The sequence below is a fragment of the Schistocerca nitens genome, chromosome 5 (assembly GCF_023898315.1).
Source record: "Schistocerca nitens isolate TAMUIC-IGC-003100 chromosome 5, iqSchNite1.1, whole genome shotgun sequence".
In the NCBI taxonomy this organism is placed as follows: domain Eukaryota; kingdom Metazoa; phylum Arthropoda; class Insecta; order Orthoptera; family Acrididae; genus Schistocerca; species Schistocerca nitens.
The window spans coordinates 563,813,653-563,924,957 of record NC_064618.1 but is presented as its reverse complement, the minus strand read 5'-3'; the positions used below and the strand labels follow the sequence as shown (position 1 = coordinate 563,924,957).

The 111,305-nt window shown below is 39.6% G+C and overlaps 1 protein-coding gene across 2 annotated transcripts; it reads right to left on the bottom strand.

Moving 5' to 3' along the window:
- Positions 1-27,233: 27,233 nt before the first annotated feature.
- LOC126259696 (electron transfer flavoprotein beta subunit lysine methyltransferase-like) lies at positions 27,234-96,512 on the bottom strand. Of its 2 annotated transcripts, none has more exons than XM_049956659.1 (4): positions 96,155-96,512; positions 95,597-95,815; positions 48,761-48,891; positions 27,234-27,752 (listed from the first exon to the last, which is right to left on the bottom strand). In XM_049956659.1, the coding sequence occupies exons 1-4, from the start codon at positions 96,250-96,252 to the stop codon at positions 27,421-27,423; spliced, it is 780 nt and encodes a 259-aa protein (XP_049812616.1). In that variant the 5' UTR covers positions 96,253-96,512; the 3' UTR covers positions 27,234-27,420. The 2 variants fall into 2 exon arrangements, with proteins under 2 accessions (XP_049812616.1, XP_049812617.1); XM_049956660.1 differs by having other exon boundaries at positions 96,231-96,512.
- Positions 96,513-111,305: the final 14,793 nt, after the last annotated feature.

Genomic DNA, 111,305 nt, shown 5'->3' with positions numbered 1-111,305 from the left:
AGACACTTAAAGTAGTAAAGGAGATTCGCTATTTGGGGAGCAAAATAACTGATGATGGTCGAAGTAGAGAGGATATAAAATGTAGACTGGCAATGGCAAGGAAAGCGTTTCTGAAGAAGAGAAATTTGTTAACATCGAGTATAGATTGAAATGTCAGGAAGTCGTTTCTGAAAGTATTTGTATGGAGTGTAGCCATGTATGGAAGTGAAACATGGACGGTAAATAGTTTAGACAAGAAGAGAATAGAAGCTTTCGAAATGTGGTGCTACAGAAGAATGCTGAAGATTAGATGGGTAGATCACATAACTAATGAGGAGGTGTTGAATAGGATTGGGGAGAAGAGAAGTTTGTGGCACAACTTGACTAGAAGAAGGGATCGGTTGGTAGGACATGTTCTGAGGCATCAAGCAATCACCAATTTAGTATTGGAGGGCAGAGTAGAGGGTAAAAATCGTAGAGGGAGACCAAGAGATGAATACACCAAGCAGATTCAGAAGGATGTAGGTTGCAGTAGGTACTGGGAGATGAAGAAGCTTGCACAGGATAGAGCAGCATGGAGAGCTGCATCAAACCAGTCTCAGGACTGAAGACCACAACAACAACGAGAGAGAGAACTGTTCAAAATGGTTCAAATGGCTCTGAGCACTATGGGACTTAACTGCTGAGGTCATCAGTCCCCTATAACTTAGAACTACTTAAACCTAACTAACCTAAGGACATCACACATATCCATGCCCGAGGCAGGATTTGAACCTGCGACCGTAGCGGTCGCGCGGTTCCAGACTGTAGCGCATAGAACCGCTCGGCCACTCCGGCCGGCCGATAGAACTGTCAGAGCATGTGCTTTGATAAGTGCTGCAGTGATACGAAATACCACTCAATCCATGATAAGAACACTGCAGCACTGCAGTGATACCAATGGTCATCACTTCGAACATCTTCTGTAAATGGACGTTCATGCCACCTTTTTATACATTCGAAGACCTTACTGTTACACATCATTGGATTCGTCTCGATAGCCGCTATCAGAAATTAAGTACCAAAGTATGGCATCCCATTTAAAAAAATAAAGTTGACCTTCATATCTCTGACGCAACCCGACCTAGCAACAAAAAGCCAACGTCATATTACGGCCCCCATGTCCCATGCAACATTTGTCGGACAAACTTTTCAGCTACTGTCATACTTTCGGAGTTACTCTAGGTGGCAAAAGTTAGTGACTCACCCTGTATATGGAACCTTTTCACCCATAGAGATTTTACAAATGATACATGCCGTGCAAACAGAAGCGAGCATCTGATCAGTAGCACTAAACGAAGTGGCGCAAAGCCAACAGTCACATTCCAACTACAGATTCCCGCCTATCGAGATCTATAGAATCTCTACCCATAAAATTCATGCAGGAAGAAGAAGAAAAAGAGTTGGGAGTGAGCTCTCAGCTGTTATCTACCCGTCAATACAAACTCAGGCACATCTTTAAATTATTCGGCCGGCCGGAGTGGTCGTGCGGGTCTAGGCGCTACAGTCTGGAACCGAGCGACCGCTACGGTCGCAGGTTCGAATCCTGCCTCGGGCATGGATGTGTGTGGTGTCCTTAGGTTAGTTAGGTTTAATTAGTTCTAAGTTCTAGGCGACTGATGACCTCAGAAGTTAAGTCGCATAGTACTCAGAGCTTTTATTAAAAATTATTCGTAATTAGCGCTCTCAACAAAACATCATCCACTTGGCTTCATGTTTTATATTTAATAAGGGAAGCACGCTGGTAAAATGTCGTCTCCCACAAACGACCTAGCTTGAGAATGTGGGCCATATAGTAAAGGTATGCGGTTAAGATCTGACTATACTCTTGCGCACTGGTTGTTCGTCACTCGCTCCGCCACACCGCAGCCATTTTAAGCCTGAACGCGAAGTACATACGTAACTTCGACTTACCGGCTACACACGAGTTATACAGCGCGGCAGTTCCTGGATTTGAATGGAAAGACAGTCAAATTAAATGGGTTGAATGTAAAATAGCGAGAGCTAGTAAAGACATGACCGACTAAAATTATTTTCTATCTAATTCACATGCAGACGGAAGTGTAAAGGTTTTTCTTTGCGCTCTTATTTATACGTTTCAGTTTCGTTGCAACTTTCCAAATGAAGACGCAAATAATGGACTGACGATGGATGCTTCTTTATAACCTCCAATGGTGGTAAGGTCAATGGATGGTAAAATGAGAAAGTAAGTGATAATGAAGACTGTTCTAAAGATTTAAAATTATCAGTAATAGCTCGAGTTGATAGTGAAGGATTATTCGAAACGGTCTGTCACTTTCTGGAAGACTAAAAAGAAGATAATCTTTAGGGCAGTTAGTAAGATTTTTAATTATTGCAACAAAAACGATCTGTAAATTAACAGTATTAACAGTAATAGGGTAGAAAGCGATGTGCGCTTGGGCAAATGTTTTCAATGGTCAAGTCAACATAATCGATCAACATAAATTTAATACCGTATATTACAATAACGTGACGCTACACGACGTTAACATATTCAGCAATGGGACGTTGCAGCCACAATACAAGTGGTCCCAACTTAGTAAAATAATCCGTTACGTGGGTGTACGTATTCAATAAGAGTTCTATTGTGGTGCGAAATGCAACCCATCTTACTACAACAAAACAACTAGGTACTGTTACGAAAGTCATATTTACTGTGTGTGTGAAGAATTTTTTAACGGCACCCTAGCTACTATGACTATGTAAGTTTTCGATAGACAGAATATGTATAAGAGTATTTCCATTTTAGAAGTCGCATACGGTCGTCGTCCTATCAAAAAGGGACGAAAGACTACACACTCGTTCAGTCTGTGCGTCAGTAATACTACACTCCTGGAAATGGAAAAAAGAACACATTGACACCGGTGTGACAGACCCACCATACTTGCTCCGGACACTGCGAGAGGGCTGTACAAGCAATGATCACACGCACGGCACAGCGGACACACCAGGAACCGCGGTGTTGGCCGTCGAATGGCGCTAGCTGCGCAGCATTTGTGCACCGCCGCCGTCAGTGTCAGCCAGTTTGCCGTGGCATACGGAGCTCCATCGCAGCCTTTAACACTGGTAGCATGCCGCGACAGCGTGGACGTGAACCGTATGTGCAGTTGACGGACTTTGAGCGAGGGCGTATAGTGGGCATGCGGGAGGCCGGGTGGACGTACCGCCGAATTGCTCAACACGTGGGGCGTGAGGTCTCCACAGTACATCGATGTTGTCGCCAGTGGTCGGCGGAAGGTGCACGTGCCTGTCGACCTGGGACCGGACCGCAGCGACGCACGGATGCACGCCAAGACCGTAGGATCCTACGCAGTGCCGTAGGGGACCGCACCGCCACTTCCCAGCAAATTAGGGACACTGTTGCTCCTGGGGTATCGGCGAGGACCATTCGCAACCGTCTCCATGAAGCTGGGCTACGGTCCCGCACACCGTTAGGCCGTCTTCCGCTCACGCCCCAACATCGTGCAGCCCGCCTCCAGTGGTGTCGCGACAGGCGTGAATAGAGGGACGAATGGAGACGTGTCGTCTTCAGCGATGAGAGTCGCTTCTGCCTTGGTGCCAATGATGGTCGTATGCGTGTTTGGCGCCGTGCAGGTGAACGCCACAATCAGGACTGCATACGACCGAGGCACACAGGGCCAACACCCGGCATCATGGTGTGGGGAGCGATCTCCTACACTGGCCGTACACCACTGGTGATCGTCGAGGGGACACTGAATAGTGCACGGTACATCCAAACCGTCATCGAACCCATCGTTCTACCATTCCTAGACCGGCAAGGGAACTTGCTGTTCCAACAGGACAATGCACGTCCGCATGTATCCCGTGCCACCCAACGTGCTCTAGAAGATGTAAGTCAACTACCCTGGCCAGCAAGATCTCCGAATCTGTCCCCCATTGAGCATGTTTGGGACTGGATGAAGCGTCGTCTCACGCGGTCTGCACGTCCAGCACGAACGCTGGTCCAACTGAGGCGCCAGGTGGAAATGGCATGGCAAGCCGTTCCACAGGACTACATCCAGCATCTCTACGATCGTCTCCATGGGAGAATAGCAGCCTGCATTGCTGCGAAAGGTGGATATACACTGTACTAGTGCCGACATTGTGCATGCTCTGTTGCCTGTGTCTATGTGCCTGTGGTTCTGTCAGTGTGATCATGTGATGTATCTGACCCCAGGAATGTGTCAATGAAGTTTCCCCTTCCTGGGACAATGAATTCACGGTGTTCTTATTTCAATTTCCAGGAGTGTATATAAAGCTACACAACGTGACAACGGTATCTGCAGACCGACACTTGCTGTCGCCTCTGTTTCTAATTTTAAAAGAAGCGGTGTGAATACTAGGGGCACGAGATGAGCAAAGTTTGTTTTATGAGGATCATATTTCACCAGACACGTCATTTTATAGACAAGGAATACTGACGGATATAGCGAGAAGACGTGTTTTCTAAAATCATAGAAGATTACAGTAGATTGGTTTTCATTCCGTAATAAATTTCAGGTCACAAAACCTTGTCAATGAACGAAGAACATGCTAAAAATTTATTAAATGGTGAGAGTTGTGTGTGTAGTTTCGTTCAATGGACATTAAAAAATGCCAGGGCCACACACACTTAACCGCTCTCCTGTACACGTATTTTTTTCGCCACTTTCCGCGAAAACTAGTTTTCAGACTGTTCGCGAGCTTTATCAGTCTGTAACTGGTGCGAGAGACACCTTTGCTTTGTACATTTTTATACTGCGACTAGCTTTTATCTCTAACTTCGTCCGCGCATAAAAGACGCCGGTGCGGGCGGCGGCTCACAAAGCTCACGGCAAATCCTGCCGGCACATTTGATTGTTTGCAGCAAGCGACACTGTCCTATGGTGTGTAATAGCACATGTTTTTATAGCAAAACTGCGATAACTTTGATTCTATGCGGCGTGTCAAAATGAAAGCTATATCACTGTTTAAGTTAGACCTGCAAAACTACAACTGAAAATCCCATCTACTTCCGTGCATCAGTTTTTGCATAGCGTACACACACACACACACACACACACACACACAAACACAAACACACATTCTAAAAATAATTTTTTTCGCTTCGACAGCTGTTATAAAAAACACCCTCATATTCAGTTTTTTTAAATATCTCCTACGTACAGACATCTTCAAGTTACAATTTTACTATATGCGTAAATTCACAGTGCAGTGGAAATCACTGAGCGTATCATTCAAAGAGTACCGGCTTACATGCTGCAAAGCTATGTCCAATATTGAATGATTTTCGCTGCCAATGTCTTGACTGGCTAGTGGGCGTTACTCCAGATCACCACCCTTTGACAAATTGTTGGAGTTACCGTTAGGGGAACGCTTCCTTTGAATTATAAAGCTAACAGTATTAATGTGAAGTACAGATTCAAGAACTACACCATTCTTCAACGCTACGGATTTGTTAATTGAAAATTATGAACCTGTTATTAAAGTAATTGTTTAACCAATTACGTGTGTTCGTGCTTCACGCTTTACCATTAAGAGGATACTGTGGGGTGGGGTGGGGTGCTGTAACGTGCTAATGCTTAAGATGTACATCACAGATATTCAAACTTGCGCACTACCAAAATTATTGCTCAAATTTTGACGCAAATTCGATTGCTAGGTTGTTATTTCACCAGTGTTCCGTTTTCCTCTTTAAAATTTAAGTTCAAGTCGATGACGTTCCATTGTGGTATTAAAAACTCTCAGTTATATACCAGTACTAGGGGTGAAAAAATTCTGAACGCTAATTAAATGTCTACTGTATTCGAAATCATTCAAATGATGATAACAAACACAAATACTGATTCCTGCGTAGTTACATACCGAGAATCAACATATTTTTTATTGTTTAAACTTCTGGGTATATATGAACAAACAAGGACCTTACCTTATGCTTCAGTGGTTCCCTCTTTTCAGTCAGTAGCTTTGGAACCACCATATAAAATCGATGTCACCCACTTAATATAATAATCTTCTACTTTGTAAAGGAAGTTGACGATTGGCCTCCAAGCACCGATTATTAGATGTCTGTACCTCTCGGGAATCGTGTCGACTGCTCTTTTTTAACCGCTATTGTCTACGTCAACACTCCTGCGCTTTTGCATTTCTAATTGTTGTGCTGTGTGGCGTTGGTTACATGCAAGGGGTTTGTTGCATGAACTAAATGTCACTAACAAGCTATTGTTGGCCATCGAGGTTAGCTTCGACACGCCGATTACCCTGTTCTTCATCGTTACGCCAGAAACATTATTAATCAGTTGGTACATTGTTGCGAACTTAACCAAATAGAGAAATAATTCACCTTTTTCACTAGTCTACTTGCAACAAGAGTTTTCGCGCCCATGCGCCTTTCTGTTTTTACCAAACCCGGCACACAAGGCCGAAAACTTAGCTGAGGCTGTACTAAAAGTCCTGTCTACAAATTCTATTGATATTTCTAACTGTAGGGGCCAGTCATACGACAAGGCAAGCAATATGTCAGGAACCTACACTGGTTTGCAGGCACGCATTAAAGAACGAAATCCGAAAGCGAATCGTGTGCCTAGTGCAGCACATTCTTTGAATTTAATCGGTACTAGTGCTGCAAGCTGTTGTGGGGAAGTATTTCCATTTTTCAATGTAGTGCAAAACTTTTATAATTTTTTCTCTGCTTCTACACAGTGCTGGGAGAAACTTCTTTCTTTCATGAAAACAGGAAGCAAAACGATAAAAATCTTATCAAAAACACGTTGGTCAGCAACAGAGTAAGCGTGTGTGTATGAAAACTGGGAAGGGGTTATCAATGCCCTCACACATATTACCAATAATACGTTTGAAAAACCACTTGTTCAAAATGAGGCTTCAGTTTTACTGAATCAACTCAGCAGACTAGAAACAGTATTCACGAAGACAGTTGGGAAGAACATACTCCAGAGATTTAATAGTGTAAATCTGAAATTTGCAAAGTGTAAATATTGATACTAAAATAGTGCATGAATTATATGAATCACTTGTTGACTTTATTGTATCTATTCGTGGCATGTTCGACTGTTATGAAAATAAATCCATGGAGATTGTGACTGACATAGACGATGAATGCACCTATAAAAGATCACGAAAACGCAAATTTCATGATGGCGAAGAAGCGGACTCTGAATAAGTTTTTCTGACTGGAAAGGAAAAATTTAGAGTCGAAACATTTCTCCCAGTACTCGACAACTTGTACGCCGAATTAGTGAGGAGGAAGGAAAGCTATAGAACATTGTTGGACTCCTTCACAGTGTTCAGTAACCTTAAGGACAGTTAACCTGACGATGTTGCTGAACGTGCAGCAAAACTCCAAGTGTCATATGATACAGTTTTAGAGCCTTCCTTCACTAGTGAATGTGTACATTTCGCGGAACTTTTGATAACTTCGGAGATTAGTGATATACCTGTCGAAATGAGTAAATTTTTACGAAAAGAGAGGTCATAGTCCGTGTTTCCGAATGTTGACATTACTCTTAGAATATTTCTACGAGGGTCGCTCCAAAAGGAATGCACATTATTTTTGTAAAAATACAGTTTTCATTCTGCATGTGTGAAAGTTTTACAGTGTGTAGATAAATCCTTCCCGATTGTTTTCAAACATAGTTCAACCTGTTCCCGTGAGTGGCGCCGTCACAGCATGTTTTCAAGACGTCCGTCAGAAGTAACGTGCTATCATAGAATTCCTGTGCTCTGAAAACGAGACAGTGGGAAACATCCACAAGAGGTTGAAAAACGTGTATGGAGATGCTGCTGTCGATCGCAGTACAGTTACTCGGTGGGCAAGCAGGTTATGTGCTGAAAGCGGGCACGGCAATATTGAGGATTGTCCTCGCAGTGGGAGACCTCGTACTGCACACACTCCAGACAATGAGCAGATAGTTAACGAATTGGTGACTGCTGACAGACGCATCACAGTGAATGATTTGTCACGCTACGTTGGGATAGGGGAAGGAAGTGTTTGCAGAATGCTGGAAGTGTTGGCGTTATAAAAGGTTTGTGCCAGGTGGGTTCCAAGGATGTTGACAGTGGCTCACAAAGAAACAAGAAAAACGGTATGCAGCGAACTTTTGGAACAGTACGAGAATGGTGGAGATGAATTTCTTGGATGAATTGTGACAGGTGATGAAACATGGCTCAATCATTTTTCACCAGAGATGAAGAGGCAATCAGTGGACTGACATCATGCAAATTCATCCAAGATTTTACTAAAGAGGATCAGGTAGTGATTGTGGGTGGGGCTGGTAATAGTATTGATAGGGATGGGGAGTATGACATAGATGGTGACCTGTAAAAGATAGCCACTCAGACTGGCAACATGAATGTGCATTTCGTGGAACTGTTTCAGCATCACGATCGGCCTCATCTTAATACAGCCGTCAGGCATAATAACATGAGTCTTGGGGGTGCGCTGATGACAGAAAGCACGGGTCACATTTCAGTGGTGTCGGTGGGGTCTATCAGCAGGACGGATTTCACTAGACATGGCCTGCACCTCAACAGCTATGGGAAAGGAAGGTTGGCAAAGCTTATAGGTGACAGCATAGGTGGGGTTGGTGGGATCACTCATGGGAAAATTCCTGCAGTAGTGGGTGTTAGAGCTGCACCTTTTTTAGATTGAAGTCAGCTGATAGGTATTCCTGCTTAAGGGAAGTCTCTCTAACAAAGGAACCACTTTTGACAAAGCTTAGGTATCCGAGTAATGAGGGAATTAGTATATTTCATCAAAATATACAAGGCATTAGAGATAAAGTTAGTGAACTGCTTATAGATGTTGACTCTGAAATTATTGGTATATCTGAACACTTCTTAAATAAGGAGATAATTGAGAGGCTTCCTTTACCAGGATACAGGTTGGCTGGCAGCTTTTCGAGGAGCTCTTTGCGGTGTGGGGGAGTAGCCATGTATGTGAAAAACAGCATCCCATTAGAGTCAATTGATGTTTCAAGGTACTGCACTGAAAAGGGGTTTGAATGTTGTGCAGGTGTGGTTAAATTTAACGGAGCTAAACTTCTAATTGTTGTTATTTATAGATCCCCAGACTCCGATTTCACAACATTTTTGCTAAAGCTAGAGGAGGTTCTTGGTTCACTTTATAGTAAATACAAAAAGTTAGTTATATGTGGTGGCTTCAATATTAATTGTATAAGTGATTGTGCAAGAAAGAGGATGCTGGTAGACCTCCTTAATTCATATAATCTTATGCAAACCGTACTCTTTCCAACGAGAGTGCAAGGGAACAGTAGAACAACCATAAACAACATTTTTGTTCATTCCTCATTACTAAAAGGGCATTATGTTAGCAAAAAGGTGAATGGCCTTTCAGATCATGATGCACAAATTTTAACTCTAAAAGATTTTTGTGCTGCAACACGTGTTAAATATTGTCATCAGCTGTTTAGGAAAGCTGATCCAGTTGCTGTAGAGACCCTTGTAAACCTTATCAAGGAACACGAGTGGCAAGATATTTATAGCGCTGATACAGTAGACGATAAATATAATTTTCTCAAGACTTTTCTCGTGCTCTTTGAAAGTTGTTTTGCGTTAGAACGCTCAAAACTGGGTACTAGCACAAACAGGCAGCCTGGGTGGCTGACTAGAAGGATAAGAATATCTTGTAGAACAAAGGGGCAATTATATCAAAACGTTAGAAACCGTCAAAATCTAAATGCAGCAACCCATTACAAACAGTATTGTAAGGCGCTTAAAAAATTATTAGGAAGGCAAAAAGTATGTGGTATGCAGATAGAATAGCTAAGTCTCAGGATAAAATTAAAACCATATGGTCAGTCGTAAAGGAAGTGGCTGGTCTGCAGAGACAGGTCGAGGATATAGAGTCAGTGCGTAGTGGGAATGTCCGTGTTAATGATAAGTCGCATATATGTACAGTATTTAACAATCACTTTCTGAATATAGCAGGTGAACTAAATAGAAACCTAGTCCCAACAGGGAATCATATAGCGCTCTTAGAAAAAAGTGTTCTGAGACTGTTACCTGAAATGCTCCTCCATGATACTGACAAAAGGGAATGAGTTAATAATTAAATCACTAAAGACCACGAACTCTCATGGATGTGATGGGGTATCTAGCAGAATACTGAAGCATTGTTCTATATATATTAGCCCAATACTTAGCCATATCTGTAACTTTTCCTTTAGGAGTGGTCGGTTTCCTGACCGATTAAAGTACTCGGTAGTGAAACCACTTTATAAAAAGGGAGACATTGATAATGTTGACAATTTTAGACCTATTTCTATGCCATCGGTGTTCGCTAAAGTTATCGATAAGGTTGTATATACACGGTAACTGAAGCATTTAAATTCACATAATTTGCTGTCAAATGTTCAGTTTGGTTTTAGAAATGGTTTAACAACTGAAAATGCTATATTCTCTTTTCTCTGTGAGGTTTTGGACGGATTAAATAAAAGATTGCGAACGCTAGGTGTTTTCTTTGATTTAACGAAGGCTTTTGACTGTGTTGACCACAAAATATTACTGCAGAAGTTGGACCATTATGGAGTAAGGGGAGTAGCTTACAATTGGTTCGTCTCTTACTTTAAGAACAGAAAGCAGAAGGTAATTCTCCGCAATATTGAGAGTGGTAGTGATGTTCAGTCCCAGCGGGGCACTGTTAAGTGGGGCGTTCCCCAAGGGGCGGTGCTGGGGCCACTGCTGTTTCGTATTTATATAAATGATATGCCTTCTAGTATTACAGGTGATTCAAAAATATTTCTGTTTTGTGGAAATCCCATGTCCAGGATCTTGTTCAGAAACTAAATGCTGCTTTATTTACCATTAGAACAGTATCTGAAATAAGTGATACTTCAACATGAAAAGTAGTCTACTTCGCATATTTTCATACGCTTATGTCGTATGGTATTAGTTTTTGGGGTAATTCTTCTGATTCAAAAAGGGTATTTTTGGCTCAAAAACGGGCTGTTAGAGGTATATGTGGTGTAAGTTCGAGAACCTCTTGTTGACCCTTATTCAATAGTCTGGGAATTCTGACATTGCCCTCACAGTATATATTTTCTTTAATGTCGTTTGTTGTTAGCAATATTAGCCTATTCCCAAGAGTTAGCAGCTTTCACTCAGTTAATACTAGGCAGAAATCAAATCTGCATGTGGAATGCACTTCCTTGACTCTTGTGCAGAAAGGAGTGCAGTATTCTGTTGCATCCATTTTCAGTAAGCTACTACAAGAACTCAAAAACCTTATCAGTAGCGCAAACTCTTTTAAGTCTAAACTGAGGAGTTTCCTCATGGCTCACTCCTTCTATTCTGTCGAGGAGCTCCTGGAAGAGCTAAAAAATTAAGCAATTTTCAGTGTTACATTGTTGATTTTCTTTATTTAAACTTACGACTTGTCACCTGAATATGTTTTTTTTTATATTTCATTTTATCTGTTTCTAATATCGTGTTATAATTTCATGTATTGACCATGACCATTGATACTACTCCTTAATTTGGTCCCACGGAACAATAAATAAATAAATTCAAAACCACACCTTCTGCTGGAAAAGTGGTTTTCGATTCCGAAGGATTCTTGCTTGTGGACATCGTGCCAAATGGAACCACCATAAATTCTGATGCATATGTGATGACAGTGAAGAAACTACAAACTCTACAGAGGATGTTCTGCTGTTGCACGACAATGCACGGCCACATGCCAGTCAAAAAACAATGTAAGCGATCACAAAACTCGGATCGACAACACTGAAACACCTGGCTTACAGTCCTGACCTGGCTCCATGTGACTATCATCTCTTTGGGAAACTGAAAAGCCACTCTTCGTGGAACAAGGTTTGAAGATGATGACTCCAATGTGCACACTGCCAAACAGTGGCTCCAACAGGTTGGTCCAGAATTTTACCGTGCGGGTATACAGGAGCTGGTTCCAAGATGGCATAAGGCAGTTGAGAGGGATGGAAATTATGTGGAGAAAAGAAAATATTGTTCCTAAAGGATGTATCTACACATTGTAAAACTTTCAAACACGTAGAATAAAAGATGAATTTTAAAAAAATAGTGTGCATTTCTTTTGGAGTGACCCTCGTATGTATGACACTTATAAATTGTTCAGCAGAATGCTCGTTTTCATCTCTTAAAAGACTGAAATCGTACCTACGTTCTACGTTGTTTGAGGAGAGATTGAACGCCTTGTCCAATCCTCACATCGAAGCCGACCTCCTAACTGATAACCATCTGCACTATGAAGATATTATCAAAGAGTCCACCTACGTAGCGTAGCGTTACCGCCTACCAAGCAGGGGGGTCCGAGTTCGATTCCCGGCAGGAGCTGGGTGTTGCGTGTCCTTCATCATCATTGACTCGCAAGTCGCCGAAGTGGCGTTAACTAAAAAGGACTTGCAATACACCAGCCGAACTCCCCCAAATGGGGCCTCCCGGCTAACAATGCCGTACGATCGTATCTATATCATTATCAAAGATAATGGCAAGCCGGCCCCGGTGACCGAGCGGCTCTAGGCGCTTCAGTCCGAAACCGCGCGACTGCTATGGTTGCAGGTTCGAAACCTGCCACGGGTATGGATGTGTGTGATGTCCTTCGGTTAGTTAGGTTTAAGTAGTTCTAAGTTCTAGGGGACTGATGACCTCCGATGTTAAGTCCCATAGCGCTCAGAGCCATTTTTGATAATGGCAAACTTTGCTGACTAGTGAGTTTGTTTATTTATTCATATTGGTTTTAAAAATTTAAGATTATAAGGTGATTTTTATTATAACTCAGAGCACATTCATTGGATTTACAAACTACATATTACCTGTTTATTTTATAATTGCCGATGGCAAAATGTGGAACTAAACCTCGTTTATGTCCAGTCGTGACAGAAGGCGCCCAACAATACTAAACAATACCCGAATGACCCAGGCTGCTCGGCGCTGTACAGTCAAGTCATACTGATACTGTAGTATATTACAACTGATGCGCATTCTTGGCGTCTGCTGAATTCAATAGTTATCGTCGAATCGTACTAGGAGAGTATGCTCAGATGAAAAAGTGTTAATAAATAAAGTAGTTAAGTTCTGTCGATAAATGCGTAAAAGCTTTGCTAATACCTTTAGAAAGAGCTATGTTGAGAACAGTAGCTGCAGTACAAAACTGTTCAGCCCTTACATGGATTAAAGGTATTGTATACACTTATTATACAGCATCTAGCTAAACAGACTCAAATGCTTTACACGTTAACTATTAGATTATATAACAAATTTTTCCACACTAGTCTGTAAAACTATGTAATAGCAAATCCAGTTCTGTGTTTGTTCGTCTGTATTTAGTTATTACTTCGTGACCCGAAATCTCTATTTCATTTTCATTTCTTACGCTTTCCTATAGATTCACATATTAATACCGAACGTGTCTTTTTTATCTGCTACGCTTTCATGTTATTAGATCGTAAAACGACAATTTAATTTTGAACGCATCTCTGAAAAGTACGTATTAATTTCTAATGTTCGCTCCAATTTTTAGATCGTAACACAACTTTCTTTATTTTCATTTTCAACGGTTTTGTATAAAACAACATATTAAAAGTGAATGTACAACAAAAATCCGTTGTCTCCTACACGCTCTGCTGAATTTTTAGGGCATAAAAGAAAAGTTGTTTTCCTTGTGTTGATTTCTGTTGTCTTTCGACAGAAGAAAGTGTTAAGACCATGTGTGGTTTGCCTAGGGGCACAAAATTTTTTAATCCGCCACTGAGCAGAAACTGGCTAAAGTATTAGTTGGTGAGTGGTCCACATGTTTTGAAATTCCAGTCTCGGTCATGACACTTGGAGGTCATCAATTGGAATCACAGCTGTTCACGGAAGCAATGAATATCTGCGGCTGCAACCATCTATGCATAATCATTTACCATTCAGCAAGTAATGGGATGGTGGAAATGTTTCACCGGATGTTACAGGTAGTGCTTATGTGCAACAAGACAACATGGACCAGTGTGATACCCCATTATTAGCCTTTCGCACAGCAGTGAGGGAGTGTCTGTTCCATGAGAACATGGACACAAACGTTAAAAATTAAAAATATTCTTATTACAAATGTGATTATCAGTTCTATTCACTTAAACACTTTTTTTTTTTAATTTGAAGCTTTATTTTCATGTTAAGAAGTGCTCGAACTGAACAAATGGATTTATAGCTTGTCTAAAATTTCAGTTTCTAGAACCTCTACGAAATTAAGTTTTCATAAGTTCTACAATGACGCATTGTAAAGTAATTTATTAACAGAATATATCTGAAAAACTTAACAAGTATCTTAAGCCAGCCCGTTTCAATAGCTTACATTGATATTATTTAATTAGTAAAGTCCCCAGGCTGATTTATTTTTTATTGTTATCTCCTGTCATTGTGTTACTGAGAAAAGCCTGAAATTTGTTTTTCAGGTCAATGCAATCTCACAGAATCCTGAAAATAGGCAAGCAAATACAGATTAACAAGATAGATAAAAGCCTCACAGCAGAGAAGAAATATTCATTATAAACAATATTTTGTAATGGTAACGGAATGACACACATGAGGTAATGGAATGACATAAATGGAGTAATGGAATTTTATAACTGAATTTGACTGATATTCCTTAAGATGTTGTAGGTCAAATACATTTATATGTTGGCTATACTGCAATTTTATGTGTTGGCCATACTGTTATTAAAAACTGGAGGGAAAGTAGGGAAATCCCACAAACCAGGAATGTACTTTTCAGAGAGAAGATACTTATATCCAGTGAGTCTGAAGAGTAACTGCTGAAAGGTGAGTAAATAAGCTTCTTTGGTAAAGATTACAATGTAATGACTAAATGGCTGCATACTACATGCAGAATGGAGTTAATTATTTTGATAAACAGTATTTCTTCTTCCATAACCTATGCTTTCTTCGGAAGAAATGGAAACGCCAAATTATAAGAAAACCTCAATATTCCCTATAGAAAAATAAGTTACTGACTTCCTGTGTACTGCAACAGAATGTTAATTATCTTTGAAGGTCACTATGTATTATGCCTAAGTAACAGAGACATTTTTATGTATTGTGGTTTTAGATTACTATATTGAATATAATTTTTTATTTAAAATAGATAGTGGCTTATTTCTAGCAATTACACTGTTTCCACAATAATTCTCAAACAAGATACTTCATTTTTACAGTTGTTATCATGCCTCTCACATCAGTTGAGAAAATGAGAGAATACTGGAAACGACTCACAGAAAAAGAGTTAAGTGATGAGATTAAGAGAAAGGACAGGGAAAGGAAAAGGCTGAAATGACAAAATTTAACTGTTGCTCTATTTAAGAAGCATAGAGACAAAGAGAAACATAATCAAAGAAGATTCACAAATAAAGTTAGAGACAGCAGTGAAGGCAATGTTGATGATTCTTGCATCATTTACACCAATAGTCCATATAAATTCCCAGCTACATTAAGCAAAGCAGTTACCCGTGTGGAAACTTGTTTATCTGCTTGGAATTAGCTGCTGCTCATGGAGTTTTGGTAAACCAACAACAAGTGAAAAATCAAATTCAGCACCTCAATCCAGGCACAGAAGAAGCTGTTGTTACTTTTTATGTACAAGATGACATTTCATGACAAACTTCTGGAATGAAAGATTATGTGATAAGGAAGGTGGAAAAACCAAAGTCCAGAGGAGGTACACGATCATGACATTTAAAGAAGCACATGCTATATATCAAGAGGAATTCCCAACATGCCAATAAAATTGTCCAAGTTCTGTGCGCATAGAGAGCAAAGTTTGTGTGCACCTTACAGGATACATGCACAACTTGTCTCCCTGCTGCTACCAGGAGAACGTAAGCTACTTTTGAAATTTATAAACAAGGTTGTTCCACAAGTGAAAACCACAATTCTTTTATTTCTCTCCTTTCCGGTACTTACCCCCTCCTCCCTTTGCACCTTCTCTCCTGCCCTCCGTCTAATCTGCAACACTTGACTGTCTGCCACTCCAACCATATTACCCCTCCCCCTCCCTGCCCCAGCCTCCTCCTTACCCCCAACCAGTCGCCACCCCCATCATGCACTGGTGCTGCTGTTCGTAGTGTGGTCTCAGCTCTCCGAGACTGTAGACGTGTGTGCAAATTGCGTTTATGTGAGTGCGTGTGTGTCTACTGCTGGCAAAGGCCTTAATGGCCAAAAGTTTTAGTTGTGTGAATCTTTTTATTGTGCCTATCGCTACTCAGCATCTCCGCTATATGGTGAGTAGCAACTTTCCTTCTCTGGTATTGTTACATTCCATCCTGGATTTTCCATTGTTTGATTTTATGTTAATTTATGTGTCTGTGCTTTCACTTTTCGAATTCTATCAGAAAATGGTTCAACAGTTTCATTGTTTTTTGCATTAATCCACTCCACTACTCTCTAAAAAAATCTAGTACTATTCTGTTTATTGTATCTCTGGTGTACACCCTCTGTAACTGTTCGAATGTGCGAACTTTGCTAAGTGTCTCATGATACATCACAAACCTGTGAGGCTAAACAGGTCAGATGTAGACTGCCCCTCTTCAGACTCATTTTTCACGTTCCTGATTTTATCCCTTAGTTTTCCTGATATTCTAGATATAGGACCCCCATGTCAATTAGGCACTTATCTTCCTACTGGTCTATTTTGACGTTAATATTTGGACAATCTAATCCCTACCTTTCCCTTCTGAAACTTCATATAATTAATCACGTTTGACATCTCTGGAATTTCTCCAATTCCACGCCTTTTAGTTTTTACTAAATTAGCGGAGGCACCAGAATCTTTATTACTAGTATCAATTTTTAACATACGCTGAACACAAACAATCGTATTACTACTTATAACTTTTTCACTGTAGTTTCTTTTTCACTTCCTTCCACCAGTTTGCACATAAGGCTCTACTGATCTTTGTTAATTTACTCCAAAATATTACCCTGTCAGCATTGTTCCCAAATTGATCCCATAATAATATTAACAAAGTAGGAAAAGACAGATTGCTACTTACCATAAAGAAGACACATCAAGTTGCGGACAGGCACAATTAAAATACATGACATTCTGGCCCAAGATGCTGGAGTTGGCAGTCGTGCGTGCGAGTTTTATGTAGGTGTCTTAATTGTGCCTGTCTGCAACTTGACATGACTTCCTTATGGTAAGTTTCAGTTTGTCTTTTCCTACATTGTTGATATTCAACTTGGAGTTTCCATTGCTCCATAACAGTACTAAAAGTTTCTCCCCATTACCTTCCAGATTTATAAACAGATTTAAATGACAAGTTATCCCACTCTTACCTTTACTTCTTCCAATGATTATGGACTGATCAACATAGACAAGTTAACAACTCTTTTTCAGGTGGTACATTTTCCCTGAATTCATCAACAAAAACATCATGAACATTTAGCCTCATTTCATCTCTATTTGCTTCAATATACACTTTATGCTCCCCTTCAGAATCCTCAACATCTCATTCCTTGACAGAGATACTTGTAACATCATTACCTTCACTAGTATTATTTTCAACATTGCCCCCCTCCCCCCCCCCCCATCCACCCTTGCATTCTCCTTACAACTTGATGTAGCTCAGCACTATCATTCGCTAAGTTATCATCTTTCTCCTCAAACAAACTCCCCTCCTCCAATTTAGGGCTTACGTACATTTCACTTTCCTCATTATCAGTTTCAATTTCACTTTTATACTAGTTGTAAAAATCACTTATAGCCTCTACACCCAAATTTGGTTTCTCTACACATTCCTGAGCTTGATAATTCCTTAACTATTCCACATATTATCCCAAAATTTGTTATTGAAGCTTATATGATTCATCTGATGCTCTACTTGTGTGATTCAACTCTGTAACAATTATTTTGCTTATTTGAATTCCAGTAAAAGTTAGAGGTCCCATTGTAATTTTATCTGTTCATCCAAAAACTGCGGCTCCTCATTGAGGCAATCTGATGTTTTCTGAACAGTCTCCCTTGCTATACTGTCTCCAATTTGTTTACATTCTATTTTTCCAATTCCAGCTTCCATTTCTGTCACCAACATTTCTTTCGCAGCCTCGGTCTCTTCTGTTTCCACTTGCCCTGCCATTTTGATTTTCATGTCTACAGCTGCCATGGTGACAATTCTCATAGCTAAAGTTTTGTGAATGAATTCTCTCCATAGTCCTATCTAATCTGTATACATCAAGAACTCATCTGACCCATAAACTAGATCCCTCTGTAATCTTCCTGGCAAATTTCTTTTGAGTGTATCCATGTGGGTCATTTTATAAAAAGTTTATCTAAGTGCAGTAATTTCTTTAACTGATTCCTGTAAAAGTCCTACATAGTTCCATTTCTCTCTCTGAAAACAGGCATAATTAAAAATTCACTCTTGGTTCTAGCTTGCTCAGACTCTGACCAAAACTGGCTCAAAAACTTTTCTTTTCCCACTGATCAAGATTTTGATTGGCCCATGACAATACCTTACCATCGAAACTTTTAACAAATGTAATCTAATTATCTGACATATCAAGTACAAACATTTCCTTACAGCATTGCAAGAAATCAATAGGATATAAATTATCTTAAGGGAAGCTTTCCACTGGCAAGCTGGACCACACTGTACCACCATTCAAACGTAAATGTTTTGATACAAAATATTCTCAAATTCCATTCTGTAGGGGCGCCGAGTAGACACACCTCTACGATGTTTTTGCGGAACTCGGAGAGCAATAAAACATGATTAGCAAGTTAATATTTATTACTCAGATTTGCTGTTCTTTGTGTTCTCATCAGCCTTGGCTGAGGCCTCGTGCCAATAAAACAGAGGAATTCCGCTGACTCCTGTTGCCAGCTTGGTTGTGCCGGTAACCAAACACCAGAAATTTGGCCAAAATGTTATGGGCGGCCAACTGGCAGATGAAACCGTAGCATGAGATTATGACCCAACACTGCATCGTCAATCCCACTTCAGGTGACGATGACCAATGGGGACTCACTGAGATGTACTGCGCTGTTGGAAGTCGGCTGTTCCTGGCCGTACTGGACAGGTAGGCTCTTGCACCTGGAAGTATCTGCAGTGGTGATCAGAAAATGAGACACCGGATGGGCTTGTCACCCAGTAATGATGACAGTGTTAGAGATGTATTGGTGTTGGAAGACAGTCAGTCTACCCATTAGTAATGTGATAGATAGCCAATGTGAAGTCCCACAAGTGGCAGATCATTGTTACTTGGATATTACCATCTCGGGAATGGCAAGCTATGTGTTCATGAGAAATGCTGGAACATCTGATACATGGATGCCCTACACCATAGTAATCATTGAACCAAGTACTTCAGTATAAACATCATGGATCCTAATGATCAAATGGATTGTGGTATTTATGGAGATGGGTGGGAGGCAACGATGTAATGGTCTGTTCATGATGAGTGACTATGACCTGCTTATTTGCTAGTTGTCAGTAGACCGCTTACCACTTTGTTTACTTAACAATTTGTTACATGCTCTTAACAGCACTATCAAGTCTCTGATAGCTGTTATTGCATGCAGGGTATAATTTGCTCTCTCTTTCTCTCTTGTGGACGTGTTTCTGAAAGTGTAACTTGTGCCTGGCTACTTGTATCAATGCAGCTACGTGTGCTCTTGTCCGTGACCCACTAACAGTGTTGTTTCTTTCTGGTGCACAACTGTATCACCCCTTCTGCCTGGGAACACCTATGGCTGTGCTAGTGTGAACTTAAGAAAAATTTTAATTTCTTCCCCTTTTCTACTCTGTGGCATCACAATTTAGTTTTTTATTGAACATGTTCACATCTTTTGTAACACACACACGCACACACACACACACACACACACACACACACACACACACACACACACACACACACACACACACCAAAAGGTGATTGTTGGATTTTGTTTCACTTCTCATATTACATGGTAGTTCTACTGTTTGAGAACTTAAATTCTCCACTTGTCCTAACACGGATCTCATCAAATCACATAAGTCTGGCTTTTATCAACTTGTGATTGCTCTGAATCCTGACATATTTGATACCACCCCTACTGCTTGATTTAGCATCTTCACTGATGGTCATTTTTGTTAACATAATCACAAACCATGCGTCTCGTCATCTCAGTTATTCTTGAAGCAGGCATTGTTCAAGGAGTTCACGTCCAACTCTAAAATTTCTTTATATCTACTCAGTGCTGAATCTCATTTTTTTAAAATTATATTTCAGAACAACTATTTTTCATTTGTCTGGAATACAGAACCTAGGACAAAGGATCCCAGCACAAGACACTACATCTAACAGTTGTCCCCACTGCCCCATCAACAAAAATTTAATCAAATGGTTTAATTTCAACAGTAACATTTCCTCGTTTGAACTACCAGACATGTAAATGTATATCAGTAAATGTTGAAAAACAACCATGTAGAACAAAAGTTCCAATGTTGTTTGTTGCAAAAATTAGAAAATATTAACAATACTCATTGGGATTATTCATGGCTCAGGTAATTGTCCAATATATGTATTTTGGGATATGATTTTTAAAGGGGCTCAAATTTGAAATGTTTTAAAGATGTTACTAATTTGTATGCAGTAACCCAATGTGGTTTATTTCCAGCTTTAATGTATCCAACAATTATTTTGAGAGAGAAATAGCAGACTCTCCCACCACTATCAATAGATACAGAAGGCTGACACATCCAAAAAACACGAGTGGCGAGATTACAGTGGTTTCATGTTTAATGTTATTCAAAGCGCTGTGCACTAAACTCTAACACACATATGTGGAAGAACAGGAAAATGACATAACACCAACAAAAAAAAAAAAAACCATAAGTAACAATAACAGTTAATACTGCTTATAGCAGCAAGTTAATGCGTGTGGACTGTTCATGATCTAGCAAAGAAAATTTCAAGAGAAAAACCATACTGTCACAGTGACCACTGAAGAAGCTTTAGAATAAAACGAAATGTGTTTGGTCTTAATAAGACTTGCACGACAGTTGCAAAAGCCAGTAATTTAACCTATACAACTTGTCTGATGTGTTTACAAATGCTATACTTTTTTCTGTCTTTTATTTTATCCTCTAAAATGGAATAAATTTGCACTTTAACCTTCTTGTATGACTCCTATTCCCATCATTAAATTCATTATGAAAAGTTTCAAATTCATTATGAAAATCTTCATGTCTGCAGTGAATAACTAATCCATGTAACTACAGCTGTATGCATGGAACAGCCATTGTGTGGAGACAGAGCACAAGCCCATATGTGAATTATTTATCTGATGAGGGAATACTAATAATCAGGCTTTTCATCAACATGAGTGGTAATGTTAATAAACATAAATAAATGTGGAAATCTATTTCCACAATGTTGTGTGCAGTTATTTTAAGAATCACTTCAAAATCCTTCCAATCAACAATGGAATTATGAGAAGAAGAATACTATAAAGGAACACAATTTGAATATGATAACCTTACAGAAACGAATGTCTAATTGTCTAGTTTGCTGAACATATAGAGGGTGGCTACTTGAACGTAAAAAAAAATTCCTGAGAATTCCAGGTAAGTGTTACAAATTTTCTGGTGAAAATATTCATTTCTTTCTCATATAACATCGCTACATAAATTAGTAAGCAATGGTCCTTGTGTACAAAGGAATGGAACTTTATAGCATAAAAAAGTTTAAAGTGTTATACATACCTGTATTTAACCTACATACCTGTATTTTTGGGAAAAACAATGTTATTATAGGAGGTTCAGGATGAAGTGGTCAAAATAGTGATAAAAGACCATGCAAACAAAAAAAATATTAAGTTGATAAAAATCTATTTAAAATGAATCATGCTTATATAACAAAATACAGTTTCCTGTCTAAAATCACTTTGAACACTATTTTCATTACAAGTAATGTGCTCTTACAGAATACATGTATTTTAAATGTTTCATTTATGCAAGTCCCAATGATATCTTGAAACACTGAAGTCCCACTTAAAACATATAAAATGTCTATTTATTAATTTGGTAGAGAAACAAAAATTTTGAAATTTTCAGATAATTCACTATTTATGAAACAAATAAACTGTCACAATGCAGTTTTCTAATTTTTGAAGCCTTTATTGGTTCTTCAAGTGTTAATTCTATTTTTGTAGCATTTTCTAAAGTGTCAGCAGGTAGTTTAAGGGTGATCCATTATTAAGTTTGATGACCAATGTTGGAAGACTTGGCCTACATTTTTGTTGATGTATTAAAAGCTAATTTCATGGACGTACCGCACCATCCTAATGGATTCCAGTGCACTAAATTCAGATGGGACAAGACCATTCTAATCATTGTCACTGGTAGTAACACAGAATTCCCTACTCAGACACCAGTAGTTACCATCTTCATAGGACCATCACATATGTAGCCAAACCAAATTGGTTTTTCTTTAATGGTTTATGGATATCAAAGCCTAGAAATAGGTTTTAAGCAGGTAACAGATTTTTTTCTTCCTTGAATGAAGTGCTTTTTTCTAATATTTCCGGCTTCATAAAATGTTCTAATATTGTCTTACTATAGGTACCAAAGCTGTGTGGAGAAATGGAGTTAAGAGAGTATCTATCTGGAACTTTGTTTGGAAATGTTCAGTATTGCAAGGCTAACAACCTGTAAAAAGCAATTTTGGGAAGCAGCAATGGATCATAAACAAACTTACTCTCTAATATGGAAATTTCACTATTTTGTTCATTACGGAATTCTCCAGCCATCTCAAACAATAAAATTTTTTGGAAACCTAGTGGAGTTTGAATACAGAATATATAATGCTGGGACTTTCTTGAACAACTTAAACACAGCTTTAAAAAATAATAGAGTGTCCCAATGTTTTGCCTTGATTGTTTCTTCGAAAGCTTTACGCATGTAGTGAAGACCACAGCATCCAATATCTAGCAGTTTCAATTCTGCTGAATGTACTTTATATTCTTTCACACATACCCAATTCACATTTGGCCCATCCAACGACATCTGGAAAATCTTTCCCTTTGGTATGTCTTTTGTCACATCAATGAAAGAATATAAAACGTCAGTAGCTGTGGAGTGACCAAGAAGAGAGCAAGTAAGGTATATTGTTGATATCCCTTTTTTTAATCTTCATTCCAAAAATCTTGTATTTACAGCAATTTGTGTGTGTCCCCCAACTTTATTCAGCGATTCATCACCAAAACCTAAAATATAACTGGCTTTCATCAGCAAGTCAAGGAACTTTTGATTAAGATAATGCACAATTCTGAACATAAGAACATACCCTATCTTATCTCACTTAAGTTGCATCTCGGTAGCTGCTTCACTAGCTTTACACATTCTTGAGATTACAGCAGCATCTTTTTCAGTCTCTCAAAGTGACTTGTGTGTCATAAGTGTTTCAAAACACCTGTCAGCCCCCAGTAGCTGAGTGGTCAGCACGACAGAATGTCAATCCTAAGGGCCCAGGTTCGATTACCGGCTGGGTCGGAGATTTTCTCCGCTCTGGGACTGGGTGTTGTGTTGTCCTAATCATCATCATTTCGCCAACGTGGCGTCAAATCGAAAGACTTGCACCAGGCGAACGGTCTACCCAACGGGAGGCCGTCGTCACACGACATCATCATCATCATCATCATCATCATCATCATCATCATCATCATCATCAAAACACCTGAGAATTTCTGTTGTTGTTACATCTTCTTTTAACACAAATTCTTCAATCTGTGTGGGGAATACAGATACTGCAACATCCATGAGATAAATTTTCGCTACAGTGCGACGAGAGGAAATTATGCCTCTAACAGTTATAAACATTATCTATTCGACATGTGGGAGGAGGGGGGGGGGAGGGAAAGTGAAAACGATGATAAATATTAATTATTTATTTAATATTTTATAATGTAATTGCACATATCAATGTGTATCATACAAAGACAATGATAATTGTAAATTCCTTTTATGATCTGCATCTGTCTTCCTTTGTCTTTACCATTTGTTGGTTGGCTTTTGTAGGTTCAGGACGCAAGACCCATATCAAACTGAGGTCTGTTAAGAAATTTTAATTATCTGTTAATTATTACTTGAGAATAGAGTTCATTATTATTATTATAAATATGAGTGAATAATTATTTGTAGCTTTAATTCCTCTCTCAGTAAGCATTATCTGTGTTAATTATTTCTTTCCGCTGCAAGGAGCGCAGCCATTGATGATAGCGATTTGTATCACGTTTTTTTGTCTGTGTTTTCCTTAGAAAAAAATCAAATGTTTGCTTGATGAAGTCTAAATAGTGCACAATACAAAAGTAAAGTTTAATAAGCATTTCAAACACTTTCGCTCTAACAATAGAAAGTCTCTATCAATTGTCTGCGCGGCTGATATTCGGTGGTTTTAATGATCATTTTGCTGAAGATAGCTGTTTCCATCACAATCAATAGTTGTATAGAATCTGTTGTATGAACTGTGATTTAGTGACACACAACTTACAGACAACACTTTAACACTACGTTAACATGGAGTTCTTTAGCAACTTGACCAAATCTTTAGCCGGGAGAAAGATTATTTAGCAATTACTCACTGTAATAAAATAAGATTATCATTTTCATTTACAAATTAGTTACATACCAAACCACTGAATAAAACAGCGAACGCCACAGTACTTCGAATTTTTAAGAAGATGATACTGAAATGTGTGGCTTAGAAGTAGTAGGTGACAGGATAGCAGTTGACTTTTTTGGCTAAAAACCCCTTCAAGATGATATTCCCTTACTTAAAGCACATTGTGTATGTTTTTCTCCCTTCATGTGGCTAAAAAGCGTCTGACATCTCATATTACTAACAGAAATCTGGCTACACCAGCTAACTGCAATAAGCTAAAGTAGGTTCACCAGGCACAGTTCAAAACAGTCCTTTAAATTTGGGTGACTCTTCCAAATATAATGATAAAATGTCTTGAAATTAGACACAGTAGCACTATTAAAAGAAGAACGAAATACACCGCTGCAACACACATTCTCTCCCCCCCCCCCCCCCCCCCCCCCCGCCTCCCCCCCGCCATATTGTCTTTAAGACTTGTACACACTGCCACAGGAAACATATTTTGGTTCAAAACATGTTTTCTGTGGTATTTTGTAACATTTTCCAACTTTTTTGTGGTCTCTGTCTCTGTACACACTTTCGGACAATATTTCTCTTAGTGCATTTGCATCATCTGTAACAATGTCGGTCATATAGTTTTCGTATCATCTGCTACGTTAAATTGAGTGATGAGGAAATGTAATGATATGTGGTGCTGCACAATTAATACTCTAAAAAGGCTGATACAAATCAAGTGAAAGACATTGTTGTTACTGGTGGACGAAGGCTACTAGAGAACAACTGGCGGTAATAACATGTCGCATGAACTGCATATGGAGGACGGCTCTGGTTTTTGTAACTTCACTTGGATGTCATCCACTTATTTCGAATTCCTGGCAAATGTGGTAGCACTATATGCTACTGGAGAAAAAGAAAAACACACACAGATTTCAGGAATGCAATCACAGTCAACAAAAGACCTCCTGTCACTCTTCATTTTTTGGCAATGTGAGATCTATTTCTGAGCCTTGCTTACCAGTGCCATAGTTATTTCACTTTTCAAAGCATGTTACATCTCCAGAAGATTTGTGTAATGGTAACTAAATGAAAAACATTGTTAACCCCGAGCAGGTGCACTTATTGATAAAGTGTACCAAACACAAATAAAATTGTTTTGCACCATTATTGTTTCACATTAGTTAGCTCATATCTAATCCTTCATTATTGCTTCAGGTAACAGTGATAAATTGTGTTGTCATACAGCCATGAGAACAGAAGTAATATAAAATAAACTCCAAGCTTGGTCAGAAAAAAATTACCGTCCTTGCAAGAAAATGACCAACATTATGATCTAGCAAAACAATCCCACAGTGAGGCAGTTGTCTACGTGATAATGCATGGTCAAATAAGTGGTTGGCTGGAATCTGGTGCCACTGCACTGTATAAGACTTTGGTCATTACTGTGGGGTAACGCCTTTCCATGAAATCGGAGGGATATAATGAAAGTTTATTTCATTATTGTTTAATTAAAATTGCTTTAGAACACATTATGTAAGTTTATTTTATCATTATTTAATTAAACTAAGGTTTTGCTCATACATGTTTACCTTGGTAACATGAAGACAGGTATTCTTTACATGTGCACATAGCACACCGTGTGCTCACTCTTGTTACAAAAATCAGCCCACTCACTCAAGGGTTCAAATTGCTGAGAGCTCAGCAGCCAGGGACTGTGCATCTGAGTTTCACGTGTGTGTGTGTGTGTGTGTGTGTGTGTGTGTGTGTGTGTGTGTGTGCGCGTGTGTGTTGTCTATTTCCGATGAAGGCCTTATTGGTAGTGAGCTTACTTTCTGATAGACTTTTTGTTGTGTCTATCTGTGACTCAGCATCCCCTCTATATGGTGAGTAGCAATGATCCCTTTCATAATTATTGACGGTTCTGTTAAGCATTCTTTTAAAATTCTTTGGAGTTTTTCCTGCTTAAGTGCCACATGTTACATCAACAGGCAGTTTGAACTTGATGCTATGGACTATGGGACTTGAGAGTTGAATGCTGACAAAGCCACATCAGCTGCCCACTGAGAAATTCAAGCAAATAAGTACATACAACATAATTCCATGTACACCTTTTACAATTACAAGATGGCTTGCACCACAGCAGTATTGAAACACAGACTTATTTTTATTTTGAATGTTTATGGCGTAGGCCCCTAAGTTGCAGTCTTGTGGACCTGATCAGGAGAATACTCTCAGCTGTAAATTCTATTTTACAAGTGAAGCAAGAGTATGGATTAACGCCCAATTAACAATGTCACTAGACACAGCATAAGTTTGCATTAGGAAGGACAAGAAAGGAAATCGACCCTATTCTTTTTGAAAGGACTATTTAAGTGCATGTCATAAATAATTTAGGGAAAACACAGACAATATAAATCTGGATGGCAGAACACAGATTTTAACCTCAGTCCTATCCAATGAGTCTAGTGTCTTAACCACTATGTCACGTAATTTGGTAGTTTTATGGATGTTTCTTAATTTATGTAAATGAGGTTTTGTAAGCATGCACGAAAATGTTATTCTTTTGCATAATCAGAGAAAACAGATAATTTCTGTTTACCTTTATTCTGCCCCACATACATGTATGTGTAAGATGATTTGAGAATTGTCTCTTATTACAAAAAACAACATACAGCAAGTGTGTTGTTAATAATTGAATGACTACAGTGTTTCACAGTTGTGAATGAAATCTGACATATTAACGCAGCATATTCTCCGCAGTAGAGTAGTTTATTACAAAATTTTCCACACAAATGCTGTAGAAAAACCTCTATTTTCAAGATTTGTTTGTGGTGGTAGGCTATATGTTGCCAGTAACTGCAAGTTTCCTTCTGGAATTACATTCATTGCATGTCGTCCTGGATCACCAACAAATATTGTCTTCCCAGCATTCTGCAGACTCTTGATCCATGGTTGAAGCCTTTGTGCAAACTCTGTGTCATATAGTACATCACCCAGCAAGATAATATCCCACTCAAAGCACGTCTTGCCTATCATGTCATTTAATGACACATTCACGTTCACTTGATTTAAGGAACAATTGAGGAGTATTGCCTCTCCTGCTACTGCAATAAGAAAGGTACTGTTAGTTTACAGTAACAAGCAGTTCAATACAAAAAATTATATTGATAAAAACTGTTTCAGCAGCTCCAAAATATTTATTTCCTCATTAACTCAAACACACGAAAAAATTGAGACTGTTTGCAATAGAAAGCTGAATGGGATAGTTGTTTTAAGTATTACATTGTTTGTTACAAACACTGAAAATAGAAGCAAGGAGGCTAAAAAATAAAAATCTCTATCAAAGACTAGAACAATAATATTCCACTGATATTATAGAAGATAATAGTGCAATACGAAGTGCAATGAGCATTTGAGAACTGTGGTAAGGAAGGCAAATGGTCAACTTTGGTTTATTGGGATAATTTTAAGAAAGAGTGGTTCATCTATACAGGAGGCCGCATATAAGATGCCGATGCAACTTATTCTTGAGTACTACTCAAGCATTTGGGATCCGTACCAGGTCAGACTGAAGGAAGACACTAAAGCAATTCAGAGGCACACTGCTAAATTTGTTTCTGGTAGGTTCGAACAACGTATAAGTGTTACGGAGATGCTTTGGGAACTAAAAAGGGAATCCCTGGAGGCAAGCTGATGTTCTCTTCGAGAAACACTATTGAGAAAATTTAGAGAACCAGCATTTAAAGCTGACTGCCGAATGATTCTACTGCTGCAAAATACAAGAAATTAGGGCTCATACGGAGGTGTACAGATATTCGTTTTTCCCTCGCTCTATTTGTGAGTGGAACAGGAGGGGAAATGACAAGTAGTGGTACACGGTACCCTCTTTCATGCACTGTGTAGCAGCTTGTGGAGTATCGATGCAGATGTAGGTGTAAGTGTAGGTGTAGATTAAAATTGGTGTTTGAATGAGTACTTTCTTGTTAATATGGCACAACAGTAACATTTTATAAAAACGTGGTATCTACACATGCAGTCAATCTAAAGAAAGGTTAAATACAAACGCTGCTGAAATTCTTAATCAAGAACTTTTAACTGTCACTTATTAACTGCATCAAATTGATTTTGGATATTTCTTGCCTAGCCTTTAATAGGAACATTATAAGGATATATGATAAAAACTTCATCAAAAGTTATGCACCCCCTGTGTATCTGTGAACATGTGTGGGGGTTTACACTTAAGGGAGGCGGGTGATTGAGATGTGCTCAAGCCTATCCTACATATAGATGGCACAGAAACCCCCCCTCCCCCCCCACACACACACACCCAGGACATCGTACAACCGTCAAAAAGGGGGGGGGGGGGGCTTCTGCAACGATACACTGTTAAGGTGCACCTGGTTCAATTCATGCTCAATTGGGAGCATATCTGGAGATTTTGTAGACCTTTCCATTTAGTCAATTCCCGCCTCCTCAAGGAAGGTGTTCCAGGGGTGGGCAGAGAGGGCTTGAACATTATCACCTTGAAACATGAATATATTCCCAATAAATTAACTTTAGGGCTGGACTGTAGATTGGAGGATGTTGTCCTGATAATGAACAGTTCTCAAATTACTGTTGACTGTAATGAGCAGTGTCCAACAAACACACACAATACAAGCTCAACATATCACTGTCTTATTACCTTGATAACCTGTGGTATGGCATGCCTGTGAGAGGCGTCTGTACCTGCCTGCCTCTACATACTTCTATGGCTATCCTTGCTGGTCAGAAAAATTCTGTATTTGTCAATGGAGAGAACCTGGCACCATTGATCCAGGTTCTGTTCCATATGTTCTGATGTTCTGTTATCGACTTACTCCACACACCAACTGCTGAGGGATTTGTACCTCATTTGTAATGGACTCCTAGAGGCCAAATTCATACTGCGGATGTGGTGTCATACTATTTTGGTCCACAAAAACCTCACATGCAACCACCATGAGGCAGTTCCTTAATATTTTGTGTATCACAGTTGTGGCTGTATGCCTGAAGTTGCTGTTCAGTACATCAATTTGAAGAGCAATTTCCCACACATAACCCTTCATGTTGTAAGTGACAATGCATACATGGTCTGAGCTTAAAACGACCCTTCAAGGAATTTTGACAGAATGAAAAGCGGAAACAAGTTGCAGTGTCCCAACTCAACTGAAGATATGCTCCTTTCTACTGAATGAGACTTAGAACGAAAGTTTACTTTTGCTTCTTTTATGCAGGTACATAGCACTTTGCTGTGGTCAAGAGTATTGAGATAGATGCTTATGATCAAAAAATGACATCAACTGCATACATGACAGAGGGGGTGCAAAATTTTTTTGAGCTGTTAATTTTTTCAGAATAATACTGGAAATAGATGCAACTTTACATAATAATAAAAATAAAATGAAGCAAGAAACCTGTAGGACTATCCACAAAAAAAGACGTCCAAAGCCTCTGAAATAACTTATAATTTTACGGAAAGTAGTCACAACTCACTGTATATCTGAATTACTGAACAGATTACAGCACATTAAAAGCATTGCTATTTATGATGTAGCTGAGTGGTGGCTAGAGTTCCGGATGGTTGTTGAGGATGCTACCAAGTGAAATGATACAGTCACAGAAAGAGTAAATGGCTAGATGTCCAAAATAGATGACAATATTGAACAGATAACAAGAAAGGTTAGAAATCATGCGTATAAATAGCTTTACAGAGTGCCAAATAAGCAATATCATTTTTAGAAGATTGTGAAAGAAACAAGTCTTCAGTTAACAGCATAAGTATATGTTTTTGCTTCTTTGTGTGAGGGAGAACAAGTAAATACATAATAAATATTTTTCATAGATATATGTTTCAAGAGTCTATTAATATAAATGACCAACATGATTGAAACGCACAGTAATTCATTGTTTGGTATTTGCTCCCCTGGGACAATATCTCCCCTGTGGCAACAAGTGACCGGGCAATCTTCGATGAAGAGACATGCGGGGGAGAATAAACTGACAGAACAATATCAAAAATAAAAAGGTGATTGTGACAGATCTGGCAGCAAGTACCGACAATAGGCAGGATGAGACCCATTGTCAGGAGGAGAGGAAGAGCAGCATAGTGGACCACTGGGCCGAGTCATATTCCTAACAGCAAACTGAAGAAATGGAAGGTATTCACAAAATTGAAATGATGAAAGAAATGAAAAGAACGTCATTGAAGAGGGTGCAACAACAGTTGAAGAAAACGAAAAGTAAGGTTACAAGAAACAAAACTATAGATTTCCAAGTTTTGCTGACATGTTGTTGTTGTTGTTGTTGTTGTTGTCTTCAGTCCTGGGACTGGTTTGATGCAGCTCTCCATGCTACTCTATCCTGTGCAAGCTTCTTCATCTCCCAGTACCTACTGCAACCTACATCCTACTGAATCTGCTTAGTGTATTCATCTCTTGGTCTCCCTCTACGACTTTTACCCTCCACGCTGCCCTCCAATGCTAAATTTGTGATCCCTTGATGCCTCAGAACATGTCCTACCAACTGGTCCCTTCTTCTTGTCAAGTTGTGCCACAAAATCCTCTTCTCCCCAATTCTATTCAATACCTCCTCATTAGTTATGTGATCTATCCATCTAATCTTCAGCATTCTTCTGTAGCACCACATTTCGAAAGCTTCTATTCTCTTCTTGTCCAAACTATTTATTGTCCATGTTTCACTTCCATACATGGCTACACTCCATACAAATACTTTCAGAAACGACTTCCTGACACTTAAATCTATACTCGATATTAACAAATTTCTCTTCTTCAGAAACTCTTTCCTTGCCATTGCCAGTCTACATTTTATATCCTCTCTACTTCGACCTTTGTCAGTTATTTTGCTCCCCAAATAGCAAAACTCTTTTACTACTTTAAATGTTTCATTTCCTAATCTAATTCCCTCAGCATCACCCGACCCTATTCGACTACATTCCATTATCCTCGTTTTGCTTTTGTTGATGTTCATCTTATATCCTCCTTTCAAGACACTGTCCATTCCGTTCAACTGCTCTTCCAAGTCCTTTGCTGTCTCTGACAAAATTACAATGTCAGCGGCGAACCTCAAAGTTTTTATTTCTTCTCCATGGATATTAATACCTACTCCAATTTTCCTTTTGTTTCCTTTACTACTTGCTCAATATACAGATTGAATAACATTGGGGACAGGCTACAACATGTCTCACTCCCTTCCCAACAGCTGCTTCCCTTTCATGCCTCTTGACTCTTATAACTGCCATCTGGTTTCTGTACAAATTGTAAATAGCCTTTCGCTCCCTGTATTTTACCCCTGCTACCTTTAGAATTTGAAACAGTATTCCAGTCAACATCGTCAAAAGCTTTCTCTAAGTCTACAAATGCTATAAATGTAGGTTTGCCTTTTCTTAATCTATTTTCTAAGATAAGTCGTAGGGTCAGTATTGCCTCACGTGTTCCAACATTTCTGCGGAATCCAAACTGATCTTCGCCGAGGTCGGCTTCTACCAGTTTTTCCATTCGTCTGTAAATAATTAGTGTTAGTATTTTGCAGCTGTGACTTATTAAACTGATAGTTCGGTAATTTTCACATCTGTCAACACCTGCTTTCTTAGGGATTGGAATTATTGTATTCTTCTTGAAGTCTGAGGGTATTTCGCCTGTCTCATACATCTTGCTCACCAGATGGTAGAGTTTTCTCAGGACTGGTTCTCCCAAGGCTGTCAGTAGTTCTAATGGAATGTTGTCTACTCCCGGGGCCTTGTTTCGACTTTCAGTGCTCTGTCAAACTCTTCACGCAGTATCATATCCCCCCTTTCATCTTCATCTACATCCTCTTCCCTTTCCATAATATTGTCCTCAAGTACATCGCCCTTGTATAGACCCTCTATATACTCCTTCCACCTTTCTGCTTTCCCTTCTTTGCTTCGAACTGGGTTTGCATCTGAGCTCTTGATATTCATACAAGTGGTTCTCTTTTCTCCAAAGGTTTCTTTAATTTTCCTGTAGGTAGTGTCTATCTTACCCCTAGTGAGATAAGCCTCTATATCCTTACATTTGTCCTCTAGCCATCCCTGCTTAGCCATTTTGCACTTCCTGTCGATCTCATTTTTGAGACGTTTGTATTCCTTTTTGCCTGCTTCATTTACAGCGTTTTTATATTTTCTCCTTTCATCAATTAAATTCAATATTTTCCCAAGGATTTCTACTAGACCTTGTCTTTTTACCTACTTGATCCTCTGCTGCCTTCACTACTTCATCCCTCAGAGCTACCCATTCTTCTTCTACTGTATTTCTTTCCCCCATTCCTGTCAATTGTTCCCTTATGCTCTACCTGAAACTCTGTACAACCTCTGGTTTAGTCAGTTTATCCAGGTCCCATCTCCTTAAATTCCCACCTTTTTGCAGTTTCTTCAGTTTTAATCTACAGTTCATAACCAATAGATTGTGGTCCAAGTCCACATCTGCCCCTGGAAGTGTCTTACAATTTAAAACCTGGTTCCTAAATCTCTGTCCTACCATTATATAATCTATCTGATACCTTCTAGTATCTCCAGGATTCTTGCATGTATACAACCTTCTTTTATGATTCTTGAACCAAGTGTTAGCTATGATTAAGTTACGCTCTGTGTAAAAATCTACAAGACGGCTTCCTCTTTCATTTCTCTCCCCCAATTCATATTCACCCACTATGTTTCCTTCTCTCCCTTTTCCTATTCTCTACTTCCAGTCACCCATGACTATTAAATTTTCGTCTCCCTTCACTACCTGAATAATTTCTTTTATCTCATCATACATTTCATCAATTTCTTCATCATCTGCAGAGCTAGTAGGCATATAAACTTGTACTACTGTAGTAGGCATGGTCTTCGTGTCTATCTTGGCCACAATAATGCGTTCACTACGCTGTTGGTAGTAGCTTACCCGCACTCCTATTTTTTTATTCATTATTAAACCTACTCCTGCATTACCACTATTTGCTTTTGTATTTATAACCCTGTATTCGCCTGCTGACATAGAATTGTTGATTGAACCCGTCGTATTTTTATTTTATTTATTTATTTATTTATTTATTTTAGACTGTGTTAGAAAAATATTTTACATGTTCATTCAAATTGCTGCTGTTACGAGTCAGCTATTACGAATTATTCATTACAGTTGAAAGAAGTGAGAAATGCAATGAAAGCTACTCAAAGGAACAATTTGAACAGATAATGAGGGGTCGAAGGAAAAGAACTTAAAGAAATATCATTGTCAATATTATGTAGGTTTGAAGGAGGTGTGGCCAATTATGAGGGATCAGAAACTGTCAAACAAGTAGGAACTTCCAAATCAGAGGCAGAACTGCAAAAACATGACCAAACTGAAACAATTGCACATACAAGTAAAGAAATCTGAGTGAGTACAGATTTAGGTCAGGAAGGTTGTTCGAAAGAAGAAAGTGATATACAAGCACAGGATAGTAGTGTAAGTGAAATAAGGGGAGAACTCTATAACAAATCTATACAATGGAGACTTTAGTAGTACCAAATTTGTGTGTGGTTCGCATATTAGGAACACACTGGATGAATGAATATCAAGTACATGTTAACTTTGGCGAAAATACGGTGAAGATTCAGAAGAGCGAAAGAGAGCAGCAAATGGTTATATTTAAAGAGAAGAAGACTATAGAGGATAGAGATGCACTTACAAGGATATACTGCACTGTGATAACAGAAGATCATGAGAAATGGGAACAAACAGATCGTGTTAGATACAGCAGTTTCAAAAGCATTTAGAGGACAAAGAATGCCGAACAGAAGAAGCCGAAGTTAACCAGAAAATCACATAAAATGATAGCACAATCGAAGGAAACTCATCTAAATACCAGGAAAAGAAAGCAGAGGAAAATCATGGCAAAGAGAGAAGAGGGAAGGGAGTGTGAGAAGGCCAAGCAGACCAACACAGCAGTTTGTAGCTATTTCAAAAAATCTTGTGTGTGTTGTGTAAGGAAAGAATGAACTTATTTTATGGTGTGAAACAGAATGGCAGCAAGAAGAAGAAAGACAGACCACAAGCTTCAGTACACCGTAGTGACAGGAGATAAAAAAAGTGATGTTTTCAACAGGCTGTAAGAGGGTAAATGCCTATGTTAATTTTCAAAATGTTACCTGAAGGTGAACACTTGAAGCACAACTTTTCAACAAACCGAGCGCTAATGGCAACATTGGATCCAACTACCTACACTGAGAATGTGCAGGATAGGGCTGGCTCCTTCCACTGAACAGCAAGCTGAGTCATGTCCAGATATCAATACTGTGCCGCCACAGGACACATCCATGTGTCCCCACCAGAGCTGCTATGTGTGAGGTTGCTAGGAGCAATTCTGAGCATGTATGGGGCCTGGAACCATCACCACCAGCCAGCAACGACCTCCAGCCGTTTATATTGAGCCAGCAGCTGATGTTTATAGGCACGACCACAAGCGCAATGCACGACCCACCTTATTACGATGGACCACGAGCGCAATGTGCGACCCACCTCATTACTATGGACCACAAATGGTACAGCATCACACTCAAAAGTGAAAGCGTAAGTGGGAGTGCGATGGAAAGTGAATTTAATTTTATGTTCTTGATAATTAAACTATTCTCTTTCAGCAGACAATCCAACATTCCATATATTGAATTGAAAAGTCATGGAACTGATTACTAGTGGAATAACATTTTGTCTCAATTTATTTTTGTCAACAGTTAATCTCGGTTTATTTTTTGGTCCATTACATACTGTTATGTTGAAACCCGAGGACACAGCATCCCTTAAATAGTGAATATTTGTTTGGAGCATGTACACTGATAAGACAAAACATTATGATCAATGCTCACAGCAACGTTGGATGCCACTTGATGGTGATATCGGGACATGACATGGCAACAAAAGTATGTAAGTGGAGCAGACACGGATGGGAGGTCACCCTGCAAATGGGGAAGTCCATTGAGAGAAGCAACTCTGACAAAATGCAAATTATTATTACTCAGTACCTGCGAGTGAGTATATCGAAAATCACAAAGCTGGTCAAATATTCCATACTACTGTCATGAGCATCAACAGGAAGTAGGACAGTGGAATTGGCACTAGGTGCTCCCAATCTTCACAGAACATGGCATTCGGAAGCTTGTCTGCTCTATAAACTAGTATAGATGGTGATTTGTGGCATCCCTGCTGAAAGAGCACAATGCTTGTGCACAAACAAGTGTTTTGGAGCATACTGTTCATCGTACATTGTTGTACGTGGAGCTCTCAGCAGACCAGCCATATGTGTACACATGTTGACCCAACAACATCATCAAACATGATCGCAGTGGGCATGGGACCATTGGGATTCAACCTTCGATCAATGGAAATGTATTGACTCTTTGCGTGAATCACATTTCTGCTAAACTAGGTTGATGGATGTCTCCACAAACACCATCATCGAGATGAATGGTGGCTTGAAACATGCAGTGGGTCATGGACACAGACTGGTGAGAGCAATATTATGCTATGGGAGACATTCTCCTGCACTTGCCTGGGATCTATGGTAGTAATCTAAGACATGGTGACACCATCATGGTAAAACCACCTGCATCCCTTCGTGCTTGATGTCTTCCCTGACGGTGATGTCATCTTTCAGCAGAACAATTGTCCTTGTCTCAGAGCCAGAACCATGTTACAATGGTTTGATGCACTCACATTGCTGTCTTGGTGAACAAATTCATCTACATCTACATGATTACTCTGCAATTCACATTTATGTGCTAGGCAGAGGGTTCATCGAACCACAATCATACTATCTCTCTACCATTCCACTCCCGAACAGCGCGGGGGGAAAAACGAACACCTAAGCCTTTCTGTTCGGGCTCTGATTTCTCTTATTTTATTTTGATGATCATTCCTACCTATGTGGGTTGGGCTCAAAAAAGTATTTTCACATTCGGAAGAGAAACTTGGTGACAGAAATTTCATAAATAGATCTCGCCGCGACGAAAAACGTCTTTGCTTTAATGACTTCCATCCCAACTCGCGTATCATATCTGCCACACTCTCTCGCCTATTACGTGATAATACAAAGGAGCTGCCCTTTTTTGCACCCTTTCCATGTCCTCCGTCAATCCCACCTGGTAAGGATCCCACACCGCGCAGCAATATTCTAACAGAGGACGAACGAGTGTAGTGTAAGCTGTCTCTTTAGTGGACTTGTTGCATCTTCTAAGTGTCCTGCCAATGAAACGCAACCTTTGGCTCGCCTTCCCCACAATATCATCTATGAGGTCTTTCCAACTGAAATTGATCGTAATTTTTACATCCAGGTACTTAGTTGAATTGACAGCCTTGAGAATTGTACTATTTATCGAGTAATCGAATTCCAACGGATTTCTTTTGGAACTCGTGTGGATCACCTCACACTTTTCGTTATTTAGCATCAACTGCTACCTGCCACACCATACAGCAACCTTTTCTAAATCGCTTTGCAACTGATACTGGTCTTCGGATGACCTTACTAGACGGTAAATTACAGCATCATCTGTGAACAACCTAAGAGAACTGCTCAGATTGTCACCCAGGTCATTTATATAGATCAGGAACAGCAGAGGTCCCAGGAGGTGATCCACATGAGTTCCAAAAGAAATCCGCTGGAATTTGATTACTAGATAAACAGTACAATTCTCAAGGCTGTCAATTCAACTAAGTACCTGGGTGTAAAAATTACGAACAACTTCAGTTGGAAAGACCACATAGATGATATTGTGGGGAAGGCGAGCCAAAGGTTGCGTTTCATTGGCAGGACACTTAGAAGATGCAACAAGTCCACTAAAGAGACAGCTTACACTACACTCGTTCCTCCTCTGTTAGAATATTGCTGCGCAGTGTGGGATCCTTACCAGGTGGGATTGACGGAGGACATCGAAAGGCTGCAAAAAAAGGGCAGCTCGTTTTGTATTACCACATAATAGGGGAGAGAGTGTGGCAGATACGATACGCGAGTTGGGATGGAAGTCATTAAAGCAAAGACGTTTTTCGTCGCGGCGAGATCTATTTATGAAATTTCTGTCACCAAGTTTCTCTTCCGAATGTGAAAATATTTTTTTGAGCCCAACCCACATAGGTAGGAATGATCATCAAAATAAAATAAGACAAATCAGAGCCCGAACAGAAAGGTTTAGGTGTTCGTTTTTCCCCCCCGCGCTGTTCGGGAGTGGAATGGTAGAGAGATAGTATGATTGTGGTTCGATGAACCCTCTGCCTAGCACATAAATGTGAATTGCAGAGTAATCATGTAGATGTAGATGAATTTGTTCACCAAGACAGCAATGTGAGTGCATCAAACCATTGTATCATGGTTCTGGCTCTGAGACAAGGACAATTGTTCTGCTGAAAGATGACATCACCGTCAGGGAAGACATCAAGCACGAAGGGATGCAGGTGGTTTTACCATGATGGTGTCACCATGTCTTAGATTACTACCATAGGTCCCAGGCAAGTGCAGGAGAATGTCTCCCATAGCATAATATTGCTCTCACCAGCCTGTGTCCATGACCCACTGCATGTTTCAAGCCACCATTCATCTCGATGATGGTGTTTGTGGAGACATCCATCAACCTAGTTTAGCAGAAATGTGATTCACGCAAAGAGTCAATACATTTCCATTGATCGAATGTTGAATCCCAATGGTCCCATGCCCACTGCGATCATGTTTGACGATGTTGTTGGGTCAACATGTGTACACATATGGCTGGTCTGCTGAGAGCTCCATGTACAACAATGCATGATGAACAGTATGCTCCAAAACACTTGTTTGTGCACAAGCATTGTGCTCTTTTGGCAGAGATGCCACAGATCACCTGACATCACTTCATTTTTACTTTATGATTTGCCGCCTATTACTACGAACTGCGACCTTCCCGACAGGAAATCACGAATCCAGTCGCACAACTGAGACGATACCCCATAGGCCCGCAGCTTGATTAGAAGTCACTTGTGAGGAACAGTGTCAAAAGCTTTCCGGAAATCTAGAAATATGGAATCAACTTGAGATCCCCTGTCGATAGCGGCCATTACTTCGTGCGAATAAAGAGCTAGCTGCGATGCACAAGAAGGATGTTCTCATGCTAGCAGCTGTTCGTGTTTCAAATTCTGGAATATTCCATTCGTCTTCCCTGGTGAAGGAATTTCGGAAAACTGCGTTCAATAACTCTGCTTTAGCGGCACATTCGTCGGTAACAGTACCATCGGCACTGTGCAGCGAAGGTATTGATTGCGTCTTGCCGCTTGTATACTTTACATACGACCAGAATTTCTTCAGATTTTCTACCAAATTTCGAGACAATGTTTCGCTGTGGAACCTATTAAAGGCATCTCTCATTGAAGTCCGTGCCAAATTTCGCACGTCTGTAAATTGTAGCCAATCTTCGGGATTTCACGTTCTTCTAAACTTCGCATGCTTTTTCCGTTGCCTCTGCAACAGTGTTCGGACATGTTTTGTGTACCATGGGGGATAAGTTCCATATCTCACCAATTTATGAGGTATGAATCTCTCAATTGCTGTTGCTACTATATCTTTGAATTTGAGCCACATCTCGTATACATTTCCATAGTCAGTTCGGAAGGAATGGAGATTGTCTCTTAGGAAGGCTTCTAGTGACACTTTATCCACTTTTTTAAATAAAATTATTTTGCGTTTGTTTCTGGTGGATTTGGAAGAAACGGTATTGAGCCTAGCTACAATGAACTTGTGATCACTAATCCCTGTATCAGTCATGATGCTCTCTATTAGCTCTGGATTGTTTGTGGCTAAGAGGTCAAGTGTGTTTTCGCAACCATTTACAATTCGCGTGGGTTCATGGACTAACTGCTCAAAATAATTTTCAGTGAAAGCATTTAGGACAATCTCGGAAGATGTTTTCTGCCTACCACCGGTTTTGAACAAGTATTTTTGCCAACATATCGAGGGAAGGTTGAAGTCCCCACCAACTATAACCGTATGAGTGGGGTATTTATTTGTTACGAGACTCAAATTTTCTCTGAACTGTTCAGCAACTATATCATCGGAATCTGGTGGTCGGTAGAAGGAGCCAATTATTAACTTAGTTCGACTGTTAAGTATAACCTCCACCCATACCAATTCGCACAGAGTATCTACTTCGACTTCACTACAAGATAAACCTCTACTGACAGACACAAACACTCCACCACCAATTCTGCCTAATCTATCTTTCCTGAACACCGTGTGAGACTTCGTAAAAATTTCTGCAGAACTAATTTCAGGCTTTAGCCAGCTTTCTGTACCTATAACGATTTGAGCTTCTGTGCTTTCTATTAGCACTTGAAGCTCAGGGACTTTCCCAGCACAACTACAACAATTTACAGCTACAACAATTTACAGCTACAACAATTTACAGCTACAATTTCGACTGTTCCTTGATCCAAGCACATCCTGTATTTGTCATGCACCCTTTGAGATTGCAGCCCACCCCATACTTTCCTGAGGCCTTCTAACCTCAAAAACCGCCCAGTCCACGCCACACAGCCTCCGCTACCCGTGTAGCCGCCAGCTGAGTGTAGTGAACTCCTGACCTATTCAGCGGAACCCGAAACCCCACCACCCTATGGCACAAGTCAAGCAATCTGCAGCCAACACGGTTGCAAAACCGTCTGAGCCTCTGATTTAGACCCTCCACCCGGCTCTGCACCAAAGGTCCGCAGTCGGTTCTGTCAACGACGCTGCAGATGGTGAGCTCTGCCTTCATCTCGTAAGCAAGACCGGCAGCCTTCACCAAATCAGATAGCCGTTGGAATCCAGAGAGAATTTCCTCAGATCCAAAGCGACACGTATCATTAGTGCAGACATGTGCCACCACCTGCAGCTGGCTGCACCCTGTGCTCTTCATGGCATCCAGAGGGACCCTTTCCATATCAGGAATGACTGCACACGGAGTGCACACTGGATTTCTTCCCCTCCTTAGCCGCCATATCCCTAAGGGGCCCCATTACGCGCCTAACATTGGAGCTCCCAACTACCAATAAGCCCACCCTCTGCGATTGCCCGGACCTTGAAGGCTGAGAATCATCTTCTGATACAGGGCAGGCAGCTGCATCTGGATCAGCCAGAGACAGTATCTGAAACCTGTTTGTCAGACGCACCGGGGAGGCTTTCTGATCAGCCTCCGGGGACGTCTTTCGCTGCCTGCCATGCCTTGGAACGACCTCCCAATCAACCACAGGCGAGGGCTCAGCCCCACTGCTGGTAGCAACCGGGGCAACCACAGTGGCAGACCGATCTGGGGACAGACGGGACGAGGTTGACATCCCCGTGATACCCAAGTCCGGCTCCCCACAGTGGTGCCCATTGGCAACAGACTCAAGCTGCGTGACCAAAGTCAGCGCCGCCTGCAGCTGTGAGCGAAGGGATGCCAACTCAGCCCTCATCCGAACACAGCAATCACAGTCCGTGCCCATTCTAATCGATGTTGAAGAACAGTTACTGAAACACGAGTCCGTGCCTAGATAACGCAAGGGAAACACGCTAAGAATGTATGAACTAACCTGTACAAATGCTTAACGACTGCGCTACAATCTGCGTGAATTTACGATTACAGTAACTAAAACTCGGAATTACACCTCCTATACGAAACACACACGCAATTTAAGTAAGACTCTACGAAGTAAACACAGAAAAGAAGCTGTATACGTATCTTTCTGTGCTGTCGAAGTGCACCAACTGGGAGCTCAGGCCACACTATGCGAATTTACACTATTCAGGTACTAAAGCGCAATGCTACAACTCTCAAATACTATAATACGCCCGAAATTTATGAATTATACAATGCAAATACCCAAAAACATGCAAAGAAATTAAGAATTAAACTATGTAACAAACAAGTAATCTAGGAGTATACAACTTGCTGCTGGCAGCTGCTTATCCAATGGCGGCAGGAAGCACAAATAATACTGATGTAAATCCTATGCAACCTGCTTGGGTTGCTAACGGCAGCCATAACCGTGTACACAGATCAGCAGCCCATTATTTATGTGGATTACATGGTGTGTGCATAGATATCTAATGCAACATACATCTAAAAACCTGCCAACAATCTATCGGATCCTTGATATGCAGGATCAGTGACGTATTACGTTCCAAAGATGGGCAAACAAGCTATTAAATGGACGGTCATAATGTTTTGGCTTATCAGTGTATACATTTGTTATGGCTCTTTGAAGTGTTATTTGATTCATATGTTGTAAATGACCTTGTAATAATTTGGAGTGCTTGCAGAGTAAATTAGTATATCATGCTAGTATGTGATCTCAATTTCATGACTTGACGGGTTTTCTTTGTTGTTATTTGTTTTTTCCAAATTTTCTAGCCAAATTACAAAAAGACGTTAGAGATGGATGTAAGTTATTTTTGCTTTACTGTGATCTCTGATGAGTACTGGTCATAGAGCAGCTAGAGTGCCAATGTTGTTGAGGCCACGTGCCAAGTGAAATGATGCAGTTATAAAACCAGTCACAGTGGGCTGAGTGCCAGAAACAGATGAGAATATTGAACAAATAACAAGAAAGCATAACTGTGTATAGATAATTTTATGTTCAGTGTATAGAGAGTGGTTGTTTTAGAGTGGAGTGCCAAATAAGTAACATTAGTGTCTGAAGATAATGGAAGTAGCCACTGTGCTGTTAAAAGCAAAGCTATATGTTTGTGTTTATTTGTGTGATGAAGAATAAGTTTTTATGTAACGAATAGTTTTCAGTTCAGCTGTGTGTGTGTGTGTGTGTGTGTGTGTGTGTGTGAAGAGTTTATTAATATAAATGACCAACATATTGAGTGACTATTTGTTGCTCCGCACTGATGTCTTATAATCTCTATCAGCCCACAGTCTGAAGATTAAGTTTTTTATTTGTATTTCATTATTTTATTTACATTACTAAACCCCTTGCAAAAAGTTACTGCTAGTTGTTACAGACACAATTATAGAAACTCTTGTTAACAGCAGCTGTTGTTCCTAGGAAGTTTACTCTCATAAATATACAATAAACCCAGTGCCAGAGATGCAAGGGGCTGCTAACTTCAACACTTGACTAACTTCAACTTTCTTTCATGATTATTGCTATTACTCTTATAATTAAGACAACACATTCATATTATTTCACAGCTTGAACATTAAAATTGGTTTTGAGTTTACAACTAAAAATAAATCAAGCATTGGATGGAAAGCACATTGATCACATGTGGTGTTCATATGACAAAATATGCTAAGCCATGTTTTCCCACAATGACACATCACATTTACTACTGCCAAGTTTGCTTGCCACTAGTAAGCAATAGGATCTTATATAACCATTGGCAAATCAATGCTATCTTGAAAGAACTTGCGCACAATAAACTGTTTCTTGCCGTCATTCTTGATTCTGAAACTACAGGGCATAATGGCTCCAGCAGACTCTTTATGCAAGATGGTAGTAGCTTGTCATGCACCAAAATTTCAAATGAATTGATAATGAAACTATCAGACCGAGGTCTAAACTCTGCACCAATGCCAACAGTATTACCTGTATCAGGTTTCATAAGGACAGTAGGGCAAGTGGCCACAGCTCTTACACCAAATCTAACAGAGGCACTTCATCACAATATATGCCGTATACTGACCAGTACCCAGTCATTTAAAGTCAACAGTTCCACAGATAAAAGTACAGTACTTCATAAGTTGCAAGAAAACTACAGCTCTGTCATCTTTCCTGCAACAACAGTTTTATGACGAGAAGGTTCTTCAAGTCAACAAGAAGATGGCTGTGTTTCAACACCTCAGGTTTCCCAGAGAATACCAAAATAAGCAGTCTAGCATGGGCATCAAATCACCAAAACTCATAAGGAAAAATCCTCACTCAACCCAATAGTGAACAACAAGTGAGCCTCAACTTACCCACTCATCAAGTTCCTCAGAAGAACACTGAGCCCATACATAAGCAAGTGCTGCCATCACATATCGATCTCTTTGGACCTTATCCCTTGGACCACAGACTGTATAACAGATAATTACATTATGTTCAGCTTTGATGTAGTTTTCTTGGGCACCAAGGTCCACCTGAAGTACACATCAGTACCTGCTTGTGAAATGTTTGACTCTACAGTGATGGATATGTTCAGGTATCGGCTAATATTAACTTACTTTCAGTAAAGATGGCAATATTTTGAACAAACCTAAGGGAAAATTGTGGACTACCTGCTTTATCCAGTGGCAGCAAATATCATCAAGGAAGAAACCTAGCAGCTATCCACACACAAGCCTACTGGTTTCTTACACTACATGGCCAGGTTCCAACAATATTCACATTCTCACTATCCCAACATCAGATTCATTGTGCAACTAGAAAAGGATGGCAGTTACCATTGCAATACATTTGGTGAAGCAAAGTCAGATGGCATACTTGGCCACAGCGGATACTGCATACTGCAAGCTCAGGCACGCTGACCCTGACCTCATCAAGAGCCTCAAAGAAGAATAGTATCATAAAAACTTAGATATGCAGAGTATGCAGTTAATCAGATGATTAATTTTGCCTGCAAATTACAACATCTACAGGTCTTTCTCAAGAAAAGGTATTTTGATGATCAGACTGAAAGTTGAGGTTGTCTTATGCAAGTCCTGAATTTATAGCATTTGAGATCGATGTGGTATGCCATACACTGGCTAAACAATTAAGACAGTTTAGGTCCAATGCTTGCAACATAACCACTCCACTTATCTGTTGCAACCAGGTGACTCAGTTGTCACTGACTATTGCCTAGAGATTAAGCACACTATGGATTATAGTGTAATAAAAATTCTGGCGTAGATCCCTTTGTTTTGAGTGTGTGTTACCAGAGAGGCAGTTGGGATCAGACTGGCAGAAAATCTTACCAACAGAGATGCTGGTTACAAATTCAGCAAGATGTGAAATCCTGCCTTAACCGTTAAACTCATTGAAAAAGTAGGATCAACACTACGTGACCCGAGAACCACAGGAAGCAGAGCTGAACAATTTGCCTTGCTATGAGTATCCGACGGCATCATGTGGGCCAGACACCATTCTAAAAAGTGTGAAATATACCATGCATGTGTCACTAATCTATCCCTACAACCATAATATATTTCATTTTTGCATCTGCATGTCCATTTGCCTCTCTCTTTCTCAAGACTGGATGAAAACCTATACTATCCACCCTGATTGGCAAGCCTCAATTGGAATCTGAGCACACCTGGGAACAGGTAGTGTACTGAACATCAGCTAAAGAAAATGAGGCACACCATGTGTCACCACAACTAGGAGCACTTTATGATAATGACAAGTTTTCTAATCACCGAAATACTGCGCCAATAAGAACCTAGAAACCGGTAACATACACAAGCAAACATTACATACCAGCAGCGTTTATGAAGCATAAAGGTCTTTCAGAAATAACGAATGACACTGAAAGATAAGGTAATTTACAAACAAGTCAAATGAGGGTTGTCAATAGAATGAACAACAAATATTGATAGTGAGGCTGTAGAAAAAGTGAGAGATGCAACAGTGTTAACAAGATCAGCTGAAATATGGAAAGTTGAAAAGAAACGAACAGTCACTACTAACGACTTCATTGGTGTTTTACGTACATGTCTGGAGGGAAAAGAAATACTTTTCATTCTCAGTTTACCCTTAGAACCTTAAGAATATTCCATTGAAGTGTCTTCAGAATAATTATCATAGTGATGCAAAAAGAGACAGCCAGAGATATAGCTAAACTGGCTGTTTGTTTAGTCGGGGACTGGTTTTGGACTAAGCCCATTCTCAAAGAAATCAATGTTTGACAAGTTAAATGACCACTGAAAATAGCAGTAAATAAAGTGAGTACATAATGTGTACGGTCCCAAATAATGTTCGTCAACGAACCAAGGCTGTAAGGTATTTTCCCACTGCAGCTAAAGGTAAGACTCAGATGTTCCATCACAACGATCACCTACACAATCAGAGGAGGACTCAGCACTGTGTCTGTTATCTATATTGCTATTACAGGAGGTGATAAGGTAGCAGATGAGGCAGTCATTTGCCAAATTGCAGCTGGCAAATGTTGTGTCAGAGAAGGAAGTATAATGAAATTAATCACCCCTAGTGGTCCTCAAACCTTGAAAATGGCCTCAATTTGGCGACAAAAAGAGGCCACTAGTTTCCATTGAAGTTATTTCCAGCTAAAGCCACACACTGATGGTTAGAATTTTACCAAACTGGTGTGATGCTGATTGGCAGGTTATACTGCTGTCTCAAACATTCCTATATATTTTCTTTATGATTAAGGTTGTGCGAGTTAGCAAGCCAGTCAAAGTGAGAGTGTAAGTCAAACCAGAAAGGTACTTTTGCAACACTGTGATCAGGTTTGTTGCCATCTTGGAAGACAGGAGTGTTCACAGCACACTAATCATAAAGATGAAAGAGAAACAACATTCGGCCTTGTTGAAGTCAACTTCCTGGTTCATTTTCACAGTAACATGTATCAGTGAGCCCAAGTCATGGTATCAGAAAGACTCCCAAAACTTTACAGTACCAACACTGACCAGAGCAACACCCTCTAAACACTGTCAGTTGAATGCCTTGTTGGGCCATCAGTGTACTTGACGACTTGCATCAATTGGACAGAAGCACAGTTCTGACTAATCGGATCACACCACACACCTCCAGTCAGTCCCTACCCAGTTTCTGTGCATTTTGGCCCACTGATGAAATGCAGATTTATGCACTACAGTGAGCAATAGCAACTTGTGAGATACCAGACCCCAAATGTCCATTACACACTGTTTCATTCACAATGTTTGCTTATAAACTGGTTCAGATGGCTCTTATGCCTAATGATATTGATAGGGAATGAAATTTGTCTCATGTGTCTGTCTGTTAGGATCTTTTTACAATCAGTGTTCTTATGTCATATTACCTGGCTGTAAGTACACTCCTGGAAATTGAAATAAGAACACCGTGAATTCATTGTCCCAGGAAGGGGAAACTTTATTGACACATTCCTGGGGTCATATACATCACATGATCACACTGACAGAACCACAGGCACATAGACACAGGCAACAGAGCATGCACAATGTCGGCACTAGTACAGTGTATATCCACCTTTCGCAGCAATGCAGGCTGCTATTCTCCCATGGAGACGATCGTAGAGATGCTGGATGTAGTCCTGTGGAACGGCTTGCCATGCCATTTCCACCTGGCGCCTCAGTTGGACCAGCGTTCGTGCTGGACGTGCAGACCGCGTGAGACGACGCTTCATCCAGTCCCAAACATGCTCAATGGGGGACAGATCCGGAGATCTTGCTGGCCAGGGTAGTTGACTTACACCTTCTAGAGCACGTTGGGTGGCACGGGATACATGTGGACGTGCATTGTCCTGTTGGAACAGCAAGTTCCCTTGCCGGTCTAGGAATGGTAGAACGATGGGTTCGATGACGGTTTGGATGTACCGTGCACTATTCAGTGTCCCCTCGACGATCACCAGTGGTGTACGACCAGTGTAGGAGATCGCTCCCCACACCATGATGCCGGGTGTTGGCCCTGTGTGCCTCGGTCGTATGCAGTCCTGATTGTGGCGCTCACCTGCACGGCGCCAAACACGCATACGACCATCATTGGCACCAAGGCAGAAGCGACTCTCATCGCTGAAGACGACACGTCTCCATTCGTCCCTCCATTCACGCCTGTCGCGACACCACTGGAGGCGGGCTGCACGATGTTGGGGCGTGAGCGGAAGACTGCCTAACGGTGTGCGGGACCGTAGCCCAGCTTCATGGAGCCGGTTGCGAATGGTCCTCGCCGATACCCCAGGAGCAACAGTGTCCCTAATTTGCTGGGAAGTGGCGGTGCGGTCCCCTACGGCACTGCGTAGGATCCTACGGTCTTGGCGTGCATCCGTGCGTCGCTGCGGTCCGGTCCCAGGTCGACGGGCACGTGCACCTTCCGCCGACCACTGGCGACAACATCGATGTACTGTGGAGACCTCACGCCTCATGTGTTGAGCAATTCGGCGGTACGTCCACCCGGCCTCCCGCATGCCCACTATACGCCCTCGCTCAAAGTCCGTCAACTGCACATACGGTTCACGTCCACGCTGTCGCGGCATGCTACCAGTGTTAAAGACTGCAATGGAGCTCCGTATGCCACGGCAAACTGGCTGACACTGACGGCGGCGGTGCACAAATGCTGCGCAGCTAGCGCCATTCGACGGCCAACACCGCGGTTCCTGGTGTGTCCGCTGTGCCGTGCGTGTGATCATTGCTTGTACAGCCCTCTCGCAGTGTCCGGAGCAAGTATGGTGGGTCTGACACACCGGTGTCAATGTGTTCTTTTTTCCATTTCCAGGAGTGTATTTCACCATTCCTTGTAGACATATTGGACTGTTCATGTTGGTACATCACCAATTTGTGCAGCATCATTTACAGTTTGGTCATGTGCATTTCCAAACACAATATTCCTTTCTGTCGCTCTGTCCCATCTCCTGTTTTGCCACATTACAGTTCTGGTTCCATACAATGGACTGGTACACACACATTTCACTGCCATGATGCATATCAGCTGTGGAGGGCAATATGGCTGCCTGATACCAATCCTATACCACCTACAACACTCCAAACTGACCATTGTGCTCTTTGACAGGGGTGATTAATATACTGTCTAGCAAGCTTAAATGCACAGAACCTGCTTGGGTAAGTGCTTTATCTGGTAATATTATTTCATTTTTAATCAGACAATCTCTATTATGGAGAGTGCATAAAGAGCAGAGAACTCGTCTAGAACATATATTTTGAAACCAACAAAACACATAGTTCCCAATAAATAAATAAATAGCAGCAGCTCTATGGTTACGGTAACAAGCTGTTTATTACTTTATGAGACCATAAAGGCTTCTTTTTCCTGCCCGAGGAAGGAACTAATGGTACTAGTAACTTGTAATAGCAGAATAGTCTTGAAGCTTAATCCTGGAAGGACAATGATGAATATGGGATCAATGATAATCCTACATGAGCAAATTTCATAAGATGGGAAACACGATGTACACAATATACCTGGGTCAATATCATTAGCAGTCACTGACTGTGCTCCAGCCTTGGCAGCTGCTATTGCACATGCTCCACTGCCACTGCCCACATCAAGAACATGAAATCCGCATACAGTCTTAGGGTTGTCCAGCAGATACCTTCAGTAAGAATATTCACATATATTTCACCAAAAGTTTCTGCATTCAATTCGCTGCTGAACATTATTATTCTAAGCAAATAAAATGCAATGAAACATTGTATAAACAAAAACTTTAACAGACAACATGCATCACAGATGATGAACTCAACAAGAACACGAAATTTGCACTGTGTATGTATCAACATCATTTTTAGGGTAATTTGTACATGAAAACTAGGCATACAACTTGGGTTTAGTAAGGATTCTGAATTGCTGAATCATCATTTATTAGTCTCATAACATACATAATCTAAATCATTTGATTCAGATACAAGAAACACATCACAGTTGTGGTAAAATTTCGCAGATAATAAAGTATATTTTATGAATGAATGTCCACTGCTTGTCTAGCTTGTCTACATGTCAATTTTTAGGTTTTACTTCTAATATGCATTGGAAATGAAATCAATGATTTAATCTGTCAGTATTTCAGTAGCTCTATTGGAAATAATACTTAAAAACCGAAATACAAAAGGTCAATGGACTTTTATCCATAAAATATCTCCCTTTTATTCTCTGTGTGTCACATGAAACCATTATGGATTCATTAAAAAATGAACCAAGTGCATTTCCTGCATCTCTATTTCTATACATGTCCCACCAACATCTGAAGTCTAAATTTCTGCAGAATCTCTCCTATTGATGTTTTGTACACTTCATATTCTGTCACGTGTATTAGAACTGCATTTTATGTTGCTTGCAGCAGCAGAAGACGAACTTTTGTCATGTGTTTAGCATGACAGTGCTACACATGTCCAATTTGTCAGTCTGTTGGTGCATGTGTTGGGGATCTATGATGTATATAAAAAGAGCATCAACAATCTTTGGATGTAGAGTGACCATTCTGCATTTACAATAAAATGAGCAGAATTAAAATTCCTTTCAGAAGTCAAGCTGTGTGCTTTTACAAACTATATTTTTCTGGAGATCTGAAGAGTCAGCAAATTCTGCCTTTTCGTTTCCAGTAATTATCCAAATTTTCTTCCATTATGCAGTTTTGATTTAAATATCCTTCCTACCCATCTTGCAGTAGGACATTCATCAAAATATGTCCACAATGCAAAGTACTTTACTTTAGGTGATGGTGCAGTGTTTGTGAAATTTGATGAAAGAATTACCTCTTTGTGACTCATACAAAGATCTTTCACCACAATGCTTTTCACCTGATTGGGAAAATTAGAAAAAAAAACACACTCTTTATTGTATCCTTTTGAAAACCAGCGCAAATGTTGGTCCTATTAAGAATTTGAAAGTCTGTTGGAACCCAAGCAAACACTCTATTTTGAAGTTATTTGAAACATATCAGTGAATTTCAGGGCTCTGCCGAGGTCGCTCAAGGTTTAGAATGGTTGGTCTGAGAGCGTTCTCAAATATTCAGCTATTTTTTTCGTGAGGGGACATCAAGTCTAAGCCTTTGATGCCTGTACATGTTTCTATAACCAATCTTGGTGCTAACCAGTAGATGATAATTCCCTGGAACTGACCACTGGGGGCTATTAATATAGCAATAAATGGATTGTACTTCTTACCTCTGCTACGATTTCAAGCCTTTATCGACAAATATCATTTTTAGATGATAAAATGGTGACCAGAGAAATGCTGATAGCTTATGGTACAAGCTTGAAACAATTAACTTTTCCTCCAAGAGTGGTGTCAACATTGCTGCGCCATGGCACATGCTGCCAAGTCACTGCCGTTCAGCCGGACAGTGCAGCATAGTTGTACCTGCAGTGTCATAGCAACACCATCTGCCATAACCTTGTGAAACAGCAGCTACACACTGACACTGCTACAATTACGTTCTGCCATGGACATCACTAAGGCCAATGACAATGGAAGAAAATACCGATCGGCCCCACTGTTCCGCAAATTCAACTTTGCCGCAGAAGAGTGGGTCACATAAAAATGGCAACGGTTTCAACACTTTGCAGCCCACAACATTTTGGGTCATCTTAAAAATCACATTTTTTCTTGAATTGGCGTAGACATCTCATGCATTTGAATCAAGCTTTTTCCCCACACTCAGCCTGAATCAGTTTCTTTCCTGGAGGTCATTATGGCTTTACATAAGTATTTCAACTCCCAGTTTTGGTTGCCACTGCACAGTACAAGTTCTTCTGAATGAAGCAACAACCTACCCAGTCCCATAAGTAGTGGCTCTTGGAGTTAGGAGGCAAGACCTGCACCTGCAAATCTGTACGTATCTGTAGTCAGTCATATGCTGACACCATATGGTGGGACCCTATAGTTCAAAATGTTATCACCAATTCCAGACTTAGGGCAGAGGTCCTCAAACAGTCAGACTCCACACTTGAGAGTTTCACTCATATAATCAGGGCACAGAAGCCGTTTGACATCACATTGCTGGAAATGTTGCCGCCTGTGGTAGTTGCTCTCAACACATATCAGTCTTCTCAACATAGGGTCACTTGTCCTACTGGGCACCATAAACAGTCTATGGTGTGCCTGCGGCAGCAACATAATAGTGGCAAATTACAATCCTGCCCTAAGTGGTACATCTCTCTTGATGGAGACACTTGTCACTTTCATTGAACCAAATGTTTGTTTTGCAAACAGATTGGTCATATCCACAATGTTTGTTCAAAAAGATTATGAGGCCAATCTATTAACACAACTGACCACTGCTCTGAAGCAATGGACACCCATCAGGTCTACATGTCTACATCTACATGGATACACATTTAAGTGCCTGGCAGGGGGTTCATCAAACCACCTTCACAATTCTTTATTATTCCAATCCTGTACAGCACGCAGAAAAAACGAACACCTATATCTTTCCATAGGAGCTCTGATTTCCCTTATTTTATCATGGTGATCGTTTCTCCCTGTATAGGTCAGTGTCAACAAAATATTTTCACATTCAGAGGAGAAAGTTCGGGAGTGGAATTTCGTGAGAAGACTGTGCCACAGCGAAAAACACCTTTGTTTTAAAGATGCCCACCCCAAATTCTGTATCAATTCAGTGACACTCTCTCCCCTATTTCACGATAATACAAAATGTGCTGCCCTTCATTGAACTTTTTTGATGTACTCCATCAATCCTATCTGGTAAGGATCCCACACTCAGCAGCAGTATTCTAAAAGAGGACGGACAAGTGGAATGTAGGCAGTCTCCTTAGTAGATCTGTAATGTTTTCTTAGCGTCCTGCTAATAAATCACAGTCTTTTGTTAGCCTTCCCCACAACATTTTCTGTGTGTTTCGTCTCATTTAAGTTGTTCGTAATTGTAATTCCTAGGTATTTAGTTGAATTTACAGCCTTTAGATTTGACTGATTTATTACATAACTGAAGTTTAACAAATTCCTTTTAGCACTCATGTGGATGACCTCACACCTTTCGTCATTTAGGGTCAATTGCCAATTTTCGTATCATACAGATATCTTTTCTAAATTGTTTTGCAATTTTTTCAATCTTCTGATGACTTTAGTAGTTGAAAAATGACAGCGTCATGTGCAAACAACCTACGGCAGCTGCTCAGACTCTCCCAAATTGTTCATATAGAAAAGGAACAGCAAGGGCCTATAACACTACCTTGGGGAATGCCAGAAATCATTTCTGTTTTACTCAATGACTTTCTGTCAGTTACTATGATCTGTGACCTCTCTGACAGGAAACCAAAATCCAGTCACATAACTGAGACGATATTCCATAAGCACGCAGTTTCACTACAAGCTGCTTGTGTGGTACATTGTCAAGAGCCTTTCAGAAATACAAAATCGGGGAAATCCCTTGTCAATAGCACTCAACACATCATGCAAGTAAAGAGCTAGTTGTGTTTCACAAGAATGATGTTTTCTAAATCCATGCTGACTCTGTGTCAATTGACTGTTTCTCTGAGGTAACTCATAATATTCAAACACAATATCTGCTGCATATGCATGTTAATGATACGGGCCAGTAATTTAGTGGATTACTCCTACTATCTTTCTTGAATATTGATGTGACCTGTGCAACTTTCCAGTCTTTGAGTACGAAACTTTCATCACGCAAATGGTTGTATATTATTGTTAAGTATGGAGCTATTGCATCAGTATACTTTGAAAGGAATTTAATTGGTATACAGTCTGGACCAGAAGATGTTTTTATTAAGTGATGTAAGTTGCTTCACTACTCCGAGGATATTTACTTCAACATTACTCGTTGGCAGCTGTTCTTGATTCGAATTCTGGAATATGTACTTCATCATCTTTTGTGGAGGCATTTTGGATGGCTGTGTTTAGTAACTCTGCTTTGGCAGCACTGTCGCACAGAGAAGGCATTGATTGTGTCTTGCCGCTAGCATACTTTAATACAACCAGAATCTCTCTGGATTTTCTGCCAGGTTTCAAGACAAAATTTCATTGTGGAAACTATTATAAGCATCTCGCATTGAAGTCCTTGCTAAATTTAGAGCTTCTGTAAAAAATCACCCATCTGGGGGATTTTGTGTCTTTTTAAATTTTGCATGTTTGTTTCGCTGTTTCTGCAACAGTGTTCTGAACCGTTTTGTGTACCAAGGTGGATCAGCTCTGTCGTTTGTTAATTTATTTGGTATAAATCTGTTAATTGCTGCCGATACTATTTCTTTGAATTCAAGCCACATCTTGTCTACATTTATATTGTTAATTTGGAAGGAGTGGAGATTGTCTCTCAGAAAGGTGTCAGAGTGTATTTTTATCTGCTTTTTTGAATAAGTACATTTTTTTTTGAGGATTTGGGGGTCACAATATTTAATCTCGCTACAACAACACTGTGTTCACTAATCCCTGTATCTGTTTTGATGCATGTTATTAGCTTGGGACTATTTGTTGCTAAGAGGTCATGTGTGTTTCCACAACTGTTTACTATCCACGTGGGCTCATGAACTAACTGTTCGAAATAATTTTCAGAGAATGCATTTAGTACAAATTTGGATGCTGTTTTATGTGTACCTCCGGATTTAAACATGTATTTTCGCCAACATATCAAGGGTAAATTAAAGTCACCACCAACTATAATCATACATGTTTGAAATCAAACTCAAGTTTTCTTTGAACATTTCAGCAATTGTATCATTTGAATTGGGAGGTCGATAAAATGATTGAATTATTATTTTATTCTGGTTGCCAACAATGACCTCTGCCCATACAAACTCACAGGAACTATCTACTTCAATTTCCCGACAAGTAAACTACTTCTAACAGCAGCAAACATGCAACGTCAACTGTGTTTAGCCTTTCTTTTCGGAACACCATTATGTTATTCGCAAAATTTTTGGCTGAACTTATCTCTGGCTTTAGCCAGATTTCAGTGCCTGTTACTATTTGAGCATCAGTGTCTTCTATTAGTGCTTAGAGCTCTGGTACTTTTCCAACACAGCTACGACAATTTACCACTGTTATACCAATGGTTCCTGTATCTATGTCCTTCCTGTATTTGGGCTGCATACTTTGTGACTGAAGTCCTTTTTGTGTTTTCCCGAGACCCTCTAATCTAAAAAACTGCCCACTCCAGGCCACATAGCCCCTGCTACCCGTGTAGCCGCCTTCTATGTATAGTGGACTCTTGACCTATTCAGTGGAACCAAAAACCCAACTACCCTTGGACGCAAGTTGAGGACTCTGCAGCCTGCATAGTCACAGAACCATCTGAGCCTCTGATTCAGACCATTCACTCGGCTCCGTACCAGAGCTCCGCAATTGATCCTGTCGACTATGCTGCAAATGGTCAGCTCTGCTTTTATCTCGCAAGCAAGACTGGCAGCCTTTGCCTTGGTACCAACTTGAGCCACCACCTGCAGTTGGCTGCAGCCTGTGCTCTTCGTGGCATCCGGGAGGACCCGTTCCATGTCTGGAATGACTTTACCCAGTATGCACACGGAGTGCACGTTGGCTTTTTTCCCCTTCTTGGCAGCCATGTCCCTAAGGGGCCCCATAGTGTGGCTAATGTTGGAGCTCCCATGTTGATGCTGCCACACTCTGGAACCATTCGGTTTCTGATGAGCCTTTACCATTTCAAACCTGCTACAGCATTTCCATTCTGGACAAAGCAAACTGCCAGTCACCCTGAATGTCCCTCTGTGTTTGTAAGTGAGCCAAACAAACTTTTCACTGAGTTGCGAATTCAGAATCAGGATGTCAAATTCCACCTGGATACTGGGGCTTCCGATACATTGATTAATAGGTGCACATTCAAAAAACTCCGATCTCCATGGTTCAAAGCTCCAACAAAGCACCTCACTACATAAAATGGGGATCACATTGCCATCCTTGTCATATCTTGTACAGTCATGGCAATTCCAGTCACGGTGCTTCACTTTTATTACAGCCTTAAGATTTTTGGGCTCAACACCCTTGAGATCTTTGGACTCCAAATCTCTGATAATGTGTCAATGATAAATTCCCGCATCCCCCATGACAGCAATGTGAAGCTATGTGACAAATAGCAGCAGGCTTTTGAGAACACTCTGGGGTGGAAAATTCCACCCACATTACATTAAAAGAAATCACACAGCTGCAATTTGTCAAACCACGCGGTGTCCCCCAAGCAATCTGGGAGGAGGTTGTGGCAGAGTCGAGACAGATGCAAGAACTTAGGTTTATCAACCCTGTCTCTGTCAGTCAACAGGCATCACCCCTCATCTTCACCAGAAAACCCAAAGGGTTGGTTGGTTGATTCGGGCAAGAGGACGAAACGACAAGGTCATTGGTCTCATTGGATTAGGGAAGGATGGATAAGGAAGTCGTCCACTCCCTTTCAAAGGGAGCATCCCAGCTTTTGCCTGAAGCGATTTGGAAAAGCACAGAAAACCTAAATGAGGGTGGCCAGATATGGGTTTGAACCGTCATCCTCCTGAATGTGAGTCCAATGTGCTACCCACTGCGGCACCTCACTCAGTAAACCCAGTGAGCAACTCTGCTTTTGCACAGATTGTAAGTCCACAGTCAATGCACAATCTGTCATTGATTTGTACCCACTTCCCTGCTCCAAACTGTTAATGTATGAATTACAAGGGACTGTGAAAGGGCTAAGCACTAATGAGAAAACAACATTATAGACAGGACTTATTTCACTTGTGAAGCAAATAATGTCACATAGCAGAAGGGATTAGAAATCATATGTTTCTGAACTTTAACAAAACCTTCAGAGGTATGGTGGATAGTGAGTGAAACCCTATGAACCAAACAACTGAATGTCATTTGCTCACACCTGCCTACTGTTTTCACACAAGAGAATGCAACTGATCTTCATTCATTAAGTGTTAACTAGGCTTAAAATATCCATGCAAGAGACATTCCCAAAATTTAAAGACTGAGTGAAATGCAGAACAGTCTCTTTAACATGATATGAATTTTGTAATGACATGGAAACTGAAATATTGAAAGTCCAACATAGCTTCAAACCAAAGAGTTCTATTAGCAAATACTTTATCGAAGACTTCTTTTTGTGAAGCTTACACTGAATCATTTTGTGTTCAGCACTGCAGCAGCAGGTCATGCAGAGGCATACAACACTTTGACAGAGTCAGTTTAGTGGCTTTACTTTCAGCAGGTCGTACACAGAAAGATGTTGCCGACGAGTTACATGTCACTCAAAGTGGTGTGTCTAAGGTGTGCAGTAAGTAGAGACAGGAAATGTGAACGACAGACCTCACAGTGGTCATTCTCCTATGGCAACACCAATGCCGGATTCTTTCCTCCAACTGTCGGCTCGCATGTGCCCAACATGAACTGCCAGAAACACTGGAAATGATTTCTCCCGAGCAACAGGGATTCTTATCTCAGACCAAACAGTGTGTAGAAGATTGCATAGGGGTGGTCTTCATACCAGAAGATCACTGAGAAGTTTTGCCCTGAACCAATGGAACCGATGCAATCAAAGGACCAGGGCTCTTGCACATCAACATTGGACCATTGCAGAATGGAGTAATGTCATGACTGAATACTACACGTTAGTGTTTGGAGAAGCAATAGATGACACCAGGAATGCCAACACGTCCAGGAAGTCCATCCATTTGCAGGTGGAAGTGTAATTTCCTGGGTGGCAACACTGATGGATGGCGGACCCCTCTAATTCCCATCTACGACAATTTGACTCATCCCCGATACCTCCAAAAGGTCCTACAAACAATGTAAGGCCCTACAGACTTGAAGTAGGTGACAACTTCATACTGGTCAATGACAATGCCAGACCTCAAAATACTCTAGCAGTGTCTCGGTATCTTCAAAAATGGAACACCAACCAAATGCATACGCCAGCACAGTGCCCAGATATGAATGCAATTGAAACTTTTTGACAGATTAAAACTGTGTGCCGGACTGAGACTTGAACTCAAGACCTTTGCCTTTCACGGGCACATTCTCTTCTGACTGAGCTACCCAAGCACAACTCACGATCCATCCTCACAGCTTCAGTTCTACCAGTACCTCGTCTCCTACCTCAAACTTCACAGACAAGGTACTGGTAGAACTGAAGCTGTGAGGATAGGTCGTGAGTCATGCTTGGGTAGCTCAGTCAGTAGAGCACCTGCCTGCAAAAGGCAATGATCCCGAGTTCAAGTCTCGGTCCGGCACACAGTTTTAATCTGTCAGGAAGTTTAACATCAGCGCACACTCCGCTGCAGAGTGAAAATTTCATTCTGTGAATGCAACTGTGTGTGCATGGGACCTGTTGAAGGTGGCCACTGCAAAGCATCTGAGTCCATCTGACAATCTTCAAGATCACACTGAAGCAGCCATAGAGGAGTGGGACCTCAGAGGAGTGGACCTCAGAGTGGAACTCATATCCCGAGGTAAACTTGATTGTCTCATCAAGAGCATGCCTTTCAGAGCTGAAGAACTCATCTGTATGTGGGGACGACAGTCTCACTACTAAAGACTGATAATCATCATGATGAGATAAAGTTTTTCCTGTTTATTTTATCAAGATGTACACTTAGGAGAGAGCCTGCTTTGTTTTGTAATGATTTTTTGTAACTAAACTAAATCATCCTTATTTTGAGAAGGAATTATGCTTATTTGTTAACAAGGTATTGTACAAACCTCAACAGGTGAGCTATAAGAAGTCATTTTAGTAAATTCTGTCATATTCCAAACTTTTGTTGAGGTGAATATATTTTCATTTTCTGAGAGACAATTATTGTTACCGGTATAGTCTGACTGCTGGATATGGCCCCCGGAAAGTTGCACAGGAGACCCCAGTTTTATGCCTATTTTGAAGAGAAGTCATTCATGAACAGCAGAAAAAATTGCTTATACACAGCGGTTCCTCTAAAATTTATAGCTCGTACTAGTTCTTCAGAGTATGTGTGGGATCAATTGATAAGGCTAATACGCCATGACATGAAATGAAGGTGAGACCATCATACCTTCTGGTAGAAAGCAATGCAACACCACTAAAGTGTGAAACATTTCCAGACCTGAAGGAAATTGTAGAAATAACTATAAGACAAATTAAAAGAAACTCTGTGTGGTGGAGATAATTATACTATAAGAAAGCAAAAACTTAAAACAGAAAATTAATAATATTAAGAGATTTTTTTTAAAAAAGACCTTCGTATTTGTCAAAAATTAAGAGCACATTATTACACTGTCTAACATATGTTAAGCAGTTTCTGTTTCCCTTCTGATTATCGCAGGGTTCTGGCTAAAAGGTAACGCAAGAGTAAAAAGTGTCAGTGGTCCACTGTTGAAAAAAATCCAGCAGCAAATAATTTTTTATGAAAACTGGGTATTCTATTAGCTGGGCTGTCTACAGTTAGATGATGGATTGTCACAAAATATCTACTAGACTTTAACAGAAACCTTTCTAATCAACTCAGCAAGAAAAATGTAGCACAAACCACTTTAGAAAAGGTGTGTGTAACTTATTTTGATGAGATGGTGATAATGTGGCATCTGGAATATACAAAAGATTTGTATTTAACAAGTTTAGAGGATTTGGGTGATAAGTGAAGGAAACAATTTCCTGGAAATTATTTGCAGTTCTTAAATTGTCTCTTTCCTATCTTTCTATTATTTTCTGCTAAATTACTACCATCTATTATTCTGACACTCCGTTACCCAATTTCTTTGTAACCTGTTGTTATTATCCTTGTTTCATTGCTCAAAATAAATTTTGCTTGAAACATGGAACAACGTACTACCATATGTAAAACTGGATAATGTACGACCTCCTTTTTAAAATATCAGGCAGCAGGCCTTAAATACACAATAAATGAAATGAAACAAAACTTCTTTTTATGGTTAGAGGTATATACATAACTGCAAGTTGCCTGTTTCAAACTTTTTGTCTAATTCAGGAGTAGAACATGCAGGTTAACTGAGACTCTTAGAGAAACTAATTATTTTACTCCAAAATGCAAACCTGCAAATCGAAATTATATGTTTGTGATCATGGAGGTAGTAATCAAAGCATGGTCAAGCATTTACATGTTACTCCAGAAATACCTTATTTCAGTGTAAATGGACAAAGTATGCTATACATTTTGTCCCACATTTATTCAGAAGATTACGGAAAAATCCACTTCATGACTACTTCATTTGCAACAATTCTGTTGTTTCATCTGAATATGTTAGGAAGATATAAGTTACGACAGTGATAAGAAGAACAAAAACAGCAGAATGCTGTCAAAAATCCATTGACAAACATTTGCAACCAGATTCTTCCCAGAAAATGAATGTGAAAATGGCTGTTCAGGTTCTCGGCCAGTCTGTTGCTGCAGAATTGTTGCTGTCAGAATTTGTGTGGCAACCGAAGAATTGCATAGTGATACAGCAGAGGACACAGCTTGTTTTATAAAATTTATGAACAAGTTGGTTGCCTTCTGAATAACAGAGCAGCATTTGATGAATTCCTCTCGGGTTATCAGCCGCGTGGTGGCATGTCTTGTCACAACGTTTCAATGAGATTCATACCCATCATTTTCTGGCGACAATGATGGGTACGAAACTCTCTGAAATATTGCAACAAGACAATGCCACCACTTGGCTGATAACCTAAGCAGAATTCATCAGTGGAATACACCAAGAAAGACTGCAATGGCACAGAGCAGCATTTTGTTCAAATCCAAATTATCAGAACACTGCCCAGTAGTAATGGAAACACTATACAGAGCAAAAGAAGTTTTAAATACCATACATAACACAGATAAAAAGACAGGCAAACTCACAACACCATCATGCATTATAGGATTTATACGTATTTTTAACACTGTTACTTACTTTTTTTTTTTTTTGCTGACTAACAGGTTGAATCAAGATGCCTTGGGAATTTATTTTAAGTGTACCATTAGAAAGGCAGCTACAACCAGAACCCAACAGCAAGAACACTTGTTCTGAACAACTCCTGACATTGCAAACTGTGACAATGACAATGAATGATTGTGAATTGGAAAAGGAGGTGATGAACTTCAGCTATTGGAGATCTCCATACATCCAGATGTATGGTTGTTTGAGATGCAAGGACACATTTATTTGTACCAAAAACCTTCAAGAGAAGAGAAAATTATTTATTCTCCATAAAAGTTACATAACTGGCAATTTTTCAGCTGGGTTCAGAGCTCTAACTGTGAAGTTCAGCAAAGTTGAAGTTATCTTTACAGGCCTACAAATCCTGTTTCATACATTTTTCATTATAAGGGAACTATACAGTTTTAGGTTCTTAATTAAATGAAATCAGTACCTGAAAAATTTCACTGGCTAGATGATAAGGAGTGTGGGGAATATATACCTTATCATCTTACTATACACACACTGTTTTGTAGCAACAAGGTTCGAAACACATTTAGTAAATTCTCAAAAATTAAGATAGTAAAAATTATGTAGTCTATTTATGTGCCAAATAAAAAAATCTCAGTTACCCGTGCTAATCCATTTCACTGTCTTTCCTTCATATCCCTACCACATTTAACTGGAAAGAAGTAACACATTAAATCTGACCAAAACAATATTGTTTGTGACAGTGGGAGATGACCTGACAGCATATTGAAGATGTTTACTGCTCACTTTTTTTTTAACACCATTCTGAAACACATGCTTGTTTAGTGCACAGATGAAATGATGTTCATTTACAGCTAACTATGATCAAGAGTAAAATGTCGTTGTATAAAGAATTCCTATTGAAAAGCTTACAAAGAAAGATAATATTGTTTCTTAAACTTACTTTTACTGTGTCAATGTGAAGAATACACTGTCGTTAGAATTCATCCAGTCCCTACACAGACACACTTTGCAAATGAGAGGACTATGACCATAGTTTCACAACATGATACCTACATCTACATATATACTCTGCAAACCAACGTGCGGTGCATGGCAGATGGTAGGTCCCACTGTACCAGTTATCAGGGTTTTCCCCATTCCATTCACATATGTAGTGCAGGAAGAATGATTATTAAAATGCCTCTGTGCATGTTGTAATTAATCTGATCTTGTGATACATATGTGAGTGGAATAGGAAAAACCCTAATAAGTGGTACACTCACACTACTTCACTCATTTCCTACAGGAGCTATATGTAAATGGTTGCAGTATATTCCTAGAGTTACATTTACAGCTGGTTCCTGAAACTTTCTAAGTAGGCTCTTGGGACTGTTAGTGTCTATCTCCAACAAGAGTCACCCAATTCAGTTTCTTCAGCATCACTGTAACACTGCCCCATGGGTCAAACAAACCTGTGATTATTTGTGCTGCCCCTCTCTGTAGACATTCAATATACTTTGTTAGACCTACCTGGTATGGGTCCACACACTTAAGCAATATTCTAGAATGGGTTGCATGGGTGATTTGTAAGCAATCTCGTTCACAGACTGATTGTATTTCCATAGTATTCTACCAGTAAACTGAAGTCTACCGCCTGTTTCACCAACAACTGAGCCTGTGTGGTAATTCAATTTCATATCCCTAAAATGTGTTACACTCGGGTATCTGTACGAGTTGACCGATTGCATCTGTGACTCATGTCCCTGGAGGAATGGTCAGTATTCAGGGATACGACAGAAATGCTCATTTGAGGCAAAAAACTTTATATGGACATTTGCCCTATTCTGAACAGTTTCTGAGATAGGACACATTTAATGTACATTTGTTTTTGGGTTAATGGTGCATGCACGTCTTACCCACCCTACCTCTGACATTTTATTCTGGCGAACTTACCTTATTGCTTTCAACTTCAGGATGTATTTCTGCCATTAAACTAGCCCACTGAATGAGCAGCTGTGCATGGTGTGTTGTGAGTGAAGTAGCGCGAGTGTACCAATTATTAGGATTTTTCCTATTCCATTCATGTATGGAGTGTAGCTTCCTACACTCATTATTACACTTCATTATTAAAATGCCTTTATGCATGATGTAATTAATCTGATCACGATCCCTTCAGGAGTGATATGTAAGGGGTTGCAGCTGAAGTTTCAAATCTCACATTTAAGAAATCATTCATGCAAGAGACAAAAATCAAACAATGGAAAATCCAGGATGAACTGTAACAACAATTCATGCAAAAGAATCGTAAACACATACCATCATTCGACCATCAAATAGATGTACTACTGTATGAAAAACTTAGTAATAAGTATCCGTAGCTTAGTAATGAGCATCCCTAGCACAGAGAAACAACTAAAAGAGTTGGAAACAATTAGGTCACCTAGTCCGGATGGACTCCTAACTCAGTTTTACAAAGAGTACCCTATGGCATTGGCCCCTTACCTAGCTTGCATTTATCATGAATCTGTCGCCCAGTGAAACGTTCCAAGCGACTGGAAAAAAGCTCAGTTAACTCCTGTATATAGGAAGGGTTACAGAACAGACCCGAAAAATTACGGACCAATATCCCTAAAATCAGTTTGCTGCAGAATCCTTGAACATATTCTCAGATCGAATATAATAAACTTTCTTGAAATTGAGAAGCTTTTGTCCACAAATCAGCACCGTTTCACAAAGCAATGCTCACGTGAATCTCAGTTTGCCCTTTTCTCATGTGATAACTGCGAACTATGGATGAAGGGCAACAGTCACATTCCATATTTCTGGATTTTCAAAAAGCATTTGACACAGCGCCCCACTACAGACCATTAACAAAGGTACAAGCATATGGAATAAGTTCCCAGATACATGAGTGGCTCAAAGACTTCTTCATTAATAGAACCCTCCATGTTCTCCTCGATGGCAAATACGCACCAGAGACAAGGGTACCACCAGGAGTGCCCCAGGGAAGTGTGATAGAACCACTATTATTGTCTATATATGTACATGATCTGGAGAACAGGTTAGGCAGCAATCTGCAGTTGTTTGCTGATGCTGCTGTGGTGTATGGTAAGGTGTTGAAGTTGAGTGAGTGCAGAACGATGCAAAATAACTTAGGCAAAAATTTTTGTTGGTGTGATGAATGGCAGCTAGCTCTAAATGTGGAAAAATCTAAGTTAATGTAGATGAGTAGGAAAAACAAACCCTTAACAATCGGACACAGCATTACAAGTGACCTGCTTGACACAGTCACACCATACAAAAATCTGGGCATAACTCTCCGAAGTGATATGAAATGGAATGAGTACGTGAGAATTGTGGTAGGAGGTGAATGGTCAAATCCGGTTTATTGGGCGAATTTTGGGAAAGTGTAGTTCATCTGTAAAGGAGACCACATATAGGACACTAGTGCTACCTAATCTTGACTACTGCTCAAGTGTTTGGGATCTGTATCAGGCTGGATTAAAGAAAAACACCAAAGCAAAACAGAGGCAGGCTGCTACATTTGTCACTAATAGGTTTGAGCAACATGCAAGTGTTATGGATATGCTTCGGGAAATCAAAAGGGATTCCCTTGGGGTAAGGTCATGTTCTTTTCGAGGAACACTATTGACAAAATCTAGAGATCTAGAGAACCAGCATCTGAAGCAGACTACAGAAAGATTCTATTGACATCAACATACATTTCACCTGATGGCGACAAAGAGAAGACGGGGGAAATTAGGGCCCATATAAAGGCTTATAGACAGTCAGTTTTCCCTCCACATTTGCGAGTAGAACAGGAAAGGAAAAGTCCATACTGGTACAGAGTACCCTCTGCCATGCACCATATGGTGGCTTGTGGAGTATGTATGTTGATGTAGATTGAGAGTGTATCCCAGAGGAGGATTGGTTAAATGTGTCCGTACACTCACTGAGAAAGAACCTGCAGATGTGGTGTACGTTTACGCCTTCTGCGATGATAGTGCTCCTGCTGCTGTCAAAGAAAATCATTGGCGCTTTGCAGTACATCGAATTCCAGAGTGTAGCAGGTTTACCAGAGTTTTTGGCACACTGCATGAAACATGTATTCTTCCAAGTACCCATTCTTCTGAACATGTAGTTCAATGACCTGTGCACATTGCTGAAATGTTGCGCTTAGTCCTAATACCAACACACGTTGACATTCTGCACGTATCAATGTCCACAAACATGTGAACTGCCAACATTAGTTGCAGAAAACTTGTACCCATTTCACATACAGCATCTCCACAATCTTCACATTGCCTACAATATCAAATGACTGATTTTGTCACTGGTTAAATGACAGTCACCATTTGCTTCTATTAACACTATTCGCTGACTAAAACCACTTTACACAAAATGAAATCAACAACACACATAATAATCATCAACTGTTGCAAGAACATGCCTACGTTACAGTGGAAACTAATTTCCAAGTTCATTTTCCAATTGAAGTTTGCTGCGGCATGACTGGTAACATGCTTATAGGTCCAGTCATTTTAGAAAAGTAAAGGACAGGACCAAATTACTTGCTTTATTTGGAAAATTCCTTCGCTGAACACCTTGAGGATGATCCTTTGGACACGTGGACTGTTACATACTTGCAGTATGACGGAGTGCCTCCACATTTTAGCACACGTGAGAAAACATCTCAACTGCACTTACCCAATCACTGGATTGGCCATGGTAGTACAGTTAACTGGCTCTACCATCAGATTTTTGTGTATGGGGTTGGAAGAAGTCTGGGGTGTTCATATGAAAAGTGGATACATGTGAGGAACTGCTCAATTGCACCACACATGTTGCTTTCCTCATTAGTGAATGCGCAGACACACTCAGACAAGCAGCACGTTTTCACCCAAGTGTGCATAAATGCACTGAAGTTGATGTTGGGATATTCAAACATTAATTGAGAAATGTACAGTAGTTAAAATGTGATATGTATGGTAATGGTTAGAGGTGAATGTGTTAAAAATATGTATTTTTCAATTGATACTTTGTACAATGCATCTTGTAATGTTGTACATATGTAAACCTGACAATGTACTGAATAACACAGAAAAATAAACAACCATGTGCATTAAATGCATTCTCCTTGGGAACAGCATTGCCTGTTCCATGACACGTACATATCAATGAGCACCGTAGCATAAGCCTTTAACATGTTGCCTGACGGAATAACTATTTGCGAGTTGCCTGTATCGCCATAAGAACGGACATCTGACTATTACGTCATCTAGTCTGCAGCTCACAATTATTGGCGGTGCTACTACCTGCCTGTAACATACCACTGATTGTGCACAGCACTGCCAGGCCTGAGTGGTGACACCACGAGCCTGTTTTGTCTGAGAGCATTGTAGCCCAGTGTGGAGCAAAACGTCCACAGCCCATGGGCACGACCTCCATTCACAAACCTGTTGGTTGGTTGGTTTGGGGAAGGAGACCAGACAGCGTGGTCATCGGTCTCATCGGATTATGGAAGGTTGGGGAAGGAAGTCGGCCGTGCCCTTTCAGAGGAACCATCCCGGCATTTGCCTGGAGCGATTTAGGGAAATCACGGAAAACCTAAATCAGGATGGCCGGACGCGGGATTGAACCGTCTTCACAAACCTGATTCATACTGCTCTTCTTATACAGGGTGTTACAAAAAGGTACGGCCAAACTTTCAGGAAACATTCCTCACACACAAATAAAGAAAAGATGTTATGTGGACGTGTGTCCGGAAACGCTTAATTTCCATGTTAGAGCTCATTTTAGTTTCGTCCAACTACGCTCAATGGAGCACGTTATCATGATTTCATACGGGATACTCTACCTGTGCTGCTAGAACATGTGCCTTTACAAGTACGACACAACATGTGGTTCATGCGCGATGGAGCTCCTGCACATTTCAGTCGAAGTGTTCGTACGCTTCTCAACAACAGATTTGGTGACTGATGGATTGGTAGAGGCGGACCAATTCCATGGCCTCCACGCTCTCCTGACCTCAACCCTCTTGACTTTCGTTTATGGGGAGCATTTGAAAGCTCTTGTCTACGCAACCCCGGTACCAAATGTAGAGACTCTTCGTGCTCGTATTGTGGATGGCTGTGATACAATACGCCATTCTCCAGGGCTGCATCAGCAGGGATTCCATGCGACGGAGGGTGGATGCATGTATCCTCGCTAACGGAGGACATTTTGAACATTTCCTGTAACAAAGTGTTTGAAGTCACGATGGTACATTCTGTTGCTGTGTGTTTCCATTCCATGATTAATGTGATTTGAAGAGAAATAATAAAATGAGCTCTAACATGGAAAGTAAGAGTTTCCGGACACATGTCCACATAACATATTTTCTTTCTTTGTGTGTGAGGAATGTTTCCTGAAAGTTTGGCCGTACCTTTTTGAAACACCCTGTATATACTTGACATTTTTGTTATTTCAACCTAATATACACACTACAAATTCGAGAAATTTTCACATGTGAGCCATATGCAATCTCTTTTTGTAGACAAACCTCTGTTTTTCAGTGTTCCATCAATAAATCAAAGCTTTTCATCAGATGTGTGTATATTCTGTAAGTCATTGTGCTTTGTCTGTGTAGTATTTATTGTTAAACAAACTAATGCTTTTGTTTGTGAATCATAATGTAGTACTGATTATGAAGAGTCATTTTACCCTTGTGAAGGAACATTAGAAGATAGATGCCAACAACTTGGCTTTTCTTTTGAATGTTCCTGTTTCAATTCTTTTGTCACCAACAAGTGCATGGGCACTAATTTTTGTGCCACTTCCACTATTTAAATACAACCAAAATTTATTTGATTGGGAGAGTTTATACAAAAGGATTTCTTTGTGGCACATACTGTGTACTGTCCTATTTCGAGTCATACGCATTTTGATTAACATCTTATTTATTTATTGGCCCTCTTTAGCTACAATAGCTTTTCATGCTACAGATACTGGACAAGTCAGTATGCTGTTGATGCATACTGGATTTACATAATTAATTCCTTGAATAACTACATGAATTAAACATCTAGTATAATTCTGAACCTTGTACAGAACTCGGTTTATTTAAATAAATTAGATGGGATAACAAACTGGACAATGGAACTCTACTTTTTATATAAATTTATTCAGTAACTGAACAGAAACACAGGCAATGTAAATATTGCTGTAAGAACGTTTTAGAGTTTGAATCTTTGATTGGCTCAAGAAGTTCATTAAAATGTTTCAAGCCACTGTGAACTGTTCAATTCTGGATGGGTTAAATTGTAACACAGATCTTATGAAAATTTTTGTTGAATACGGTTTTATAAAAAAATGTTTCAAGCCACTGTGAACTGTTCAATTCTGGATGGGTTAAATTGTAACACAGATCTTATGAAAATTTTTGTTGAATACGGTTTTATGATTGTGAGCATCACGATTACTTTGCAACATTTTTTCTTTATCAATTATATTTGCTTTAAATCCTATAAGTGTTTCTCTGAAGTCAACACATACTAGGTGAAGTGTATTATGTGCTGTAAAGCCAGTTTTACACGAATTCCTCATTTTAGTTCCACTTATTTTTGTAATGGATCTCTTTTGTGTTCTGAATGTACTGAGTGATGACAGAGAAATTTCCCAGAACATTATTCTATCATTTATTTGAACTGAATGTAATAAATTACAAATGTGTACCTCGTGCAGGATTTCAGTTCCTTAGTTTACCGTAACATACACAGTGTTTAAGCCAGTTTAGGTCATATACCTGAACATTTTGTTTCAGCATTACTTCACACCTATTCATCTTGTTGGAACCAACATGTTTATATGCATTACTCTTTTGATGAGAATGAAAATTCATGCTTACAAAAGGATCTGTACAAACTAATTATTCTACTAGGTAGAAATACTTCAGGTGCTCGGTCAGCTATTCATTTTAACTCTTGAACTCAGGCTACCTTTTCTCTAATCATTGCCTGAATAAAGGGACACTGCCTGAAGAGTGAGGCCACCTCCTCTATTTCCACCCCCCCCCCCCCCCCATTAAGGCCACTATATCTTTGTGATAATTGTTGCAACAACTGCATCAAGCTTACTGATCCTCATAAGGTTAAGGTCTGACCATCGCCAATAACCTAATAAATTTTGGTCACTGTTGGGGTTCCAAATTAAGTGTTTGCAGCAAGTTTTGTCTAATCTGCCATTTATGACGAAACTGTATTTATTTCTAGCATAGAAACAGACAACAGATAAACTGAGGTTATCTCTCATCTTTGCAGTTACTTCTACAGATGAGTCTCATGGCCAGTCTAAGATTCTAATACCAGCTTTCAGGATATCCTTTAATTTTGTTCAAGCCGTTCCTACCCAGTAAACACTCTAGCACAGGGTGGAGCAGAGGAGACACATGTTTTTCGCTATTGAATGACTGGGGCACTGTTTGATAAAAACAACAAAAACAAGCATTAAGTAATAGATTTTTTAATGCAGTTTTGAAATAGACATACTTTAATTAGGTTCGAAAAATAACGTCTTGAACACAATGTCCTTCTTGCTGGATACAAATCTGGATCCTCTCCCGAAAGTTACGCATGGCTCTCTCCAACATTTTATTCAGCACGGCTTCAGTTTCCTGACAAATGGAATTCTTCAGGTCATCGATTGTGTGAGGCTTGTTCATGTAGACTTTTGATTTTAAATATCCCCACAAAAAGAAGTCACATACTGACAAATCGGGTGAGCAAGGGGGCCAGTAAACATTACCGTATCTCGAAATAACATGTCCTGGGAACATTTGTCGAACCACTTCCATGGATGCTCTCACTGTGTGAGCTGTGGCACCGTCCTGCTGAAACCATATTTCTCTCATGTTCACTTGACACTTTTCAAGTTTTGGATGAAGAAAGTTGTTTAACATTTTCACATAGCACACTGATGTCACAGTAACTGCAGTTCCTTCTTCTTCCAAAACAATAGGATCCAACAATCCCCATCTTTGAAATTCAGCACCAAACTGTTACTTTTAAACTGTGGAGAGGTCTTTGGTGTAATTCATGTGGGTTCTCCAGCACTCAATACAGACAATTTTGAACATTGACATAAGCGTCTACATGAAAATGTAGCTTCAACACTCATGAAGACTGTAGCATCTGCATCTTCTGTACAAGTTTCGTCCATTACGTGACAAAACTCTCTGTGCTGCACAAAATCCCCTTCACTAAGCTGCTGGATGATCATTATCTTGTATGGGTGAAACTTAAGATCGTCATGTAAGATGCAGTGAAGCGAACAACGTGATATGCCCAGAGCTACAGCCTGTCGTCCAGCCAATTGTTTCGCGCTAGCAAGAACTTCTGTTCTCACTCGGTCTACATTTTCCAGAGTACGAACTGAACGAGGAAGACTAGGTGGTTTCTTTTTCAGCACAGATCCAGTACTTCTAAACGCTGCATCCCATCGGATTACAGTATTTCAATTAGGCACTGCACTGCGAAGTCCAACTCTAAAATTTAGATGGAGAAGATGCTGTACTGTGACTACGGAATCATTGTTTTTAAAGTACTGCTCGACAACGAACACAAGATCCTCTATGCTCCAACGTTCCATAGCGACTGAAACTGCATTGTATGGGCAGTCTGCCAACATTCATTCAAGGTCAATACCCCCTCTCATCGCCGCGTACCAGCAGTTCAAAAAACATGCATTTCCTCTGCTCCATCCTGTATGTACCACAGATCTTATCACTATTACTCTCTGGTTTTAGCCACCTTGTAATATGAGTACTGCACAAGCCCATCTGCTTTTCAATAGAACATGAAACTGTTTTTCAGATACTTTTGAAGCATGTTCTGCAGTCTGATATTATTTCAGTATGTCATCTAAATAAGCTTTCTGTGCATTTCACGCAAACATGTGCACTGATACTGTTATTTCATGTCTAATAAATATATGAACTATTTATATGAACCCTACATCTTTCTTCTCTCTGGGACATGACGTCTCAAACAGTACAATCACTCAAGTACAGTCTATAAAGAGCAGAACACTGACGGCAAACAGAAGCAAAGCCACACAGTATGGATTTGGGCTAAAAAATCTTGGGGTATGAATCAAGAGCTCTAACTCAGAGGGCAAGTTGTATTTAATGGTTGAAATTCTAGTATCACATATGTTGCAAAACCTTCCAGTCTTGCCACCAAAAACATGGGACTACTTAAAAAGACCAACCTCAATCTATTTTCATAATCAGTCAATGACTTAAAGCACATTTCCAGACAGACTTCAATATGGTATAGTAACACCCATTTATAAAACTACAGGTAAGTATATCACCTCTAATTACAGATGCAATGCACAACATTGTACTTGTTATAAATATGAGTGAATAAGTTAGTGGAATTTTCTTAACTGGAGACCAGAGATGAATTGCAGGGCACCTGATAAGGAATATTAGGCTAAAGGCACTTACGGTGTCGGCAGCTCTTATGTGACGTTGGCAATTCATTGACATTGGTCATAGCCAATCAGGTGATTGTTAATTTTAAAGTCTGTTACAGATTTTTTTATTTCTTTGGTGACTAAACAAAAACTAGATATTCTGACAGATTGACCTGTTAGGTAGAAATATGGCAATCTGGTTGTGAGTAGCCAATGCCAATGAATGTGAATGGAAGAAAACTTAATATGCTGACACAATGGCCTGTAGTGTAGCCGAAGTCCTAGGTTAGATTGGAATGTGGTAATTTGCTTATGCGCTGGTGAATCCAACAAATCTCAAAAAAGAAAAAAGGACTGCTTTAACAGTTATAGCAGTACCCTACTTGTATGTCTCATTTCCAATTTTGCCAAAAATCATGATGTTAAAGTCTAATCTAATAGACGAACATACCAGCTAACATCATTTACAAATTCTAGGAACTTATGGATGAGTATTCCGATCAGCTACTCATGATTCGTCACATTCATTTCTCATTGTTCAACATGCGAGTTGTTACCAACTTGTCATGCAGCATAACAACTGTTGACACCAGATTAGTGTTAAACATGTAAGAATCAGCATGTACACAGTGAGTAGAATTCATTGCACCGGGTGCAGTGGTGAGTGATGCAGCAAATTACACTGCAGACCACCTAACATAAGTTTGTTTGTTCTGCTTGAACATTTGAAAGTGCCAGTTGCAAATATTGGACCTGTGCCTGCACTGCTGTGTCTTTTGGGCGACAGTGTAACCAATATTTGATGCCCCATGATTTTTTTTATGGTAAACATGATTTGCCTTACTGCAGTGACAAGACACCTTACTTCTGAAATCCAATGACTAAATGTATCACATTACCTCACTTCTACACCCACCACCAGCCACCTGGACCACAGCTCAATTTGACAGGTCATTCGATTATCTACAATGGTGTAGAGTTTTTTGCAGTATAATAGTGTACTGATCCCTTCAGTCTATGCTGTTCCAACACACACACACACACACACACACACACACACAATTTTAACCCTACAACCACCAGGCACAGGCAAAAACTGCCCACACATTCTCCTTTATGACCTCGAATGTAAGTTTTATAGTACCTCATTGAGAGTCTAATTGTTGATTTCATCTTCATAGTTGATTACTAACCATTATTAACAGCAGTCTGTCACAGTAGAGCAAACGCCTTTCTTATAAAGTGGATTTTCTAAAATGAGTTATAGGAACTTGAATGACGCAGATATTTTTCCTGAACTTTTAGTGAACAACAAATTACCAGATTTCAGTTCAACAATTAAGAAACAAACCATGAAGGTAATGCTTGACAAATACGTTGCACAAGTTCTGGTAGAGTGTCTCTTGCAGAAGATCCAAGGCACTGTGTTCTGACTCGCCGATCATTCATTCAAAGCGCCGCAGTGCAATTACGCGCGTCCTCTACGTGCAGTGCTGTCTGCCAGCCACAGAACATCAATATAATAGAAGTGCAAAGACCACGTTATTATACGGCAACACAGAACGACACCAGCGCTACTTGTGGCCTGGCTGTGAACTTCAATACGAAAAAATACGGCGCAAAAATCTCTTATGTTTATTTCTAAATACGCGAATTAGATGACAATATTTTTCATTTAATCTTTGAATGTGGGCCGCATAGTGCAGTAATAAAGGTTTTTGAGATCTTGCAAAGTAATATATAAAAGAAATCTCAATCAAAAACAAACATTAACTACTCGTAGCTGCAGTTTACATTGTGAAAATTTTCGTAAATTACGACGTCACCTTTTGACTGTGAAATTTTTTTGTGAAACTCAATATTGCGATTTTGGCCGTGTGGCCATTATAATGTGGAAATAAACGAGCTTTAGCACATGCCAGACTAAAAAATCATCTGACATTGCACGCATATATAAATGATCTTTACGTTTCCACATATCCTAAAGCACACTATGTCCACTCGCATGATCGAAAGTGGAATAGTAGGTTACACAAATACATAACTACACAGCTAAAGCATAACCAAGAGGTCATTTACAAAAAAAAAAAAAAATCTGTGCTACAAACCAAGGATGTACTGTAAAGTCTACAAAATCTGATTTATTATTTTTTCTGTTGATTGTTATTTATGGATATTCAGTCATCCGAAAGTGAACTAATGCAGAGTTCAAATAAATTTATGAAACACACAAAATACTACTTTACATCAACTGAAAAACAAATTGGGAGCAGAGCAGGTAGACACTCCATGAATGTAGCCAAAATGTTTTTGCCAATGAGACATACAAAGAAAATGAACTGCAACACATAACATTTTTTTTTCTTTTTTCCCCAACTTGGCTGTTATTTTGGCAACACCCATCATGTTTAAATAATGAAAAAAGACGCTGGTACAACATTTGTTTTTAACATTTTTATTTATTTACCTCCTCTTTGAAAACTTTGTTTGGTACACTACTGAAAATTAACACAAATTCCCCTTGACAGCACTTTATTCATTATACTTTTGGAGTCCAATCATCACATCTAGAAAGCGTTAAGTTACATTCCTGCTGAATTACCAGATTTTGTCATAACAAATCAAAGGCATGATTTTGATACAAGAACATGTAATTCTCTGCTTTTAACACAACATTTGTATATGTATAGGGAGCTTACTCTCGTTGTACACATAATAAACACTGAAATACAAAGTCTTTTAACATGATTTGAACTTCTTTTTAAGTTGTTGCATACACAATTTCCTCTTGTTTGTAAATTTCTTTTCTTTCACATACTTGTAGATTATAAATGGAATACTTGTCTTCAGAAGTCTCTCTTCAATGTCATGTTTATTACAAATTGTTGTATGAGACAGAACAAATGATTTTTAAAAATTATCATGTAGTCTTGTTGTGTGACCATGACTATTTAGATATTCATACAGCTGATCATGGAGTGCCCTTAGGAAAATCATGACTCTTTCACTTGCATATTTCAAATGAGAATGCTCCTGACTATTCTCTTTAAATGAGGTAAACAAATGATTTTCAGTCACAACAGAGGAGTAGAGACTGGTATTACATGTTTCACAATCATCTGGTACATCTATGGCTTGTAGTACATAGCCTGCTACATAGGCTAAGGATTGTTGATCTTCTACAGACTCGATGATACCATCTGAGTAAGAATAAATTTGCTCAGGTGTATCAGTGTCATTCATCTCACATTCACTTAAATGTTCACTCCTACCACTAGCTGCCAAAAAGTGACACAAACTGCTCAAGGGAGTGTAATCATCATTTTCACAGTTACTTACACTCATGGCTTTGAAAGGCAAAGTCATATGATTGACAACACAAGTCTTCAGAGCTTGTACAAACTGAAAACAAGTTGGGTTTGTATTAGCAATACCATGTTGTCTTATACAACAAAAGAAATTTTCTAAAGCATCTTGATTGAACGCCTTTAAATTTAAGTACTTAAAGCCAACCACTTTCAAGGTCTTCCACAAGAAAATAATAGACTGTAATGTAATCTGCCAACCTTTTATGAAGCTAAACATATTAGTCTTGTTCCTTCCCATTTTTAAATCTATTATTTGCCAGCTGCCTATTTCCCTCAATATGCTATACCACATTTCTGAATGTGGTGAATTTTCTGATAAAGCACATCTAAATTGTTTTCCATCCCTGGGATATTGCTCATTACTGTTGAGTGAATCAAAGAGATTATCTACCTTTTCCACAAACTCAGCTGTGTGTATAGCTTCAGATGGTAATGTATGAGTAGAAACATATGTTTCAGTTGCAGCTGCAACAGCAACAGTATGGCCCATTTGTGCAGCAGCAACTTTTACCTTAATTTTGACATGGGAATCAAAAACGTTAAAGTGTTGTGCTTTTAATTTGGGTAGAGTTTTGAACCCTTTTTTTTTTTCTTTTTTTAAAATCCAAAACGAACACTGTACTGATGTACTCAAACTTTGCTGCTTTGTGAGGTTCGAATTGAATTTTATTATCTATCAAAGCATTTCTAGTGTTTTGAGCAGATGTGGTACATCATAAATGGTAACAATTGGTTGATTATTGACGACAAAATGAAATATACTGGGCTTCAACAACTTTGCTTCACACAGTTGCTTAAGGGCCTTTTGGTTTGTTGCATTCTGGTCACATACAGTACAAACCACTTTGAACCCAACATTCTGTAGTTCACTTATGATGTGAACAATGAGTGATTTCAAATGGGTGTAGTGGAAAGTGGTTGCAGTAAAGTAATATGCTAGAACTTGTTTCCAAGTCCTGTGAATGCCTTTCAGCATAAAAACAAATGCTTGACTAGCAGCTACAGGTGAACGTCCTAAATGACCCAAGTCCTGATACCCATAGATTAGCTGTTTGTGTGCATCATAGTACATACCATCATCCAGAGACATTTCATCACAAAGTAGAGCACAATACTCGTCATTATCATGCATATTACTTACTTCCCTTGCTAAAAAGTTTAATAAAGCTGGATTAAGTCCTGTATTGAATGGTATGCGGGAAAGCACTCTCTTGAGCAGCCTGACAGATGGAAGGGAGAAGTATGTGGCCAAATATCTGTACAACTGGGGACTACGCTTATAAATAGATAAAGCAAATGCCTTATCTTGTATAGACCACTGTACTGCTGTGGACTGCATATTGGCATTTCTTAACTGTCTATTAATAAAAGTTTTAGTCACATCATTCAACTCTTCTTCAATTAACTGAAATTTCCTGTCATCACACAACTCTTTTAGAATTTTCAATTTATTCCTCTCATTCTGTAGCTGTTTTTAAATTTACACACTCTGGAAACTGTAATTCTATGCAGTTTATACATTTTGTGTTTTCTTGGAGTTAAATCACGTTTAGAAACGCCAGATCCCATTACACCTGGACTACTTTCAACATCATAAACAGGTGAGAATAAAAAGCTGTACTCACCATAATCTGTGCTCTGTAAAGGGGGACTGCTTCGTTGTATTACTGTAGATTTTGCATTGTGACCTGTCTCGTGCACACTTATATTTGCACCCGATGTGGTGAAACCGCCGCCACCACCACCACCACCACCACCACCACCACCACCACCACCACCAGTGTAACATAGATGGGTGGGGGGAGGGTGATACAACACCAATTCCATGTGCTTTGGTATAACACCAGGATTTAGCCTGTGTCTAGTAAAGTTCACAAAATCTACTTCATAAAAATGATCCTCACACACATAATAATAACTACAGTTGACACCTCCATCTATATTACAGATCAATTTCCACTTCTTTAAAGTCTCACTTTTTGATGCAGCTGGAAATTTACAGAAATGTTTATTCTTGTGTTTGGAATTTGTTTTTACGTAATAACTACTCCTGCATCCGGGAAACTTGCACGAGTATTTCAATTTCAATCTCAAACTGGATTCTTCTCTTCTTGTATGATCCATCCTCATGTATCTGAAATGTTATCAGACTTTGATTCATCTTCCTTTTTGCCACGAAGTACTCTTAGTGACATAATAAGTACCATTTATTGTGCCGTTTACTGCACACCAAATATTGGACGTGTTACAATTGCTTCGTAATGCCTCGAGTGTGTTCTATTTCCCGTTTTCGACAGTAAATATTCTGTACAGTACATAACACTCTATCCAGGAAAAAAGTGTTTGTTGCTGTTGTATCGACAAAGGTTGTGTTCTCACATAATAAGACATTTGTTTTGAAGTCACACAAAGCAGTTCCTTCAAGCAGTTGGACATTTACACGTATTATTGTGGCAATTTCCAATGCAGTAGAAATCTTCTCGCACTTTAATGCTCAACACAATGTAATACAGATTTACAGCTGTAACTGTTACTGATAATGTACAGTTGAATTTGGTATCTACCATGGTATCTAGATGCTGAAATATACTGGAATGGTACAATAAGCAGTGTTTCTACTGCCTGATAGCACTGTTTAACGAAGTAGTGTTGAATATAGAATATAGTGCAACTACGCTCACGCAGTTATATATAGAGTGATGTGCATATCCGTAGTAGAAATGAGAATTTGTTTCGTTTTTTCACTATTTTGTAGCAATACCACATCAGATTACAAGCCATGATAACAGTTATCAATACTTCAGTACAGGATAGCTGCATTTAGACATAAGCTAATATGATTTTTGACAGGGAAATTAATTTTACATTGCGTTTTCTTTAACATTAATCAATGTAAACCAACCTGATCTTTTTTCTTGTTCCTAATTTTTGGTTTGAATAACATTTCAGATACATGAGGATGGATCATACAAGAAGAGAAGAATCCAGTTTGAGATTGAAATTGAAATACTCATGCAAGTTTCCCGGATGCAGTAGTAGTTCTTATGTAAAAACTAATTCCAAACACAAGAATAAACATTTCTGTAAATTTCCAGCTGCATCAAAAAGTGAAACTTTAAAGAAGTGGAAATTGATCTGTAATATAGATGGAGGTGTCAACTGTAGTTATTATTATGTGTGTGAGGATCATTTTTATGAAGCAGATTTTGTGAACTTTACTAGACACAGGCTAAATCCTGGTGTTATACCAAAGCACATGGAATTGGTGTTGTATCACCCTCCCCCCACCCATCTATGTTACACTGGTGGTGGTGGTGGTGGTGGTGGTGGTGGCGGCGGTTTCACTACATCGGGTGCAAATATAAGTGTGCACGAGACAGGTCACAATGCAAAATCTACAGTAATACAACGAAGCAGTCCCCCTTTACAGAGCACAGATGATGGTGAGTACAGCTTTTTATCCTCGCCTGTTTATGATGTTGAAAGTAGTCCAGGTGTAATGGGATCTGGCGTTTCTAAACGTGATTTAACTCCAAGAAAACACAAAATGTATAAACTGCATAGAATTACAGTTTCCAGAGTGTGTAAATTGTAAAAACAGCTACAGAATGAGAGGAATAAATTGAAAATTCTAAAAGAGTTGTATGATGACAGGAAATATCAGTTAATTGAAGAAGAGTTGAATGATGTGACAAACTTTTATTAATAGTCAGTTAAGAAATGCCAATATGCAGTCCACAGCAGTACAGTGGTCTACAAGATAAGGCATTTGCTTTATCTATTTATAAGCGTAGTCCCCGGTTGTACAGATATTTGGCCACATACTTCTCCCTTCCATCTGTCAGGCTGCTCAAGGGAGTGCTTTCCCACATACCATTCGATACAGGACTTAATCCAGCTTTATTAAACTTTTTAGCAAGGGAAGTAAGTAATATGCATGAAAATGACGAGTATTGTGCTCTACTTTGTGATGAAATGTCTCTGGATGATGGTATGCACTATGATGCACACAAACAGCTAATCTATGGGTATCAGGACTTGGGTCATTTAGGACGTTCACCTGTAGCTGCTAGTCAAGCATTGGTTTTTATGATGAAAGGCATTCACAGGACTTGGAAACAAGTTCTAGCATGAAACTTCCTGGCAGATTAAAACTATGTGCCCGACCGAGACTCGAACTCGGGACATTTCGCAGGAGAGCTTCTGTAAAGTTTGGAAGGTAAGAGACGAGATACTGGCAGAAGTAAAGCTGTGAGTACCGGGCGTGAGTCGTGCTTCGGTAGCTCAGATGGTAGAGCGCTTGCCCGCGATAGGCAAAGGTCCCGAGTTCGAGTCTCGGTCGGGCACACAGTTTTAATCTGCCAGGAAGTTTCATATCAGCGCACACTCCGCTGCAGAGTGAAAATCTCATTCGGGAAGTTCTAGCATATTACTTTACCGCAACCACTTTCCACTACACCCATTTGAAATCACTCATTGTTCACATCATAAGTGAACTACAGAATATTGGGTTCAAAGTGGTTTGTACTGTATGTGACCAGAATGCAACAAACCAAAAGGCCCTTAAGCAACTGTGTGAAGCAAAGTTGTTGAAGCCCAGTATATTTCATTTTGTCGTCAATAATCAACCAATTGTTACCATTTATGATGTACCACATCTGCTCAAAACACTAGAAATGCTTTGATAGATAATAAAATTCAATTCGAACCTCACAAAGCAGCAAAGTTCGAGTACATCAGTACAGTGTTCGTTTTGGATTTTAAAAAAAGAAAAAAAAAGGGTTCAAAACTCTACCCAAATTAAAAGCACAACACTTTAACGTTTTTGATTCCCATGTCAAAATTAAGGTAAAAGTTGCTGCTGCACAAATGGGCCATACTGTTGCTGTTGCAGCTGCAACTGAAACATATGTTTCTACTCATACATTACCATCTGAAGCTATACACACAGCTGAGTTTGTGGAAAAGGTAGATAATCTCTTTGATTCACTCAACAGTAATGAGCAATATCCCAGGGATGGAAAACAATTTAGATGTGCTTTATCAGAAAATTCACCACATTCAGAAATGTGGTATAACATATTGAGGGAAATAGGCAGCTGGCAAATAATAGATTTAAAAATGGGAAGGAACAAGACTAATATGTTTAGCTTCATAAAAGGTTGGCAGATTACATTACAGTCTATTATTTTCTTGTGGAAGACCTTGAAAGTGGTTGGCTTTAAGTACTTAAATTTAAAGGCGTTCAATCAAGATGCTTTAGAAAATTTCTTTTGTTGTATAAGACAACATGGTATTGCTAATACAAACCCAACTTGTTTTCAGTTTGTACAAGCTCTGAAGACTTGTGTTGTCAATCATATGACTTTGCCTTTCAAAGCCATGAGTGTAAGTAACTGTGAAAATGATGATTACACTCCCTTGAGCAGTTTGTGTCACTTTTTGGCAGCTAGTGGTAGGAGTGAACATTTAAGTGAATGTGAGATGAATGACACTGATACACCTGAGCAAATTTATTCTTACTCAGATGGTATCATCGAGTCTGTAGAAGATCAACAATCCTTAGCCTATGTAGCAGGCTATGTACTACAAGCCATAGATGTACCAGATGATTGTGAAACATGTAATACCAGTCTCTACTCCTCTGTTGTGACTGAAAATCATTTGTTTACCTCATTTAAAGAGAATAGTCAGGAGCATTCTCATTTGAAATATGCAAGTGAAAGAGTCATGATTTTCCTAAGGGCACTCCATGATCAGCTGTATGAATATCTAAATAGTCATGGTCACACAACAAGACTACATGATAATTTTTAAAAATCATTTGTTCTGTCTCATACAACAATTTGTAATAAACATGACATTGAAGAGAGACTTCTGAAGACAAGTATTCCATTTATAATCTACAAGTATGTGAAGGAAAAGAAATTTACAAACAAGAGGAAATTGTGTATGCAACAACTTAAAAAGAAGTTCAAATCATGTTAAAAGACTTTGTATTTCAGTGTTTATTATGTGTACAACGAGAGTAAGCTCCCTATACATATACAAATGTTGTGTTAAAAGCAGAGAATTACATGTTCTTGTATCAAAATCATGCCTTTGATTTGTTATGACAAAATCTGGTAATTCAGCAGGAATGTAACTTAACGCTTTCTAGATGTGATGATTGGACTCCAAAAGTATAATGAATAAAGTGCTGTCAAGGGGAATTTGTGTTAATTTTCAGTAGTGTACCAAACAAAGTTTTCAAAGAGGAGGTAAATAAATAAAAATGTTAAAAACAAATGTTGTACCAGCGTCTTTTTTCATTATTTAAACATGATGGGTGTTGCCAAAATAACAGCCAAGTTGGGGAAAAAAGAAAAAAAAAATGTTATGTGTTGCAGTTCATTTTCTTTGTATGTCTCATTGGCAAAAACATTTTGGCTACATTCATGGAGTGTCTACCTGCTCTGCTCCCAATTTGTTTTTCAGTTGATGTAAAGTAGTATTTTGTGTGTTTCATAAATTTATTTGAACTCTGCATTAGTTCACTTTCGGATGACTGAATATCCATAAATAACAATCAACAGAAAAAATAATAAATCAGATTTTGTAGACTTTACAGTACATCCTTGGTTTGTAGCACAGATTTTTTTTTTTTTTGTAAATGACCTCTTGGTTATGCTTTAGCTGTGTAGTTATGTATTTGTGTAACCTACTATTCCACTTTCGATCATGCGAGTGGACATAGTGTGCTTTAGGATATGTGGAAACGTAAAGATCATTTATATATGCGTGCAATGTCAGATGATTTTTTAGTCTGGCATGTGCTAAAGCTCGTTTATTTCCACATGATAATGGCCACACGGCCAAAATCGCAATATTGAGTTTCACAAAAAAATTTCACAGTCAAAAGGTGACGTCGTAATTTACGAAAATTTTCACAATGTAAACTGCAGCTACGAGTAGTTAATGGTTGTTTTTGATTGAGATTTCTTTTATATATTACTTTGCAAGATCTCAAAAACATTTATTACTGCACTATGCGGCCCACATTCAAAGATTAAATGAAAAATATTGTCATCTAATTCGCGTATTTAGAAATAAACATAAGAGATTTTTGCGCCGTATTTTTTCATATTGAAGTTCACAGCCAGGCAACAAGTACCGCTGGTGTCGTTCTGTGTTGCCGTATAATAACGTGGTCTTTGCACTTCTATTATATTGGTGTTCTGTGAGCTGTGCCACCTAAGCGGCCAGCCGAGCAGCGGCCGCTAGAATGGGACTCAGTGCTCATTCGAATGCTAACGTGTACACATGTCTTGCTTGTCAACTTACTCTGTGACTTATATGTGTTGTGACGTTCTGAAATATATTTGTTAAACTTGACATTATAACAATTGGCGACGAGGTAGTGGATTTTTCCTTTTCACCGTTGACCCACAGGGTTCCACGGCTACTGTCGAGCAACTATTGCAAAATCTTCTTGAACAGCAAACACTTCTAACAGCGGCGAATCGCGATTTCGTCGCGGCGTCAAATTGGTCTGATTATGAAAAACGTCTTCGACAGCACTTCTTGGCATTTCATGTCACGGACGAACAACCATGTAAGTCTCTGTTCCTTTCTTGGATTTCACCTCAAATGTATCGGTTGTTGTCGCAATTGGCTCCTTTGAAGGATCCTGCGTCTTTGTCCTTTGCTGAAATGTGCTCACTTCTGTCTGTCTATTTTCAAAAGCAAACTCATGTCGTAGCCTCTCGTGTTGCCTTTTATCGTTGTCAAAAACAGCCACATCAATCCTATCGCGCTTGGGCTGCTGAACTTCACGGCCTCAGTCGAAAGTGTCAATTTGTTACTGACGTTCACAAAGAATCCTATGCCGATTCCATGGTATGGGACGCTATTATCCGGTCGGCGCCCGACAAAGAAGTTCGGCAACGTGCCCTTCAGTTGGCGAATCCGACTCTAGATGAAGTTCTCTCCATTGCGCAGTCTTTTGAAATTTCTCGCGCCGCTGGGGCGCAAATAGAGGCGTGGGGTGATGTCGGGGAAATACAACCTCTGTTCACTGTTGACGACGCGTGCGGCGCGTCCCCTCCGGCCGATGTGGCCGCAGTGCGCTCCCACGCGCAGCCTCGGCCTAGCCGTAAACAACCCGCTAAGAAACTGCAAAACCCCCGGCAACTTCCTTCATGTCCGCGGTGTTTTACGAAACATTCACGCGAGGATTGTCCCTAACGTTGGGCTGTGTGTCACAATAGCAAAAAGAAAGGTCATGTGTCTTCCGTTTGCAAATCCGACCACATACATGATGTTCATGAACATGATACTGATTCTGTGTTGTCTGTCAATTGCACTTCTTCCTTTTCCGGAAAGTTATTCCTCACTGTCCAAATCCTTGGTCGAGATGTTCGCATGCAAGTGGATACGGGTTCTGCTGCCACTATAATTAATTCTCAGACGTATCTTCAGTTGGGTTCTCCACTCCTGTCACCTGTCACTCGGCAATTACGGACGTACAATAAACAGAAGATTTCTCTATTGGGACAGTTTAAAGCTGAGGTATCTTACAAATCCGTCGTTCGCACTGTTCCCATATTTGTGGTCGACCAGACCAACGCAGAAAATCTTTTTGGTTTCGATGCCTTTCGCGTTTTTGGGTCTCCACAGATGACTCTGTCAATAGTGTCTCTGATGCTATTCCTTATGCTCAACTGGATTCCATGTCGACGACATTTTCGTCCCTTTTTTCTCCTGGGTTAGGCCGTGCAAATGACTTTGAAGCTCATATCACGCTCAAACCCACTGCTCAGCCTAAGTTTTTTCGGGCTCGGCCCATTCCTGTGGCCCTTCGTGATCGGGTAAAACGGGAGCTGGATCGTCTCACTACTTCAGGGGTCTTGCTTCCTGTCACTTCCAGTGAGTGGTCCTCTCCTGTCGTTGCTAAGCCAAATGGTGATACTCGTCTCTGTGGCGATTTCAAAGCCACTGTAAATGCTCAATGCCTCACAGACACTCACCCTATGCCCCGTCCTGAAGAACTGTTCACTAAACCTGCTGGAGGCCAATATTTTTCTAAAATTGACCTGTCAGAAGCTTATCATCAACTTCCTCTCGACGCACCTTCCCGGCAGTTTCTGGTCCTTAACACGCCTTTTGGCCTCTATCAATACCAACAATTGCCATTCGGGGTTGCTAGCGCCCCTGCTCTCTTTCAGCGATTCTTGGAACAATTATTGCTCCCTGTCCCTGGGTGTATCAATTACATGAACGACATTGTTGTCACTGGCTCCACCACTGAAGAACATCTTCAAAATCTCCACACACTTTTTCATGTCTTACAGACTGCCGGTCTTAAGTGTAATCTTCAGAAATCACAATTTTTTCAGGCATCTATCACGTACTTGGGGTTTCAACTCTCTCGGGAGGGTATTCGTCCGCTTCAGCAAACTGTCGCTGCAATCGATGCCCTTCCTCGCCCTACATCTGTTAAGGAACTGCAGGCCTTCTTGGGGAAAATAGCATACCATCACAAGTTTTTATTGTCTGCGGCTTCGGTGGCTCAGCCATTGCATCGCCTGTTGCATAAAAACGTGCCATTTCACTGGTCCGCGCCATGCGATACGGCTTTCCAGAAATTGAAGACTATGCTGAAACAGGCCCCGTGCCTGGCTACTTATCGACCTGGCCAACATCTTGTTCTTGCCACAGACACCTCTCAATACGGGGTCGGTGCAGTCCTTGCGCACCGTTTTTCTGACGGTTCAGAACAACCCATTGCTTATGCCTCCAAAACGCTCACGGATGCCCAACAAAAGTATTCTCAAATTGAAAAAGGAGCTTTGGCCATTATTTATGCTCTTCATAAGTTTGGTGTTTTTCTCTATGGCTCAAAATTTCATCTTGTTACGGATCACAAACCACTTGTTTCATCCATCAACGTCACTTCCTGACAAGGCTGCACACCTCCTCCAGCGTTGGGCTCTTTACTTGTATCGTTTCAATTATGGGATTCATTTCCGGCCAACAGCTTAACATGCAAATGCTGATGCTCTGTCTCGCCTTCCCATGGGTCCTGATCAGGTATTCGATAGGGACGAACTTTTGTGTTTCCACCTGGATGTTGCCGAGCAGCGGGTTGTGGACGGGTTCCCCATCACTGGGGACAGGCTGGCGGCTGCTACGAGTTCTGATCCTACCCTCTCCCGGGTTTTACGCTGTATTCAGAAGGGTTGGCCAGATCGCCCGTCCGCTAAGACTTCTGATCCGTTGCAGAACTACTACGCTTTGCGCTACCCCCTCACGACTAGGGATGGTGTTATCCTCCTCTCCACTGACAATGCTTCGCCGCGTGTCGTGGCACCTGCGTCTTTGCGTGCTTCGGTCTTGCGCCTCCTGCACCAAGGGCACTGGGGTGTGTCTCGCACAAAATCTCTGGCGCGCCGTCATGTATACTGGCCTGGCATCAACTCTGAAATAGCACACATGGTCGCTGCCTGCGGCCCTTGTGCGTCACAGGCCGCTGCCCCGAAGTCATCTTTGTCACCGTGGCCTTCGCCTGAGAAGCCCTTGGAGCGCATTCATGCTGACTTTGCAGGACCCTTTTTAGGCACTTATTGGCTCCTCGTAATTGACGCCTACTCTAACTTTCCATTGATTGTCCGTTGCACATCGCCTACCACCGGGGCAACCACCAGTGCTCTCGCCTGCATTTTTTCTTTGGAAGGCCTCCCCTCTACTCTTGTTACTGATAATGGTCCGCAATTTGCCTCTTCCAAATTTGCGTATTTTTGTACTCGTCACGGCATTATGCATGTCACGGCCCCACCATTCCATCCACAATCCAACGGTGAGGCTGAACGACTGGTCCACACATTTAAGGATCAGATGCGGAAACTTCTGACTTCTTCTGCTGCTGATGATGCGCTTCTCCAGTTTCTGGCGTCTTACCGTTTCACCCCCATGGGCGACCACAGCCCGGCTGAGCTCTTACATGGCCGACAGCCCCGCACGCTACTTCATCTTGGCTGGCTCAAATGGCTCTGAGCACTATGGGACTCAACTGCTGAGGTCATTAGTCCCCTTACTTCATCTTCTGTGGTCTTCCACCTCACAGCCGCGGGTGCCTTCACTTGGCCGGTTCACCACCGACGACCTCGTCTGGGTATGGGGATATGGCAGGCAGCCAAAATAGAACCCGGGCCGCATCTTACGATACCGTGGCAAACACCTGTATGAAATCCAGACGGACACGGGTGTTGCAGTGCGTCATTCGGACCAGCTTCGGCCTCGTGTGCCGGCAACTCCTGTTCCGAATGCCGCTACACCACCTTCGGCTCTACCTGACGCTCGGGATCTTGGCATCTCTCAATACTCACAACGCAGCCCTCTCACCATCATCGCGACGCCAGCACAAGAACGGACGCCACCAGGAGACGTGCCCATGCAAGAACCGGATGACTATCCTCTGTCAGAGCAAATCTACTCGCCTCCTCCTCCTCCTCCAACAGACGCCGACACATCGCCCATGTCTCCTGTCATATTAACTGGACTTGCCGCAGCAGGCAGATTGGTGCATGGGGCCCCAGCAGATTCGACCCCTACGTCTCCTGTCATCTCGACCCGTTATCATCAGGGACACTTCCGTCCGTACGGGAAGCCTCCTCCTCGAGACTTTACGGCGAGTCAAACAACGCCTATGGACGTTAGCCATCTCCAGGACACCTCCATCAAGACCAGTGCAACAATTTCAAAGGGGGGAAAAGTGTTGTGACTCGCCGATCAATCAAAGCGCCGCCGCGCAATTACGCGCGTCTCCACGTGCGGCGCTGTCTGCCAGCCATGCAGCAGCTGCGCCACCTAAGCGGCCAGCCAAGCAGCGGCTGCTAGACTGGGACTCAGTGCTCATTCGAATGCTAACGTGTACACGTCTTGCTTGTCAACTTACTCTGTGACTTATATGTGTTGTGACGTTCTGAAATATATTTGTTAAACTTGACGTTATAACACATTGTAAAAGGGATTTTGACAACATAGTCTGTGAACATCAGGGAATAACTACTGCTAGGAAAGTAACAACACTAATATTTTGTATCTGACTTATGGTCAAATTTACTGGGAAGTGCCATATATAGACCAACTATGTGTAAGACAACTACTGAAAATTCATTGCTTTCATGATAAAGGTACCAGGGCAGAAAGACATGTAGGTGCCAAATTTGCACCACTGCGTCACATATTTGAAGAACTGAATGGAATATTTTCAAAGTAATTCATAAGTTGATCTCACACTACAATTGATGAAATGCTATGTCTTTCCAAAGGTCGTTGTCCTTTTCAAATTTTCTTCACAGACAAACCTGGAAAATGTGGTATAGTTACTAGAATTCTTAGTCGTGTAACTTAACGATACATAACAAAAATTGAAGTGTATGCTGGAAAACACATTAGACCTTCCTGTGAATGACACCCTCCTGAGATTGTGAAGAGATTGGTGGAGCCAATAAAGAATACAGGCTACAATATCACAACTGACCGTTTTTACATTTCTGTGGAATTGGTGGACATTCTGTATGAAGATTACAAACTTACGTTGGTTGGGGCCTTTCAACAGAAAACACATACCACAGAAACTTATGACGACAGCAGGCAGAGAGCTGTATTCCTCCAAATTTGCATTACAGTTCCATCTACTCAGAAGCCTTCAGTAACAATTGTCTCTTACATCACAAAGAAAAAATAAATAAATCTGTTGATGATGTCAACACAACATCATGATGCAGAAGTAGAAGTAGAAACACCAAAAAAGAAAACCCATATAAACCTATACTCTAATCCCACATAGGGTGGATGGGTGCCGTAGATGAAATGGCTAGGATATGCACTACAAAAAGGGGTCGAGAAGATGGCCACTGTCAATATCCTAAAGCCTACTTGATACAGCAGCAGTAAACTCATACACACTGTTCAAGACCAATGTGCCTAAGAGGAATGAAGGAAATTCAAATACCAAAAAATTGTATCTTCATGAACTAGGCCCCGAACTTTTGAAATCATATGCAGAACAGCAATTCAAGGACCTGAAAGGACTAAAGTTGCCTATTATTTGCATGACGGGAGAGATCCTTGTAAAGAAACTAGAGGTAACCAAAATTGCTGCAAATGAGGAACCAAGCAGGAAAGCAAGATGCTACATATGCTGGAAGAACGCAAGTAGCCAGACAGCCAGAGACATCACACGAAAACCCAGTTAACATGTGGAAGCTGTGGTCTCCATCTGAGTCATTCAGAATCAATCATTTTGTGTGCAGGAAGTAAATGTCATCTATCAATGACAGTATTCAAGTGAAAAGTGTTTTTTGAAAGTTTTCAATGTACCATAACCTATATTTGTATAAGCCTTTTTATTTCTGTTTTTTAAACTTTCCATCAAGAAGAAAACTGTATTATTCAGTTACTAGATCAAAGAGTGCATAGAAACTTTGGACAGCCTGTGTATTCAAGTACAAACTTTACGTGTCTAGTTTACAAAAACTTTCATTGTCCAAGATTTGACTACTGTTCAAGGCTTAGGGTCAATGGAACTGTCCAATTCCACCTGTCTGTTTTAATCCATGACATAAGGGTGCTGTGTGTGACATCATTATAGCGCGGAGCTTTTGAGTTGGTTGTGTTTGTTTATGTGTTTGGTATTTTCATTAGATGTTACTGATTTGCTGTTTGTGGTGTGGTAAGCTGTTTAATTTATTGTGTGGCTTCTACTGTCAGTTATGGATCTGAAAATGAAATACAACAGTGCTATGTTGCAGTCAGAGATGGGGGAGGACACGTCCATTATTAAATTCCTCCAGTTATTTGGACTGATCGCAGAAATTGTGAAGTGTAGTATTTTTCACGAGGTTGACCAGAGTTCCGACGTCTCGGAACAGGGGTTGGTGTGTGTGTGTGGGGAGGTCGACCTACTTTACAGTGGCAGAATCTTTTTTGAGGGCGATCTATTCTTTTTGAGTTGTGATGTTTTGTGAATTTATGGTGCTTTGAATGTGTTTTAATTTATGTAGGGATGTTTAATTTTTGGATTTTTGAGGTGTCATGGGTGGTATCTTATTTTTTGTAGTTGTGGGTGTTGGTTTTTTTGGTATCAATAGTTGTGGTTGATCAGTATATGTCAAAGGAAATGGCTGATTCTAGATTTTGTACTTTTCGTTGTAGATGTTGGTGTTTTGGTATCGTCAGCTGTGGTTGACCTATGTAGGTCAAGCGAAGTGTCCGATTCCTGTAGATTTTGTTGGTGTAGAGGAATGTTGTAATTTTTTTTTTCGTCATTTTGTGTTTTGGGATCGTAATGTGTTTCCTTTACTATTATATTTAGCTAGTTCCCACCCTAAAACCCCCCCCAATCAATTTCCTACAGTTGTCCCATTGGTTTGATTGTATTTTTGGGAGGGAGATGTTATTGTCTTATTTATATGTATTTTCATGTTTGTTGACGTGTGTGACATCGTAGGTGCCATATTGGAGATGCTTAGAATAGCCATTTCTGCAGAATTGATGTCGTCATGGGTCAAAGTAGATGAGTGGAATCGGACACTTCCGTAATCCAGTTGCTTGTTATATTCACCCTATGTGTTCAAAATTCTTACCTTTTTGTTTATATTGTCACTATTCTCTGCCCCCCCTCCCACATGAACCATGGACCTTGCCGTTGGTGGGAGGCTTGCGTGCCTATGTGATACAGATAGCTGTTCCGTAGGTGCAACCAAAACGGAGGGGTATCTGTTGAGAGGCCAGACAAACGTGTGGTTTCTGAAGAGGGGCAGTAGCCTTTTCAGTAGCTGCAGGGGCACCAGTCTGGATGATTGACTGATCTGGCTTTGTAACACTAACCAAAACAGCCTTGCTGTGCTGGTACTGCGAACGGCTGAAAGCAAGGGGAAACTACAGCCGTAATTTTTACCGAGGGCATGCAGGTTTACTGTATGACTAAATGATGATGGCATCCTCTTGGGTAAAATATTCTGGAGGTAAAATAATCCCCCATTCGGATCCCTGGGCGTGGAATACTCAAGAGGACGTCGTCATCAGGAGAAAGAAAACTGACGTTCTACAGATCGGAGCGTGGAATGTCAGATCCCTTAATCGGGCAAGTAGGTTAGAAAATTTAAAAAAGGAAATGGATAGGTTAAAGTTAGATATAGTGGGAATTAATGAAGTTTGGTGGCAGGAGGAACAAGACTTTTGGTCAGGTGAATACAGGGTTATAAATACAAAATCAAATAGGTATCATGCAGGAGTAGGTTTAATAATGAATAAAAAAATAGGAGTGTGGGTAAGCTACTACAAACAGCATAGTGAACGCATTATTGTAGCTAAGATAGACACGAAGCCCACGCCTACAACAGTAGTACAAGTTTATATGACAACTAGCTCTGCAGATGACGAAGAAATTGCTGAAATGTATGATAAGATAAAATAAATTATTCAAATACTGAAGGGAGACGAAAATTTAATAGTCATGGGTAACTGGAATTCAATAATAGGAAAAGAGAGAGGAGGAAACATAGTAGGTGAATATGGATTGGAGGTAAGAAATGAAAGAGGAAGCCGCCTGGTAGAATTTTGCACAGAGCATAACTTAACCATAGCTAACACTTGGTTCAAGAATCATGAAAGAAGGTTGTATACATGGAAGAAGCCTAGAGATACTCAAAGGTATCAGATAGATTATATAATGGTAAGACAGAGATTTAGGAACCAGGTTTTAAATTGTAAGACATTTCCAGGGGCAGATGTGGATTTTGACCACAATCTATTGGTTATGAACTGCAGATTAAAACTGAAGAAACTGCAAAAAGGTGGAAATTTAAGGAGATGGGACCTGGACAAACTGACTAAACCAGAGGTCGTAGAGAGTTTCAGGGAGAGCATAAGGGAACAATTGACAGGAGTAGGGGAATGAAATACAGTAGAAGAAGAATGGGTAGCTTTGAGGGATGAAGTAGTGAAGGCAGCAGAGGATCAAGTAGGTAAAAAGACGAGGGCTAGTAGAAATCCTTGGGTAACAGAAGAAATATTGAATTTAATTGATGAAAGGAGAAAATATAAAAATGCAGTAAAAGAAGCAGGCAAAAAGGAATACAAACGTCTCAAAAATGAGATCGACAGGAAGTGCAAAATGGCTAAGCAGGGATGGCTACAGGACAAATGTAAGGATGTAGAGGCATATATCACTAGCGGTAAGATAGATACTGCCTACAGGAAAATTAAAGAGACCTTTGGAGAAAAGAGAACCACTTGTATGAATATCAAGAGCTTAGATGGAAACCCAGTTCTAAGCAAAGAAAGGAAAGTAGAAAGGTGGAATGAGTATGTAGAGGGTCTATACAAGAGCGATGTTCTTGAGGACAATATTATGGAAATGGAAGAGGATGTATATGAAGATTAAATGGAAGATATGATACTGCGCAAAGAATTTGGCAGAGCACTGAAAGAGAGTCGAAACAAGGCCTTGGGAGTAGACAACATTCCATTAGAACTACTGACAGCCTTGGGAGAGCCAGTCCTGACAGAACTATACCATCTGGTGAGCAAGATGTAGAGACAGGCGAAATACCCTCAGACTTCAAGAAGAATATAATAATTCCAATCCCAAAGAAAGCAGGTGTTGACAGATGTGAAAATTACTGAACTATAAGTTTAATAAGTCACAGCTGCAAAATACTAACATGAATTCTTTACAGACGAATGGAAAAACTGGTAGCAGCCGACCTTGGGGAAGATCAGTTTATTTTCCGTATGAATGTTGGAACAAGTGATACAATACTGACCCTACGACTTATCTTAGAAAATAGATTAAGGAAAGGCAAACCTAAGTTTCTAGCATTTGTAGACTTAGAGAAAGCATTTGACAATGTTGACTGGAATACTCTCTTTCAAATTCTGAAGGCGGCAGGGGTAAAATACAGGGAGCGAAAGGCTATTTACAATTTGTACAGAAACCAGATGGCAGTTTTAAGAGTCGAGGGACATGAGAGGGAAACAGTGGTTGGGAAGGGAGCGAGACAGGGTTGTAGCCTCTCCCCGATGTTATTCAATCTGTATATTGAGCAAGCAGTAAAGGAAACAAAAGAAAAATTCCGAGTAGGGATTAAAAACCAGTGAGAAGAAATAAAAACTTTGAGGTTCGCCAATGACATTGTAATTCTGTCAGAGACAGCAAAGGACTTGGAAGAGCTGTTGAACGGAATGGACAGTGCCTTGAAAGGAGGATATACGATGAACATCAACAAAAGCAAAATGAGGATAATGGAATGTAGTTAAATTAATAGTTGAATTAAGTTTGGTGATGCTGGGGGAATTAGATTAGGAAATGAGACACTTACAGTAGTAAAGGAGTTTTGCTATTTGGGGAGCAAAATAACTGATGATGGTCGAAGTAGAGAGGATATAAAATGTAGACTGACTATGGCAAGGAAAGCGTTTCTGAAGAAGAGAAATTTGTTAAAATCGAGTATAGATTTAAGTGTCGGGAAGTCGTTTCTGAAAGTATTTGTATGGAGTGTAGCCATGTACAGAAATGAAACATGGAAGATAAATAGTTTGGACAAGAAGAGAATAGAAGCTTTCGAAATGTGGTGCTACGGAAGAATGCTGGTGATTAGATGGGTAGATCACGTAACTAATGAGGAGGTATTGAATAGAATTGGGGAGAAGATGAGTTTGTGGCACAACTTGACTAGAAGAAGGGATCGGTTTGTAGGACATGTTCTGAGGCATCGATGATCACCAGTTTAGTATTGGGGGGCATTGTGGAGGGTAAAAATCAGAAGGAGACCAAGAGATGAATACACTAAGCAGATACAGGAGGATGTAGGTTGCAGTAGGCACTGGAAGATGAAGAAGCTCGCACAGGATAGAGTAGCATGGAGAGCTGCATCAAACCAGTCTAAGGACTAAAGACTACCACCATCACCACAATAACAACAGTGATACTGATGTGTAACTAGAGGTCACACAATTGGGGACAGTCTCTCGTCAAAGAGCAGTGCATGCTTGGTGTGGTGAGATAGGCTGTAAAAAACAGAGGGCATGCCCTGTGATGTCACACTGCCTCTAAAAGCCAGCATTACAGCCTGAGCACTTCATGGTTCTTCACCCTGTTCACCCAAACTACCCACACTGATCTGATGACAACTCTTGTGCTGCCAGGACTACGCCTGTGGATGTTATCTGGATTGATGATTTTTCTGTGAATTTGTTTACGGACTTGCAATTAAACCTGGTAACTGTACTAACACGTTATGGGTTATGTGTGTGCAATTCTGTAGTGATTTGCATATGTTTAAAGTAAACCATGACACAGTGTTCAGCACTGGTCACCTACAGAAGAATTTGCAGCCAAAGTGCCAGATTTTGAAACACTTTAGAAAAACTGAAGGTATCAAAAAATCAGGTTACTTGTTACTGGAGGTGATGTTTCTACTGCAATGATAAGAAACTTAAATCCATTGCAAGAGGAAGTACATCTGCTTTCAAAATTGTTGCGCAATGCACCATATATATGTTACAACTTGTGTCTGAATCTAGTTATTAGCTGCCAGGCATGTCTGCAGAAGTAACTGGAAAGTACAGAAAACATCTCGGTTCACAGCTAGATTTATGTATTTGGGCCATCCACATAGAAAATACTTGTCATTTAAATTTATTGGAAATAAACAACTCTTGACCTCTTCGAAAAAACATGACAAAAGAGTTCTCTGTGACCATGAGTGCTCCGGACACAATCATACCTACAGTGCCAAGTGCAGACGGATGTGGCGTGGAGAAGTGAAGCGGAAAACAAAGGCTGCTGCCAGACACCACTACCGCAGTACAATTACCACGACCTGAGTAATATAAGATTTGTGTTTTTCAGTAGGGAATACAAACTGGGAAGTGCTTTAGTTTCATATATTGTTTGAAGAACGAGTTACTTTATATTTTAGTAACAATGTCTGAAGTTACGCAATCATACAGTTACTGATGATGAAGTGCTATCAAATAAGAGATAACAAGATTGGCAAGTGGCTGTAGCTATATATATGTTCACAAAACTAGATATGCAACTTTATAAACTAGGAATCCTATGACCTATGATTTCTAAATCATCATTTATCACCCATTTTTTCAGTTCTCCTTAGAGCCTACCGACGATGAAATCAAAATGGGGCATACTTGGCATTACAGAAGTGTCCAATTCCACCCATCTGCTTTGACCCCCGCCGTCATGAATAGGGAGGAAATGGTTACTTACAGTGTATACAAAATGACAACAATAACATCACTACATACACATGCCAACAAACACAAACAAAAATTAAAATGACACAATAATGCCTCACTCCAAAAATAAAATTAACAAAACAACCGTGGAAAATTGGGGGTTTAGGGTGGGGGCATGCTAAATATACAACAATGAAAGAACACTGCACCATCCCAAAACAAATAAGATAATAAAAAAATTAATTTACAACATTCCACGGGTCGACAGAAGCGTCCGATCCCACGCGTCAGCTTTGACCTGTGACGTAAGGGTGTTGTCGTGTGTAACGTCATGACAGCGCGGAGTTTGGTTTGAGTGTGGCTGTCACCAGTTCTGTTTTATCTTATTTTATTTACTTTTCTGATCTGTTCGTTCTATCTCGTGAGATTTTTTTTAAAATTTAAAAACACCTATTACTTATTTTAATTATCTGTTTCCTCCAATTTCTGTTTTAGTTTATTATATTTATCTTTCTGATCTGTTCGTTCTATCCCGTGAGATTTTTTTTTTTTTTTAAAGACAAAAAACACTAATCAGCTACTGAAGCATCTTTATCTTCTATGGGTTGCAGGGGTTACGACCCCTGGGGAGGTGGGTGGGTTTTCATGCATGGCTGTCTTCACTTACACGTTGTAGCTACGCAAGGCGTCTAAATTTGTTTATATTTAGTTTGTCCCCCACCCAAAACACCCCATTTCCCTGCGCTTGTCCCGTTAGTGTCATTAGGCTTCTTGTGGAAAGTGTGTGTGTTTGTTTTTGTTTCCGCCATATTTGTGACGTCATGGGTCAAAGCAGACGGGCAGGATCGGACGCTTCCGTATTTCCCATTCCACAACACCAACAAGACCACAATACCAAATATCCCAACACCTACAACTCCAAAAAGTGGAATCCTAAAACTCAAAAACGTAAATACCTCATATTTGCTACATGAATTAAAACACAACCAACCTACCATACATGTAAAATAAACAAAACATCACAATTACCATAGAAAAACACACACACACACACACACACACACACACACACACACACACACACACACCTGTGCTCCGACAACACTGCATATTACATGTCCTGGGCCCCAGCTGTCAGAACTCTCATCAAACTCATGTTGTTGCCACAAATACGACACCTAACATATTCAGCAATAAGACCGAATAGCTGTGGGAAACTGTATGACAGACATCAATTCAACACCCATCTCAGAACATAATGATGCACTTATGAACTTCATTATCATATCTATATCTAACAAAAAGCAATTAAAAAATTAGACTTTTTCCACACAGCAAACACCAAACTTAATTAGATCTAACAAAAATGTCAAATACATAAACAAAAAACCTTAATAACTCACTGAAAACACTTCCACAACACACATTACCACACCAACAACCTAAACTGAATAGCACATTAGCAAAATGACAACCAAAACTGAAATGAACCTAATCCCACGCATTGAACTCGGCACGTCTACATCCACCACCAGTGGGCACAATCAAAACGTCATCTTCAAACACAACCAACTCAAACTCTCCACACCATAGTGACATCACACACCACAACACCATTGCATCATGGGTGAAAGCAGATGGCTAGAATAGGATAATTCCATTGACCCAGCATACCTTTATGTACAATGGTACATATGTATATGCCTGTTATGTTACTCTAATTTTCTCAGTCTCCCCATACTTCTGCATTCTCTTGATTTGAAGTTCTTACTTCTGTGAGGCAATCTTATGTCTTTTAATCTTATTATGTGTTCATTCGAATTTGTTGATTCATATGCTTCTCCAATTCCTTTATTAATAAATCTGTCTGATCTTATTTCATTTAGGCTAGGCCTATTTATTTTTTTAAAACACTCAATTACATTGTAATATTACACTTGTTTTGTCTTATTTTGCAAATCCTTTCGCAACAATTTCAGAAACATATTTCAAGTGATACACCTGTGGCCTGCTTCAGACTTGTAATTCACTTCCATATGCTAGTGTAGGAATTGGTACTGTGTTATGAATTTTCATCTATGTTTGCTGTATATTTTGTTTTTTAAATATGTGTAGTGTCTTGACATATAGCCCCTAAGCCTTGGCAACATTTTATCTATGGTATCAACACTGTGTATGAAATGTCACAACTTAAACAATTAAAATGATCTAAATGATTTAAAATGCGATTAAAAACAAAAACATGTGAAGAGCTATTAGAGGATAACAACTGCTTCTATTCAGTAAGTGAATACACAAACTTTCGGCAACGATTATTTTTCTTTATAAACATTAAATTTAAGTCGCGTTCAACATCATCTAGAACAACGTTATGCATATGGTCGAAATAAAGAAACAAGTGAAGGCAGTCACCTTGCAACAGCTTGCCCACCAGGCCAATAAAAAGCCCAGTATGGATCACTGAATGGTACTTGAGCTTGATCTTTGCATTTCCATAATTCGCAAGAAGGAGTAATAAGGTGGAGTGCAATTTCTGGCGTTAAATGGTCTCTAGAAACCTCTGTGTGTTGCTGTATCTGATGTCGTAATTTGCTCCCTTTCGCAGTCGTGCACAGCATGCGTCCCCTTGTACTAGGAACAAAAAAAACTTCATTATCCTATATGTTAGGCAATTTTCGAGTGTCTATGTATAACTTTTCATATTTTTGGTACGATACAAATCGCGCGTCTCATCAGTCATCAAGAGGCAAGGAAGGATTGAAGTCCAATGCCGCATCGATGCTGTGGAGACTTAATTGTTCTCGAAATTCCCGGTTCGATAACTTATTTAATATGAATTCCAAGAGACAGGAAAGCGGACAAACCACACGCCAATTACAACACCGCTTACTGTCACGATAACAAAACAAGCAAACAGGAATTTACGGAATAAGTTTCACTTATAGTACAACACAAAGTTTCCGAACTTACCTTGATACCGCTACTAACATTGTTCGAGGAAATAATGTAGTCCTAAACATTATAAAAGATATTGTTGAAAGCTGACCTGCTGCAGACCGTGAATTCATAATAATTAGTTACAAAACTTGCTTTTTTCCGGTGCATATAGCGCCACAGCAGAAAATTTCCTATCACAGTCTTTTCTCCTACAGCGCCAACATTCGTCGTCAAGATGTAATCATATATTTATTCAATAGCGCTATAACGTATTATATACCCTGTACATCGCACTCTGCTTTATCACTTTGCTGTGTTTGAATAATCTCTCTCATCAAGGATGGGGACGCCAACACCTGTTTAGTGTTTTCAAAACATTGTGGTTTCTTATATAAACATCGAGGTTAGCATCGATGTTTTGAACGGCGATAGATCGCCGATGCATCGACAACAGAAGCCAAAAACATCGATATTCTCTCTCAACAATGGATCATTCTTTCCGGTAGTGGATCCTCATCTGAACACGTGATGAGTACCGTAATTTGAAGAGTGCTTCATTTATTGCTGTCCTCGTGACTTTTATATTTTTGAAGTAGTATGTAAGTAAAACATGAAGGTTACAATTTTATCATTTACATGAAATACTCTCAACTGAATTAAGACCAGTTAATACTGGCCGTCACGTCACGAAACCATCAACTAACATGGGTGTCCCAACTGTTCTTTTCGCGGGACATGCTATTGTCAAAAGATGATTTTCAAATGTGTGGGGAGGTTGTTGCTCAAAGCTGATAGCAAAGAAGCTAAAAAATTTATTTATATTCCTTTCTTGGACAATATATCATATAGGATAAAACATCTTATAATGAAAAAATACAACTGTAACGTCTCCTTCTCTACAGATAACAGTTTAAAAAGAAATCTTGTACATTCAGTAGAGATCGCCGGCGATTGGTTTTCCAATTCAGCGGTTTACAAACTAACCTGTAACAACTGTCCATATTATATTGGTCAAGCAGGCAGAGCTGTGAAAACAAGATACAAAGAACATATATTAGGTAAAAAAGGAGCGAATATACACAATTCTACTTCTGATACACCTCCTGATAGCCAGTCATACGCCAAAACATTTAGAAGACACTGTTATCCTACACAGAAGACAAAGGGCGTAGATTAGATCTGTGGGAAGAGTTACAAATTTTCAAACATCTTGAGCTCAAGGACGGTAATATACTGAACGACCAGTTGAACCTTGCCTGTAGACAATTTTTCGAAGGCTTTGGACCTGTAATGTTTAACATTAATGCTGGTAACCTTAGTGGTTTATTTCCTCAGGAAGCTATGATGCACCTTCAGTGCTTTAAGCTCACTACCCCTTATGTAATGGTGGTTTTGTCATGATGTATGTTTGCTACTACATCGGCCCTTATGTGATTTTACCTGGCTCTAAAATTTTGGTATTCCCTGTGAATGTGTACTAACAGGATCGTGTACCAGTGTTCGTAATTCTTTCCTGACAAGAGCCATTATTGTCAATTTTACAGTTCTGACATGTATACCGTTTGTGGGATTCACTAATATAGTAACGTAATTTTTTATATTGTGGCTGTATATGCCACTTGGCGTAAGTTTCTTGGCGTAAGCGCCACCTGCCTTTTTTGATGTATAACTACATTATTTGTACCAATGCTCCCATACTGTTATAACGGGAGTGTTAATTTCCTTCCTTTTTTATTGTTACTCTACCTATGGACGTTATTATTACTGATAATTTACACGTTGCCTTTGTACGCCAATTGGCACATGTTTCTCAGCACGAGTGCCACCTGCCCTGTTTTCAGAGTAACTACACTCACCGATTACACTCAGTCGGTTGTGAGCTCTGCAAGACCCATGAGCTATTTTATATTTACGTGACGAACCCTAATTCTAGGGCTATATTTTATTTTTGACACATGGGTCAATGCTGACAATAAACGGCGATGGTACATAGTCCTTACTAATGTAAAATTGTAAGTACCAGTCGTCATTATCATACTTCTGTAATGCAAGAGTTCTCTAATTTGTGATAAAATTTATTCTTGGCTTATAAGTTTCATACTTTTCTAATGTAAGCTATGATGTTCATTGTTCTTAGGCTACCTTCCGAAGAAGACAAATTTATATTTGTCGAAACCTAGGTAAAGAATTCCTTTATCCATTGCAACTGGTCAGCTGTTTATAATTTTATTACTAATATCATAAATTAACCCAGCAGCACCCTCATAAATATCCTTCAAAGTTGCCCCTAGTGGTTGCCCCTTATTGGTAAATAGTGCAGCATGGGTTACCACAGTGACTGCATCAGTAATTGACCATGTGAGCACAAAAATGTTTGTAGTAGCTTACCCACACGCCTATTTTTTTATTCATTACTAAACCTATTCCTGCATTACCTCTATTCGATTTTGTATTTATAACCCTGTATTCACCTGACCAAAACTCTTGTTCCTCCTGCCAGCGAACTTCACTAAAAATATGTGGCCAAGATAGACACGAAGCCCACGCCTACTACAGTAGTACAAGTTTATATGCCAACTAGCTCTGCAGATGATGAAGAAATTGATGAAATGTATGATGAGATAAAAGCAAATATTCAGATAGTGAGGGGAGACGAAAATTTAATAGTGATGGGTGACTGGAATTCGAGTGTAGGAAAAGGGAAAGAAGGAAACATAGTAGTTGAATATGGATTGGGGATAAGAAATGAAAGAGGAGACTGTCTGGTACAATTTTGCACAGACCATAACATAATCATAGCTAACACTTGGTTCAAGTATCATAAAAGGAGGTTCTATACATGGAAGAATCCCGGAGATACTAAAAGGTATCAGATCTGACCACAATCTATTGGTTATGAACTGTAGATTAAAACTGAAGAAACTGCAAAAAGGTGGGAATTTAAGGAGATGGGATCTGGACAAACTGACTAAACCAGAGGTCATAGAGAGTTTCAGGGAGAGCATAAGGGAACAATTGACAGGAGTTGGGGAATGAAATACAGTAGAAGAGGAATGGGTAGCTTTGAGGGATGAAGTAGTGAAGGCAGCAGAGGATCAAGTAGGTAAAAAGACGAGGGCTAGTAGAACTCCTTGGGTAACAGAAGAAATATTGAATTTAATTGATGAAAGGAGAAAATATAAAAATGCAGTAAAAGAAGCAGGCAAAAAGGAATACAAACATCTCAAAAATGAGATCGACAGGAAGTGCAAAGTGGCTAAGCAGGATTGGCTAGAGGACAAATGTAAGGACGTAGAGGCTAATCTCACTAGGGGTAAGATAGATACTGCCTACAGGAAAATTAAAGAGACCTTTGGAGAAAAGAGAACCACTTGTATGAACATCAAGAGCTCAGATGGAAACCCAGTTCTAAGCAAAGAAAGGAAAGTAGAAAGGTGGAATGAGTATGTAGAGGGTCTATACAAGAGCGATGTTCTTGAGGACAATATTATGGAAATGGAAGAGGATGTAGATGAAGATTAAATGGAAGATATGATACTGCGCAAAGAATTTGGCAGAGCACTGAAAGAGAGTCGAAACAAGGCCTTGGGAGTAGACAACATTTCATTAGAACTACTGACAGCCTTGGGAGAGCCAGTCCTGACAATACTATACCATCTAGTGAGCAAGATGTAGAGACAGGCGAAATACCCTCAGACTCCAAGAAGAATATAATAATTCCAATCCCAAAGAAAGCAGGTGTTGACAGATGTGAAAATTACTGAACTATAAGTTTAATAAGTCACAGCTGCAAAATACTAACATGAATTCTTTACAGACGAATGGAAAAACTGGTAGCAGCCGACCTCGGGGAAGATCAGTTTATTTTCCGTATGAATGTCGGAACACGTGATACAATACTGACCCTACGACTTATCTTAGAAAATAGATTAAGGAAAGGCAAACCTAAGTTTCTAGCATTTGTAGACTTAGAGAAAGCATTTGACAATGTTGACTGGAATACTCTCTTTCAAATTCTGAAGGCGGCAGGGGTAAAATACAGGGAGCGAAAGGCTATTTACAATTTGTACAGAAACCAGATGGCAGTTATAAGAGTCGAGGGACATGAAAGGGAAGCAGTGGTTGGGAAGGGAGTAAGACAGGGTTGTAGCCTCTCCCCAATGTTATTTAATCTGTATATTGAGCATGCAGTAAAGGAAACAAAAGAAAAATTCCGAGTAGGGATTAAAAACCAGTGAGAAGAAATAAAAACTTTGAGATTCGCCGATGACATTGTAATTCTGTCAGAGACAGGAAAGGACTTGGAAGAGCAGTTGAACGGAATGGACAGTGCCTTGAAAGGAGGATATACGATGAACATCAACAAAAGCAAAATGAGGAAAATGGAATGTAGTTGAATTAATAGTTGAATTAAGTTTGGTGATGCTGGGGGAATTAGATTAGGAAATGAGACACTTACAGTAGTAAAGGAGTTTTGCTATTTGGGGAGCAAAATAACTGATGATGGTCGAAGCAGAGAGGATATAAAACGTAGACTGACTATGGCAAGGAAAGCGTTTCTGAAGAAGAGAAATTTGTTAAAATCGAGTATAGATTTAAGTGTCGGGAAGTCGTTTCTGAAAGTATTTGTATGGAGTGTAGCCATGTACAGAAATGAAACATGGAAGATAAATAGTTTGGACAAGAAGAGAATAGAAGCTTTCGAAATGTGGTGCTACAGATGAATGCTGAAGATTAGATGGGTAGAACACGTAACTAATGAGGTGGTATTGAATAGAATTGGCGAGAAGAGGAGTTTGTGGCACAACTTGACGAGAAGAAGGGACCGATTGATAGGACATGTTCTGAGGCACCAAGAGATCACAAATTCAGCATTGGAGGGCAGTGTGGAGGGTAAAAATCGTAGAGGGAGACCAAGAGATGAATACACTAAGCAAATTCAGAAAGATGTAGGTTGCAGTAGGTACTGGGAGATGAAGAAACTTACACAGGATAGGGTAGCATGGAGAGCTGCATCAAACCAGTCTCAGGACTGAAGACCACAACAACAACAACCACAAATATGGACCGGGAAAAATGTCATGTAGCTGTAAAAGATCTCCGACTATCAGACCATCTCTGTCAAATAACAACAGTAAAATCAGGCATTGAATCATTCCCTAAACTACAAGCCTATGAACGACATCTATCAGAAATCAAAATAAAAGATTTTTCAAAGGAACTTGCAAAACAAAGCTGGGATGAAGCATATAAGGAAACCAATGTGTATATGAAATTTTCTAAATCATCCACATTATTTAAACTGATCTTTGAAAAGATATTACCAAAAGTCTACATGCCTGTAAAAATACCTCACAAAAACAGATGGGTAACAGCAGGTATTAAGAACTCCTCCCAAACACTTAAATACCTCAGTTCTATGAAAAAGAGTCGCAATGACCCATAATTCTCAAATTTCTATCATAGATACAAAAAGATCAATAGGAAGGTGCTGATTGCTGCAAAAAAGTCATTTAATGAAAAAATAATATATAAATCAGATAATAAAAGCAAAACAGTCTGGGATGTTATAAAAAAGGTAACAGTTAGAGGCAAAAAAACGCAGAAACTATGTGAATTATCGTTTTTCAAGTTTTGCAGAGAAATTACAGCAGAAAAAATAAATAATGTTGCACTAAATACAATGATGTTACTTCCAACCACAGAGAATGAAGTCAATCAAACTGTTCAAAAAGTAAAAAAATAAGAAGTCAGTGGGCTTAGATGTAGTATCAATGTGTGTACTGAAACAATGCATGGAGATTATACAAGGCCCCTTAACAAATATAATAAATGAATCCTTCACATCAGGGAAATTTCCAGAGCAGTTAAAACAGGCAAGAGTTGTACCTTTGCTTAAGAAAGGCAATGCAGAAGACACAGAAAATTACCAGCCCATTTCCCTGCTGTCATGATTCTCAAAAATAATGGAAGCAATTATGAAAGATACATTAATGAATTACCTGAATAAATACAATCTTTTAAACGAATCACAGTTTGGTTTCCAAAGTGGCAAAAATACAGTCAGTCATAGTAGAATTCACAAAGATTGTACTTGATGCTCTTGACAAAGATGAATATGTCACAGGCATATTTTTGGATCTTTGATACTGCTTTGATACTGCTGCCCATAAGATCCTATTAAATAAATTAGAAGCATCAGGAAGAAGAGGGGTAGCTAATGACTGGTTTCCATCATATCTAGTAGATAGAGTACAAAGAGTAGAGATAGATTTATCATTTAGTAAAATACTTACCAGAACCAAAATCATTAATATAGAGGTTCCGCAAGGTAGCATATTAGGACCAATACTATTCCTGATATACATCAACAACTTTCCCAATAGTGTTACTCATGGTCAAAAAATTCTCTTCGCTGATGACAGCAATATGACTGTCACTGATAAAACAAGAGAACTCCTTGCAGAGAAAGCAAATGAAGCTCACAAGGAAGTTTACAACTGGTCAATAACCAAGAAAGTGACATTGAATATGAAGAAAACTAATGCCATGAATTTCAGTTTGAAGAGGGAAAATGACATTGTTAAATTGGTTGGTTGGTTTTCGGGAAGGAGACCAGACAGTGAAGTCATCGGTCTCATCGGATTAGGGAAGGACGGGGAAGGAAGTCGGCCGTGCCCTTCGAAAGGAACCATCCCGACATTTGCCTGGAGCGATGTAGGGAAATCACAGAAAACCTAAATCAGGATGGCCGGACGCGGGATTGAACCATCGTCCTCCCGAATGCGAGTCCAGTCATTGTTAAATTAAATGTACATGGCACCTCTATAGACCGTGTAACAAATGCAAAATTTCTAGGAATGAATATTGATTCTCAGCTGAAGTAGTGCGAACACACAAAGGTACTTGCAAACAGAATGTCATCAGCATGTTATTCCCTTAGAATCCTATCAACAGTGCATAACACTGTGTCTTGTAATATTAGTAATTTTCGCCTCACTAACATTAATATACGCTCAATACTAAATGCCTGATGGCCTAAAGTTCTCGAACAATTGTAAAGTAAAAGAAATGAACCATCGCATAGCAGCAACAGAATCTATTATTCTTTATCTTTGCCGTTCTTGCGCGGTGCCTGTAAATCTCTATGTGCATGTATCGATTAATGATATAAAAAAGAATTCTGTTGTTTCAAGACAAATGAGGCAATTGGCGCCTCACCTTTTACTGTTTGTATTCCATGAAAGGCGGACGCGGACTTGCTGCGTTCCGCAACGGTATTTTATATTTCATGTGAAAATATTGAGTGAATATGCTAATTGTTATTTTTCCAATCAGAAAACATGTAGTTTCTTGTAACTGATTACGAACAGACAGCATCAAGACGACATTTTGACTGTTATGTATAAAATATTTAACCACTGTGGTCATCTATTGTAATTTAATATGAAAAGATACGTAGCATTAAAAAAATGTGTTAAAGATAAGTGCGTTTATCTTAGTACATTAACCTTGATGATTTCCATCTCCTCATTTACTTAATTGATAATTATTTTGTGTTAGTTCATCTCCAGAAATTAGGTTGATGCTGATGGGCCAAACGTAGCATGAGGCAGAAGGAACAGGATCGTTTTCCAATTATTTCTGAACCAACTTTTTTTTAATTATGTAGTGTTGCATTTCTTTTAAAGTCTATAAATCTTCTGGTCCCTTAGTGTTGTTCCGGGTATGACTACATCGCGAATATAAAAATGCACAGAAATGATAATGTTTCTCTTATTCAGGCATTTAATGATCAACATATGTTATTATAATAGTGTACTCAATCTCTGATTCTGTTGCCAAGTGGCCCACCAAAATATTCACTTTTTCGACATTTTTTCAAAAAAAATATAAAATAACAATTCTTTTTCTTTTTGCCCCCAAAGAGCAACGTTACAGTCTTTTAGTTACATACTATTCATATGTACACTCAATTCTTAGTTTCAGCATTCTTTTTTAGTGAACAAATGCACAAAATATGAACAAAATTTTCAAACTCTAGAAAAGAGCTATAAGAATCATAACCAAAAATGGTAGTCGAGCTGATTGTAAAGATCTGTTCAAAACACTCGAGATTTTAATTGCTTTGTATGAATACATTTACCAGTCAGTCGTACACATAAAAATAACATTGGTAATTACTGCACAAACAGCTCTGTCCAAGACCATGGAACAAGAGCTAGACTCAACTTACATTTGCCAAGATAAATTATACTTAAAACCTAAAACAGCGTTTTCTACCAAGGAATAAAACTGTACAATAAATTACCTTAACCGATAAAAGAAATTGCAAAAAGTACACTAATTTGAAAAGGCAGCTATAAAGTATCTGTTACGCAATACATTTTGTACATTGAAGGATTACTTAGATAAAACGGATTAGGAGTTTGGTTAAAAAAAGTTATACAAAAAATAAATATTATTATTATAAAACATCCAACATTACATGTCACACCTTTACACTACGTTTATTTCTTTCTTTTTTCTTTTTCTAGGAAAACTTACCCCCAAGCTATGCATTCCTCTTTCTGAGCTCAACATCTCACTCATTATAGAGGGATACTGACTCAGTTTTTCAGGTTGCAAATGGGAAGTTGTGGTACAGAAAATGGCCCAGAGATCACTAGTGTTTGTGTGTGTTTGTGTGTGTAGCGAGTGAAGTGTTATGAAACAATGTGTGTATAGTGTGTGCAGTGACTGATAGTGAGATATGAGTGAACAGTGTGGCATTACATTTTTTAATAAGTTATTTGTAAAAAAAGTATTGTATACCAGGAGTAAATCTAATGATTGTCTCTAACTAGAAACCTTTAAATGTATCTGTATACAAATTAGCTTATTTTAAATTCGTCTAAACTTGTAAATTCTTTGACAAGGCCTATATCCTTGTGAAAAGAAATCTACAGATGAATAAAGCTACTATTAATACTACTACAACCTATTGGTTTTGCGCAATGACGTCTTAGTTTACTCCAAGACATTAATATCTTTATTTTCGAGCCATAGATAATAAATCGGTTATCTTCTGTGGCTAGGCGTCATCATTGTAAGTTGATATAAATGGATGTAGTTTTTCAAAAAGGGACTAGACATTGTGTACTATTTGTGGCGCTTGTATTAATTTAAATCATTTGTTCGTTCCGATTCATTCGGTACTTATCATTCTTAATGAGTTTGAGATATTTTGGAAGAATTTTTTTATTCTGGACATATTTTGCTTTTTGATTTTCGTCTGTAGGTATAGATTTATCAGCTCAACTGAAGAATGGGATACTTGTGCAAAAAAGAAAGAAAAAGAAAAAAGTGACTGATGTAACTTAAGCACGGAATACCTCAGTTGACATATATGAGTTGTATTCCAAACTTCATTTGGTCTTTATAGGTTAACTGCAGTAGGGGATGCTGAAACACGTATGTTGTGCGGCAGCGATGGCGAGGCATTGTAGAATCTTTGACCAGAGCAGTTGCGCTCCACTCGCAGTTGCGAGCAGCAGTCTGTCGGCAGTAGTAGTCGAGTGTAGTTGCGAAGAGGAGTCTGTCAGTAGTGGTAGCCCAGAGCAGTCGGCGGGCTTCGGCACCGCAATGGTCGAGATTCAGGACAAGGTATATTATTAAGCAGCATTGCGCTCAACTAATGATGTAAATTAACTGTAACTAATTTGTGTAAGAATCGCCCCCAATAATAATTTTGATTTCAAAGCAATTTTTAACAAAAGAATCATTCTATTTGCTTCCATTTCCTTTAAACAAAATTCTCAGTTAACTTCAAAAAAAAAAATATAATTATTGCGATGCATTTCCTCCAAGCTGTGGCGCAGAATAAGAGCAGATATTTTACATGCAGTTATACTAAGGTAAGAAATTCTGATTTTTGCACAGGGCCAAAGACCGACAGTTCGGTTTAATTGAGTTTTGATTATCACTGTACTTTCATTGTCATGGGATTATCTTACATTTTTTGTGGAGAACTTATACTTGGGTCAGATAGCTAATTTTATTTAATTGTCATTGTCTTTAAATTTAATTGCTGGGAGCTTACACTTCGCTCCATTTCTGTTAAATATTGTCATTTAAAATTTCCGTGGGGAGGTTACACTTGGCGACACCCGGTCCAGGATCGTATTTCGTAGAGAATCTTTTGAAAAACAGTCAGATATCTGCTCTTATTTGCTTAAATATAATTAGCATTTGGCGCAACGCTTTTACTGATTTGTGAATTTCTTTCCACAGATCATCGGCAATTCGTTGCTCTGTTGTATTTGAGTGTTGCTTTTTGCATTGTGTTTATTTGTTTTGTGAATAATTGTGACTATTGTAAAAATGCCGCGAAAGACTGTGAATAGTGTATCGCGAGGTATTTTGAACGAAATAACCGACTTAAACAACTTCACCGATAGTACTTGTGACACGCAGTATAATGATGACAATCCTGCGTTCACTGACAATCAGTGCGTTCCGACCATTAATAATGATGTAGACCTTAATGATGAACAAACGAACTCGATTGTGTCTTCTGTTGATTTGACGACAATCGATGACGTGGGACGCTCTATTGTAATGAGCGCTGCCCAGCTTAACACAACCGGTTTACTAAATTCACGTAACGAACAGACAAATTTGTCTAATGAAAATGACAGGATACACAAAGTACGACGGATTTATTTAATTCCGAAATAGTGAGTGACAGTGTATGTCCGATTGATAATCCTTTTTGTAAATTACAGAATGACCAAATGGTCACACAAAACGAGATAATTCCAGATCCACCATTAATTAGCACTGAGAATAGAAATGTTAATTTTGGCTCGGATCAAATTATGGCACTATTGCTGCAACGAATTAACCAAATTATTGAAAAACAAGACAACCAGAGTGAAGATTTCAAACAACAGAGTAAGAAATTAGACAACCTTAATGAAGATAACAAACAATTTAAAGAGAATTTCAGACAACAGAGTGAAGATTTCAAACAACTTAGTGAACAGGTCAAACAACAAAGCGAAAAACAAGACAAACTAAATGAAAAATTAGATAACAATTCCAGGCAGCTTAGTGAACAAATTAGAGCCGTTGCCGCACAGTGTCACGACACTAAGGCACAGTTACGCGAGGAAATTGAGGCTTGTTAAAAAAAAAGTAGCGAAGAAATTAGGTCTGTTGCTCAAGAATTAAGGGAAATGCAAACAGCCACAACAGAAACACTTAGAGCGGAAATTGGCACAGTCGCTAAACAATGCTCTGAAAAGGCTACACAATTACGCGACGAGTTTAAAGCAATGACTATAGAACTTTCGCGCACAATGGATGAAAAGATTGACGCGAAATTCGAACAACAGAACACTCAAATTAACGAACGTCTTAGTCTTCACATACAAAACAGTGATACGCGTTTCCGCAAATTTATTGATGATCAAAATAAAGTAAAACGTCAAGTAATGGAAACAATCACTGCTCTGAGACAGGAAGACAAACGTAAAATGTTTGCGAAGGCAAAAACATATGTAGACAATAATATTGCCACAGTGTCCGATGAAATTAATACATTCAAACAGTCGAACACAGAATTACGTGACGAAATTTCGGATCTTAAATCAAAAACAGATACACACACAATAGATATTCAAACAGTGACCGATAGACTCGAACAATTAGAACTAACACAGGATTCCGATGTCGTCAAAGCTGACGTTAGAAAACTGAACGAAACTACACGTAAATTGCAAAACCAGATTAATGCCACTGACACTAAAACCGATGATCAGGTAAAAATACTGACTGAAAAATGTGATGAATTGGCCAGTCGTATTGATGTCATCGAAAGCACTAATGACAATAAATCAGACGATACTTCACCGGTTTCATTTAATCAAACACCGGAATTTCAAAATCTACAGCAGACTATTAATGAGATAGATTCATCTAATAACACATTGCGTCGAAAACTGTCAAGTTTACAGCAAGAAGTAACAGAGATGAAAAGTATTTCAGTTAATAACACATCACAGCAGACGCCACTTTTCGAACATTTGCCAGAGTCGCGCAACGCGTATAATTTGGGTAATCTACAGAGAGTACGGGACTTAGATTCCGAACAACCACAGTTCAATAGATTCTCTTACAATCCTGAACCTGTTCCATCACACAGAGACGATAATTTCGATTACAAACATTTTCTGTCAGTAAGAAAATTTAAAGTGTTTAAGAATGACAGAACACAGATTCACCCGCTAGATTGGATACAACAATTTAGCTTTGCCTTTCCACCGACTTGGCCCGTAACGCACAAACTTGAATTTATTTGCAGTTTTTTGGAAGGCGAGCCGGCAACTCGTATGAGACCGATCGCGAGACAATGCTATTCAGTAGAAGTTTCAGAATGCTTTTCTGTCGGCGTACTGGTCGAAGACGACACAGCGCGGAATTAAAGATCAGCTAATTAGTTTGCCGAATTATGAGAACTCGAATTTTCCCAGTGTGACGCAATTTTTTGAGCACATGGTGCAACAAAATCAGTATTTAAGTGAACCGTACAGTGAATCTGCACTTATACAATTATGTATCTCTAAATTACCGCGGTCATTAAGAGTGTCACTTTTAACAGGTCAACAAAAAGAAAATATTTCGGCATTCAGGAATCTGTTGCAGCTTTTAGAAGTGCAGCAATCTGATTATTCCTTTGTAAACAAAAATTTTTCGTATAACAACCAAGGCCAACAAACGTACAGCAATTATGATCAGACACGTAATTTCAATAGGAGAAGTAACAGGCGCTTTAGGACCGACAACCACCAAAATTTCAATAACAGACAAAATTCTAATTATCAATATCGTCAAAATCTTGAGCAACAGGAATCACATTTTAGTAACAATAGACGTTTTCAACCACAACAGCATGAAGGTCAGCCGTTTAACATACATAACCAACAATGTAATGCACAAGGTGAACCCAACTACAATGTTTCGCCGCGTGCACGTATAGTCCCAGATCCAACAAATAGTAACACACGGCAGCAAAGGAACAACTACGTGCAGAAAACACAGTACTTCAATTCCTATCGCAATGTACCGTATAGGAATGACTATCACGACAGACGTAAAAATGACGAGCACAATTATCAGCGTACATATAATAACAGTCGATCTTACCAACAGCAAAATCATCCGCAAGAACATATTCTCATGAATGAACCCGACAGTAGGTATCATCCAGAGCGTAACACGTCTGGAAGAAGTAATAGAACTGTTCGAATAGTAGAAATGCCACAGCATCCTCCTGAAAACAGTAACACGTCAGATAGAATTTGACTAGATACAGTAAAGATCGCATCTTCCAATAACACAAGCACTACTTTTGACACGCAAAATGTTGTTCACGAAAATGTTATTACTTTCGACGACATCCGAGACACTCTTTTGCAGGAAAGACCAGTTATTCAGAAATCCATTTCACATTCAGTCATCGAAATTAAAATTGGTTCATCGAAATTTTCGGCAGTAATCGATTCCGGATCACCTATGTCAGTTATAAATGAGGAAACTTTTAACGAATGCAACAAAGAGAATACTTATCCTACATTACCATTATCAAAACGAAAGTAAAAGGAGCAGTATCGAGTAAAGGAGTAGACGTTAAATTACAGACACATTTATCATTTAGTATTGCAGGTCATACATTTCACTCAAATTTTTGGATTGTTCCCTTATTGACAACACGTTATTTTAGGCACGAACTTTCTGGTACAACAGACGCAGTGGTTGATTTTCAAAATTCTTATTTAATGTTGAAGGATGAAAATGTGCAATTAGCTTTAGAATTTCAGCATTCCTTATCTGCGGAAGAACAAACAATTAACCGCACAGAGGTCATTTCCGCAACAAGTAACATTCTATGTAATCCCACATTGTTCACAGATACGTACGTACATAACTATAATACTCCAGACGAAGCTGACTACGACGTAATGCAGATGATTTCTGATAAAGTTAAGCAAAGCAGTGCAAATACAAACGACGAACGAACGCAGTTACACAAAATTCTTTTACAGCAAGCTCCAGTTTTCGACAACATTCCTGGTACTATGTCCGGATAAATGTATGAATTTCAAGTCAAACAACACGACACATTTAAAGCTAAGCATTATCCCATTCCGTATATTCATAGAGAACAAGTCAAAAAAGAATTGCAGGATATGCTCGACCAAGGAATTATAGAACCAGCAGTTAGTCCGTACATAAACCCGCTGCATATTGTTAAGAAAAAAGATGGCTCACTTCGCCTTGTACTTGATTCACGTCACATTAATGACATTATTATTAATGAAACAGATCGACCACAGACTTTAGAGGAACTTCTACAAAAATTTCATGGTACTGCTATTTATTCCACATTAGATTTGAAATCAGGATTTTGGCAAATTCAACTTCATCCGAATTGCAGAAAGTATACAGCTTTTCTCTGTTTTGGCGACTGTTATCAATTTTGTAAATTACCGTTCGGCTTAACTATTTCTTCTGCAGCTTTTATTCGCGGTTTGAACACTATACTTCCGACAGAACTTAAGGACAGAATTACGACGTACGTAGACGACATTCTTATCGCAGAAGCTAACTGGTCTGAACACAATCTGATTCTTGAACGACTGTTGCAAACTTTTCATGCACAAGGACTTACAGTTAACCTCAGTAAATCGCATTTTGGCAAAACTTCTATAAAATTTCTTGGACACGTAATTTCAGCAGAAGGCATTGCGCCTGATCCAGAAAAACTTCAAGCTCTACGTGACATTACTGTTCCTACGACGAAGAAACAATTACGCAGTTTTTTGGGTTTAATTAATTTTTTTCGTAAATTTATTCATCATTCTGCTTTAGACACACCTAGATTATGCCAATTAACAGGTAAAAACGCAATTTGGTCATGGGATAAGCAAGCACACTCTGAATTTATGAACCTGAAACATGCTTTGTTGAATGCTCCACTTTTATCGCACCCAGATCTTACTAGAAATTTTTCCATTGCCACCGACAGTTCCAATACAGCTTTAGGCGTACATATTTTTCAGGAAATTGAAGAAGATGGCTCGACAGTAATTAAAAACATCGCATTTGCAAGCCGCATTTTGTCACCTGCTGAACGAAATTA

Bases quoted from the DNA above. Each gene is read 5' to 3' on its own strand.
- LOC126259696 (XM_049956659.1), bottom strand. From the start codon at position 96,252: ATGAATTCACGGTCTGCAGCAGGTCAGCTTTCAACAATATCTTTTATA. The intron at 95,816-96,154 runs GTAAGTTCGGAA...TTTTGTTCCTAG, and splicing joins ATGTTAGTAGCGGTATCAAG to TACAAGGGGACGCATGCTGT. The intron at 27,753-48,760 runs GTATATTGTGTA...TTCTTATTGCAG, and splicing joins TGCTAATGATATTGACCCAG to TAGCAGGAGAGGCAATACTC.